The sequence below is a fragment of the Ctenopharyngodon idella genome, chromosome 12 (assembly GCF_019924925.1).
Source record: "Ctenopharyngodon idella isolate HZGC_01 chromosome 12, HZGC01, whole genome shotgun sequence".
Taxonomy (NCBI): domain Eukaryota; kingdom Metazoa; phylum Chordata; class Actinopteri; order Cypriniformes; family Xenocyprididae; genus Ctenopharyngodon; species Ctenopharyngodon idella.
This window is the reverse complement of record NC_067231.1, coordinates 29498459-29620354: the sequence shown is the minus strand read 5'-3', so window position 1 is coordinate 29620354 and position 121896 is coordinate 29498459. Positions and strand designations below refer to the sequence as shown.

The window sequence follows — 121896 nt, the reverse complement described above, 5'->3', positions numbered from 1 at the left end:
CTATTTTGGGTTCATTTTAAGCCAGCCATATAGTCATTTTTAAACAAGAGTTGGGTTAAATAAAACTACCCAGCAGGTTGTGCAAACATTTAACCCAACCGCTGGGTTAAAACAACCCAATAGCTGGGTTTGTCCATTTTCAACCCAACTTGGGTTGTTTTTAACCCAGCATTTTTTAGAGTGTGGGAAAGGTTCTATATGGTGCCAATAAAGAACCTTTATTTTTAAGAGCGTGTGTCCTTGATCCACATATAATATGAATACCTATCAATTTCATGCAGCCTGTATATTTTTGTTTTATCAGTGCTCTTAGGTTTCCTCCACTCCCAGAAGCATTCGATAGGAAGTGTTTGCCTTTTCAGTGTTTAAATATTTATTCCTTATATGGTCATTTGTGTATTTTGGCGCTACACATTTGTTTGCGGCCAACAGTATCATGGTCTTGTGGGATACAGAGGCCAGGATCGGAATGTTCCTGTAGCCTAATTGTTATGTCATTAAAAACAAGTTAATTTTCTGTATCTCCTGCCATTTCTTTTGGCTTGCTTGAACATTCTTGAATTCCTATAAGCCATTCCTATAAGCTTATATGCATAAGCCGTTGCAATGATAATGTAAATTTGCTGGTGTGAATTGTTTTACAAAATATTATGCTGCATAAATGTGCTGATAAACATCAATTTATTATCCTTTTTCCATAATAATCACTAATTTAATACTAATTACTCACATGTATATGAGGCTCACTAAACCAGGGTGGCGTTTCTCAAAAGCGTTGTAAGCCTAGTAGATCATTGAACCATTGCAACCAATGGTCTCGACGATCAACTTAGCTAACAATGCTTTTGAGAAACGCAGCCCAGATCCATAATCCAGCCCTGAATGTATTAATGTTCATTTTCATGAACAAGTGTGTGTGGTCAATCAGTGGAAGTCTATAAGAACTGTATCAGTGGGAAGACTGAGCAGATCCTGTATCTCTCATCATTTATATAAATAGAAGCCGTAATGACAATAGAGCCTGGCAAAGAAGGACATTATTGAAACATCTTGGTTGCAGGACACTTGGCACACTTTTTATTGCCTTTTTTCCATATCACGTATTTCATTAGGTATCATTCGAAAGCTTAAACATGCAAAATTCATCCTGTGAAAACCGTTGCATACATAGAAACGGTACTTCAGCATTCAGTGGACTCAATTTTTGTGATATCAATTTCAAATTTGGAACATAACTTTGTAGACATATGGCTTTGATTTTCTAGCCATTTTAGAGTTCAAATTATTTAGTAAAATATATATTTTGTATAAAATTAAAAATGTTTAGTTACATTTGCTTTACAGTAAAGCTAAACTGCTATACCTTTTACACTTTCATTTTTTTGAAGCTGCTTCTACTTCTGCAATAATCTACTGAGTGTCATGCAGTCATGAATTACAACCATTTAAGTTCAGATCAATTTTCAAAAAGGAGGGTGACAGGTGAGGATCATGGGAAAAAATAAGCTGACAATGATTTGCAAGTAGCACCATTTAGGTTTTAATTTGCTTTGGACATAATGCAATCTTTCATATCTTTTAATGCTACAAAGAAAGACTGGAATACAAATGCTTGTTACTTTAAACGACTATCCTGAGAATAAACAACCACAGACTCTCTCAAAAGCTATAAGATAAAATTAGCTTTATATATTTTGTTAAGAAACACACAGAAACCCCAGAGTATCACAAGAAGGTGATACACAAAATACAAAATCTAATAACCTTAAATTACCATATATATATATATATATATATATATATATATACATACATATATATATATATATATACTGTAATTGAGAAAGCTACAGATTCATCTCTGTCTACCAATAGGTAGATAAGACCGAGTACCAAGGCACTTTTGAACACCAAATACAAACATTTTTCGCGTGTACAGAGATCCAGAGCATAGAACTCTGACCTAATTTAGACACAATAGATATGTTTGTATAAGAAAATAATATTTGAATTTACAGTTCAGTTTTCAAAGAAAGAAGATGAGAGATATTTTAAAGAATGGTTAGTGTTTGGTGGGCCTTAGAAGATGGCTAAGACACACCACTATACTGGGGCGTTTTGGTCTTCCATTAGCATCTTTTAAAATAAAGTGCTTTACATGACAGAAACTATACATTTAATACAGCATTTTTGTCATTATGATTGTGTTGAGGGGAATGTAGGGGAAAGCTGAGGCATAAGATTCCACTACTAATGGATTCTAAACGGGAAAACAGACACATTTCCAAGCGACACAGTTTTACGCCACATTTGTTGCTGGTACAAATTCGAAGCTTATATTTAAGGCAATAGTTTTTGCAAAACATTTAACTCTCTTTGATTTATACAAACACAGTATTTGTATACCAAGCTCCATGAATAAGTTACAAATTAAACTACCATTTAAACTCTATATGATATTATATTTTTTATATGCTCTAGTTAGTTGATATTCATATACATATTAAATTCTGCAACAGTGAATCTGGTAAATCTGACCATAAATGTTAAGAACACTTAGCATCTGAAGGCACAAGACAATATTAGAGTCTAAGATAGTAGCACAGAACGTGGTACGTCCCAACACATTCTAAACAAGTAACAATCTGATTTTTCAAATATATATTAAAATATCACACAGATGTTAAAGGAAAATGTACAAATAGGTCTAAATAAAGGCTGATAATACATGCGTACAAGACAAAAGCATATATAGACAAAGTTGGGATGAAAACACATTGGGTGAATGGATCACTGAAGAAGCTCTGAGTCTACTTGGACTGGTCCAAGGCTCTCAGAAGGTCTCTGCCCTGAAGCAGATGCAAGTTTCCCTGTAGAGGCACGTTTACCTCGCAGTCATATCTTGTCAGCTCTGGCAGACAGTACAAGTCAAAGGATGGGCCCAACAGTTGACTTATCATGCCTGTCGAAAATAAAAGAGACCTGTGACTCAAATGTCACATAGATAAACACCCAGTTGGTCCAATTTGGGTCTGTTCTTCACACAAATCCATTGTATGACTTCAGAAATTTGGAATATATACACTACTGTTTAAAAGTTTAGGGTCAGTATTTTTTTTTTCAAATCAGCATATTAGAATGATTTCTGAAAGACATTGAAGACCGGAGTAATTGCCACCACAGGAATAAATTACATTTTAAAATATAATAAAATGGAAAATTAAGTTGTAATAATATTTCACAATATTGCTGTTTTTACTGTATTTTTCAACAAATAATTGCAGCCTTGGTGAGCAGAAAAGACTTTCTTTTCAAAAACATCAAAAAAATTTACCAACCCCAAACTATTGAACTACTCTCTTTTTGTGTTCCACAGAATAAAAAAAACATACAGGTTTGGAATGATATGAGGGGAGAGTAAATCTCTTTGATGCTGCCAAGATATGAATCATGAGATATATTGGAAATATTTGTGAATATTGAAGTGTTGGTAATATTTTGGTTTGTTGTAAGGGCTGGTGACTGACCTGAGTGTTTGTGTGAAGGCATCATGTGGTATTGTCTGTTACTGGGAGAGCAGAATGACTCTGTGAAATGCTGTTTAAGGTCATCTGAGGTCCCTTTGAGAGATTGACTCCAGCTGTGACGAGAAACCAATCCATTTTGCATGCATGGAAATTTATCTGTGAAAAAGGAACAATGGAGTGTGTAAATTTGGCTATAGAAAAAGTAGAAACAACTAAAGATAGTCAGAGAGAGAGAGAGAGAGCTGATGTACCTGTGAGCACACTCGTGCTGAGAGACTTTCTGACAGAGAAGGCGCAGCTGTCGACGTTCATCGTCTTCATCCTTTTTCGCATTCCATCTGCAGACTTGTGAGGGGGTACCACCTGCTGAACACACATGTCAATTTGAAATTCTGTCTTTGGTATCACTATATAAACTTAACTCATTTCCATTAGTCTACAGTGAGCTCTGAGAGCTTACCTTTGGAATATCTGAGAAAGAGCACGATGAACCAAACTCTGACGGCCACTTCCGTTTGAAGTTGTTGAGGAGAGCGATCTGCCCCACACTCATGCCCTTCTGTACAGGGGCAAAGCTCTCAAAAAACCTAAAAAAAGCAAGAACAATTAAATCCATCAGTGAACATAATGACCCTTGTTATAGTACACTACTGTGCAATAGTTTGGTGTCAATATGTTATTTATTTCTTTTTTTTAAAAAAATAATAGTTTTACTTATCAAGGATGCATTAAATCAAAGACTTTAGATATACAAAGACAGCACACCCATTTTACTATGAATGGGAGAAAGCTTTGTCTACACCGTAATAAATTACATTTTAAAATATATTCAAATAGAAAACAGTTGCAATTATATTTCACAATAACTGTTTTTACTGTATTTTTAATCAAATAAATGGTGAGCAAAAGAGACTTTCAAAAATATTTGAATGTTAGTGTATGTATCAAAAACAATATAATCAAAACAATATTCTTGGTAAAGCTTTGGAACAATATTTTTTTATTGTGGAAGTTGCTATACAACTAAGTAATTTTAATGAAAATTAACTTACTGAATTTACTGAAAAGTTCACCTTTTCCCGTAAATCTTTGATATATTTATGGTAGGAAATTTACAAAATATCTTCATGGAACATGATCTTTACTTAAAATCCTAATTATTTTTGGCATAAAAGAAAAATCAATAATTTTGACCCATACAATGTATTGTTGGCCATTGCTACAAATATACCCTGTGCGACTTATGACTGGTTTTGTGGTCCAGGGTCACAAATGGGTCTTTTTACATAAAAATATATAATTGCCTGTATATTTGGTTGCCCTTACATCAAAAAGGCTTAAAACCCTGTTCAGCTGTCTGCTTGACTTACACTGATAGACTGTTCAGCATTAAAAATTTGTTTGCAACAACATATTTGCACATTGGTGTTCTTTTCTTTCATGGATTTGCATGCTAATTTGTGATTTTTCTAGACTTGATTCTCAAACTCAGAAACAGAATGGACTGAAACTCACAGGGAACAGAATGGTCGCAATGACAAAGCAACTCTGATGCAGCATTTTACTTGCATAGAAGATTACTTGAAACTTTAACACAATTCTTTTGCTTCCTTGCAAAGGCATTTCCTTCTGGAAGTCCTAATCTAGTTAATCATTAATGTCTAGTTCATGTATTGCAAAATAAAATGCATGTGTAAGGGAATGATGAACTCTGTTCACCTTTGCTGTGGCAGTGCAGCAGTGAAACTGCATGTTTGTCTTGGATCTGCTGTGTTTCTGTCATCCATGCATCCAATATCTGTGCGTTCGTACTGTGAGGGTGGGTCAGGAGGCCACTGAAGACTCTGTCTACCCTCTTCAGAAGAGAGAGGGACGTTTGGTGCGGTTTGGTAAGGCTGCACATGAGCCGTGTCTGGACACGTGTTAGGACTGCTTTTGTTGACAGGAGGGAATGGACTCAGGGGCTGGAAGAGGTCAGCTACACTGCTGAAGCTGTGCTGGAGGGCTGTGCTCAGGCCTGGACTTGTGTCAGGCACCGGCTCCTCCAGACAAATGGGGTGCAGCTGGAAGTCTTCACCGTCCATTGGGATATATGGAGCAAGAGTCTCCAGGTCCAGATCGCTCAGGTCCAACTGCACACAGTTAGATATCATGTCAACCAAATATTCATTTAAAACAGTTGATGAGAAAACAAAAACAAAAAACACTTGCAATGTTTTTAGAAGAAGAAAAATGCTGAATGAATTGGTTCAAATAATAGTATGTCAGGAATTTGGGTGAAAGAGCTGATATCATACAATACTGCTGAAATGTTTGTCGGTAACACATTAAAAAAATACAGTAAATGGTAATATAGTCAAATATTATTACAATTTAAAATATCTGTTTTCTATTTAATGTACTTTAAAATACAATTTATTCCTGTAATGGCAAAGCTATTTTTAGCAGCCATTTCTCCAGTCTTCAGTGTCACATGATCCTTCAGAAATCATTCTAATATGCTCAAGAAATATTTCTTATTATTAATGTTGAAAACAGATGTTCTGCTTAATATTTCTCTGGAATACATTTGTTATACATTTTTTCAGGATTCTTTGATGAATAGAAAGGTCAAAAGAACAACACGTGGTTACACTTTATTTTAAAGTGACGTAGTTACATTGTACTTACTCACATAAGTACTGAGTAATATTAATTAACTACATGTACTTATTATAGAGTTACGGTTTAGGTTTGGTTTAGGGTTAGTTACTTGTAAATATGCATAATTTACTGTAATTACTATAGTAAGTACATGAGGTAACATGCAGCTATGTCACCTTAAAATAAAGCGTTACCCAACATGTATTTGAAATAATTTTTTTTGTAACATTGTAAAATTCTTTACTGTCACTTTTGACCAATTTAATGCATCCTTGCCGAATAAAAGTATTAATTACTTTTAAATAAATATGTAGTAGTGTATATGTGATTAATCAGCCATATCCATAATGTAAATTTAATATTACTGTACATCTTGCATCTGCACAGACACTGAAGTGAACGAACAAGTGAACTTGAAGTTACAAGCTAGTCAAAATGTGCAAGTCACACTGTTAAAGAGTTGTCTGACAAGTCTTTTGTTCATTATCATTAATTCAAAATCAATTTTTGTTTACTAAAATTGTATTCCATTTTATTCACATTTTTATCAAAGACAAAGACTATGACTGAAACTGTGTTAAAAAAAAAGAACACTGGGATAGAATTTTGATGTAATGTGAACTATTACAGATGAAATGCTTGCAAGTATTGTACTTCACTCACCTGGGACTCAGTGGGATTTGTTGCTACAGATTCAGGAGTAAATAGCTTCTCTGTCAGCTCCACCTTCAGATCACACTCTCCACTGCCACAGTAATCTACTGGACTGCTAGGCTGCAGACAAACACATGAAACCACTTAAACACACCATCATGTTAAATAAATCATAATTACACCACTATTTAAAGAGGTCATATTAGGAGGAAACCAATTTCCCTTGATCTTTTGAGATTACAATGTACTATGAAAACATACTGTTTAAAAAATTTAATTGTTTCAATATAGAAATCTTAAAAATACAGCAAAACAATTCTTTTAAAGGTTCAGAGAGCAGGTCATAAAAGACCATGAGAACTAAATGATGGCTGTTTTTGACATTTAAAACAATATACCACATGTAAAAAAAAAAAAAAAAAAAAAAAAAATTAAAAAATGATGATAAGACTCTAGTGTCAGCCTGTCATAGTGAGAGAGACCAGATGAGAATGGGACGTACTGTAGAACATCTGCTGCAGCCACTCAAGCAGGGTGTGGTACAGGGTGTGCACTTGCCCACAGGAGGCACCTGGGGTACGCTGAAGGTAGAGGGCATGCTGGACAGGTTTCTATCAGGACTGCCCTCAGGGGGTGTGTCCACAACCCACGATGGAAGCTTGGTGGACTTGGAGAAGTACGTCGGTTCATCAAACTCTGGCCTTTCTGCAAATGCATTGCACACAGCAACAAGTCAAACGATGCCTCTGAAGTTACAGTTCAACATGTGGGATAAATATAACTGAAATAAGATGCAATGTCACAGAACTACTGCATAAAGAGCCAAGGAAGATCAACTAACAGTGGATAGATACACCTTAAACAACACAATGTGCAAAAGTTTGGTGCTCACCATGATCTGGCTCATTTTCAGAGTGAGAGTTACATGAGAATAAATGGTTACATAAATAATTAGGGTGTTAAAAACAACCTCAGCCATCACCAAAGGCAATTAGAACTGTTGAAAGTGTCACTAGGTGGTTATTTCCATTCCATGCAGTGGTTTTACTTGTAAAGACATGCATTGTGATGAAAAGTGAAATTAGTATACCCATTATAGCCCTGTGGGTAGGGTAATGAAACACACAAACACTGCCTGTTATCATCGGTAAACCTTCAAAAACACAGGTGATGTTGAAATAAAAGTTAATTTTATTATAAAAAAACGAACAAACAAAAAAATTAATTGTAATAATACAAAATTGTTTTGCTGAAGCCATTGCTAAGCCATAAGATGCTCATGTGCTGTGGAGCAGAAAGATTCAGCTTCCTTTTACGTTGTCACATATTGCGTACCCTGCAGCAAAGCCAAGCTACAGTGCCACTGAGCTACAGTACAACAACGTCTGCCGCAACTTATGACCTGGGCAGTGTATGTGTGTGATTGTGAGGTAGAGTAAGGAGAACCAAGGGAAGGAGTAAGAGTTCATGCATGCAGGATGGGAGGAGATTTGTATTCGGGGTTTGAGGATGTGAAGAGGGTGAAGGTATTGTAGGGGGAATGGTTGAAGTAGTGCCGGGTGGCGCTCTGACCAAAGTCCAGGGCAATGATGGCGTCTCCTGGCATGGGCGCTAACTGAGCTAACTCCTCAGGCTCCTCCTTGAGCTTAGTATAAAGAATGTCCTGAGCTTCTGAAACGGAGGAAGCTCCACCCTGGCTGAACAGTTCTCCCATGCTACGCATGTGGTAGGGCTTGAAAAGAGCCTCCGTCTGATCCAGCGAAAAGACGAGGGACTGCTCCTCAACAGAACTGAAATACAATAACGGCGTGAGAACAGTATCATAAGTATCAGTATCATCATTTAGTGTCATCGTTTAATATAGTACCTCAGGACGTAATTGATGCAGATGATGCACTGTGGTTGGGAGTTGCGATTGTTGTAGATGACGGTTGCCTGGGTCTCAACCCAAACGTAGCCCCCGTGCTTGGCTAGCATTCTGTACTGGCCACTCACCACTTGCCCCTTATTACAAACTGAAAAAGAAAACAGAAAAAGAGGAAATGACCTAAATTGTTACATGTAACAAATAATAAATGGATACACAATATATTTCTGCCAAATATATTTCTGCATCCAATTGATTATATATGTGTGTGTGTGTGTGTGTGTGTGTTTAAACATCCTAAACATGTAGTTAATGAAATAAAAAATAAAAGTTTAAATAAAACACTCATAATCCTCCATAACATGAAGATATTAAAGGTCATGACATCTCCATTTAGGTTCAATAGCCAGGACATTGACGTACATGTATTCAACTAATATGACTATTAACATTCTTACATTCTTACTCAGAATAAGAAATTGCACTGCAATTAAACAGCATGATTGCATCAATTTCAATGTCCATATTCAGATCTGGAGTATTAGATGGATTATTGAAGTATATTGGTAACACTTTATTTTAGGGTCTTTTAACTAGTTGCTTATTAGCATGCATATTAGTAGAATATTGGCTATTTATTAGTACTTATTAAGCACATATTAATGCCTTATTCTGCACAACCTTATTCTACATTCTTAAACCTACCCAACACCTACCTTACTAACTATTAATAAGCAGTAATATCTTACCAGTATATCTTCTAATCATAATATGACTCTATATCAGTGTTTTCGCTGTGTTTTGTGACATAAATGGCAAATAAATTATTTGATCATGCAAACTTTAACATTCTCTGTTAGACATTATTTGGGATAGGCTCTGTATCATGTAAATGACAATATAAATAGAATAACAACAAGGTTTTACAACAATAATTGGTACAATAAGGTTTTAACTACATTAGTTAACATGAACTAACAATGAACAAATCTTCTGCAGTATTTATTAATCTTAGTTCATGTTAATCTCAGCATTTACTAATACATTTTTAAGATCAAAAGTTGTATCTGTTAACATTAGTTAAATGCACTGTGAACTAACATGAACATCTTTATTAACTAACGTTAATAAATGCTGTAAGAATACATTGCTCATTGTTAGTTCATGTTAGTTCATGTTAACAAAGTAGACTTTATTGTAAAGTGTTACTGAATAGTTTTAAAATGTAACACCGTGAAAATGGCTTAAAGCTTAATACTGTCTTTGAATAAGGTCCATTACTGCAGATCATGTAAGTGTAGTCATTTTTCAAATCAAAAGATATTACTGTTAGGTAATATTCCAGGTACTTATCACTGGAAGAAGCCAGTAAAGAACACCAGAGCACTGATCTGGATTAAAGACATCAGAGGAACCAGATCAGAGGTGCTGCACACTTCAAAGGCTTGTTAGCCACTAATGCACTAGCTAATCAGGTGGGCCATCCTGAAGAAGCAAATCTGAGAGCTTTTGGGTTGTTATAGATGAAGTCAAAGGACATATAATGGGATTCAGGCCATCTACTCAGCCTCAATGCCTCATGTGGCAACAACAATCAAATCAGTTTCAAATCACATTCAAAACAAGATTTGACAGGAGCCTTTGTATACAGTGGGTTATCTTGTGGTTTAGGATGAAACTGGAAGCTGTCCATTACTGTATGCGAGGGAACTAATCTTATTGCAGCTGTACAATAAAAAAGTTTATACACTGCTTATTCCTGAGATAATACATTGGAAACATAATTAATGTAAATAAATCAATAAGTAATCAATAAAACAGATATGGATTCGCACAACTATGGAAGCCCATTTCCATCACATAAGAAAAAAAAATACTTTAGTTAATCATAATTATGGGATTAAAAAGTCTTAATTATAAGATAAAAAGTCAGAATTTATATAAAAAAAATAAAATTATGCCATAAAGCCATAATTGTGACATACTAAGTTATGACTTTTGACTACTTTTTATCTAATACTTAGGACATAATTGTGATCTTTTATTTTCTTAAGTTCTTTTTATGGCATAATTATGATTTACCAAAGCATGTGTTTTCTTCTTATGTGGCAGAAATGGGCTTCCATATTTAACATTGAATGTACTACAAAATGTAAATTGTTTCAAATGGTCTTTAAGGTTAGAACTATATGGTAGGTTTAAAAGCAAAGTGGCCGAAAATATTAAACGTAGAGTCTACGGCATCTGCTAAGCAAATAAATAAAGCAATGCAACAACCATTCAGTTTATAAATATCCCTCAACAATTCCTGGAGCCCGGCGGGACATCTGTTTCCCTCAGTCATCAAGCCCATGGGAACACCTCAGGTCTTCAAGGTTTTGAACTCAAGAAGTTTACCCATGGACAGAGATGAGAGGCATGGTTCTGTTCCAGACTGTGAGTCACTTCGGGACAAAGTCAAGATTGATTTAAAGATAGGTAAATTAGCCAAAACGGTATTCACACAATGAGCTACTGCATTGTTTCTGGTGTGCTTGCGCCAGTGTGGGAAGTGAAGGTACAGAGAAAGGAGCAAATGCAGAAAACTGAACATGAATCTACCCTATGGCTTTGTTCAGACTGGTATCTCCAATTCAAGACTGTTTAGCTGTTTCAAGTCTAAACAGAAAAAGTCTGACTTTTAATGTTTTTGTGTTTCCTGGCTTTGTTTTTGTTGGATGTAGACAGGTACTTACGATTTTGGTGGCTCTTTGTCATGCTTTCAGAATCCAAAGCATGGCAGAACTCATACACCGAACGGCCAAGAAGTTCCTCTGGTCTGTATCCGATCAGGCTGCTGACTCTGAAACACAAAGACAGATCAAGAATAAAACTAATGGAACAGTCAAAACAAAGTGTGATTGAATTAAAGCACTGAAGCCATCATTAACCAAGATGCATGACTGTTGATTACATCTAGTGAAAGCAATCGAACTTGTGCTGCTGGGAGCCAATGTAAACTCTCTGCTTAGCTTAGTGAGAACAAATGATTACAAGCAGGACCCTTGTTTATTGGAGCTATAAATCTCTCGTGCAAGAGAGTCGTACTTGTTCTGTCTGATCATTATCTTTAATGTCTGTTTTTCAACTTGCTGGATTAAAAGTCAGAACAGCACACATGTATCAACACACTGCCTCCAAAAGACAAAGGCCACATCCTCTTCTGTGTTTGAAGTGCTGTAGCAAATGCTAGATTGAAAGCAGATGTGGCTTGTCTATTAATCACAAACGCATTTGTTGCAATGCTCAATATCTTCATCATATCATTTTTTTGTGATGTTAAATACTTCATACAAACTCATGCAATTGTTATTTTTCTTCTATTTGAGTTTTTCCCTGGAGTAGCCTCCTCTCATTTCCTGTTTCAGTATGGGCTTTTAATGAACTCTGTGCGGTCAATAATAAGCCCTATTAAATGGAAGCATGCAAATATCTGACCTCAGCTGTTAACCTTCTTCACAACACATCCACTGTAGTGTAGTACAGATGGGTGACCAGGCACTCAGAGCAGCACCAGCCCCATATTGCCAGAGGACAAACTAACTTCCATGGCTTGTTATGCAAGATTTGCAAGAGAAGTCATTTGTTGCACCTTAGGAGCTTTTAAGAAATGTAGCTAATCTAACAAGAAAAGCTCATAATCACTCTTCCTTACCACACACACTGATAGCAATGCAAGTAGAAGCACAACAGAATTATGATAAGAGTTTCCAATACTGACCTTTGAAACACACACATACAGTATTAGCTGTCTAATGCTGTTTACGTGCACTCACATAAGCGCAAAATTGTTTGTTTACCAAAGATACAGTGACCTTCAATAAATTGTAAACTAGAGTTTTGATAGTCCATGTCTGGTGATCCATAAGCTACTGTACTCCTAAATGTTCACAAAATTACACTACTATTCAAAAGTTTGGGGTCAGTAAGATTTTTTTTTTATGTTTTCGAAAGAAGTCTCTTAAAGGGTTAGTTCACCCAAAAATGAAAATTATCCCACAATTTACTCACCCTCAAGCCATCCTAGGTGTATATGACTTTCTTCTTTCAGTTAAACACAGGCGGAGTTATATTAAAAAATATTCTGCCTCTTCCAAGCTTTATAATGGGAGTGAATAGTAACCAATATTTTGAAGCCCAAAAAAAAGGCATCCATCCATCATAATAGTAATCCATACAGCTCCAGGGGGTTAATAAAGGCCTTCTGAAGTGAAGCAATGCATTTTTGTAAGAAAAATATCCATATAACTTCACAAACTAAAATCACTGGCTTCCATTCGAAAGTCGATTCCGGTGGAAGAGTGAACTTTGACCTGACGCATGACGTATTGACGAACGCGAAAGGATAGAGCAAAACAAAACACCAGTCATAAATTAGAAATCTAAATCGAGAATTTTTAAAAAGAGAAATGTCGAAGGAGCTGGAGTTTGTTGCCCAGCCCTATTTGTTTGCTTCAGAAGGCCTTTATTACCCCCCTGGATGTGGGGGATGTGCTTTTTTGGGCTTCAAAATCTTGGTTACCATTCACTCCCATTATAAAGCTTGGAAGAGCCAGAATGTTTTTTTATTTTAACATAACTCCAATTGTGTTTGACTGAAAGAAGATCGTTATAGTCATACTATAACCCTTTAAGCTACCCAAGTCTGCATTTATTTGATTGAAAATGTAGTTTTGATCAATTTAATGCATCCTTGCTGAATAAAAAGTATTAATTAAAAAAACTTTTGAATGGTAGTATAAATTTTAGCAGATACACACTCATAATCTTCCAAACAATAAATACAATATGACTCATCCTGAACTACATCGATAATTGTCATATCAAATGCTATCTAGAATGAGAATGTCATTCCCTCTAAAACCACCTGCAAATCATGATTCATGACTGTAAACAAATGTAAACAAAGTCTGTGGCTAATAAAATAATGTCTATAAAATAATAAAAATAATCACAGACCCTTTGATATATCCTGCACAAACTTCCTGTCTTAATAGGAAACACTTTTGTGTCTTTTTGGGCCAACTGTACATGTGCACACACATACACACAAACACACATACACAGAATGCATTCATACTCCAATTAGTGAACAGTCCCTTGCCTCTCATCGCAGTAGATAAACTTCATGTCCATACTGTGTCTGCTCATGAACGTCTTGCTGTCGAGAGGTGTGTCGACGTTAGAGGGGTGTGGGATCGGTGCACACAGCATGGTGACGCATGTGAGGGGTGGCTCTGAAAACCCACACAGGACTTGAGGGGGCCGGCTGCTGCACACTTGCAGATGCCCCGTGCAATGCAGCACCTGAAAGACAGAGCGGCGACGCAGTGTTTTACTTGATAGCACATGCATGTGTACACTGCATAAAGTTGTATGATATGCTTATGCATTGTTACCTTCCAGCTGGCTGATTTAAGGTTGACAGTGCGCCCTCTGTTGGTGACCGTACACTTCATCCTCATAAAGAAATCTCTGCCCGTGCTCATGTCTTTACCTCTTCTGCCATACACAGGTCCTGCCAATCAAACACCTTTTAAGATATATACTGAAAAAAAATGCATTTATAATTGACCATAGTGCTGGTCATTAAAGGGTTAGTTCACCCAAAAATGAAATTTCTGTCATTAATTACTCACTCTTGTGTCGTTCCAAACCCATAAGACCTTCTTTAATCTTCGGAACACAAATTAAGATATTTTTGATGAAATCCGAGAGAAATCCGTAATTTCCGCCATTCAAGGTCCAGAAAGGTATTAAGGACATTGTTAAAATAGTCCACGTGACTACAGTGGTGCAAACTTAATGTTATGAAGCGACGAGAATACTTTTTGTGCGCAAAAACAAAACTAAAATAACGACTTTATTCAAAAATTTCTTCTCTACCCTGTCAGACTTGTACGCAGTGAACGCAGTTCAGCGCTTCCGTGTTTACGTCCGAACGCCAGCTCAGTATTGGCCGGCTCCTGCGTCAGCATCACACGCATGCGTCGTGGTGCTCACGTGAACAGCCCCGGCCAATACTGAGCCGTCGTTCGGACATAAAACACGAAAGCACTGAACTGCGTCAAAGTCCCTTTAAGACAAGTCATTTCACTCGGCGGCCATCTTTGAAACGCCTCTTGGGCATGCAAGTGCAGCTCTTATCTCTTTGAATGGGGAAACATGAAATTCTCCAAAGCTGTTCGCCAAGCTTTTGATTAAATTTCATATTTGAAATCATCAATGAAATTCGACAACAACTATCTCATAAATTTTGTTTATAAACTCTCGAATCATGACAAAAAACTACATTTTTCAGGCAGGATGAAGTTCATGTGCATGATCAGTCCTAGGCGCGCGTCTTTATAGAGTACCTCAGGGATGACGTGTTTTTGTAGGCAAAACCCGGAAGCGAGTTAGCATTTTAGGACTTCCGGTTCCATCGCCCCGAAGTCAATGGGTTTTTTGAATGGGTTTTTGCTAAATCGCCTGAAATAAGGTCTGTGGTTAACAAAGCCTCTAAATATTTTCACGTTTGATCTATGACATAAAACACACCAGTTATAACCCGCTTGTGATTTTTTTAAACCTTTATTGTGTCTTAAAAATGCAAATTGCTAAAAGGGACTACTTCCTTTGGTGGGGACTTCAGACGTCATCATGACAAACAGGACATTTGGACAGCATTTCTCATGAAAAAGTGGATAAGTATTCATACACAGCGCAGATCATAATCAGCGAGCATGTTTTTAAATAAAGTTGTTTTCTAAATAAAGGAAGCTTGGTGGTGGTGACCTTGATCTGTGACCATGGTGTGCTGTAGTCCGTTTATAGCCTACTGTTAGCTTTTTATATCTGACGACTTTATTTAGGCTTCAAAATGTATAAATGTTGTGTTAACTTGTAAAGATTATCTTGATAGACAAAACGTGTAAGTGTCATAACCCTTTGTTAAACACAGAGCTTATTTTTTTGCGATTTTCCAAAAGTCTATGGGAAAAATGCATTGGGTTTCGATCGAGGGAACCCGTGCGCCGCTAACTTCCGGGTTGGCCTACAAAAACACGTCATCCCTGAGGTACTCTATAGGAAGCGTGCGTCTGACTGTTTCTATAGGAACCGGAGCTTCTAGTTGCAGTGACGCGATGACTTTACCATTAGGCGATTGGCTCTTATTTAGAAGGCGGGGCTTATTCCGCCATATTGCGCGTTGCACTTTCTCCCATTCATAATAATACGAGTGAACCGTCTTTCTATATATAAAGTCTTTGACTGCGTTCACTGCGTCAAATGCGTACAAGACTGACAGGGTAGAGAAGAGATTGTTGAATAAAGTCATTATTTTTGTTTTGTTTTTGCGCACAAAAAGTATTCTCGTCACTTAATAACATTAAGGTTGAACCACTGTAGTCCCGTTGACTATTTTAACAATGTCTTTACTACTTTTCTGGACACTGAAGGACGGTAATTACATTGTTTTCTATGGGGGATAAAAAAGAAAAAATTGTGTTCCAAAGATGAATGAAGGTCTTACGGGTTTGGAACGACATGAGGGTGAGTAATTAATGACATAAATTTCATTTTTTGGGTGAACTAACCCTTTAAACTTTTTTCTAGCACATTCAGAGGACTTTGGTCTGTCAATGGGTTGTGGACGCCAGGTGCAAAGTTCAACCAAAGCTAAATCAGTCTGTCGAAACCTTAACTACAGTATTGCATAGATATTATCTCCAAGTGGCCAATGAAATGGCAAGAAAATTACGTCATTTGCTCAAGAGCTCTAAACAGGTCAGGTGACAGGCTCATGAAAGATAGAGGAAGAGACAGTGAGAGACAGATAAAAACAGATGAGGAGGAAGATTTTCTGTGGGGAAGGCCCACTTACTCTCATTCTGAGTATGTGTCTGTGAGCAAGCAAACACTGCTACATGACAGCAACAGAAACAGTAATTAACAGAAACTACTTGAGCTAGAGTAAAGGCCAAGTTCACACCAAGTTTGGTGTGAATAAATGACATGAAAGCATAACAATTCACAAGCTATGTTTAGCACCGAAACTATTCAAATCAAGCCTGCTGAATTCCTGTCATCGTCTGAAATAAATACGGATACTGTATTAATTCTGAATGAATTCTTGCCCTGGCTATAGTCCCGAATAGTCCAGAAACAAAATGAACGAATGAAAATAATAAAACTGAGTAAAACAATTCCTCTTGTTTATGAGACTGGATTAGTCCAATTTGTATATGTGTTGACAGGGTTTACAGGTGCTGAAATAATATTACTACAATAGTAATATAGTTCTTATTTTGTTCAGGACTACAGGACTATGACTACGCTTTACACTGTGGTCTATAGTGTGAAGCTGGGTAAAAAAGTGGATTTGTCTTCACAGGAACCACCACAAGAACGTACAAAATGTAACATCATGACTGTGATAAGTGCACTCAGATAAGGACATCTCCATGGCAAATTATTCCCAGAGATAAAGAGGACTAGGAGATTCTGCCATTTTGGTATTAAAGGCAACCGTGTATCCAAAATTTAAAAAAAAATCAACATACTTCTGGGAAAATTGTTCTCACCTGATTTGACATTGAGATTCTCTCTGATTTCTTCATGATCGCAGGGGTGTGTGAAGTCAAAGATACTGTGGCCTGTCAGTTCCACCTGATCACATTTTGTAAGGGAAGTCAAATTAAATGCTCAGCCACTATAACTGAAGTAACAGAAGGCTTTTATAGGTTTTTTCTTTGTAATTATTCTGAAAGAATAAAGGAAATGAGGTGAAGCTCACCTGCGTAAGGCCCATAAATTTACTGACATTTTCTGAAAGGAATATCATGTCCCCATCTGATGTTACCACAGCAACAAAGCCTTCCAGAGACTTCAGATATAGACTGTCCATCTGGCTGTCATCCTGGTACCGGGTTTGTTGGACTGTGCGGCCTGCGACAAAACATTAGTATGTACTTAGTATGCGTGTACAATGTAAAATTCTGTCTTTTTTGTAATTTACACTGGCAAATAATCAAAACAAACTCAAATCGAAAGTTATGGAACAATCACACACTCTTACACAAACATTGACTCATATCCTGTAGCATTTAGCTTCACAAAATCTAAACATCTCAGATTCAATTAAACAAACTTATTTATCGAATTAAATTCACATACTAACATGGAATAAAAACAAGCTATTCAGCTGATCAGCAAAGAGGGGAAGTTTGAGGTACACAATGCCATGAAAAGCATCAACAACTTGTGAAAATAATTAAAGCGAGGCTCCATGCTGTGAGTTTCATGTCTGCTTCCCTGCAGACAAGATGTCCTCCCCTGCTCATTCAGATCAGGCACTGAGGTCCCGAGCACTGAGGCTTTGACCCCGCTCAGACATCAGCACTGTGTGTCCGCATTGTGTGTTTGGGTATCAGCAGGTGGTCCATGTCTGCGCTCCCACCTCAAGCCTCACTGCATTCGTTCTGGTGCTATAAATACTTCACTGTGATGTCTTACTTCTCTGGCTCTCAGCCAAACCCAAGAACTCACAATTTTCTGCCTCTGTCCATCTCTATTAGAATCATTTAGGCCTTTTCTGGTTGTAAACAAGGTTCTCTGAGAGTCTTGCTCTTTCATGTCTCAGAAAGTTACAGTATGTTTCATTTAGGTTTGTTTAAGTTCAAATGTTTGATGTCAGTAAGATTTTTTATTAATGAATTCATCAAGGACAGATTAAACTGGTCAAAAGTGAAGGCATTTTATAATGTTAGAAATGTTAAAAAGGCATTTATAATGTTAGAAAGATTTTTATTTCAAATAACTGCTGTTCTTTTGAACTTTCTATTCATCGAAGAATACTGAAAATGTTTTTAATATTGATAATAAGAAATGTCTTGAGCAGCAAATCAGCATATTAGAATGATTTCTGAAGGATCATGTGACACTGGAGTATTGATACTAAAAATTCAGCTTTGCAATCACACAATAAATATCAGTTTAAAATATATTAAAATAGAAAACAGTTATTTTAAATTGCAATAATATTTCACAACAATACCCTTTTACTGTAAAATGCAGCCTTGGTGAAAAAAAAACAAACTTACTAACCCCAAACATTTGAACGATAGTGTAAGTGATACGATTATTTACAGTAAGAGCATGGGGCTATACATTTAATGTGTCTAGCTCAAATCAATTGGTCTCGAAAGAATTTGATGATAAATGTTTGAACTCATATTGAAATTTGAGAACAATCTGTGACATTTTTAGTCTTTAAATAAAAAATTAGAAAATCTGATTAGCTGGAGACTTGCTTTGCTTTACATTTAAGCTCATTGCTGTCTCGGAGAAACAATTGAGATGTTGAATAATATAATTTGTGAATTGAGAGACAATCCTCTTCTAATACTATTCTAATACTGTTGAATTGTCCTTTACAGAACTTCCTGTTGAAAACTGGGCCATTTAAAAATGAGACACAAAAGAGAAGCAAGAGATTTCAGTTCATGTCTCCATTTGCTAACAATTCCATCTTACCGCTGTCTAGGAGAAACAACTAAGTTGTTAAAGAGATATGAGTTGTGATTTTTCATTTTGACAGGAGATGATCCTCTTTGGTTCATCTGTCCTGGGCCATTTGTTAATGAGGGTTCAAAGATTTATATCTTCAGAAGGACTTTGCTGGAATTTCAGGAAATATTATGATCAGTGTTCAACCAATGACACCTTTGAGGTAAGTTCAAAATGGCAGAAAGATCAAGACTGAGATTTGGTTCAGATGAGAATCATAACGGCCCTGTCCCAAATGGAACCCTAAGCCCTCACAATCTTACTCCGAGTCCACACGTAATGGTGCTCTGACTGTCGGGTAGAAGTCTGCCGCGGAGCTTGCGAACTTGGCAAAAGCGTGCATCGAGCTGCAAAGGGGGTGCTCATGAGCACCCTTCTGAAACCTACAATGACAAACGGGACACGCTACGGTCTCAGACACACGCACGCAGCGGCCATTGTAAGTTCACAAGATCGCAATTGCACATGAAGTGTGCCGTTATGGACAGGGCCAACCGCTTTAACACCTATAAGTGATATTGTGACTTTATGACTATACAGTTGTGAGTCCCATACACCTCATTGAACATATAGCTTTATTCAGCTTCTGGTTTTATAATCGAGTGACCTACAGTATCAAAGGTCAAAACAGAACATCCAGGAAGATATACAGCACGTTGAATATCACAAGCCGACCTGCAGGGCGCCAACACAGAAATTACTGTTGCTAAGAAAAGAGTGTGAGAAGAATTCACAGAAAACAATACCACTAGCAGCCCCTAATTACCCCACACCTCGCTATCTTTCTCTTTCCCTGTTTCTCCACATACATTGATCTTCCCCCACCCACTTCCACATCACACACGCACATATTCATCACCAGATTCCATCTCTTCCCTTTTCATTGTTTAATCCTCTCTCTCTCTCAGAGACATGCACACATACTGTACACATGTATGTGCGTCAGGACTGGAGTCTGGAAACAATGTGCAGTGTTCTTTGTCTGTCTTCCTGCATTTCTTATTGTATATATTAAGGAGTACAGGACATCTCATGGACCTACCCAACCCAACTTCACTGACACATAAACATGTTTACTTGAATGAGGACACACCACAGACCTCTTTTGTGTGGGCTAATTATAATAACTACAAACCAACCTTTTTGCATTTTTAGTATAAAACAACAGCATTTTATTCATAAATCATCTTTCCAAATGAAGACATCCCCAAATGCAGGTTTGGACAGACATGAAGAACAGCTCAAAAGTTTGGGGTTACTTTTATTCAGCAAGCATTAAACTGATTAAAAGTGACAGACATTTATTATATTAAAGCTGCAGTCCGTAAGTTTTGCCTTTTTGTCGCCATCTCTGTTCGAAACCTGCAATTGCAGTTATTTGCGGAATTATCATCTTTACGTGGGTTGTGCATCGGTACGGCTCCTCGGCGTTTTTGATCAAATAAATGCAGCCTTAGTGAGCAGAAGAGACTTCAAAAACATTTAAAAAATCTGAACAGTAGATTCAGTAAATTTGGAAATAATATACAAAACCATTTTCACAGCAATATGTAAAGCAGCTACCAAGGTGACAACATACAGCACTTCCTGTTAGACATCCTCATCAGCAAGTTTAAAGTTTTTCAGGATTACAATCTCGACCATCAAAAATATAAGCCAAAATTGCGATAGAATCACAATAATAAGAAAACCAACAGATACAATGACAATGTGCACATAAATTTTTGTGTAGCTGTGTACCTGAGTTGAAGAGTTTGCGTGTGCGCAGGAAGCTGATAGCTAGTCTCATGATGGAGGCTTTGTCCAGGTGCGAGCTGATGCTGTGGGGTAACGGCAGCTGATGGGCCAGCTCATAGAACACCTCTGTCTCCTTACTGCGCCTGCAGCGTGCTGCATCACGAGACTTTTCCTTGCGCCTTTCTGAAGGGTGCCTGGAAAACAGAAGAGGCTGATGAAAACAACACATAGCCTATAGGCTGATCTTCAGCTTAGACACTGTATGCAGTCAATGTTTTTAAATTGGTGAATAGAGAGAGATATACTCACATACAGTAAATGTACATTACATTATTTATTGTTCATTTTTATGTGGGAAGGACAATAAAACAATGAACTTTAATCTTCATTGAAGATAACTATCGTCTTTTTGTTGGTCACAAGGGAAATATCGTGGGCAAAGAAAGTCTATTGTTTATTAACAAAAAATGAAGCATTGCTCACACAAGGGTCACTTCTAAACGAAGCAGCTTTTTATTGGTCAACATGGCAAATTTGTGTGCCAAAGTTCACCAAATGTGAATCTGATGTGAAATCTGTGGGGTCCTCATGCAAAATTCTGGATTCACACTGAAAAGATTATTGGATTTCGCCTGTGAAGTTACACTTGCAAAGGTAAATGTGATTATAATATACTTTAAGACCAAACAAAAATTGGCGAAAGTCAGGAGACACCCAGTTGAAGGCCCCATTTTAGGAGCTATAAGCCTGCTTCCCAATCTCAGACTGACAAACTGCCAGGTTTTTGGTCAAGTTTGGGTCCATTTTTAATAAAAGTAAATAATTTTATCAATCATTTTGAGCATACTTTTTGTGGACAAGCACAAAAGTGCAATGTTGCTCCTCCTTGAGTCAAAGCAAAAGCATTGCAAAACCACACCTGTGAGAATCTGTGCAACAGGCTTTTAATCTAAGTTTACTCACTCGCAGAGGAAAAAAAATTGAGTCATTGCAGGTTCAAGAAGAGTTCGTTCTTAAAATTTGACACCGATAAATTAAATATCAGTCAAATCGGGCCGGGTCAGGTCAGGTCACAGGGCTGGGCCCATGCAGATGTCTATCTTGAGCTTGTTAGTACATGTTATACAGTATAATCTGACAGTAAAGTGACAGTTATGTACACTACCATTCAAAAGTTTGGGGATTTTTTAAATAGTTTTGAAAGAAGTCTCTTCTGCTCACCAAGGCTGCATTTATTTCATCAAAAATACAGTAAAAACAGTAATATTGTGAAATATTCTTACAATTTAAAGTAACAGTTTTCTAATTTAATATACTTTAAAATGTAATTTATTCCTGTGATGCAAAGCTGAATTTTCAGCAGCCATTACTCCAGTCTTCAATGTCACATGACCCTTCAGAAATCACTCAAATATGCTGATTTGGTGCTAAATAAACATTTTTTTTATTATTATCAATTTTAAAAACAGTGGTGCTGCTTAATATTTTTGCTAAAACCATGATTAAGAAAGCATGATGAATAGAAAGTTCAAAAGAACAGCATTTACTTGAAATAGAATTATTTTGTAAGATTATAAACGTCTTTACAGTCACTTTTGATCAATTTAATGCATATTTCTTTGCTGAATAAAAGTACTTTCTTTAAAAAAACAAAACAAAAAAACAATCTTACTGACCCCAAACTTTTAAATGGTAGTGTATGAGAGTTGACAAAATGCAATGCAGCATATGCTTCTGTAAATTAGTCCATATAGCATTCTATCTATAACCATACAGCTTAAAAGGACAGTTCACCCAAAAATGTAAATGTAAAAGTGAAAGGAAAAAAATAAGAATGTTTTGAACGTTTATCTTGGCAGGTGAAAGATTTCTGCGGTTTGTGGCTTGCCAGTGTGTGAAATAGAGTGTGGCAGAGAGAAGTGAACTCTCAATGGCCTCTGAGTGTGGTGTGCCACCCTCACAACAAAAACCAAGCCACAGCACTGTTTGTTGGCGAAACACCACAAGTGCTCTCTAATGCGTCACATATGATAACACACTAAAACATATACCAACACACGACACGTGGCCTGTGTGCAGCACTAAGTTTCAGTGTCTGTGGGAGGCTGATGCTGAGACCAGGATCTAGTTGTGTAATTCCAGTAGCAGCCTCCCAGTGTGGGTCCCCTATTCCCCGGCTCAGGTCAGCCCGGGTCTGGGAGTGTTTGTAAAATGTGCACAGCGTGGTGCGGGGGTGCGGGAATGTGATAATCGGCCCTCTATTATACAGCTGCATATTTGGTGACCATAACATGCCCCCTTTCTGCCCTCCTATTTTCAGAAGAAAAAAAAAAAAGTAATTGTAATAGTAACTATATATTCTTCTCACAGAAAATGGCTGATCGTTTTTACTCAGATGTCAAACCATTGGGACTTAACATTAATTTTCTGTCTGCTTTTTCTCAGGGCTAAATGAGGAATGGCAACTTCCATTTCAACCCAACTGCTTACTGCTTTCTGTCTCTAACCATAAATGAAACCCCATCAGGTCTTAATGAGGAGAAATCAAGTGCAGCTCTAAAAATACAGACACAATGGTTAAAAAAAAGGGGAAAGATAATGCAGACTCATAGAATTCACATGTTCAATACATTCAATTGTGGGGAAAAAGGAGAAATTGTTTTCCTTGACATCAGCACAATGTCCTCCCAGAGTCTGAGCGCTTATACAATCAATTATATAAGCAATTTACAGTTATAGAGAACTTAAAGTTCTACGCAATAAAACACTAATGAAATGATGATTATGCAATCTACCAGACAATCTCTAACACTATCTGCCCTTTTACAAAATGCTCTAATTTCTTATCATTTCCTGGAAACTGTCCAACTCTTAAATTCACGCAAATGTCAAACATATGTCAAGAAGGACATTTTAATAGAAGGGCATTTAAGTACAAAAGATAGCAGACAAACTGCATTGTATATGTACAATTTATATCTGCACTAATGCATTAAAAATAACAACAAATTGTTGCTCACTGTAAAATTTGCACAATGCAACATTGCGCTTGACTTCAACACTGCACACTGTTCCCTCATTCTGAAAGTCTGACATGCATGGCAAACCATTAACCTACCAGACAACATTATAAACTAAAATAGAAACTAAACTTCTGTGCCAGAGAAACCAGATGGATCTCTTGAGCTTAAAAGTAGTTACGCTATCAATGCCAGAAATTTCACTTCATTTACATTTCAGAACTGAACAAATCTATAATAAATCAATATCACACAAGCAAGAGCAAGTTCAATAAACTAGAAGTTGAGTAACTTACATTTTAGAAACAATCTTACCAGTTATGTTCATCCGTCAACAAAAATAGTTCTTTACAAAGCCAAAACAGAATAAACTTCTGCACATCTTCAAGCAAACACACCATAGTAAAGTTTCGCTCTAAATGAATCTGTATTTTAAACTAATCGGTTGACTCAATGACTCACTTATAAAGACAGTAGTTATAAGCTACTTGTTTTATTCCCGAATAAATCAGTGTTCCAAATGAATTGGTTGAGTGAATGACTCAATGAAAAAGACTGTCACTTGTCACCACCTACTGGCATATTGATGTAATCTACCTGTTGATGGTTAAAACGCTTAAAAAACCCATCAGTATTATGTATATTGCCCATAACTGTTTAGACTTGATTTACAATAACAACAATATATAATACACATCATTCCAGTGGTTTTGTTATAAAAACCACTATATAGAAAGCACTTCTCTCAAAGCCAGCTGGAATCAGTAACCATCACCCAATGTGTGAACTCCTATCTTATTTTTTTAGTAACACAATCCAGATCTACACTGCCCAAACACCCCTTGGATGTGAGCTGAGCATAAAGGTTTATCTCTCTGCTGAGATGTAGTTTTTACAAACCCTCTGGCCTCATTCTAACTGGATTCAATCTCTCAAATGAAGGGGAGTTGTGTCCTCTGCCCTCTACTAGGCTACTGAGTTCTGTTCCCACACAGTCCAGCTGCTGACCTCAACCCCCAGCTACGCTGCAAACGCTTTCGACATTAGCTGGCTAAACAACTTCTGAATTAGAGATGTGCTACAGGTCAAGGTAGCCTGAAGACAGAGGCCTGCTGGCCGTTTTCACTTCTCAGTCCTCTCTTTTGTGATCTTTTCACCTTTTGTGGCATTACTAGAACAAAATAACAAGACCGACAGATATGTAGCCACTCCCGTCTGTTCTCAACATGCAGTGTTCTTTACATTAAAAGTGTCAATCAGGCTTTCAACAGGTAGCTGACACGAGAATAGTCTGTATTTCAGCGAGAGATCTTAAGGGAGATTTTAAGAGCTGTCACAATTCCTAAAGTGCACATAACGACCTAGCAAACACAATGGCAAGACCGCTGAAACTATCACCTATTGCCTCGGGCGTCATCACGCACAACCAAGGCAAAACCTGTCAAAGCGAGCAGATCATGTGATTAGCAGGCCGATGTGAACCCATTCCTCCCTCTATCTCTCTCTGCATCTCCCCTCTCAACCAGATTAGGACAGAGTTCACAGAAAGCCAAAAGCCAGACTGTACAGAGCGGCCATTCACTACAGATAATCCTATTTTCCCTAACCTCAAAGAGATGGCCAACCTTTAGTTTTCCAACTAATAACAAGTGAAAGATTCAGTGTTAAACAGAATATGATAAGTGAACCCAGGGTGTCATATTACATATGTATTATATTGCATATTCCTTCTTTGCAGCAAGCTTTGATGGATGCCATTAAAACAGCACACTTAAATGATTACATTACCCCACCGGCACCAATTACAAAAGACATCACAGTAAATCACAGTGTTAATGAAACACTTGTAGAGCAGGTTAAACAAACCAGATAAGAGATAAGAATCGGATAAAGTCATGGAAGTAACCAGAGCAGGGACACATCATGGCCTGTTCACGCTGTCCATGAATTAAAAAGAGAGGTGAGCCCTGATCTGATAACCTCAGTTTCAATTGGAACATTACGTTCCTGTTAACAAGCCACCAAGAACCACACTGAGGAACATAAACCCCATCTTCAATATGCCTTAGGCACCAGAGAGCCAGTGCCGGTTTATTTTACCACAAAATCAATATGCTGATTCTGGCAACATCTGAATTTAGAATGTCATCCATGCAGATCACCAAGTCACAATTTACACCATGCAACAAATGCATTTTTTTAATGATCGATAGATATTCTTATATGGGTTTGTATCTTGGAGTATAAAGACATTTGAGTGACCGGGGGAGGAACAGTGAAAGATAGGGCTCAGTATCTGGGTAGAGCATTGAAATGGGATTTAATTAGGTCATGTCATAATTAGGTATGCTGTTATTTACCTGATAGATACAAACTGTACAAATACTGTTTGCAAAATAACAATAAATGTAATATTTATCGTTAATTATGTATTATATTAAATTATGTATTAGTGTAATAGTTGAGATCAAACTGACAATTATCAGAAGTAGTTGGTGAACTACAGACTAAAAAGACAAAACACTTTTTCATAATGTTTGCACTACTTCATGTTTACCTTTTCTTCTAAATTTCGCAGGATCATCACAATCTTTGAAAAAAATAATTAGTTTACTCAGGTTGGAGAAAATATCACAATAGCTATAACTCTGAAATAAATATTAATATTTTAAACAAATGTCAAAAAAAATATTAAACTTTAGTTTAATTGCTGCCTTCATTTTTAAGTTCAATGCACTCTTTTGACCACTTAATTACTAAAAAAAAAAAAAAAAAAAAAGAGCTTTAGAAACTTATTGTCAGACCTCATTGCGCATTTTTATTCTCAGTCTCTGAGGATTTTTTTTTTTTTTTTTTTTAAATAAACTAGTTTGTTTTGTTTTGTTTTATATTATGAATGCATATTGCACACGTCCAATCGTGATTACAACATAATTATTTTTATCCAATATTTTTAACTCGCATGTATAGGCTATTGAGATACAGTAAGTGTGTCATTCGTTGTCGTTTCTTAGTAGCAATACAACTCTGGTGATGACATGTTAATAACTTTTCAAGTCATTTATATGAGTCCATTAACAAGAGCGAGCCAAAAATAGGATCCGCGCGCACCTCTCCAATATCAAGTCCTGAGAAACTAAAATTGCGGGGGAGATTATGTAAAAAGGTTATTTATAAAAGGGGGAAATATCAGTTCAAATACAACACCAGTACTATTATGAATCCTTTAATCCGATACGGCTCAGATTTGTTAAAACAGACGTTTATTCCGCTCTGATGCCAGTGTCATTGCAAATCTCACCTGAGATTCTCAAATCAAGCTAAAACAACTTGAGTCATACATAACTGATAGTTCACGGTATAAAAATGATTTCTGGCGCCTTACCTTTTTTTCTCTCTGTCGGCTGTCATGATGCGCCTATGCTGAAGACAACCTTGTCCTGCGTATAATGAATTCACTTAACTTTTCCAAAAAAGAAAAACTTTAAACGCGTATTTTCTCACAGATGCTTTTATTTTGTTATTTCTCCTCCGTAATCTCATGACATTTCCAGTAATGACCGGAGCAGTTAGTGCAGTCTCAGAACACTGCCGAGGATCGCACTACCTCTCCAGAGTGACACTGACTGACCGGATGCTGGTAAAGAGCTCGTGAGCGCCACTCCTGTGCTGCGCGTGCTATCAGCACTCTGTGCACTGTGCGAACTGATTGGCGCTCTTTACATCTCTGGGCTGCCTCCCAGCGCGCGATCCCGAGACTCTCGCTTTGACGCTTTCTAGTCACGCGTGCGCGCTCCGCGAGTTTTGTGAGTATTTGGCCCGTGAAAATGTTGTTTCAGAGTCGCGTATAAAACAAACAACGGGAATCCCACGTGAAGTGTCCAAGAAGGAGCCAAAATGAGCAAAAGTTCATCAGGGCTGAATATTAATCTTTAAACGTGGATAAACAAGCAAACATGTCCGTCGACCATGGAAAAATAACAGTTGAGCGTCTTTTCTTGAAGTAGGACTTAATTGGAACAAATTTAACTTTAGTTCAACTTTGTCCTAGACCCATTCCCATTTAATAAGCCAGATTAGAAGGCTTCTACCAGTATATCATGTAAACAAACATGTAATCGATCCCCTCTAACAGCGTTATGACTTAAACCACGTATTTGATGGGAAACTGCAATTGTGTCTGTCATACACTCAAAACCTTTATTTTAAAGAGAGTATCGAAATGGTTTATTTTTTAAGAGCATCAGAATGGTTAGAGAAAGCCACATATTTTGAAAAGTTTGCATCTGCACACCCCAAATATGTCCAGGCCTTTCTTTAAATGACTGTTGAACCGCTTACATCCTTTTGCAATAATGCACACATATGCATGTTGGTTTCACCATATTAGCAAGAACATCTCATTGACGCAAATGTTTTTGGTGAGATTTTTTGTACCTAAACCCTCTGAGAAACCTGTTGGTTTCAGCAGATTTAAAGCAGCACATGACTTGGCTGATTTGTGAGTTGTTATAATAAATAATAATAAGAATGATAATCTTCATCATCATCATAATCATCATAAAACACTTTAAATGTCCTTACAAGTCAGTTCCACTATATTTGTGAGGACATTATTAAAAGTTTAGACTTACAAGTAACCTCTACTCAAATATTATACTCACTTTTGCAATTTGATGTTCTGTTTCCTCTGTATGGGTGTGTGCACATAATTCTCTTTCAACATATCACCAAAACAGCATTTTTCATACATCTTAGGGTTTAATAGGTTAAACAAAAACATTCACATCCTTTAGATGACAGTACATTTGGCACATAGTAAAATGCTTACAATGAGTTAACGCTAGTGTATCCAGAAAAGAAATACCTCTGTGCACGTGAAGCTTCACCATACAGAAACTAAAGTCCAATACCAGATGTATGTAATACAGCACTATCATACACATGAAACATTTATGTATTTTAATACTGTATGCGCAAATATTCAATATTCAGCCAGAGAAATCTTTGCACTTATTTTAAGAGGTAATTTTTAGTTTATTTATTCTGTTTTGACTTTGAAGACAGACCATGGATGCATCCTATATATCAAGTTCATTCCTTTACACTTAAAAAGGAAACAACGGGAGAAAATAAAGCTGAACGAGACATTTGGCATGATACAGTGAGGGCGACAGACAGGAAGGTGCCTGCGAGAGAAAAAGGCTTCAAAGACAATCGGCAACATTGACCTAGCTACCATAATCAACCCACAGACATGGTTAAAAAAAGCAATGGAACAATTCGAGAGGAAAAAAAAAAAAACTTCAGACAGAAATAAATGTTTAAAGTCAGCAACCACTTTTAAAAGAACAATAAAACACATCTTCAAATCACCATTGAATTGCTAAAGCAAAAGTCATCACATTCCAGAAGGTTTTAATTAGTACGCCTGAAATGTACCCTTTTTGTTTAGTTCACCTCTACTTTAGAGCTTTTCACATTGCACAAGTAAACGATTCAACTATAGGGGGTTCACAAAATTTTAAAACAAAACTGAATAGTTTAAAAACTCTACGGAGGTGTGTAACAAGGCTTAATTGTCTGAAATAAAGTAACACAAAGAAACGATTGAATTGTTGACACAAAAAGGAAGCATAGCTACATGTAAATCGAATAAATTAAGAGCTCACACATTTTTCCACTACATTCCACAGCTTATTCAGCAAACTATGTACACGAGAATGGCAGAGAGAAGCATGAGAGCGAGAGCGAGAAAGCCTTTGGTGAAGCTCTAACCTATGAAACACACGAGAAAACAACAGAAAAATTCAAAAATAAAGAAAAGAATTGGGGGAAATGTGTTCAGGGTATTGCACATAGATATCAAAAACATGTTTATCTTTCCATAAACTGATGCTACTCAATAACGACACAATTTGCAAGACCATGCAAACAATTGCCTATTCTAAGAAGCTTTCACAGGCTTTTGGAGTGAATACTATGTACATGTTACGTTCTGTACAAAACGACCGGACAGCTATGGGTGATGGTCTGTCTGCCCACGACTATACCATCTTATGCATAGCGGTGGGACACGGCGCGCACGCGCACACACACACACACACACACACACACACACACACACACACACACACACACACACACCACAGTCTTTACAAATGAAAAGCCATTGCAAAACAACATGAAAACAGCTGTAGAGCTTCAGGAGGGCAAGGGCCTCTCGCTCTCATTCATGCAAACACATGCACACGGACACATACATGTCATGCACACACCTACTCAGGCCGACACTTCGTAACACAACCCATATACAGCAGGTTATCATTCCTAATGAACCTTGAAAACACTGTGATGGAATGTGTATATATATATATATATATATATATATATATATATATATATATATATATATATATATATATATATATACACACACTACAAATGTCTTTGTATATTTTATAAAATTGCTCCCAAAATGTCACCTGATTACACAAAAAGGCATTTGACTGCACAGCACAGAATGTCTCATTGTCACGTATGCAGGGTAAATTCTTCCTCAAGGGCACAACCTTTCCATCAGGGGATTTCGAAAACCCAACAAGTGTCCGAAATGGTAGTACAATCATTGGTATCGTCAATTTTGGTTTAAGGTAGTGCGTTCCAACCCTTCCTTCTTGGGCTCTGGAGAACATTCGTTTTATGATTGGTTGTCAGACTCGTTGAGGCCTGGGACGAGATCCATACGCAGTACTTTTTTTTTCTTTTTTGGAGACATAGAGAAGAATAAAAGAGCAAAAACAGCAGTAAAGGGGAAGTGAACCACAGGGACTGGCCGTTCTGCTCTCGTCTGGTTTGAGCCCCATCTTCAGCGCATCTGTGGAGTGTGTGTTCATGTATTGCGATGCGATGTGGATTTTTGAGTGTTTGTGGGTGTGTTTAGCATATATTTGAGCTGACAGATGAAGGGTTGGGCTTTAAGACAAAGCTTCCTCTCCGAAGTATGAGAAGCCCTTGAATTCATCCTGGTTGATTTGCTTGATGATTGCCTCGTCTACTGGCGTGAGCACGGGGTCCTCGCGAGTGAAGTCCTGGTCGAAGTTATTCACATCGCGCTTGGTTTTCTACAACAAAAGAGAGATAGAAACATGGTTGTATGAAGGTTTTCTGATAAAAAGGGATAGTTCACTCAAAAATTTACATTCCGTCATCATTTACTCACCCTCATGTCATTCAAAACCCATAAGACTTTCGTTTATCTTCAAAACAAATGAGGATACTTGTTTTGAAACCTGAGAGATTTCTGTCCCCCTATTGAAAGTCCATTCCACTAAAACTTTGATGCTTCAAAAAGTTCATATAAAGATCATAAAAAATAATCCATATGAATTGAGCAGTTTAATCCAAATCTGAAGAAACTCGATCACTTTATATAAGGAACACATTTAATTTAGGCTTTTATTCAGGATCTATGCATATACACTAATCAAGCATAACATTATGACCACTGACAGGTAGGAAGTGTAAGGATTTGAGTGAGTTTGAGATGGGCCCAATTGTGATGGCTAGACAACTGGGTCAGAGCATCTCCAAAACTGCAGCTCTTGTGGGGTGTTCCTGGTCTGCAGTGGTCAGTATCTATCAAAAGTTGTCCAAAGAAGGAACAGTGGTGAACCGGCGACAGGGTCATGGGCGGCCAAGGCTCATTGATGCACGTGGGGAGCAAAGGCTGGCCCGTGTGGTCCGATCCAACAGACGAGCTACTGTAGCTCAAATTACTCATGAAGTTAATGCTGGTTCTGATAGAAAGGTGTCAGAATACACAGTGCATCACAGTTTGTTGCGTATGAGGCTACATAGAGTGCCCATGCTGATCCCTGTCCACCGCCGACAGTGGGCACGTGAGCATCAGAACTGGTTCAAGGATGGTTTGAGGAGCACAACAACGAGTTTGAGGTGTTGACTTGGCCTCCAATTTCCCCAGATCTCAATCCAATCGAGCATCTTTGGGATGTGTTGAACAAACAAGTCCGATCTATGGAGGCCCCACCTCGCAACTTACAGGACTTAAAGGATCTGCTGCTAACATCTTGGTGCCAGATACCACAGCACACCTTCAGGGGTCTAGTGGAGTCCATGCCTTGACGGGTCAGGGCTGTTTTGGCAGCAAAAGGGGGACCAACACAATACTAGGAAGGTGGTCATAATGTTATGCCTGATCGGTGTACATTGAGCACATCAAATATTGTAAGCAAAAGTTCAACCGTACTTGGATTAAACCACTTCATACATATGGATTACTTTTACAATGTCTTTATACAGCATCAAAAGGAATTTCAATGGGAAAGAAATCTCTCAGGTTTCCTTAAAAAAAAAAAAAAAAAAATCTTCATTTGTGTTTCAAAGTTGAACGACAGTCTTATGGGTTTTGAATGACATAAGGGTAAGTAAATGATGACAGAATTTTCATTTTTGGGTGAAATAACCCTTTAAAAATTATGATAATAAGCAACAAGTGTCTGTATTGACTGTATTGCTTAAGTATCATATTTTGCCCCTGATGCTGTTCTAAGAAACAGTGTAGTTTTTCAGTTAAAAGCCACAGGTGCAGATGTAAATGTAAAAAGTTGCTGGTAAGCCGCTGTGGTGACGGAACGCCAAAGTTACTCAGAGGGCAAGAGAGCACGTGTTGGTCGCGTTTTCTCTGAACCTTTCTGTGACCTTTCCATCTAAAGCACCCACTTGTGTACATATACACACGCGCGCATACACACAACACCATCACCCCTTCCCCCCACCATGGGAAAGCAGAAGTCGAGAAGTGCCGTTGTGGCATCCGACTTTCAGTCTAGACCACAGACGCTAAAGACAGAGGAACACGAGAGATAAAGTCAACGTGCGCATGCTGTATCAGAGCATTTAGCAAAAAAAAAGTCTTAATTGTGAAATGAATTATATTTGCATTTTACATTTATTCAGTTGCCAGAAGCTTTTATCCAAGTTGACTTACATTACATTCAAGGTATATAAAGTACTTTTCTATCAGTCCTTGCTTTCCTTGGGAATCTAACCCATTAAGGCCCAGGTATACAGTCAAACCAAAAATTATTCAGACATTTTTTATATATTTTTACTAGTGGGTGCAGGACACTATAGTTCATTTATGTAAGTGAGGATAGCAAAATAAAGTAAACTGTGACATATTATACCCAAAAATTCTTCATACAGTGGACTACCAGTAAAATTGATACATTTTTCAGACACTTTGACCTGACCATGATTTGCTTAAGTGTTATCTGACATAATTAAGATTAATTTTTTCTGACACAGTTTAACTCTGAGATCTTGTCATATTTTATTACCATTTTTTTTTAACTATAGTGAATAAACTGTATTAATGAATGAAATGTTCAAGGTGTCTGAATAAACTTTGGTTTGACATCATTTTCCACGTTCTGCTCCATCTGTCACACAGTTGAGTGCGTGAGCCTTTTAAAGAATACTCCTTTGGCCGTGAGCACGGAAAGATGCATTCGGTGCATGCGCACTATCTAGTGGACTTTGTTTTCAAGTGCTCAAGTCACATGCACTGTTGTACGCACACCATCCGCGTGGACACAAAAATTGGGCTGCACGTGGGTGGCCAAAGTATTCTTTGGGCTTAGTCTTGCCATTGCTAGTGTCATGCTCTACAGTATAGAAATTTCTTTATATAAGCTTACAGGATTGATTTCATTGTATGAGAAAGCATGTATGCTTACAATGCGAGGTTTAAAGGGGGGCTTGACCCTCCTCTGCTCCAGCAGGACCCAGTCGATCTCTCTGAAGAAAGGATGGACTTTGATGGCTTCCTCCAGCCCCTGGGTCACCACACAGCCCAGACGCTTACTGGGGTTCTTTGTCATGAACTGAGGAAAAGGGAATACATTTCATATTACATAATTTATATAGAAGGATATATATTAATATATGAACAGTGTGTAAGGAGCTGTAAGCAATTTTTGTGGAATACCACAAATACAATACAAGGCAGATATCACCGAAAAAGATGTCCTGAAGAAATCACACTTGTCTTTCTTAGAACGCTTTATAATAAGGTTCATTAGCTAATAACATTTCAACATTTCATATATTTTACCAATTGCTGAGAATGGTCTAAGTCAGTTTGGTTGAAATTAGCAAAGTGGCTAAAACAGCTTACAACACCTTTCAGGTTATGTTGCTCAAGCCTTTTCTGGCAATTCATAATTTTTGGTGCACAAACATTTAAAACAAGGAAATAAATCACATAATATCCTGTCAAAGTTTATCAAATATGCCACAAAATTAGTGTATTTGTAAGTCAGAGGTAAATGTACCAGAACAGAGGGATGAATGAGGAACAAAAGGGAGGAAAAATGAACAGAGGAAGGTTGGAGAGGTCAGAGGGAAAGTGCAGCCAGCTGTATGACCATACAGAGGAGCTCAATGCACTGCAGGAAGAGAAAAGATTCTGAACAGAAGTGGAATAAGAAATGATAAATGGGCCAACCACAAAACACACACAAACAAATGATGAGATTTCAAGAAACGGGCCGCTTACAGATTTCAGAATGCTGACGGCTTCTTTACTGAGCCACACGGGGTAAAGCACGTCATCGTGGAGGATGGACTCAAAAAGGTCGTCCTCATTGTCAGCTTCAAACGGAGGCTGACCGGCCATCATTTCGTACATGAGCACACCCAGAGCCCACCAATCCACCGATGGGCCGTACTCCAACTCCTGCAGGATCTGAATGAGAAGAATGCAAGAATGAGGTTCAAAATGGTGTCAAACACCTCAGCTGCTGGTTTTGTCTATTATGATTTACTAGTTGTACCTCAGGTGCGATGTAGTCAGGTGTCCCGCAGAAGGTAGTGGTCGTGACCCCGTTCAGAATGCCCTCTTTGCACATGCCAAAGTCAGCCAGTTTACAGTGGCCTTCAGCGTCCAAAAGAATGTTATCCAGCTTCAGATCTCTGGAGTGACGTGGGAAAAAAACAATTAGACCATATTTCAATTTCAATTTTTTTTTTTTTTTTTTTATGTTTGGCTTTAACTCTTTTAATAAATCGCCAGGCTGTTTAAAATGGTGGTGTGAAGGTCGAAATGCCTGTTAGACAGTAAGCTGACAACTGATCTATGAGACCTTGAGGGTCTGACTGTTCTCTAGACCTTTACAACAATAACATATGGCACTAAGCCTCATTTATAACTCAAGCTGCTCTCTGCTCCATTCCTGAGATGGCTGTATGCGGGTCTAGGTGTTGGGAGTGTTCAGGGCAGAACATTTGTGGAGGTAAAAATGACAGCAGCCTCAGGTGAGCTGTTAAAAAGCCTTCCCTTCACAACATACACATCAACATTCTGACCCCTCATTTATTTATATATACATTACTTTCTGTGACATTTTTGCCCTGAGCCCTACCTTAGTTTTGATCGTGACACAGGCTTCTTCAAAGGTATGAAACAAATTTCCACATGAGCATTATTTCAGAGTTTAGGGTGACTTATGTCAGCATTGTGTTAAGATGACGGATTTATACGTATAGCAGAGAGTAAACAACATCAATGATGGACTGTATGTTGGATATTTCTTTTACTGTGCCAATACCAAGTCCTTTTACCCAACAGACCACCCAGAGCGCTAGATTTCATCTGAGTCTCCTTTTAGGACTCCTCTCTCCAACATTCATTATAATATTTTTAATATTTTGTTTAAAAAAGTTCTGTTTCCATTTGTGTTATAATTTCTGTTAGTTTTCTTTAAATATGCCTATAGTTTTTATTAATTTTTATTTCAGTTTTAGTTTTAGGTACTTTAGTACACCAAGTCAAACTAAATGAAAATGGCTATAGCTGAAATAACAATTACAATACGCAACACAGCACATAATATATTTATTTTATTTCAATTAATATTTATTTTTTTTCTTTTCATTTGTCATATTTTACCATAAAATAAGAGCAAATAAATAATAAATTATTTTTTGCTAAAGAATAATGAAGATTTTTAATAAAGTTTTTTTTTTTTGAATTTGCATTGTGACATTTAACCACATTTCTACTCAGTTCCTATTACAGAATCCAAAATTATGTCATTTCTGTGATGAAAAAAAGGGTAATATATTGCAAAACAGAAAAAAATGCTGTTACAGTAATGAGAATCTAACAATCATCACCAATGAAAATAATAGGATTTATTATTATTATTATTATTAATTAAAATTTGAATGGAAATTAATCCGCATACTTTCATTTACTTTAGCCATTCATGAACATGGACAATACCTTTCAAAATTTTTGGGCTGGTAAAATTGTTTAATGATTTTGACTGTTATGCTGCTCACCAAGCCTGCATTTATTTGACCAAAAATGCAGTAAAAACAGTAATATTGTGAAATATTTTCTGTTAATATATTTCATAATGTAATTTATTCCTGTAATGGCAAAGCTAAAAAAGAGCAGTCATTACTCCAGTCTTCAGCGGCACATAAAATCCTTCTAATATGCTGATTTCTGTAAACTCCGAAGAGTGTAACAGTAAACTCTAGTGATGTGGCCAAAGCAAGCATGCCACACGAGTCCTGAAAAGTGAAGCCAAAGCGTCTCAATCGCCCCCAGGTGGATGGAAGCAGTATAGGTCATAAACCCCACCCTCTCCATGTAATGTAATGGGACGCGAGACAAACTAAACAATCAAATTACACTATAAACATTTTTTTCCAAAGGCAGTTTCTGTCATTTTAGACAGTTTTTATCACGCTGGTGTTAGTTCAAGTGTTCGTTCTTTAAATAAGTTTGGTTTTAGTTAGTTACTTGATGATATAAAAACAGGGGTGAGACGTCATGATTGACAGCTGAGATTAATAGCTTCTCTGAGTGAAGTAGTCACTGAGGCACCAACAGACTTTTTTCTGGATCTTTAACTTTAATTTCTATTCTACATTTCCATAACTGTTTATTTCACACCGACATAATGAATTGTTCTGAGTTTTGGCGGGACCTTGATATCGCGGCTCCACTTCGCGCTCACTAATGCGCAGACTCGTGCTCCATGTTTACTATGCGCAGACTCGAGACTCAAAATGTCAGCGCCATATTGGCACACTGGCGGCTTCACTTCCTACAATGGAAGAGAGTGACGGTGCGTCGTCCATCTTTTTTTTACAGTCTATGGGCCAAAGCCAAACACCTCAAGAGGAGCACACAATGATAATATCTGAATCGCAGTGATTGCAGAGACTTGCCCCAGTGCAGATAGGTTGTTTTGCACAGGGGGATGTTTGTGCTCAGTGCCACAGACTAGAAAAAGAAAAGTACACATATAGAGGGTGGAGATTTTGTAATGCCATTTTAAAGGTTAAAGGATGAGACCCTGGTACATGTCAGCCAGGACAGTGTCAGTGGAATCTGGCTGAGGGCATTCAGTGTCAAAGGATTTTTCAAACGTGTAGAAACATTAAATACACTTAATGGGGGTCACATGACAGTTTGACATGCTCATATGAGACATGCCGCCCATGTCAGTCAAGTAAATAAGTGCAGTGTCTGCATGGCTTCAGATGGTCAGACAGTTCATTCCACCATTTTTGCTGATGATCTAAATATGTGAAGTGATTTGCATATTTCAAAACAAACATGTATGTACAGGACACCAGAGTATTCCTCTGCATGTACGCACCGTGTGTGTATATGTGTTACAGTACATGCACCTGGACAAACTAGCTGGAACCTGAAAGCATGCAGGAATGTTCAGAGGAGCTAATCTGATTGTCATGCCTGATAAATCCTGTTTTCTCAGTGTGTCAGAGCAAAATAAAGACAAGAACTGACAATACAGAAAAAGACCCTGTCGAGCCTGGTGACTGCATGCTTAAGTCAATCCCATGCATGAAACTTTTTGTGGTCCACAAAGACAACGATGCGCCGGCAGGAACGTAAAGAACCTAATTTGACTTTTTATTAATGTATTATTAATTACACTTTACAATAAGGTCCCATTAGTTAACATTATTTAATGCATTAACTAACAATGGACAATAGATCTGTTACAGTATTTAATCATCTTTTGGTTAATAAAAATACAACTGTTCATTGTTAGTTCATGTTAGCTCAGGTGCATTAAATAATATTAACAGATGCAACTTTGATTTTAATAATGTATTGGTAAATGTTGAAATTAATGAACTAAGATTAAGAAATGCTTTAGTAGTATTTTTATTGTTAGTTCATGTTAACGGTAACACTTTACAATAATGTCTCATTTGTTAACATTAGTTAATGCATTAACTAACATGAACTATCATGACACGGCTGACGTTCAGTCTACATCCAGCTGTACCTACACATTTAAAGTGTTTGACTTCAAATGCTATACTGAATTTAAAGTTTAACAATGTCAATGTCACGCTTCAGTTTATCATCTGGTGTGTCCTAGAGCCTAAAAAATAGACTAACTTGTGGAAGCATTTTTTACATTTACAATTTATGCATTTTACTATGGAAGTTAGTTTCCGCCACGAAAAAAGATGTGACTTTTTTTCTTGCAATTGCAATTTTATATCTCACAATTCTGAGAAAAAAGTCAGAATTGTGAGTTATAAGCTTGGAATCACGAGAGGCTAGATTGCACTGATAAAGGATGCTGCAATACATCTGAAGACATCTCTTCAGACGTATCAGAGCATGGCTCGTCTCTCTGTGATCTCTGCCTTTCACAGTTTGCAGTTAATGAGCCATAGAGGAGTCTTATATCACTGTACTATTCACCTGAGAATAGAGTCCACTCTAGCTCGTGTAAGAATGTGTAGAGCCATTGTTATCAAAGCCTTGACAATCTATCTGCCCCTTCTTAAGAGGTAGCATGGCTTCAGCATGGCTTCAATAGGTGAGTGACTGAGACTGAGGGGATGTGTACTGCCAATAAGCTCCTGCCATGCTCTATTTAACAGATATCTTGTAGCAGGAAGGGTTTGCGGAGAGAAATGTGGGTGCCAGAGTATGCATGACCTCTCGATGACCCTGTGTGTTTATATGTGTATGTGGTTATATTGAGATAAACAGAAGCCAGGGTATGGTTCAACACATGTCAGGTGTGCATCCATTTGCACACTTCTAAGATAAGGATTCACACTACTCTCGTAAAACCTGCCTATCATACTGAAATATGAGCTATTCAAGTAAAGTGAATAAAGACTACATGCATTTGTAAGGAAGCTCGAGTTCATTAAAAAGTTAACTCAGTCATTCCTCATTAAAAAAGTTTAACCCTTAAAGAAATGAAGAAATGTGCAAAATGATGTACACCTATATGAGATGAAGACTCCAGTCATTTTAGTTGCCTAATATAAGCAGTTTTTTTTTTTTTTTTTTTAGAAATTAAGGTAACACTTTAGCATATGGAACACATATAAACTATTAACTATGCCTTTTCCCTCAATAAACTCCTAATTTACTGCTTATGAATAGTTAGTAAGTTAGTTGTTAAGTTTAAGTATTGGGAAGGATTAAGAATGTAGAATATGGCCATGTAGAATAAGGTATTAATATGTGCTTAATAAGCACTAATAAATAGCCAATATTATAGTAATATGCATGCTAATAAGCAACTAGTTAAAAGACCCTAAAATAAAGTGTTACCAAAATTAATACTTTAATTTAGCAACACTCTAAAAAATAACTAAAAATAAACAGAATAAACTTACACAGTAAAATACCATTTTCCATTGAAACAGTAATATACCATAAAAACAATGCATTCTGGGTAATATTTGTCATTTTAAGAAAAGAACCTATAGGCTACTTTCTCGAAAACGACAAATAATATTTCCCAGAATGCATTGTAATATACAGAATGCAATGTAATATACAGAAGTAATATACTGTAAAAACAATGCATTCTGGGTAATATTTTTGAGAAAGTAGCCTATAGGCCTCTTTTCTTGAAATGAAAAATAATATTACCCAGAATGTATTGTTTTATGGTAAGTTACTGTGAACATTTTTTTTGTTTGTTTTTTTACAGTTATTTTTTAGAGTCAAGGATGCATTATTTTGATCAAAAATGACAGTAAATACATTTAAAAGGTTACAAAAGATTTTTATTTTAAATAAATGCTGTTCTTTTTAACTTTCTATTAAACAAAAATGTAACACAGTTTTCATGAAAATATTAAGCAGCACAGCTGTTTTTAAAATTAACAATAATAAGAAATGTTTCTTGAGCACCAAATCAGCATATTATGATTTCCGCAGGATCATGTGACACTGAAACCTGGAGTAATGATGCTGAAAATTCAGATTTGCCATCACAGGAATAAATTACATTTTAAAATATATTACAATAAAAAAAGAGTACTTTTAAATTCTAAAATATTACTGTTTTACTGTATTTTATACTGTCAAATAAAGGCAGCCTTGGTGAGCATAAGATACTTCTTTTAAAAACATTAAAAAAATCTTACTGATCTCACTAACCCACTTGCTTTTGTGAAAAAAAAAAAAAAAAAAAATTGTTCATGAGTGTGTTTTGTGTGTCAACAGTTCAATAAAGCTTTACAGGACAAAGATAGCACAAGAGAGCCAAACAGGCCCGGTCTTTGATGGTTGATTGGCAAAAAATGTCAACATTTCTTTACTGGCATCATTCAAGCACAAATCTTTTTGTGAGGCACTGTTCCGACATGAGGGCGGACAGCCCAGGTTTATGTAACTGTTCTATTTTTGACAGCAACCATTGAAGTTGGAATGATTTTAGAGATAGGCACTTAACATGACAATAGCCAATAATAATTAGCGGATTGGACCCCAGCTTCTTTAAAGCCAGAAGCTGCCACACGTCCACTACACAGAGTTAAAGTCACCTTTAAATGGAAGTTTCGATAGTCTTTTCTTCCTTATTGTAACATATATCTGAGTAAAAAGGCTTCTTAAACAAGAAAAAATGTAGGGTGGGTCTTGTTTTTGTCTACTGGGAATTGATTGGATCATTGGATCGATGTGGTTTGCTGTTGCTGTGATCTCATGTTGAGTGACAGGTTGTCCCGCCCTTGCACCAACAAACACGTCATCAGAGAAGAGATTTCGTTACAAGTAGGAGGGAAAGTTACTTTGAAAAAAAAAAAAATACAAGGGCACATGTATTAAAAAAAAAATAATGATGTGCATAGATAAATCATTTATAATAAATACTGATATATATGAAAAAAAGGATTGGGCATTTTAATTTCATATAAAGAGGACTCTGTGGGATGTATTTAACAATGGCAACTACTGCTCAAGGTCCAACAAATGCTTCAGTGTTCAGGACTCTTCAACGGACACAACACAGACAATCAATTTCTCTCTTACACATACATAAATCAGTGGGGTCCAAAAGTCTGAGACCAAATTGAAATAAATAAATAAATAATATAAAATACAGATAAAATACCTAAAACACATAAATTAAAAATGCAAATATTATAATAAAATATACAATAAATAGATTAATTATTTATTTTATAAAATTAAGAAATATATACACTACCAGTCAAAAGTTTGGAAACATTACTATTTTTAATGTTTTTGAACGAAGTCTCTTATGCTCATTAAGGCTGCATTTATTTAATAATAAATACAGAAAAAATAATAATATTGTGAAATATTATTACAATTTAAAATTATGGTTTTCTATTTTAATATACTTTAAAATATAATTTATTTCTGTGATCAAAGCTGAATTTTCAGCATCATTACTCCAGTCTTCAGTGTCACATGATGGAGTAATGATGCATTACTGTTTGTATGTATGTATATGTATATATACATACATACACACATCTCTATATTATATATTTGTAATCATGTCATAAAAATACAAATATTATAAGTAATATAGTTTTTATTATATTATATAAAATATTATTATACAAATTCTATTTTTACTTTGACTTTGATTTCACACTTCCTCTGAGCTCCAGTGGACAATTGCTCACACACGTACACATGCCATAATGCATGGACTCCCACACATACACAGATCTGCATGTACACACATAATTAGGCCCTATTGAAATGCCTTCCTGTGTTCCCTTTGAGTGTGGAGTGATTTTTCCATAGAGTCCCTCGTCACTTTAACATGAGGCTCTGCAACTGATCAACCTTCAGTCAAAAAAAAAAAAAAAAATCTCTGCTAAACATTCAATAACAGACAGAAAATAAAGAGAGTTGAAGCTGAATGGTTTACGGGCCTAATCAAGTCTTTACAGAGGACAAGCATTGACCTGCACAACAGATATTGTCAACCTCTTCTTTCTTTCTTTCTTTCACACTGTTTATGTCCCGTTTCTAATAGGAGAGAATTAGGTTAAATAAAATCTCATTTGTTCAAACAGCCAGCAAAAGATGCATTTTGTAGTTCTGAATCAATCAATCAATCAATCAATCAATCAATCTATCTATCTATCTATCTCTCTATTTATCTGTCTGTCCATCTGTCTGTCTGTTTTAAAATGTTTTTGAAAGAAGTCTCTTATACTCACCAAAGTTACAATTATTTGATCAAAAAATCAGTAAAAACAGTAATATTGTCAATTAAAGTTTCATATTTTAATAAATTTTAAAATTTAAAGCCAAAGTTTCAGCAGCCATTACTGCAGTCTTCAGTATCACATGATCCTTCAGAAATCATTCTAACATGATGATTTCTTTTTCAGTAAACATTTCTTATTATTATCAATGTTGAAAACAGTTGTGCTGCCTAATATTTTTTATGGTAACAGTGATATATTTTTATATTGAATAGAAAGTTCAAAAGAACAGGATTTATTTCAAATAGAAACCTTTTGTCAATCTTATGTCAAAAAAATGAGAAAAAAAAAAAATCTTATTGACACCTAACTTTTGAACAGTAGCCAATATACTGTATAAGCATAAGCTCTGCCTCTCTAAGAAATGGTATAGAAAATAAATCACATAATAGGATTTTCTTGACACATTTCAAGTGATCTCGAACACTAACCTGATATTCTAGAAGTGTATACCTAGTGCTTGTACAAATTAGAAGTATACTGTATATTTTTAAGGTTTTACTCCTCAAAAAAAAAAGAAAAAAAAAAAAGGAGCTGGAGAGAAAAGGTGGAAAGGATTTGGTGTTGCTGGGGGCTAAAGAGGCCTCGAATTCATCAGAGAGATGCTCTAATCCACTAATTCACCCCACCTCCACTTACATTCCTCAGCGCTTCCCTGAGGCCAGATCTATCATGTAAAACCATCTACACATTTACAGGGACACTTACAAAACCCAATAAATTACAAACCACAAACATTTGATCATCATATGTTTAAATCAGGTACTGAACTATTAATATAATACTTTGAGAAACTTAATACTGCTATTCCTATAGTCTGATCTATGTTTGGATAACTACTATTAACAAAAACCGAGAAGGAGATGGACACCGACAGCTCACTTGCATTAATTAACTTAAAACACTTTACTGGACAAGAACAATCAATATAAGAATCAGGACATTGATATGGCAAGCACTTTTGACATGATAATAGGGAGAGATAGGTGCTTTAGTACTGCAATAACGACGGCTGTCTCAAATGGGGGTCGTGTGTAGTTTGACCTCTTGTATCTTGCAGAAACCAGCAGGAATGTGTAGGATTGTCATAGTACTACAATATCTACCCGAACTGTGGATAAGGAATATTGCTTTTTGTGCTTTTCTCCTGGCATGTGACCCATTGCAGCTTCTGTATTCAGCTTACAGTGTATCTTTTTGCTTGTAAGTCTGACTGTGTGATAAACAGACAGAAGGACAGCAAGGACATGTATACAAATTTGTACCTGGGAAAGAATTAATGAGTTTGGCTATGTTCACACAGTCAGTGTTTGGGATTGACAACAGTATTTATCAACAAGTGTGACTCTCAAACTGTCTCAAACTACGAGAGTAGACAGAAGAGTATTCAATAATGTCTTCGGTTCACTTTGTGAACTGTATTTTGCCACATTTGTCACTCTAAACAAGATTAACAACTGTATTTTGTCAAATTTATCACTTATAACAAGACTTACAACTGTATTTTGCTGCTTTATGAACAAAGTGCGTGTGTGTGTGTCTCAATACCTGTCCGAACGTGTGTGTCTGTGTGTGTGTGTGTGTGTGTGTGTGTATATACATAAAGAAATGCTAAACAAATGAGGGGGCTTCTCTTGTAGTTTTGTGCAGACCATGAAAAAAGGTTGTGGATTAGTCCTTTGAGACTTTTCACAGTTGTTTCATCTTATCGGCCTCTGTTAAAAAAAATCTGAACTGTATCAAGAGCTCAGTGCTGAGGTCAGCCCACAGTATACATTGTATCTTTGGTTGTCCCTGGAGAGCATGAAACCTTTTCTGGCCTGAATAGCAACTTTACTTCATCAAGAGAGGTAAGCTGATACTAAATGCTACGCTAACAATGGCTTGATCTTTTGCTAACTCTCCTGGGTCAAATGGGATTAGCATCTACCTCAGAGCTGGAACAAAAACAAGCATTTAACGTCTTTGAGTGCCAGTTAGCATGAAGCCTGGGTAGGATTGGCATCATTTGTGGGAGCAGAAGTCACGCTGCAGTCTCATGGCATAACTAGTGTGTGTCTTTAAAGTGTGCCATTTCTACACTGCTAGTGTCACCAAAAAATGCAACATGGAATAAAATTGACGCTTTCTCTATTTTGTCAATATTATGTACAGTAAGACGAGGAATATAAATGTCAAAACTACCTGGCTCCATTCTGGTCCACTTTTCACAATCCAGTCATATTCTGATTGATAAAAGTAAGTCCTGCCCTACATTTTTTCCCATTGAAAATCCATCTCATAAAAACCATTTATAAAAATGACACATTATCTAAGTAAAACAGGCTCCGAATAGCATTTCCTGTTGACTTTTACTTTGTGTGAGTATACCTGTAGATGACGCCGTGTTGGTGCAGGAACATAAGTGCTGATGTGACCTCAGCTGCGTAGAAACGGGAACGGGCTTCATCAAACTTTCGTGAGCGCTGGATCTGAAACATCAGGTCTCCTCCGTTCACATACTCCATAACAAAGAACAACCGATCCTACAGAGACAGAGAGAGAATGAAAAAGAAGACAGTTCATTTTCATAGAACGGGACTCCACACCCAGTAATAGCGTGATCTAAAATCTTCTATAGTTTCACTGTCAGTCCTGTTGTAGTTTCCTATTGTAGTTATAAGCTGTGTTTCCACCAAAGGAACTTTCCCCAGGAACTAGGGACTCTGGGGTGGTACTCGGTGTGTTTTGACCGCAGGAACCAGGGTCTAAATGAAGTTCTGGGTAATTTCCCCCTCAGAAAGTACCTGCTCATGGGGTAGTACTTTTTCAAAGTTCAGGAACTTTCGGGGGTGGGACTTGGGCACTGAACTGATTGGTTGAGTTCACGCAGCATTTTGACTGGTTGTCTCCACTCAGCATTTTATTTTGACCAGCATTTTTAAAAGTCTGTTGCAGTGCGTGCAGTAAGAGCTGTTTGCTATTCGAATCAACAATGGAGTTTAAAAATACGACCGATGGACCAGCAACGAGGTTCAGGCTTTATTAAGCTTATATGCGGAGGACGAAATCTAGCTGGAACTGGAAAATTGCACGCAGTCCCAGATTTAAAGGGACAGTTCACCCAAAAATGAAAATTATTCCATGATTTACTCACCCTCAAGCCATCATAGGTGTATATGACGGTCTTCTTTCATACGAACACAATCGTAGTACATCATGTCATTGTGTACTACGTTGCGGAAGTTAACGTTTTTTGGACGTACGGCAAATGTGTATGGCTGTTGCACCGGAAGCTTGTTATTTTACTTTATAAAGTTTTAAATAAGGATACTTGTCTTACACAAATGCATTGATTCACTTCAAAAGGCCTTTATTAACCCCCTGGAGTTGTATGGATTAATTTTTTATGGATGGATGGATTTTTTTGTCTTCAGAATTTGAGCAGCCATTCACAACTATTATAAACCTTGGAGGACTAAGGATATTTTTCAATATATCTCTGATTGTGTTTGTCTGAAAGAAGATATACAGTACATATACACCTAGGATGGCTTGAGGGTGAGTAAATCCTTTTTTTTTTTTTTCTTCACTTTTGGGTGAACTGTTCCTTTAATCTTCACGGTACTTTAGACCGCGATGGAAACGCAGATAGCAACAGGTCTGGGGGAAAAAAAGTTCCTAGGACAAATTGTTCTGGGTAATTTCGGTGGAAAAGCAGCTATAGTTTTACACCTGTCCAAATAACAGTTAAGCATTGCACATGCCAAAGACAACAAAGCAAATTTGCTTATTTGATTACCTGACAACACAATAAACAAAATAATTACAGCACAGGCTCTTGGATGATAAAATGGAGCACACATTCTGACTCACAGTAGGAAACATTACAAGAAATCTTTCCTACTGTGGATCAGAATGTGTGCTTCATTTTATTCATTTTATTCTCATTTATTTAGTCTAATAAGGAAAGAAGAAAAGAAAGTTTGTGATTTTTGTGTTCCCTTTCTATAAATTAGGAAATAGGCACGTCAATATAAAAACTGTATACACTTCTTATCATAATCTTTTGATCTCAATATCCACATAGTTTATGATCAGGAAGCTCAGATACATCTTTTATATTGCCCTTACAATAAAACAACACAATTCCCCAATTCAGAGAAATGCATTTCCAGTAAAGCTACATGAAATCCTGCAGAGTTTAAAGTTTACCCGGCTATCAACTGTACATGGGGACATTTCATAGACTTTTATTGTTTAAAATATATTATATATTAAATATGATATTTAATTACCAAATTTGAAATTATTCAACACCCCTGACCAGAAACACATTCTGCTGTTGTAAACTACATTTTTTGAAAACACTTTAACTAAGGTATCAGTAAACTATCATAGAAAGTTTATTAATACACATTTGAGTAATTCTGAGAATGTTGAGTTACGCTGTTTAAAAAATGGCTCTAAACATCCGTGTACAAAATTATTCACCCCCCAAAAGTCAAATTTAATAGAGAATCCTTTACTTTTTATAACCTAAATGTAGCCTCTAAATGCTCTAAAGTTTCTGTCACCTCTCTATTGGAATCTTAGCCTATACCTCATGCACAAAAGCTTTCAGATCACTGATAATCTTTGGTTTTCATGTTGCCACTGCTCTCTTTTAATCCCATCAAATATTTTCAATGAGATTTAAATCTGGAGACTAAGCATGCCACTCAAGAACATTGTAGGACCAAGCCCTAAACCAGGTTTGGGTAGATTTGGATGTATGCTTAATCATCAAGTCCACTGATCATCAAGCTTCAGTCTATGAACAGAAGGCACCATATTCTCTGCCAAATTGGCTTGATACTTCAAAGAATCCATTATGTCCTTCATACAGTCAAGTTTTCCACTTCCTACAGCAGAAAAACACCCCATAACAAGACTGGTCCAGCTCAGTGTTTGACTGCGGTGATGGTGTTCTTGTAGGCAAAAGCCCTGCTTTTTTGCACCAATCATATCGCTGATTCATGGGTCCAAAGTGTTTCACACACACACACACACACACACACACACACACACACACACACACACACACACACAAGTATGAGGAAGCTTGTGTGTGGCTAAGCAAAGGTCAATGGATTATAAGGAAACAAAACAATACACACACAACACAATTACTGTAAGTCTTTGTTTAAGGTGAAATACTTTATATCAAATCACATATCATCTCATTCTTTGCTAAATTACCTCTTAGGGCCAGGTTTACTAAACAGGGCAAATTAGCGTGAGACCACAATCCAATAAAAGCGCCAATGGGAGTAAATTAAAGAACACAGATGCAGCAGCTCATTTTCATTTTGACCAACGCAAATTAGAGTACGGTCAGAAACTAACAAAGCCATTGATAATCAGGTGAGGGTAATCTAATAACACAGGCGCAGCAAATTAAAAATAATGTGGCTTGGCAAGTGATATGTTTGTCTTCCTCTGGCATTCCAAAAAAAGATGAGTGAGAGAATTCTCTCCGTTCTATCACGCACTCTCTCTGTTCTCTGCAGTTCCTCCTCTAGTAAATATCGCAGTCATGCCATACGCAAAATAGTATAAGACATGCTTTTTTGGGCGGTAAATAATAGCGCAAATACCAGTAAATCTATCTCATAAACTATCGCAAACCTTAGAAAATCACGTTGCATGATTTATTTAAATTCTCTCCTCCCATAAATTGTGCATCTGAAAAGGAAACTCCCACAAATGCATATGCAATAAGGTCAAAAAATAATTGTGTCCATCGCTATTTTTTCCACTGCGTGTCTTTAGTAAATCCTGACAGTAGCTTTTTAACACCAAAAGAGTGTTTGCGCTGAAGGAAGCTGTTAGTAAATCTAGCCCTTAATGTCTTATCTGACTATGGAGTCACTATATATTATTTGAGTCACTACATTTCACTATATTTTATTTATGTATGATGCTTGCCAGTGCAAAAGTCAACGGCGTGATGTTAGGCTGTTGAGAGTGGCATTCGTATGAGATCACTAACGTGTTTAGAGTGGCTTCTGAGGTTGTAGAGGGTTTCTATGTAGTTCTTATTGGCTCAAGTTAAATCTCCCACCTTCAAGTGTCTATAAGTTCCCTCATTTTTTGTTGGTTAATGGGATTTTTTGTCCCTTTTATTGTTTTTAATAAATGTAAAAGCATATATCACATAGCATGCCACATGATTTGAGGTATCCGTAGCACAAACAGTGTGGGAAAACATTTAAGTTTATTAGAATTTGAAGAAATCCCAACGTTTTAAAGTACTTGTCATGAAAGGACCTTGTTATTTTGTGCCAATATTAAGGTACTTCTTAAAGGATTAGTTCACTTTAGAATTAAACTTTTCTGATAATTTACTCACCCCCACGTCATCCAAGATGTTTACGTCTTTCTTTCTTCAGTCGAAAAGAAATTGAGGAAAACATTGCAGTATTTTTCTCCATATAGAGGACTTAACTGGGGTACAATGGGTTGAAGGTCCAAATTGCACTTTCAATGCAGCTTCAGAGGGCTCAACAAGATCCCAGCCGAGGAATATGGGTCTTATCTAGCATAACGATTGGTCATTGTCTAAAAAAAATAAAAATTATATACTCACAAATGCTCGTCTTGCACTAGCTCTGCGATGCACCATGCATTACGTAATCATGTTGGAAAGGTCACGCGTGACATAGGCGAAATCATTTCGCTAAATAAGACCATTATTCCTCGGCTTGGATCATGTAGAGCCCTTTGAAGCTGCATTTAAACTGCAATTTGGACCTTCACAACCTGTTAGTAGCTGTTGAGGTCCACTATATGGAGAAAAATCCTGGAATGTTTTCCTCAAAAACCTTAATTTCTTTTCGACTGAAGAAAGAAAGACATAAACATCTTGGACGACATGGGGTTGAGTAAATGATCAGGAAATTTTAATTCTGAAGTGAACTAATCCTTTAAGCATTATGCATGGAGGTTAATGACAAGAATAGTATACTAAATCAATCAGGATATAGGTATATTAAATTAATCTTAATGGTGAAGTGGTGGTTGGTATTTAATGCAGAATACATAATGAAGTGCCGCCAGAAATATCACACTGACATACTCCACATTCCCTGACTGACACAAATAGTTTTAAGCCATGACTTTTGATGAACAAAGTTCTCTTATGTAAATGTACAAAAGCCCACTTCTGTGTATTATGTGCTTCATTCAGAGAGGAGGAATTTAAACAGGATGCTTAAATAGTTTGTGTAAATGTGCCAAGAAATCTGAAGGAGTCCCACCCAATCCAATATGAACAAACATTTCCTGCCCCTAATTAGAAATGAACAAATAGTGTCTTCCGTTTGGGTTGGACCACAAGACAGCAGCTCTGATTGGAAGATAGCAGACACAGCACAGCCCCGTTTGGGTTAGTCAAAACTGGCTCTGTTTTGTTAGCTTAAAAGGGAACGAGACAAGACGACTCTTCAATATTGAGTCATGAATGCAGAAAAGAACAGTGTATCGTTACATCTGAAATTATAGTGCGTGTGTGTTATGCAGGGCAGTTCTCTGTCATGCTGCTACAGACGGGTGGTGTAAGGAAACGTCTGTTTAGTCTCATCCATGCTTATATAACGTGTTATGAAAGACATTTTCAATGGCTTATTTTCTAAAGACTGCAGGTGCAGGACGCTTCTGACAAACCAGTGCTGAAAACACAAAACAGAAATACAGTACACAAACATGATAAGACCTGTAATCTGCATCATCGAAAGCCTATAGAAGCCTATAGACACATACACAACTCAACAACTTCACCAAATCCGTGTCGGATTACAACTGTACTGTACGCAGTACTGCTGACTTTGGCAATAGTTTGTAGTTAAATACGCAGTGATTCTATAATGATAATCATTATTACACTACAATTTAATTCAGCAAAGGATAATTATGTGACACTGAAGACTGGAGTAATGATGCTGAAAATTCACATTTGTCATCACAGGAATAAATTACTTTTAAAAAAATATATTCAAATAAAAAAGTTATTTTAAATTGTAATAATATTTCACAATATTACTGTTTTTACTGTATTTTTGATTTAATAAATTAAGCTTTAACATACTTCTTTGAAAAATCTGTCACAATTTATATTAGGTGTCCTTACGTACTTACATCAAAAATAATTAAAAAATGTACTTATTGTGTTCATGTTGTATTACAAAATACTTGTGCTGCTACTGAGGTGGGTTAGAAACAGGTTTGGTGGTATGGGTAGGTTTAAGGGTGGGTTAAGGGGTAGGGGAAGGGTCAACAGTATAATTATAGAAATTAATTACAGCTGTAATTACATGCAGGTATTTTAAAAATATGAGTACAATGTAAAATCATCTATGTACACAGTAAGTACATTGTATCAAATTATTCATTTAAATGTTAGTACATAGTAGTTAAAGAGACCTAATATAAAGTGGGACTCAAAAAAACATTAAAAATCTTGGGAAACAGCCCCAAAATTTGAATTGTGTGCATAGAAATTGTTTGAATTGTACAAAAAAAGCACATTTCATGACACCTAGTAAGCCATTAGTGTGTGACAGTAATTTATGACTGTTATGGAAACCCATTCCCACCCAGAAAAAAGTAATTATGCCACAATGTGACTTTATATCTAACAAAATTAACTTTATTCCCTGTAATTGCAACTTCAAATCTTACAACTGACTTTATTTCTTGTAATTCTAACTTTGTTGCACTTGCAACTTAATATCTCATAATGTGACTTTGTATCTCATTTTTAATTTTTAGCCACTATTGTTTTATATAGAATTGTTCTGTAGTCTAGACAGTATTTAATGCAATTACATCAGAAATAACTAATTAAATTACAGAAAAACTATGAGCAATACCTTACTTTACTTTTTTAAAAGATTAGTTCACTTCAGAATTAAAATTTCCTGATAATTTACTCACCCCCATGTCTTCCAAGATGTCTTTCTTTCTTCAGTCAGAAAGAAATTAAGGTTTTTGAGGAAAACATTCCAGGATTTTTCTCCATATAGTGGACTTCACCAGGGTACAACGGGTTGAAGGTCCAAATTGCAGTTTAAATGCAGCTTCAAAGGGATCTACGCGATCCCAGACGAGGAATAAGGGTCTTGTCTAGCGAAACAATCGGTCATTTTCTAAAAAATAAAAATAAAAAATTTATATACTTTTTAACCACAAATGCTTGTCTTGCATTAGCTCTGCGAATGCGGCATGCATTACGCAATCACATTGGAAAGGTCACGCATGACGTAGGTGGAAGTACCAATCCAGTGTCTACAAAGTGAAGACTAAGTCAAACGTCCTTTACAAAAAAAGGTAAAACAATGATGTTGGACAATTTTGAAGTTGAAGGAGAAAATTAGTTTTTCGCCCTACCGCGTCACTTTCACCTACGTCACGCGTGACCTTTCCAACATGATTACGTAATGCGTGGCGCATCGCAGAGCTAACGCAAGACGAGCATTTGTGGTTAAAAAGTATATAACTTTTTATTTTTTTAGAAAATGGCCGATCGTTTCGCTAGAAAAGACCCTTATTCCTCAGCTGGGATCATGTAAAGCCCTTTGAAGCTGCACTGAAACTGCCATTTAAACCTGTTGTACTCCGGTGAAGTCCACTACATGGAGTTTAATCCTGGAATATTTTTACTCAAAAACCTTAATTCCTTTTCGATTGAAGAAAGAAAGACATAAACATCTTGGATAACATGGGAGTGAGTAAATTTTAATTCTGAAGTTAACTAATACTTTAAAGGAAAAGTAATTAAATGACATTAATAAATTACTTAGCAATGCATTACACAAACACGGCTCACAATTACCTTATTAAAATTTGCAAGACTATTACACAATAAATATTGCACTCTAAAGTTGTAACAAGCTTTAATAAAAAAATATCTATAAAAAAAAGAATAATATTCTCTCTATCCATCTAGACCTTTAAAACATGGGTTGGTCCTGCTGCTTTCTATATCTAAATCAAGAAGTTTTATAAGGATTTTGAATTAGATGCACTGACAGTTTACAGAAATGTTCAGAGCCAGCAGTCTAACAGATAGGTGTAAAAATAGGTAAAAACGGAGAGCAATGCAGACAAAGAGACGGACTAAGAAAAAGCAAAAGATGGAAGGAAAGATGTTGTCGTGCTCAGGAGAAATTTGAGCTCAGGTTTGGCTGCACTACAACATTGTTCAGAGTTTTGAAAGCGAATTCAACTCATCAATCTACTCTGGAAAAAGAGGGAGAGAGAAAGAGAAAGAGAGAAGCAAGACATGGAGAGAGAGGGATGAAAGAAAGAAAATGATGCTCAAATCACCCGTGTAATTGTGAGAACACACTCAGAGAACACACAAGACCACAACCAAAAACAATGACACAAATCTTGAAATTTGGCCAAAAGAGAGTAATCTGAAATTGCATGTCTCTAAAAATATAGTTCTCATTTTGCTCTAATAAAGACAACTTCGATATTAAAGAAAGAGAGAATTAAAAGCATTAAAAGTAACGCAATCTTGGGTCTTCATCTCAGTAATTGCTTGCATCTGTATTTAAAAGTGTCTGCAGTTTCACAACTCATAGGCTTAGAAGACGTGTTAGACACACAAAGCAAGACTACATGTTCTGAAACTTCTAAATCATCAGACACAGTTTCACTGAACTCACTTGAGTCTAGATTGCTTCACAGTAGCGGAGGAAAGCACATGAGGGCTTCTGGGTTGCGCCAGTGCTAGAGATAGTGAGCAGTGAGCTGTGATAATGACCTCATCTGTATCTGTCCTCAGATGGCAATGAAGAACACACTCATGTCACACACTGTCCATAACCATGACAAGTCAAGTCAAGACAGAGCCAGTTTCACCATCCAGTCTAATTCTTCTTACTCACTTGTCATTAAAAGTTATAGCTGTAAACTATCTCTAGGTGTTGGGAAGTTTGCAAAATGATTAATCAAAATGAATCTAAGAATACTCAGTCACATCATCACTGACATAGCGTTAAGTTTTAGCTATGTCATGTCATATCCTCACCTTAGGCAATATAATTTATTATATGTAAATTTATAGGTGAGTAAACTGGGATAGAACTATTAATTTACAGTAAGTTTATAATAATATAATATAATATAATAGTCATTATTCATATTTATTAATAATTGGCAGGATAGAATCCTTTTAAAACTTGTTAAATTTTTAATAATATAATATAATATAATATAATAAAAGTCACAGAGAACTCTCCATCATGAGCTAACTCTCTGCCCCTCCTTTCAGTCTCTCTGTTTTTCCCAGGCAATCATTCAGACTTTACATGTTCCATAATCCTCCTCACGCTCTTTCTACAGGGCCCCTTCTTTTGGCTATTTTCTATCTGCAGGAGCATGTCTGCCCATGGTCCCAACAGGCCTCATCAGAAACAGTTGTGTAATGTTATTTACATTTCTGCAGCGTAATTACAGTCGATAAGAATATGGCTGTGATCCCAAAGCTGATTAAAACCAGAGGCAGCAGTTCAAAAAGAGTACACGACTCCTCTCTCCCCCCAAATCATCTCTTCCTTCTTCTTTCGGCCCCTTTCCCGCACCACTACCGCCTCCAACCCTTCTTTCTTTGCGTCTCTTGCTTTGTTGCCCTCCGTCAGTGTGTGTCCTGTGTTCTCATGTGGGCGAATGAGAGGGGAGATACTGTGGGCGGTAGTCAAAGAGTGAAAAAGAGAAATGAGGACACTAGATATCACTGTGAGTGTAACTGGGGCATGGGAGGGGAAGCTGAACAAGAGACGGAAAGAAGTGAAAGTGCAAAATAGAGAAGGACAGGGTAAAGAGACAGATGATGAGAGTGATAAAAGCACTTGTGAAAAGGATGTTAGAGTCTTTAATGAGCACAGTTCATTGATAGAACTAGTACCACTTCATCTAATCTTCCCTATCTGCAAATACAATCGTGTGCAGAAGTTTGGGCACCCCTGGTTATTAAACAAAATAAAAAGTAGTTAACAGCATTTGAAGTGAACTTACTGGACGGCTATTTTTCAGCTATTTTAAACTCACACTGACTGCTGTTTTTTTAACTTAGAAAATAAAACTTGTATTTTATGCTAAACCACTTTTAATTGCTAAACTTGTTAAAAGTTTCAAAACCCCATCTGACCTCTCTCTCTCTCTTTTTATATAGCTTCAAACAACTCAACAGACTGTCACCTCAAACCACATTGTGATACAGGAGTATCAGAAAGAGGTCACACTGCCACCTCCTGGACGACTTCTGTTATTCTAAGTTCTGATCAATCCTGTCTGGCTCTGCCATCTGCTGGACTCTAAGTATAGATTGAGATTTTTCACATGATATTTCCATATAACTTTACAATATGGTTCAATTCGTGATCATTAGTTTAATGCATTAGGTGTTATGAACTTGAAATGTTAAAACTTTATTAGTATACACTACTGTTTAAAAATTTTATTTAGCAAGGATGCATTATATTGATAAAAAGAGATAGCAAAGGCATTTACATTGTTACAAAAGATTTCTATTTGAAATAAATGCTGTTCTTTTGAACTTTCTATTCATTGAAAAATCTTTCCACAAAGATATCAGCATATTAGAATGATTTCTGATGGGTCATGTAACACCGAAAAATTTGAGTAATGGCTGCTGAAAATTGAGTTTTTGCTATCAAAGAAATTAAAATAGAAATATTAAAATAAAAAAGTTGATGCAAACTGTAATAATATTTCACAATATTACTGTTTTACTGTATTTTTGATCAAATAAATGCAGCCTTGGTGAGCAGAAGAGACTTCTTTCAAAAACATTCACTGACCTCAAACGTTTCAACCATAGTGTATTTACAAATTAACATTAACCTAAACTAATAAAAGCAATTATTTATTGTTAGTTCAATCTTTTTGTAGTCTTCTTGATATTTTTAAAAAGGAATAGCTGACCATTTGTTTCTCACATACAGCTATTGTATGGCATGGAATGTAGCATACAAGTCATATGAAGCTCCAATGAATCATTGTATAAAGCTCTATTTTGGAGATTGACAATATAAATCCATCCACTTTCATTCTATGGACAACAGAAGGGTGGACATAAAGTCTAAAATCTCACTGTTTGTTTCACAGTAGAAAGAAATGAATATTGGGTTTGGAACAGCATGAAGGTGACATGAGGAAGACTGAAGTACTAAAGTGTTTAATCTGATCAGAAGAAAGAAATGACTTGAAATGTCTGGATTAGAGAGAATCAGGTTTTGATATATTGACTGTTTTACCTTCGTCTGGAAGCAGCAGAAAAGCTGAGTCAGATAGGGATGTTTTCTAGCCAGGGCCAGAATGCGTTTCTCTGTCAAAGTGCAGTCCACATCATCATCTTGAAGGATGACGTCTTTTTTCAGAACTTTCACAGCGTAAACTTCATCTGTGCCTTTCAGCTCAGCCAGCATCACCTACAGCACGGAGAGGGCAATTTGAAGATGTTGATTTGTTTTCATACACTAAAACTGAAAAGTACAGATTCGTGACCCTCACTTTGCCGAAGCTGCCTTTGCCCAGCACTTTGATGAACAAGAAGTCCGTGAGACTCATCCTCTTCGTCTGTACGGTCTTGAGATCTCCATTCTCCCGGCCCTCGGTCGCTGTGCTCTGAACGGCGCTGCACGAGGAAGAGGAGGAAGACTTGTGCTCCTGGCCAAATGACAGGGCCTTGCGGATACTCTCCAGTTCTGCAAGCTCTGCTACAGATAGACAAATACAACATTAGACTTTCAAAAATGACAATTCTGTCATCATTTACTCACACTCTAAACCTGCATGAATTTCTTTGTTCCATAAAACACAAAAGGAAACATTTCCAAGTGCCACTATTGTTCTCCTAATTTTGTTTTGAGGTCTCCTACAATAGGTTTACATGCATTCAAGGTCAAAAAACCTTTAATTTTCTCATAATATATATTGCATCATCACCTCTTTTCTCACAGTGTCTGAAACAGTTCAATCAAGGACTTGTTCTCTCTAAACCCCACTTTTCTGAGATCTTCCTCTGCTCTGATTGGTCAGATGGCCCAGTCTGTTGTGATTGGCCTACTGCTTATAGCATGTGTCAGAAACAAAACCCCCATTACCATATCTGAATTTCAGCCAAAGACTTTAGATTTCAGTTCCAGAGGCTTTCTTAGCATGTGTATACATACACAGTGATACAAACAGTAATGATGGCGTCGGTTCTAACTTATTAATTTACTTATTAACTGGAGTCCTCATGCTTTGGAAATGCAAGCAAAGTGGATTTGCTTTTGCAGTGCAGAAAACAGCATCTTCTCAACAACACTAACCAAAACTCTTCCAGGCTCAGCTACATCTACAGTGTTTGAGGGCGGGGCAAAGTAGACGTTGTTCGCAGGCAGCCAATAAAGACCATATGCTGCCAGTATGCAAATTTGTTACAAACCTTCATAGGTTTGTGCAGGAAGTAAAGCTGGAATTACTTACGACTCATTTCAGGCAGCTCAGAATTGGTTTTCTTTTGGGAGACTATAACTTTGTGCACTTTGATCTTTAAAAACTTTACAGACCTTTTACATTTACAAACAGCTACTGTATTTTACACACTACATGAAGGGTAATATCAGAAAAAAAACATAATAGGGGCACTTTAAATGAATGTAACTTCTGGTACTGGATAAAATTATAAAGATTGTCCATTTGGTTTGTTTCTCACACAGAGTCAAATGGACCATTTTAAAGACTTTTACTGTGCTTTTAAGTCATTTTTGAAGCTTGAAAGCTCCAGTCTCCATTCATTGTAATCCGAAAATAATTGAAATAATTGAAAAGGGAATCCCGCACATTCCTAAAATATTCATATTTGGGTGAACTATCCCTTTAATTATGCAAATAAATGATAAATGTGTAATAGTGAAAGACTAAGGGCTGTTACACGACACCGTTTTCAACTAAAAACAGAAACCTTTTATGAGTTTTGGGCGTTCAATTACACAACAATGGTGTTTGGGGGCTTGAAAATGCAAACTTTAAAAAAAAAAAAGGGTTTCAAAGAGCAAGTTTTTGAATATGATACCATTATCGTCTCTGTGTAAACTACAAAAATGCATATTTGTGAAAACTGTAACGTCATGCATTCAAATGTGTTCAGTCTTTAGGTGTGTAGGGTTTCTTTACAAAGTGACCTCGCCAACTACTGGCCTGGCATGCAGAATACAGCGTTTTTAGTCGTTTCGGCGGATCCGTGAGAACAGGGATCGTTTTGACAATGTTGTCATCTGTATGTGAAAAACGCTAAGGAAAAACCTTTTCATTTTTAGTACAACGTTGTTGTGTAAACCTACCCTAAGTTTGCAGAGTGTGTGCAAGAAAGTGAGAGTTTGTGTAATTCTGTACCCTGGTCGCAGGGTGAAGCTGGAGCTGATTTGCATCGGTCAGACTCCTCTGATGAGGGGGCTTCTGTTGTGGTTTGCTGAGGGTCCTGCCCTGGAGTCAACTGAAGAGAAAACATTTTTAATGTCAATACTAATGGTTTTTAATATTTTAATGCCTTTCTTGCCTAATCCTTTACATCACAATCATCACTGGAACCATTTTACTGTATCATTATTTAAAGTGGTCATACTTTTATTTATTTTTTTCCCCTGCTTATAATGCGTCATCATTTTGTTTTTGCATCGACCCATGGTACATCTGGCCACCCCTCATTCTGCAGTTATTTAATACCACTCACCTTTTTCCTGCGTTGGGTACTGTTGGAGATTTTGTCTGGTGTCACCCCGAGATCAGAAAGCACTTTAGCAATTTTTCTGGCATCGACACCACAGCTAGGAGCTACATTACTTTCACAACGCCGATGGACATTCATTTTACAGGCTGAAAACAGACAGGAAGACAAATGAATATATGGCAGCAAAAACAGATGTTATTATTCATCACTGGTATCTACAACGCTTGCCTTTGCACTGCAGGCCTTGCCGCATCAGTCCCCAAAGTAAGGAGCCGCAGTGGTCGCAGAAGGTGGGGACTTTGTAATTGTGAATGCTGAACATGTGTGGAATGTTTACACTGAAGCGCTGGGAGCCAACCTGTAAAAACAAAACATCATTCATGCCACGATACCCACAATTCAACTGATCTCTCTGCTAAGGAAATCCTGTGCAGGTTACAGTAGTTTTAGGTACATGGGCTCAGTGTTGTTATTGTTAACTAAAACTACAACTAAATATAAAACTATTAATGGTAACATTTTACAATAAGGTCTCATTTGTTAATATTAGTTAATGTATTAACTTACATAACAGTGAGCAACACATTTTGACAGCATTTTTTTAAAATTTTGTTAATGTTAGTTAAAACACAATATGTAATTTTCGCCACTAAAGGTTGTTTATTCAAAACAAAGGAGTAGCTTGATGACGCCGTGAATGAGTGTGGAATCATGGGAGTTGTTGTCTTCACCTCTACAGCCAATGGAAAGCAATCCAACAGACTTGGGCAGAAATCATGTTTATGGGTGAGCTAATGTATTCAAGTTTTATCAGCGTTACTGTGGCATGAAGCAGGGCGGGCCGAGAGCCGCGGGAGCTTTTATTGACTTGTGTTGCTAAATGACATGCAATTAATTTTAAAATATATTGTATGATGGAGAAAGCTCTCTCCAATTATGCTATGTAAGCCACTTGACAAAATAGTGTTGTCTCTGAGGCATGGTAAAAACATAGTACTCGTGGTAAATCAAGAAAACAAGCGATTCAAACAATTAGACTAACCGTGTTGAGCTATAAAACAATGATTTGTTTTCTGTTGATAAATGTATCCAAACAGTTGCACACCTGTCTAATAAAACACATAATATATTTAAGCACCGTTGGAGTTTCCATGGTTTTAGTAAAACTTGAAATCGAGGATATGACGAGGATATGACGTCATTGACAGGCGATGAAATGACATGGTCCTGGTTAAAGTTCCTGATTTCTTGGGATTTCAACATTGTTGGAAACGTTTGGGATCATGCAAGTAATTACATAATCTTACATATTGTGCCTTTAATAAAAATGTTCATATATATTCATGTTAGTGTTAATTAATGTTAACAGATACAATGTTTGATTTTAATAATGTATTAATAATTGTTTTGAGATTAGCATTAAGATTAATTAAGATTAATAAATGCTGCAGAAGTATCGTCCAATGTTTGTTTATGTTAACAAATGAAACCTTATTGTAAAGTGTTACCCTATTAATAATAAACCCTAAAAATTATTTTTGTTAATATATATAAAGCTGAAATAAAATATAAATAATAGATACCTTAGCAACTAACTTAAATAAAATAAGTTTAAGCTAAAGCCCTACAATTTAAAACTGCAAAAAAAAATCAATTAAAAACATAAAATTACTAGAACTTAAACTAAAATTAATATGAAAACTCAAAATATAAAAATAAAATGAAAATATAAATAATTTATATAATAGTAAATACTATAATAGTATAAAAATAATACTAAAATAGCACTGCATGGGATGTGTTTGGAATACTAGCGCACTGTACAGTATGCTGCCTACAATTTTTATGAAATAGTATGTGTATCATTACACATTATGCATCATTCTTTAACATTTAAAACAGTCATCATGACCTTGCTACAATATATTTATCTTATTATGTTATGTGTGGTGCTATTACCTAAGAAATAAATAAGTTGCACTGAAACAAAATAATTTGTAAAAATTACAAGAAATGCAGAAGAATTGTGGCTGATTTTATGTCACACTGTAAAAGGAAGGTCAAGTTAGCCGTATTGTATTCTAGGAAACCGTATTCCTTGGCTTGCTGTATTTTCTTTTGTGATAATTGTCAACATTTTGGTAAATGTACTGCAGTAGGTCATAAAATTATCTGCAGTATACATACTGCAAAAACTAATACTCTGACTCAAACATAGCTCGGTCCTTTGAGAGAAAGTAAGGATGTAGAACTGACCTCTTCAGGAGTGTCTTCCTGTTTCTTCAAGCCAGCACATTTTGTTATAATGAGCTCATGGCATCTCTTATGGACCACGCAGGTACACACTGAGAGATTTGAGGAATAGGCGAAAAGTTTACTTCGGCAACACTTTACAATAAGGTATTTTTATTACCTAACATTAACAAAGATTAATAAATACTGTAACAAATGTTTTCTTGCTGTTATTTAATGTTAATTAATGTTGTTAAGTAATGGGACCTTATTGTAAAGTGTTACCAATTTTTTCAGATATTTAAAGATAAAGATTAATCAAACCAGGAAATATTATAATTGATATTATTATTACCGTACATAAGAGAAGAGCGTCTTACTCACCCTGACACTGATACCCCTGTTTCCCCAACACACCCCTGCAGATCCAGAGAAATAAATGTGTTAAAACAATTCCATCACGCAGCAGGATTGAGCAGTTCTGTTTCTGACCAGCAGAGGGTGCATTATGCTACAACACATATCTCTAAAGCTGATTCTGTCAGCGGCAACAAGCAGCATTGTGTAGAGCCACACAGATGCACTATTCACCAGGTATGCAAATAGTTAGACTGAACAGTTATTACTGAAGGGAGGTACTGTTTACAGAGAAAAAAATAAACATCTGTCTAATCTATAAATGCATCCCTGTAGTCTAGGCCCTCCGCACTAGTACAAAGGACAGTGGCTCTAATTTGCTATCAATATTAATATTCATTACAAAAACTCTTTTGTTGTAATCAGGAGGAAGAGAGCCTGTGATTAGCATCAGGTTTCGCCTTTGAAAAGTACATAAACCTTTTATATGTCTGAAAGGGATCTTATAATAAAGGTAGTCCTTTATAATAGTAGCTATTGTGATTGATATAAAGGTCTGCCTATACAGTGAGGATTGATAAGCATCTTACCAGATGAAATCTCGGCAGTGGGAGCAGTAGGTGGGCTGTCTCAGGTAGGTGGCCATGAACTTGTGTCCATTAACCTGATGGACACGCCTCCGAACCGCCCCCTGCCGTTTCCGTGGACGCATCCGCTCACGGAACACTCTCTCCTCATTTTCATTGGATGATGCAGCTGCAAGATAAAATGACATTGAAAAAATAAGTTAGCTGAATGTTGGATTTTTGATATTTGATATTTAGTTTTTATCACTCATCACACATTCATCAGAATATTGCACAATTTAGGTCCCCTTTTATATTACATTTGAATGGATTATAAAAATAACTGAAACAAACAAACGAACAATAAAAATGGAGAGTCTTTAAAATTTTTAAACACAAAAACTGCTAAAAGTGACAATAAAGACATTTATATTGTTACTAATGATTTCTATTTCAAATAAATGCTGTGCTTTTGAGCAGGGATGCATGATATATCGGCCACCATATCGGTATCGGCCGATATATGTTAATTTTTAATGTTATTGTTATCGGCCCAATAAGATTTAGGTTTATCGGCCAATATATCGGCTATTGGCTTTCAAATATAAAGAATTATCGGTTATCGATAACCGGTTTCCCGTATTGATAAAATAAGAAATGTTGCTTGATAACCAAATAAGCATATTAGAATGATTTCTGAAGGATCATGTGACACAAACACAAAGTAATGGCTGCTTTCTATCAGAGAAAAAAAATTACATATTGACAATAAGTTAAATATATATATAAAAAAACATACAACCATTATTTTAAATCATAATCATTTCACAATATTACTGCTTTTATTGTATTTTTGGTCAAATAAATGCAGGTTTGGTGAGCAGAGACTTTTATTGAATTACATTTTTAATCGAAATTAAATTATTTTCCACTGTCTATGCTATTTTTTCATACGTCGCAGCATGACATAGTAAAACTGGCTACCAGACAGGGGAAGTGTTTGAGGAAAGCTGTGTGAAAACAAGCATTATCCATTTCAGATCACTTTACGCTCTCCATTAAAGATAAATCACATACATATCCACACACTAGAACGCTGCTCACCACCAAACAGAAGCCTCATGATCTAAAGTTAACCCAGCCAGCGGAGAAAGTGAACAAACACATCATTGATTCTCAAGCAACTCTTCCCCTCACTTTGCCCCTTTGAGGGCTGCAGTAATTGTGTATATGTGTGTTGATCATGAGAGAAACTGGCGGCCAAGGACCACCTGACCAACCATGTGACCCACCGCCACGGCTCCATGCATTCCAGCAGTCAGGTGATGCCTTTGAGGGGGACAGCATTCCTTCATCAGACAAACAACTGTGAAATTACATTCACATCATTACGTGTGTTGTGGCGGTGCCAATGATGTGCCCTGTGTCCGTCAATGAGAAAGAGAGAGTGTGGTTTCCTTGGAGGAGAGTAATTTCTCCCTCTTGTTTGGTTCCAATAAACTTGCCATCCAACTCCTCCCACACTTTTTGTCTTTCAGTACAGCAGCGTATGTGTGGGCTGCATTATTTTAATGCTGTCTGTAAGAGGAGCTGCTGCAGAGGTGTGATTACAGCTAAGAATCCCCATAGGGTGGCACACAGCCCCCATAGTGTGACTAGGCTCAGTACAATTACCACTGCAAGGTTCCAGGGGGACGTTCGGTAAGCGTGTGTGTATCTGCGTTCTGTCTCATGTCAGGGTGCTCCTGGGGCAAGTTGAGTGCGTGTGTTGTCTGATATCAGAGAGCGTCCTGTCTTCTGGAGCGGGCAGCTGCTCAGGAGAACAGCGTGGCAGCTAAAAGGGCCATTAGTGGGATAGATGTGCTTACATAATACATTATCCATCTGCTCAAAAAGCAGGGCTTAACCAGAACACACCTATACCTCCCAGCACAACACAGTTCACCTTAGTGTACCACACACAGACACACTGAAAGGGGAAGACATGATACCAGTGGAGTTCATGCTCTCTGTATTCGCTTTATAGATCCAGTCGGAGCAGTCACCATATTTAATTTGACATGAACATGAGGCAGGGAGGAAATCGATAGCTCTGTTTTAAAACCTAGTGTGCTGACTAATTAGAAAGCATTTTAAGGCATCATAGGCCCAACATGAAGGCAGTTATGGTGCAAAATTATGCTTTCTTAGAGAGATTTTGACCAAAATAGGGTAAGGCGGCATCACACATACTGTATTTTTCACAGAAGACAAACCTAGAATAGTCAGTGGCAAGCTCAGTGAAAAAGTTCACCCAAAATGGTGGACAAAATGACAGATAGCTATTTTAATAGAAATGTTATTTTATAGTTAAAAAAAACAAAACAATTTTATTCATAATTGTTAGAACATCATGCTGGCAGTCGTCACAAAACTGTATCCTTTTAAAGGCAGGGTAGGTGATTTGCTTCAAAAACATTTTTTGTTATGCTGGTTGAAAGACTCTTTACATCCCGTTAGCAATCACTAATTTAAATGGCCTAAATGTACTTATATGTATTTATATCATCTTTAGAAGTTGTACGACCATAAACCTTGGTCTGAGGGATAAGATAGGACGTCCTACCTGTCTGTCAACGCATGTTTTTACATACCCTCGCGCATCCTGTTTGTGTAGACATCATACGTCATCAGCGCGTTTCATGCTATGCAGAGTTAGACAGACATCAGTCACAAACACCGCAACCAAAACAGCAGCCACGCTTTACAGTTCCTTATGAGTTTATGCTGCATTCACGCCATAACTACCGTAATTTGGAAGAGATAGAAACCTGTGACATTATACTCTAAACGATTTGTGACTCGATTTTATGCGTTTCAATGGGAACACTATCAACACTGAAATTAATCTGCAGCAGTCAGGTGATACAGATCAGTGCTCTTTAAGTTGTATATGTTCATTATTGTTAATGTTATGTGCTTTGAGATAGGGCTGCACGATTTATCGCACGATACGAAAAATAAAATTGAACTTAAACACGATTATCGATTAAACACGATTCTTAGTGCGAATATGAAATCGCAAAGGCTGCGATTATTTTTTTTTATGCGCAGCTTGTCAATGAAGTATGGCTCCAAATGCTAATCCATCTGAAAGCACTGCGAGTTTGAGTCGCTTAACATTTGAAAAAGCAGCACGCGTCAAACATCTTTCCAGACATGAGAAGCATTTATTAACATCTTGTCCAACAAAAGACAACATTTAATAATGTGTTTTTACTCCAAACTCACTTCATAATGACAGTTGAGCGTCCTGTGAGATGATGTGGCTTCTTACACAGAATAAGGCAGTCGTGTGTTTATTAGTCATGTTTAATCAATTAAAACGTTTAAATTTTCTGTTTATTCAGCTACAGCGATATGATGCGTGTTATCTTCTACTGCAGCAGAGCATATTTTGAGTTTCTGCACAAGAGCGCCCTCTGGCTTTCAGACGGAGAAGCATTTACTACTGATCACAGAGCCATACAGAAACAGTCAAGTAAGACAACGAATGTGTACAGTATCAGTATATTGGATCAGTGCATTAGTCTTAAGTGACAGCAATTTGAATATTCCTGCTGCTGTCTGTGTTTTTAATGTAAATCAAACAACAAAAGACAAAGAAATCACTCACTGCTCTTGACTGAATAACTTTTTTAACTTTAATAAGGATAAATCATTATTTAATTCATACTGAATTATTATTTCTGTACCCAAAAACTACTGTTAGACCCTGAAAAACTACCTGAAAAACTTGAAAAAACTGTTTATTTATTTGTATTTTTGCTCTATTGTATTTATTTGTGCTATTGCTTGTAGTTTGTTCTTATTTTCTTTATTTTTATTTGGGGACTTTCCACAGACAATAATTTTTATGCTGTATATTCTATCCACTAAATTTACCCATCACAGAAATTTAAACTTTCTGCATTTTTACATTTTCAAAAAACATAATTTAGTATGATTTACAAGCTGTTTTCCTCATGGGGACCAAAAAATGTCCCCACAAGGACAAGGAGTTCAGATATTGCCATCTTTGTGGGGACATTTTGTCCCCATATTGTATGGAATGCCTGAACCACACACACACACACACACACACACACACACACACACACACACACACACACACACACACACACAAACACACACCTACACACACACTATTTAGTTAATGCTAACAAATAAAGAGATAAACTTCAGATCAGAAACATGCAAAAGAGAAACAAAGTGTGATGAAGGTGAACAGTATACATACACCTTTACAATCATTATCTCTCTCATTCAAGTCTGATGACATGCAGCAGGTGAGAATGCATGAGCACGTTCCCTAGTGACTGTGTCCATGGTGATCAGGGACGACGTGCACGTGCGCTCCACTAAACCACGGTCTCTCCTTTCCATCCGCACTATACTCATCCATCTACACTTCTCTGTTCCACTCTTTTAATTCGTGTATATTTCGGCCACTATTCTGCTGATTGGTTTGTGGAAGGCTGAGCTGATGAGAGTTTGAGCCAAACGGCTGTATTCGCCCACGGTCAGACAGCCAAGAGAAGCTCGGGGCAGCCTCCACCCACGCCAATGCCACTTCAGCCCCAGACACGCCACCCACAAGCACTCTCCAATCCAGCCAGAGCACAGCATGGGACCAATTAAAATGGCATCAATCAGAAAAAGAGAGGGATAGAGAGAGAGAGAGATTGCAAATCTGCTTATAACTCAATGACAGTCGGTTCCATAACTTCAGATTAATCAATGAGTGGCAGATGAGTGGCAACCTTAAACTTCATCATCCCAGATAAAGTTTAAAGAGTTTAGAGCTGGAGAAATAGTTCAGACTGATAGCACCCTGCGGAAAAGAGCATGCTGGTAAAAACTGGTTAGTGATGGTTTGGTGCTAGTCTAGCTGGTGGGCCACCATAACCTGTTGAGCTAAGTCTTTCTGTAGAAATTGGATGACCAAGGGAAGTTTGCTGCAATGTAAACCCTAATAAGTTGGCAAAACTAAAAAAACTGAGGTAGTCAACATCAATTTTGATTTTGTACTACACAAACATGTTAATTACAATTTTGTCCAAGCTTATTCATACAATTTGAATGTATAAACATCATATTAACTCAAATCTTTCGCAGTTAACTGCTTGCTAACAATAACACACTTGTATGTGCTAATGTAACTATGAAAGATACTATCACTATACACTTGCATGTACACAACATAAAACATAAAGAGTCTTGAAGTTTTGCAGCAAATCCTTGACCTAATAACAGGCTCTACTCTTTACCACAATGGTAATCAAATTGCAAAATAACAAAACCCCCTATAAATCAGAATATTAGACACTAACCCATCTCTCCCTATATTAATATCATGCAAAAACACAAAATAACACTTAAATCAACATTTACTTTTCTTATTCAGTCTGATGAAAACATGCTGGAAACTAGAAATCTGTTGCAACTCATTCAGTTTAAGTTCAGCTTAATCAAATTAGTTGAGTTTGTGTATTTTTTTCTATTAAGTATAATGAATTTTCAGTAATATCTGAGTAAAGAAATATATAGTACCTATAAATATATAGTACGAAACGTTGCATATTATAAAGCTATTAAGTGATTCAGCAAGTTCAAGTGATGTGCGTTTTTGTTTTTTGTTTTTTTCTTTCTTTCTATTTTTTGGTTTAAGTAATATTTGAGTGAATGAACTCATTTCATTTAGTTAATTTTACTGTTCGGTTTTACAGCATGGTTAAACTAGTTCAGAAGTCTATACAACAGCATACCAGCAGCCCATGTTGCAGACCAGCATTCAAAACACAACATACTGTATGTTGGTAATGCTGGTCTTTTCAACAGGAGTGTTAAGAGACTCAAGCTTTTTAGGCTATTAGGTAACATGCATTTCATGTATGATTTATAGCAGTTATTAAAAGAAATACATGAGATCATGGTCATTTAGTGTTATTACAAATTGATCATTGCAAAATCTAATTTACATGAGATGGTGAACCAAATATATAGTAATTAATCAACACAGAATGGAACTCAAACCCCAAATTGCAAAAGCTATAATCTGTTATAAAATCATCTGGACTCAGTCAGATTAACTGAAGAGAAACCACTCTTTGTGCTTGTCGATGTGCATTTAACCTGTATTGAGTGTGAGTAGTTTACTCCAGTACTTTATGTTGCTTCATAAAAGCATATATAGTAAAAGACTGTGTTCATGAATAGGTTAACAGTGTATTTTCAATTATTTCCACTGAGTTCAGCGCACAACGGACGGCAAAAATAGACTCAGCGCTGCAACTGTACTCGCAGCTACTCTCCTGCTGTGTGAATACAGCAGCCTTTTAATATGGGCGGCAAAATAAATATGCTTAGAAATGCTTAGACCTTAAGTCATGTGTAATTTTCATAACCAGTGGTTGCAGCGTTCACAAAGAGCACATCCAATTAAATAAGGAGTACAGAATGCACTACCATTCAAAAGTTTGAAGTCAGTATGTTTTTGTTTGTTTACTTTTTGAAAAAGATTAATACTTTTATTGACTAAGGATGCCTTAAATTGATCAAAAATGACAGTAAAGACTTGGTCACACTTTATATTAGGTGGCCTTGACTACTAAGTACTTACATTTAAATTAATAATTTGATACAGTGCATTTATTGTGTACATACATGTTTTACATTGTACTTATATTTTAAAAATACCTGCATGTAATTACATCTGTAAGTAATTTAGGTAATTACATATATAATTACACTGTTGACCCATCCCTTTCACCTTAACCCACCCTTAAACCTAGCCATACCACCAAACCTGTCCCTAACCTTACCCGTATCCCACCTCAGTAGCAGCAGAAGTGTTTTGCAATATAATATGAACACAATAAGTACATTGTACTTATTTTTTTATGCAAGTACATAGTAGTTATTAGTAGTAGTAGTTTTTATAATGTTATAAAAGATTTCCATTTTAAATAAATGCTATTCTTTTGAACTTTCTATCCATCTAGGAATCCTGAAAAAGACGTATCACAAGTTTTCACAAAAATATGAAGCAGGACAACTGTTATGTTATATATTATCAACATTGAAACTGACTGCAAACTTTTGAAAGGTGTACTTTCACTAGGATGGATGGACTGATGGATGGATGGATGGAATGGGATGGATGGAATAGGATGCATTGGATGGGATGGGATGGGATGGATTGGATGGATATGAAAGATTCCTTCAGTCATGTAGTTGTCACAAGAGTGTTGTCAAGCTGTCATGTCTGTCTCTAGTAAGCTTGCCAGATGATATCACAGTCCTACAGTATTACTGAGCCACAGTGGCGTAGTGATCTGAGATGTTATCTAACTAGCCATCTGTCACATGACTCTCTATCTCACTTGCTTTCTAAATCTAAATGAGTGCAGATTATTCCGTTGAGGGTCCTTGATCACATGAAGGGAAATACATTAAGATCACCAGTGAGTCTTTCAGAGCTCCAACACTTAGAACAGATATTATGGAACACTTCACAAAATGCATATGCTTAAGACTCTGTGAGTTTTCACAATGCCACACACCCCGAGCCGCATTTGAATGACAAACATCTGTGTGCAGGTTACGCTAACTAATGCGAAAACTCTTCGCAACAGCAATGTCATTGTTCAGATTTTGACCTTGTCCACTCTTTCACCCTTCTCTCCATCTCGCTTTCTTTCTCCCCTGCTCTCAGACCTCTCACCCACTCCATCCATCTATAAGTGTGAGCGCACAGGCTCGTTTCCATGGCAACCCCTGCAATCTAAACCATCTCAGAGCCTGGGCCGCCCCGCTGAACAAACACACACAGCGACCGCAGAAGATCCCCTCTGCTCAACATACAGATAGACAGATTTGAAAGTTGTAGAAAGAAGGAGACAACCTGGAAGAAAACTAATAGATAGAGAACATTTAGTGCACTAAAGCCTCAGATACAGAAACTCATTAAGGAAAAGAGAGAGAAAAATATAAAAATAGCCGATTTTAGCTCTCCTAGCAGCCCTGCATACATTTACATGGTAAGCAGCCAAAGGCTGACACTCACTGAGCGGTGAACACATGAACCCTGGGAGAAAGTTCAAGTGTAGGACGAACAGGAAGTGGATGGAGACAGCCAATCAGGAAGGAGATGGACAGAAATGGGGTTAAAGGGTTTGTTAGAGGACAGCTGTAGCAATATTTGGTCTTTTTCTTATTGCTATGAACGCGCACCACTGTAGTGTGTGTGTTTTTATGTGTTTATTAAGTGTATTCCTGACTAGTGTTTTCAGAGTGTCTAGCCTTGGAGTTGGAAAAAGACTAGGGATACACAATATATAAGTAGCATATCGGTTATCTGAGGTTTTTTTAATTTATCAGTACCACTCGATAATGGATACATATTGGTCTATATTGGATATTTATTTGGGTCATTTCACCTTTTTTTTTTTTTTTTTTTTTTACATTTAGGTTACTACTGTCATTATACAACACGACAGATCTGGGTACAATTTTTTCATGTGTATGAAAGAAGTCTCTTATGTTCACCAAGGCTGAATTTATTTGATCATAAAATACAGCAAAAACAGTGATATTGTGAAATAGAATTTTAAATTGTAATTTTTTTTTTTTTTTTTTTGTATTTTAAAAGGTAATGTATTTTCAACATCATTACTCCAGTCTTCAGTGTCACATGATCCTTCAGAAACCACTCTAATATGCTAATTCAGTGCTTAATAAACATTGTCAATGTTGAAAACAGTAGTGCTGTTTAATATTTTTGTGGAAATTCTTTCAGGACTGAACAAAGTTCAAAAGAACAGCATTTTTTGAAATAGAAATCTTTTGCAACATTATAAATGCCTTACTGTCAGTTTTGTTCAATTTAAGGCATCTTTGCTGAATAAAAGTATGAATTTCTTTAAAAAAAAAAATCTGGTAGCACTTTATTTTACAGTCCTGTTCCCCATGTACATGCTATGTACTTCTAATAGTAATAACTGAGTAATAACAAGGTACTAACCCTGAAACTAGCCCTTAACCTAACCTTAACCCATGTTTTACCTTATATTACCCAGTACTTTCTTAGGTAAGAATAGTGTAAGTACACTTACTGTAAAATAAAGCGCAACCAAAAATCTTACTGACCCCAAACTTTCAAACAGTAGTGTATAAATATTTTTTAGGTAGCACTTTATTTTACAGTCCTGTTCCCCATGTATATACTATGTACTTTTTATAGTAATGACATTAACTGGGAAATAACTGGGTACTAACCCTGAACCAACCCCTAAACCTAACCCTAACATATGTAGCTACCTTATATTACCCAGTACTTTCTTAGGTAAGTACACTGTAAGTACACGTACAGTAAGTGCACATACTGTAAAATAAAGCGCAACTATTTTTTATATTTAATCTACAACTAAACTTTTTCACATGCTTCCATTGTTTTGTCTCACCTATAAGGTGTGTATCTGTGTCTGTTAATCCATGGCTCAGTCCCACCTGCTATTTTCAGACAGTAAATCCTGAACAACTGACATGCTGCACCCGACAAAAACGTTTCCACTCCACAGGCATATACACACACACACACACACACACACACACACACACACACACACACACACACACACACACACACAAACAAACAAAAACACACACACAGGTTTGTTTTACTATCAAAGTGAGGACATTTTATAGGTGTAATGGTTTTTATACTGTACAAACTGTACATTCTATCCCCCTACACTGCTACACCCCTACCCCTAAACCTACCCATCACAGAAAACATTCTGCATTTTTAAATTTTTAATAAAACATTTTATTAGTATGTTTTTAAAGCTATTTTAAATATTCATGAAATGTCCTCATATTTCATGTTTACGTCGTAATACCAGTGTAATACCCATGTCATTATACAAATTTGTGTCCTCATAAATCACAAAAACGCGCGCTCACACACACACACACACACACACACACACACACACACTACTTATTCCTTTTTTCGACCTGTGTTGGTTATCCTTTAATATGGTTAAATGTATTGAATGATGGGATGAGTCAGAATCCTGAGAAAGGAGGAATACATTTGGCTGATGAGAGGATCACTATAAATAGAGGAGGGTAAAGATAGAAGCACAGCGTCTGTCACCTCTCATCAGAAGGGTGAGCTGATAACGGCAAAAGGGACAAACTTACACAAAGCAGGTTGGAGTCACGATACTTTATTGCTCCCATTTTCTTTTCAATATCTCAAGATTTATGTGTATATAAATGCGCTCAGGCAGTGGAACAGACAGAAATATATTTCATTTATCCGAGTGAAACATCTGTGACCAGTGCAGCTTGGGAAGCCTCTGATATCATCAGTCTGTAAACAGCAATGAAAATTCATGCTCTGAATTGGTCTTAACACACAAAAGAGCCTAGTGGGACGTGGGTCAGGCAGGTAGGAACGTGGGTAATTTTATAGAATACAAGGACGCTGCAGTGCCTGAGTTATTCTGGTCTGCGTAGCTTGAGGTGCCACTGAAAATAGCTCAACTGCCCTTCATATCTAAAGAGAGTCTCTTTCCTGTGTGTGTAAGACTCATTGATTGGATCTGTTTATGGAAACAAGACACTCTCTCCCACCTCTAGGTACCAAAAACTGCTCTCAACTGCTATTGGTGGTATAGTCTCCATGGCAGAAAAGATCAAAGGTCATGAGGAAGGATTTGTAAAAAAATGTTAAATAAAATTTGCATTCCGACTCCTTCTAATGATTCTGGTTCTTTAACATTCAATTACATTCATTCTTCTTTTGAATTTAAGAAAGAAAAAAGAAATACAATTGTGTTGCCAAATGCTGGGATCATTTCATGTTTGTTCTTTGTTCAAATCAACAAAGAACACAAATGTGGTAACATACTTCATTCACTCCTTTATCCTTCTAAAACACCACTGATAAAACTCATAAACTGTATCTTAGTTTACACATCATAAAAGACACAGATTTAGGTCTAAAGAACAACATAAAACAGTTAAGGGTTGGTCACACCAAGGACGATAACCATAACTACAAAGTAACAAAAATAACTACAATAATGACATTTAGGAACAATGGAACATTGGAATCACTTTCAGAACAATTTTTTCAAGCTGATGAATGATAAAAACATTGGCAGCTTATCAGAACTTAAAGGGTTAGTTCACCCAAAAATGAAAATTCTGTCATTACTCACCCTCGTGCCGTTTTACACCCTTCGGAAAACAAATTAAGATATTTTTGTTTAAATCCGATGGCTCCGTGAGGCCTACATAGGAAGCAAAGACATTTCCTCTCTCAAGATCCATAAAGGTACTAAAAACATATTTAAATCAGTTCATGTGAGTACAGTGGTTCAATATTAATATTATAAAGCGACGAGAATATTTTTGATGCGCCAAAAAAAAACAAAATAACGACTTATTTAGTGATGGCCGATTTCAAAACACTGCTTCAGGAAGATTCGGAGCGTAATGAATCAGTTGAGAGAGGAAATGTCATTGCTCCCTATGTAGGCCTCACGGAGCCATCAGATTTAAACAAAAATATCTCAATTTGCGTTTCGAAGATTAACGAAGCTCTTACGGTTCTGGAACGGCATGAGCGTGAGTAATAAATGACAGAATTTTCATTTTTGGGTGAACTAAACCTTTAAAGAGATTGAGCATTTAAAGATTGCTTGACTGAGAAACCGCTCCAACTGATTCATAAGTATTTGTGCTTCACTAAAAAGAACCGTTCAGAAGAGTCATTCGCTTAAGAATTGAACCTCACTGGTCAAGCTTTTTGTTTTTGATTCACTAAAAGAACCAGTTCATAAGAGTCAAAGGCTTGAGAGTTTGTTTTTTATATACTTAAAGAATCGGCTCATAGACATTAGTTTGGTGATCGGATTTCACTGGTCATGGTGTATGTTACTGATTCGCTAAAAAGAACCAGTTCACAAGAGCCATACACTCAGCAATAAAACTTAATTGATCACGCTGTATGTTTTATGCTGAATAGAAATGCAGGGTATTTTAGTATGCAGTGCGAGAACCATTACCGGAAGTGAATGTCATGAAAATAATTTGCTTCTTTAATAGACCCTGTTCTTAAAGGGGTTAGTTCACCCAAAAAGGAAAATTTTGTCATTAATTACTCACCCTCATGTCGTTCCAAACACGTAAGGCCTTTGTTTATCTTCGAAACACAAATTAAGATATTTTTGATTAAATCTGTGCGCTTTTTAGCCTCTGATAGACTGCAACGTTTTTACCACTTTCAAGTCCCAGAAAGGTAGTAAAGACATCGTTAAAATAGTCCATGTGACTACAGTGGTTCAACCTTAATGTTATGAAGTGACGAGAATACTTTTTGTGCGCAAAAAACAAATAAGAATACAAGAAAAAAGACAAGAAATTGCTGAATAAAGTCGTTATTTTTGTTTGTTTTTTGCGCAAAAAAAGTATTCTCGACGCTTCATAACATTAAGGTTGAACCACTGTAGTCACATGGACTATTTTAACAATAGCTGCGTCCGAAATCGAATACTTCTCTACTATATAGTACGCGGAAAAAAGTATGCGAACAGAGTAGTATGTAGTAACAGTAGGCGAAAAGTACCCGGATGACTTACTACTTCCAGCGAAATTCTGACGTGCGCATACGATGGACACTTTACTATCCCATGAGGCCATGGGAGAGGATTTGTGAATGGAGTTGAAGCGACGTAACTGATGCTGGTAGGTCATGTGACAGTAACAATATGGCAGATGTTCATACTACACGCATTCATACTATATAGAACGTACTTTTTAACTTTTGAAAAAGTATGTTCTATATAGTACGAATGCGTGTTCAACTCCATTCACAAATCCTCTCCCGTATCCTCTTAAAATAGTCTGTGAAGTCAATTTAAATTCAAATGTAGTACCTACTCAACAGTACGTGATTTCGGATGCAGCCTATGTCTTTACTACCTTTCTGGGCCTTGAAAGTGGTAATAATGTTGCAGTCAGGTCAGAGGTCACAAAGCTCTCGGATTTCATCAAAAATATCTTAATTTGTGTTCCGAAGATGAACAAAGGTCTTACAGGTTTGGAACGACATGAGGGTGAGTAATTAATGGCAGAATTTTCATTTTAGAGTGAACTAACCCTTTAATTACAACTGGCTCTTGGTTCCCAACCCTAGTCATGATCTAAAAGGGACCTTTTTGATACATTCTTGAGAGTGACATCTATTGATATTTTATCAGTCTCTACTAATATACTGCACTGGCCTGATCTTTTTTTGTTGTTGGGATTCTCATGCCCATGTCAAATCACCCCAACCAGGCAGGTCAGAACAAGCAGAGTGCATTGAATCAATATGAAAGATCAACCAGAGATCAATAGATGTGTGTACATACAATACAGAACAAGGCTTTGCTCAGACCACTGGATATAACCTGGAGGGATGCTGAGCTCTCATTTATGCCCAGAGCAAAGTCGCACATTAGCACTAACTGACTGTTTGCACGGAGACGCTAGAATTAAGTGATCCCCAGCCAAGCTCATCCTCAGTTTACGACACCTCTGAAAAGAGGACTGTGATTAACGCAACATCCAGACAACACAACTATTATTTAGACACAGAGCTTGTATGTGTGCGTTTTATTGTCTGTTGCGACTGTATGTGGATGTGCCTTTGTGTGGGCGCTGTGTAGTTGTTTGTTGCCCCTTACATTTGAGCGTTAACGTACACATTTGCAGGCCTATTATCACAGCTCATTGATGAATTAGCCTAGTGTCCTAGTGTATCGAAACACCAATAATCTGTAAAATGAAAAAAAACAATTCATGCTTTAATAGAGCTAGTTCAATCTAAAACAAATATTTGGTCATCAAAGTGTCGTTAAAGAGAGAGTTCACCCAAAAATGAAAAATATCCCATAATTTACTCACCCTCAAGCCATCCTATGTGTATATGGCTTTCTTATTTCAGCCAAACACAATCAGAGTTATATTAAAAAATATTCTGGCTCTTCTCAGCTTTATAATGGGAGTCAATGTTTTTTTTTGAAGCCCAAAAAAAGCACATCCATCCATCATAAAAGTAATCCATACGCTCCAGGGGGTTAATAAAGGCCTTCTGAAGTGAAGCTATGCGGTTTTGTAAGAAAAAAAATCCATATTTATAACTTTATAAACTATAATAACTGGCTTCCGGTAACAACCATATGCGAGTTTAGTTCCGATCGAACAGTGACCTCAAACCCGACACAAGACATACTGACGAACGCAAAAGCGCAGAGGATAGAGCAAAACAAAACACCGGTGACGAATTAGAATTCTAAAATGAGAATTTTTAAAGAGAAATATCAGAGGAGCTTGAGTTTGTTGCCCAGCCCTATTTGTTTGAACCACGAGAGATGTCTACTCTTCACCTAAGCTTACGCTACGCCTAGGTTCGAAGCCATACGCCGGAACTTGACTCTCTCTCTCTCAAGCCGTTAACAGAAGCTAGTGATTACAGTTTATAAAGTTGTAATTATGGATATTTTTCTTACAAAAATGCATCGCTTCGCTTCAGAAGGCCTTTATTAACCCCCTGGAGCCGTACGGATTAATATTATGATGGATGGATGCGCTTTTTTGGGCTTCAAAAAATGGCACCATTCACTCCCATTATAAAGCTTGAAAGAGGCAGGATTTTTTTTTAATATAACTCCGATTGTGTTTTGCTGAAAGAAGAAAGTCATATAGGATGGCTTGAGGGTGAGTAAATTATGGGATAATTAAATTTTTGGGTGAAATATCCCTTTAAGCTCCAAAAAATGACAAGAAAAAACATCACAACAGTAGCCCATATGACTCTTTCGCTTTGTTCAAAGTTTTTGGAAACCATACAATACAGCAGATTTGTGAGCTGAAAAAAAAACCCACAGACTGTATAAGGAAGAGATGGTCCACTCTTACATATATGAATGGGAAAAAATAGTCTTGACCATAAGTTGAACAAAAGAGCTCAAACTTTTTGGATACAGGCATTGCAATGTTCATTTTGGTGGCTGTAGCTAAAGCAGCACAAATTATGATACCATTATTTGACGTCAAACCTTGTGCAACACGGACTGAAGAGCCAAGTTGCAATATACACATGTCAGAATGAGATTTGATAGCTGCAGTTGCTCAATAGGTAAAATCCAGTCATATGGTTTTGGAACGACATAAGTAAATGATGAAAGAATTTTCCATTTTGAGTGAACTATCCCTTTAAAACACAGAGACGGACACTACATTATCTGAATTTTGATTGAATTGTTATTCAATGAAGATTATCTGTCATGATCATCTCCATTAATGCATCCAGTCAGTTATAACCTGAGTGGGGAATTAAACAAAGCTATTCCTGAATCACAGTCCAGCATTTCTGCTTTGAGTCTGCATCATTAGTTTACCTCAGCTGAAGAAAGGTATCTCCCAGCACCAGCCTCAGGTCTGTGAGTGGGCTCTCAGAACATATGCTCGACACACACCCAGGAAAGAACAGCTTCAGCCCTCGCACACACACACACAGAAGAGTTAAAGAGTGGGATTTCCCTAATGGACACTGCTGCTTTCCACACACACACACTTCCTCTCATTTATAAGTATCTTGGCACAGGCCTTTCTCTTGATACACTAATGATGCATCACAAAACCAAGAGGATTTCATGAATCTATCAAACGCCCACCATCAGGACAGACAAACCAGTTCTCAGATCATTACTATTCAGTTATCAGTGACTGCACAAAACAAATGTTCATTTTTTTTATTACAGTTTTTGTCTTTGGATGCAAATTTCCCTTTAAACTGAGAAAATACTTTGTGTCATATTAAAGCTGCAGTCCGTAACTTTTTTTGGTTTTTGGTTGAGCAAGTACATAACCAGCCAGTGTTCAAAACTATCTCCTTACCTTAGTCCGATTCACAATGGTAAGTTTGTAATAATGTTTTCTAATTAGACTGGTACTGGTAGGTTTCCACGGGAAATTCGAGCATGCCGCCGTTCGTCTTTGCGTCATTACGTGTGTTTATATAAAGGAGTCCCAGCTAGTAGGCTATATCATGTGAGGATGCTGCAGATGGCGGATCATTTATAGCCTTTTCTCACCGCAGCTGAAATAATTAAACTTATCATTTTAATGGTGGATTGTAATCCGGAAAGGTCCAAATGACAATCATCAGTGACAACTGGAGATTCACCCTATAGACAAAAGCAAAAGACTTCGGACTGCAGAGTGGCTACAGAAACTGAAATCTACAGGTAACACTAATACACACTAAATACACATAGTCACGCAATGCTAATGTTGTTAACGTTAACAATTTGAGAACAAAGTATAACAATAATAATTTGCACAGTTTGATGAGATATGAGCTGAGCAATCGTTAGATTTAATCATCTTTGGTAGCACAATTTATTGTAATGCTTTTTTTCTCGGTTGGTCAGAACAAAAGTGGCAGATTTGTTACTTACTTGTTCAGATGACATTTTCCAGTGAAAATTCTTATTTTGGTCATACTTCTAAGATGTAGAATCTGTGATTCCAAAGTACAGTATCCACATCGGTGTGGTGACTGACAGTAAACATTAGATTCATCCGCGCTGAGGAGCCGTGTTGATACACAAACCATGTAAAGATGATAATTCCGCAAATAACTGCAATTGCAGGTTTCAAACAGAGATGGCGACAAAGAGGCAAAATTTATGGACTGCAGCTTTAATTAAGTTTAATTCGATTTACTTTGATTAAAATGGCAACTGTAAGATTACATTTAGTTTAATATAAAATTAAACTAAATATTCAAACATTCTATATATTATATAATTTTATATATTAAAGGTGCAGTGTGTAAATTTTAGCGGCATCTAGCAGTGAGGTTGCGAACTGCAATATAGAGAAGCTACGGTGGCCAACACAGGACAAAGATATCGTTGTCTGAGACAGAAGAGAGTAGCCAGTCAAGCAAACACACTCTGTAGAGCAGTTTGTCTGTTTAGGGCTACTGTAGAAAAATGTCGGTGCAAAATGGCGACTTAACATGTAAGGGGATCCGCGGTTTATGTAGATAGAAATGGCTCATTCTAAGGTAATAAAAACATAACGGTTCATTATATAAGGTCTTTATACACCACTGAGAACATAGTTATGTACATTATATAGTCAATAGATCCTCCTAAAATTTACACATTGCAGCTTTAACTTAAACATATATTGCACTACCATTCAGATCTTTTATGCTCACCAAGGCTGCATTTATTTATTTAGTAATATTGTGAAATATTAATGCAATTTAAAATTGACTCCAGTCTTCAGTCACATGATCCTTCAGAAATCATTCTATCTTATTATTATCAATTTAAAACATTTATTATTATCAATTTAAAAATAGTGCTGCTTAATATTTTTGTTGAAACTGAAAAACTTTTTTTTTTCAAGGTTTTTTGATGAACAGAAAATTTTATTTGACATAGAAAACATTTCTTTACTGTCACTTTTGATCAATTTAATGTGTCCTTCTTGAAAAAAGGATTAATTTCCTTCAAACGACCCCAAACTTTTGAACGTTATTGTATTATTATTTAGCAAAAAAAAAAAAAAATTGTCAGCAATTTCCTTGAGTGCCTGACGTCACACCTATAGTACGGTCTGTCTTTGTAACAGTTTGCTTCTTGTGCTAATTTGCCGTGGACTCAAGAGTCTCACCTTCACTGGAGGATCCAGACAGATCGATGATGACGTACACTTTGCCCTCAGGCTCCAAGTCGATCTGTAGAGAGGAAACACAGAAAAGAAACCAATCAGAGGAGAGCATCTCAGCACAAAAGAGAGACAAAGTCATCCAGAAACACATTATTCACTGATTTTGTGAACACGCTCCATAAAACATCTCATTCAACATCACCTTTAGTTTTATCAACTGATGCCAAAGTTCACGATCCCAGTAATAGATTCCCTCTGTGAATCTCCCTCTACAGGGATGGGCCCCTCACACACGCGCTCACTAACTTCCTGCTCTCTGCCTCTTTTTGTTGTCTCTAAGGATGGAGGGTGGCAGAGAGTTGGCAGGGAAACTGCTTCGGTTTTATAATTCCTTTTCAAACAATTTCCTGCCAGTGCAGCACATCCCCGAGCGACCCACGCAGACCCCACATGGGCCCGACGCCTAGCCGAGATTCGACGCCCACTCGCCATCAACTCCGCGTGGGGGAAGAGGAGCTGGGAGAGGCACCAGATCCACAATGTCAGGAAACCACTGCTTAATCTTATTATGCAGAGAGAGAGCGAGAATTCAGGCCCCGCGGTGCATGTGTGGAGGTGGATGGAGGTGTCGGAGAGAGAGAGAGATATTGAGCTGCATTCATAGAGCGTCTCAAAATAGGAGGCCTGTTTTATTTTTCTCTTCACAGTGATCTAGATCATCAGGGACACGGCGGACCTGGTGCCAGATCAGCACTCCCGGTCTTAGCCTCTTCCTGAATACAGGAATTAGGACATGAAGAACGGCACAAGCTCATCTGATGGGCTCTGCAGCAGAAGAGATTTGGTTTGCCCAGATTTCAGTCACAGTTTGTGCTGCGGAGGTTGCGGTTCTGTCGTTTTGCCCCGATTTTAACCTCCTCTTTCAGCTAAGGGGAAAAACCTGATTTATTCCTTTAATTCCTGATGAAATCATCAAGTTTTGCTGCACTTTCGAAAACTGAACCTGTCGCACTCTCAAAACCTCCCTCGTGAACATATCAGACCATCTACCCTCTGATGAAATTACAATCAAAAATCGCTTTTAAGGGATAGTTCAACCAAAAATAAAAATCCTGTCATCATTTACTCACCCTCAAGACTTTGGTTAATCTTCAAAACACTTTTTAAGTGATAAATTCACTTTATATGATGAACAGATTTAATTTAGGCTTTTATTTACATCTAAACAATGACTGACACATGCATAGAGCACATCAAATATGGTAAACACGGAAGCTTGTGTGTGCGTCTGTTAATAAAAGCGTAAATTAAATCTGTTCATCATATAAAGTGATTGTATCTCTTCACAAGACTTAATTAAATTGTTCAATTCATACTGATTAAATCATTCAGTTCATAGTGATTCATTTTATGCCTTTATATCCTTTTTGGATCTTTTAGGTTTTTGTTACCTAGACTTTCAATGGAGGGACAGAAACCTCTCAGGCTTCATTAAAAATATTGGAGATTAACCAAAGTCTTATGGGTTTAACTTCAGAATGACACAAGGGTAAGCAAATGACAACAGAATTTTCATTTTTGGGTGAACTAACCCTTTAAATCACTGTAAGACGAAAGTTACGACTGTAGAACCACTGATGATGTCATCTGAAATGCTAACAGGGTGATGACATGTCTGTTATTCGGTCACGTGGCCCCTCCCCCACCCCCTCTCTTCCTGTGATGTCATGAGATTCCATTCAACAGCAGCCTCCTTGAGTGTGTTTGTCTCAGAGGTGCAACGGCCACTAAATTTAGCAGAGGAAGGAAAGGCCACTGCGTGTGCGTGTGTGTGTGTATGAACGTGCAAGGATAGAGCGGTGTGTTCTAGTCTCCCTGATGACACTCTCCAGGAAACCAGTATCATGTTTTGCTAAACAATGTTGGCAAAGCAGCTTAGCTGGTCGTGTATGTGAGTTTGTGAGCCTGTCCAGCCGTCAGTGACTTGAAAGCTCTTTCCAAAGCTGCTGTCATCATACGGGCTCCAGGACAGCCTGCAGACGGCAGTCTAGTTAAAGTCATCAGAAGGCTCACATTTGCTTTAAAAGGATTTTTGTCTAGTTTTCCAGCAAAAATGTCTAAACATCCTTAAAATAAATCTTTTTTACCTTTTATCCTAAACTTTATTTTTCTTGCTCCATTTGCAAATAATAGTTTTTCTTGTTTTAAGTATAAACCTTGCTAATTATGTTAGATTTATGCTTAAAACATTTTTTTTTTCAATATTAAATCAATATTTTTGTCTTTTTCTCCAGAAAAAAAAAGAAAAATTAAACAAGATTTTAAGTTTTTACCTGAGTTTTTTATTTTTACCACACTGTCATTAAAAAAAAAAAAAAATCTAATAGAATTTAATGAGGTTTATGCTTAAAAAAAAAAAAAAAAATTGCCATTAAAATAAGGAACAAAAAGTGGAAAAAATCAAAGATAAATTCTCTTAATGAAATACATTTTGTTTTATAGATGTTTAAATGTTTTTTTGTTTTTTTTTTAAACTGTGGAACAAGACAAAACATTGATTAAGAAAAATATTTTTGGCTTTATCTGCAGAGCTAAGGGGAGGTAATGAGCATCAACTCAATCCTAAAATGATAAATGCAACAGAATTTTGTTGACTTACATGTGCAAACGAAGGCAAGCAAAGTCTATGTCACGTACATCATTTGGGACAAGGCCAAATATGACAAGAGAAGAACTCATGTGAAAGAAACAGCCTGTGGCATGATACCAGTCTCTCTTATATGGCTCAAAAGATGCTGCTATTGAATATGTTTCTCAGTAAAACTGGGGCAAATTAAGTCTTATAAAGGTGCATTAACTGCATTTAAATTACATCTGAATTGTAAAAAACAATGGGGCCCAAATGTTTGAGATCACTAGCGAAAATGCAGTTATAAAATATATAATACATTTATATCACTGAAAATGGCATTATCGGCTTTACAACAAATACGAGTTACATGTATTATTTAATAAGTGACCCAGAAATAGAGCAGAATCTTACATTTTTCTTAATCATTTCAAGTTATAACATTTTTTGGTTTTCCATTTTGTTTAACATTCTTCATTTCTAGGTTTAAATTAGATGAATCCCACATTTTCAATGTGGTCTCAGACTTTCGCACCCCACAATGCATTACTTTAAAACCTCTTGCTAAGTGGCAGTGAACAAACTGATGTAGTTAATCTGTCTGTTTGCATGTGATGTCAAAAGGTTGTCAAATGCATACATGCCAACCATGTATATTACACTGATAACATGAGAAATTCTGTAAAGCTTTTAAGTTTTATAATTATATAAGCTTTTATAAAATGAACAAGTGGGAGATTAAAAAAAAACACGGCTGAGGAAAACCAGAGAGCACTATGAGCATACAATACAGACAGATGTACAACAGTCTGTCAATCAATACTGATTTGTCCCTTTTGAATAATGTACAGCAGCACTGCTGCAGAGTGTTAGATTACATTACTTGCAAAGAGAGACTGTTTCTTCCTGCCTTTATCTTTTTCTGTGCTGTTTCTTTCTTCCTCCTTTTGTGGCATCTCTAAGGCTTGCTCTCTCTTTCGCTCCTTTTTCATCCACAGATCTCATATGTACCACTATAACTGACTGTTCACACTGTTCATATGGGTTTGGTTGATCTAAACCCATATGAAAATAACTTTTGATAAATGTTGCTGTCCATACAATCAAAGTCAACGGAAATTCACAAAAAAATTATTAATTTTCACTGTATTCACACACTGTATATTGTTTTCACACACACAGAGTAATCTTCATTAATCATTACAAAAACAGTGCTTTAATAATTATAAATTACATACTTAAGCTCACTAGGTCAATAGTTTGTACTGTTGTTTCTAATTGGAGTATCATTTGCAATGCTACATGGGATGTGTAGTTGAGTGCCTCTTAATTTAGTACACAGTCTCAAACTTTTGCTCAGGTCACTGTAGCACTCCATGCACAAAATCAATTAAAACAGTGGATGTTACAGGGGGTCAAACTAAAGTCATCATACGGATATCATGAGGATGTAACGGGAAAGGAACAGAGAGAAAAATCAGAGAGAGAGAAAGGGGAGAAAGGGAGGATAAAACCCAGAGATAAGCCGTGGGACATAATCAGCTCCTCTTATGCAACACCCTGCAGCTCAACCTCGTCCACACCCACAGCTCAAGAGGCTCACTGTCTCACTGTCCCTCCCCTTAGAAAAGAGATATCACATATGAGATCGCTTTAATATCTCAACTGTTTCTCCTAGACATAAATGACATGACATAGAGAACAAATAGATACTGTGAAGAGTCTCCTGCCTCACAGATTTTCTAAAAGAGCCAGATTTGCCAAGATACCAAAGTCTACAAATGTTCATATGAAATCAAAAATTTCTCAAATTCATTCAAGACCAAATTATTTGAGAAATACTATCCACAACAATTACATAGATCAGTTGTCTTACTGAATGTAAACAATTGTCTCATTTGTGTCTAGTTTGTTTTCTCCTATATGGAATGAGAAGGAGAAGTGCAAAATTACAAAATAAGTTACAACAAGAAGTATTTGGACAGTTTCTAGAATGTATCTGGGATGTTAGTGGAATTTCTTTAATAGGTAATGTGATGACCTACACCTGTGGTTAGTCTGGTAAGACACCTGTGAGAACTTGAGGAGAACTGACTTCATACATCCGCTAAAAATCACCTCAGGACCAGTTCTTTCACACATGCGGATATGCCAGTGTGGTGTGTATGTGGAAAGGCTATCAAGTACAACACAAACAAAAAACAAACTCTTGCTCTGGTTACTGTCCTCCAGAGCCAGAACGTGCACCCCTCATTGGCCTTAACTCGCCCTCTCTCTGTTCTAATCACCGCTGTGCAAACAGATACCCACAAGCCACAGAGAACACATGCCGCTCACGCTCTCCCGAATGCGCGTCTCTATGGAAAAATGCTTAGCACTGCTCAGCGGTCTAAAAACAAGCTGAGGTTTTTGAAACAACAGGTTTCAGAAAAAAATAAAAATTAATTTAAGGCCAATTCACACCAAGAATGATCTTTAAAGATAATTATAACGACAACTATATTAGCATCAACGCAAGATAATGTCCTGTTTATTATAAGCATGCACTGCCGTTAAAGTTGCTATAGGTGATTCTCTACATAAACATTTTTTGTTATACTGGTTAAAAGTCTCATATCCTGATAGCATGTTATTAAAGATATGTTAAATGGTCTAAATGTGTTTTTATAAATATATATCGTCTGTGGAAGACGTAGGACCATAATATGTTCATCCAATTATTATATTTGGTCCGAATGAAATAATACAATATCCTATCTGCCTGTCAACATGTTTTTACATATCCTCGAGCAACCTGTTCGCGCAGATATCATCAGCGCGTTTCATGCTATACAGAGTATATACAGACAGACCTCACTGCAAACAAACAGCAGCTACCTTTTACAGTTCCTACCGAATCAAAACAACAAACTTTTGCTGCGTTCCCACCAACCTGTAACTTTCTGACCGGGGCTGTTCAGTCAGACTCGTATCCATGTCAACAGTATCAACACCGAAATGAATCTGCAGCAGTCAGGTGGTCCAGTTCAGAGCTCTCTAAGTTGTTTACATTCATTATTTTTGTAATGTTACGTGCTTGGAGACATGAGGTAGTTTAACGCCATCTCTTGCGACGCATTGCAGACAGTTGTGTGTGTACGCGCATTTATGTGTTTTGGAGGTGGTTGGACGCGTTTTGCAGGGAGGGTGCGATCATATGCTTTCAATGCTAGCAGGCTAATGTTAGCATTTCCCAGATTACCTACTGCACCTTTAAGTCATCTGCCGCTTTAGTTGCTCAAGGTCTTTTAAACAAGATGGATTCTGATTAGCTGTCAATGTTTTTATCATTCATCAGCTGGGAAAAATTGGTTCTGAAATAACTGCAATGATATTGTTCCTCTGTGTTGTTATTATTATAGTTGTGGACTATTCTCATAAAATTAGAATGATTAATAAAACCTTATTGTAATTATCATCATTGGTGTCAACGGGCCTTTACTCACCCTCAGGTTGTTTTAAATCCGTATGACTTGAAAAAAATCAGTAGAAAATAATTAAATTTCACTGCATCGGCAGAAAAAAACACTGAGAATTTTAAAAAAATATCTTCTATTATGTTTCACAGAAGTCAGGTTTTGAACGACATGAGGGTGAGTAAATGATGTCGGAATTTTTATTTCTGGCCAAAATAACCCTTTAAAGGGATAGTCCACCCAAATATGAAAATTTGATGTTTATCTGCTTACCCCCAGGTCATCCAAGATGTAGGTGACTTTGTTTCTTCAGTAGAACACAAATGATGATTTTTAACTCCAACCGTTGCGGTCTGTCAGTCGTATAATGCTTGTCAATGGTAACTCCATCTATAAGAGTCAAACAAACAAGCACAGACAAATCCAAATTAAACCCTGCGGCTCGTGTTGACACATTGATGTCCTAAGACACGAAACGATCGGTTTGTGCGAGAAACCAAACAGTATTTATATAATTTTTCACCTCTAAAACACCACTATGTCCAACTGCCCTGCACATCCGGTTAGTGAGGTCTGAACGCGCTCTGACAACAGAAGTGATGTCTTGCACTCATTGAAGTATACACGCGAGACATCACTTCCGTCATCAGAACGTGCGTTCAGACCTCACCAACCGGATGTGCAAGGCAGTTGGACTTAGTGGTGTTTTAGAGGTGAAAAATGATATAAATACTGTTCGGTTTCTCGCACAAACCGATCATTTCGTGTCTTAGGACATCAATGTGTCGTCACGAGCCGCAGGGTTTAATTTGGATTTGTCTGTGCTTGTTTTTTTGACTCTTATAGATGGAGTTACCATTGACAAGCATTATACGACTGACAGACCGCAACGGTTGGAGTTAAAAATCATCATTTGTGTTCTACTGAAGAACAAAGTCACCTACATCTTGGATGCCCTGGGGGTAAGCAGATAACCATCAAATTTTCATTTTTGGGTGAACTATCCCTTTAATATAAACATGAAGTTTGAATTAGTTTGTATGATGCACTGGGAAGACAGCTTATGCTAAACTTCTACCTTGTACATTCAGTATATGTGGAGGTGGTTGCGATTTATGGATCTGTGTCTCAGGACTAAATATAAAAAGTGATGCATCAATCCTGGTTATACAAAAAAGCGGCCTGTTTCTTTAAAAATGAAATATGAACAGATGAGACTGTGGTCAAGAAGTTCATCACATTAAGCTGTTAGTCCTATTAGGACTGTTCATTTGACTAGGAGAGCCCACTGTAGAGATGCGGGAGAGAGAGACATGAATACTGTGTGCGACTGAAGACGGCCTCCTAACTGCGCACATGGGAAATCAAAAGTAGGTCCAAGAAGTTTTAAACACACGTGCCACTGATTTCTAAATGAGTCTCTGCTATGATTAAACATAGAGGAATACTTTCTTTCCACTCCTCCTCAATTTCGCCCTCTCCTCCTTTATACTCTCCTCATCCATTTCTTACCCTCTCTCTAAGACAGTTTGAGCTCAGCAACAGTCCTCCTACGTCCATCTGTCAACAGCAGAGCCTCAGCATGACGGCTGGGCGGCACGCACGGCTCCCATTCACACTCAAAATCACACACAAATGTGGCCATACGAGCACATTCGGCTCCGTGAACGTACCGGCTCTGAGTGAAACCTTCAGAGATCCATGAATTACTAATAAGACACCACACCAGGGCTAATTGTGCATAATTCATGATACAGACTAATAATGAGAGCCTTTGAAGGTCTGATTGGAATTCAGTTTGAATAAACACTAGGTCCTGAGAGGGCTTCGCGGCTTTAATTTAGTAAATAGCGCAAAAAGAGACCAGACAAAATGAAAACAGCCATCTGGAGATGAAACACTCATGTAAATGAGAGCACAGGAACAGACTACAAGCCTTTGTGTCTCAAACATCATGGGGTGTGAATTACTTTGATTTAAATCTTATAAAACGAGCACGCACACACATGTACACTGATGGTTGTGGTGCACTGGTATGTGTGTGTGTGTGGACATGCAGAGTGTGAACAGGGTGCTGAGAGGATTCGAGTCTGTTGCCGACTCCTGCAGTGAAGATGACTGCAGATGATGGTGGTGATGATGGGAGATTCTGGCCTCTCTGTGGGCCATATGAACACTTCTTTGGGAAAAGAAGTCATTTTTTCAGTAAAAATGTATAATAATATATTTTATTTGTAACATTAACAAGCATATTTTGCATCTACAGTGCCTAAAAGATAATTAGAAATACATTTTGAAATATATACACTACAGTTCAAAATAACTGTTTTCTATGTTAATATATATTAAATATAATTTATTCCTGTGATGCCAAAGCTGAATTTTCAGCAGCCATTACTCCAGTCTTCAGTGTCACATGATCCTGCAGAAATCATTATAATATGCTGATTTGCTGCACAAGAAACATTTATTATTATTATTAATGTTGAAGTCAGTTGTGCTGCTTAATATTTTTGTGGAAACTGTTACATTTTTTTCAGAATTCTTTGATGAATAAGAAGTTCAAAAGAACAGCATTTATTTCGAAACTGACATCTTTAGTAACATTATTGTTTTAGTAACATAATGTATTTAACAAGTGAGCCGCACAAATCCTGAAAAGCCAAAGCGTCTCGATCGCCCCCAGGTGGCTAGTCCCAGTATAGGTCATAAACCCCGCCCCTCTCCATGTAATCTTATAGATGTGAGACAAACTAAATTAAATTACACTTCAAATATTTTTTTCCAAAGATGGCTACGGTCATTTTATGTAGTTTTTATCACGTTGATGTAAGTTCAAGTTTTCGTTTTTTAACTAAATTTGGTTTTAGTTAGTTATTTTAATTTATTTAATTATTTATTTAAAGGTGCTCTATGTAAGTTTTTGACTGTACTAAAGCATAAAAATACTCGTTTCTCTGAAAACCATTGCTACAGCCAGTTATTTTACTTTGAAATTTGCGTTCCATGTCAGAATTTCTGTTTTTGTTTTGGTCTGTGCAAGACCGCACGTTGCCAATTTACCCAATAGTATTTCGCCACCCGGGGAAAACCGCCAGTCGGCGGAAAACACATGCAGCGAATTGCAGCCATGGAAGCCAGCGAACAAACTGGGTCAGAGATCGCAGATTCTACCCGACCTAAAAAGCCTCAGCATCCATCTAAAAATCTCTATGAACGGGAGCATATTAAAAAGCGATATCAACTCATCATGAATCAATAAATCAACTAATTATCTTACAGTGTCTAAGTCTCCTCGCCTTCCAATGTCAATTGAGCTCGCTCCTGTTGCGTGTCTTCAAACTGGTAACCCGCAAGAGCATCCAGTCTGAGGAGGAGGGGGCGGGGCAAACAATATTTTGAATTTGGACTGCAGTACCAATTTCAACCACTAGCTGTCATTCTTACATAGAGCACCTTTAATGCTATAAAAACGGGGTGTGACATCATTATTAACCGCTGTGATTGACAGCTTCTCTGAGTGAAGTAGTCACTGAGGAACCAACTGACATTTTTTGGGATTTTCAGGAGGAGATTGGAGCTTTAACTTTAACTTCTACATTTCCATAACTGTTTATTTCACACCAACATTAATGAGTTGTTCTGCAGTAAACTGTAGTAAACCATTCTGCAGGAGTGTGGGCAGGGCCTTGATAGCGGCTCTACTTCTCTCACTACTACGCAGACTAAGGTCCCGAATCAACACAAGATATCAGCGCCATATTGGTACATTGGCAGCTTCATTTTTCTACAATGGAAGAGAGTGGAGGTGCGTCATCTATACTTTTTTTTTTACAGTCTATGGAATTTACTGTCACGTTTGATCAATTTAATGTGTCCTTGCTGAATAAAAGTATTAATTTCTTTAAAAAAAAAAGAAAAAAGATGCCCAAAAAACACAAAACTCTGCCAACACTAGAACCGAGAAAAATGGCTTCAAAATTCTAAGATTAATATGAAATCTATCACATTGTAATAGATGCCATTTTCCATTCACTAATTAATATAAATTTAACCCTCAATCCACACCAAAGATCAACAAGTCAGAAGTTTAAAACCCATTAGCACTAGCTACAAAGAGACAATATTCCCATATGTGCTGTATTTTGCTCTGGAGCTGAGAGTATAAGTGTGTGTGAGTGTGTGAGTAACTGGGTCATGTAGATAGCGGTGCAGATCAGGCATATTTGCCAGAGTATCTCATATGTCACCTGTATTGTTCCCTTTCACTGTAAGCATGCTCAATGTGCCCCAGGCGAGAGCTCAACGCAGCATGTGAAAGCTAGACAACCGGCGGTGACACACAAAACTGCACAGCACTCACACAAACCAAACTAAACAAGAGGACACAACAAACATATAAAGACATTTCACCGGTCTCTCATCGAGTCATTTCATGAAATTAATTAGTGCTGCTGGATGGACTGATCCTGCTTACCCACAATTCACCCTTCCCCCTTCAAATCCAGAGATTTGAGAACTGATGAAAAACACTGTGAACTGGCGTGACGTGGGAAGGTTTCTGTCTGTGCAAGTCAACATGTTGCCACCTTAGTCTAGAAGCACAGATATGAGATTCCTAAGAAATCTCTGATGGGTGAAGGAACTTAATCAACACCGGTACGCTTTGGCTTGGCAAAAGGGTGATGCGGGTTCCTGTGGCAACGGTATGCCAAGGAGAGGGAGGAGTTTGTGTTTTAGCCTCAGCCTGGCCTATTTGCGCAAATGGCCAGGGAGAAGTGAGGGCAGATGATGTCAATGTCCAGTAACCAGGAAGAACTGTATGGCTAACACCAACATTTAAGAAGACACAATGGAAAGAGAGCTGCTGGGCATAAACCTGTAAAATACTGAGTGCAATCGATAACTGTAATGTAAGCTGTAATGCAGTGGAAAGACATTAAGGAAACTGCAGGCCTTTAAAGCTCATTATCTGTGGCTAAAGCAACACTCCTAGTGAAATGTGTTTTAAGCATTTGGAGCTGGTTTGTAATGGCCTGGACTAGCATGAATATCTATGAAATTAACAAGGATAGTTTGGACAACAAAATGGAAAGGAAGGAAACTCAGTAGAGAGAAAATGAAGGAAACAGAGGGACAGCAGAAGGAGGACAATATGAGGAAGGAGAATAAATGAACCCGAAAAAGACAAGAGCAAATGAATGGCTACAAGATCAACAGAAGTTCTCCCTGCCACAAGCGGTCCCCTTTCTCAGATGACTCCTCAGTAAAAGGCTGGTAACTGAAGGCAAGGATTTCCCTATAGATAAGGGCCACTTTCGCTGGTGATAATGGGATTGTTGCTAACTTGAGCTAAGGGTGTTGTGGATGATCTCTGCAGGGTCAGACATTCCATAAAGAGGCTGATGGAAGGGTTGTAAATTATTCAGTCCGTTCCTGCCTCACACAACAAAGACGGGAGGCTGTCTTAGTAGTGTCTGAGAACCATCCACAAAGACCAGGCTCCAATTACCTCTTCCGCTAAACGCTACACAGACAAGCTAACACGTCTACTCAAACTAAAATAACCATAAGCTTAGAAGAAGATGTGTTTGTCCAAAAGTGGTGCAATTTCTGAAAACTTTATTGCATCGTACCAGGCCACCGCAACATGTACTGGGGAACGATTACAGGCCAGAAACCCAACAGAGAAGTGGTAAAGCAACAAACATGACACAACAGCGTCTTCTTTAGGGTCTGAGGTCCTTGTTGGTTACTTTTTCCACTAAACAGTTTTGTAACACTGCTGCTACTGTTTCTTAGTGGTTTTGTTTGTGTTTGTTAAAGTAGAGGTGGTTATCCAAATTAGCAAGCATGCTCTCCTTGTTCCAAGCAGAATAAAGCTCCACCTGTGTGGGTAACAGTGGGAGTAAATGTACAGATGAAGCTCATTGGATGTGAGTCCACTGAGTGAACAGTATGGGTTTCTCGGGAGACGTCTGGCTCCAGTCTCTGCTACTCAAATGATGAGCCAAGAAACAACTGTCTTCCTAAAAATTAGCCTCATTTGGTTTCTTTTTCAGTCTTAGACATAGTGCCCCTCTATTCATTCGAGACAACGCTAAAAACTTCAAGAAGTTTACATCCTAAGGCTCATACGCCATGTATTCTAACAGGAAAAAACCCCCAACAAATTCAACATCACATCACCAACATGTTTGTGTAAAATTCAGAATTAAAGAACTGACTTTCTTTCAATTATTGAGCTGGAATTTGAATTGAATTGTCCATATTCTACAGTAAGGCCCCGTTTACACTAGTGCATTTTCGTTTTAAAAAGCATACGTTTTGCTACGGTTACGCCTATCGTTTACACTACGCTGATGTTTTCGAACCTCGAAAACGGAGACTTTCGAAAACGCTGCAGAGCCCATTTTAGTGTGAAAACGCTGGGGTTGCGTTTCAGTGTAAATGTACCAAAACGGAGACTTTTGAAAACGATGGCGTGGCTGCCCACATTCGCTCTGCGTATCCTTGACAACCGTGTAATGGCTGCCCACATTCGCTCTGCGTATCCTTGACGACCATGTAAACAATAACATGGAGACTGAACTGCAATCTTTGCTGGCTTTGCTGTAATTTTTAGCAGCCACTGTGCAGTTAAACTCTGCATTTTTTAAATACTGCAGCTACATACATGCGCAAGACGCAGCGGTTTACACTTGTACGCGCATACCCAGTGTGCATGAACGGTCATGTGACATGCGTTTTCGACCGTGTAGTGTAGACGGAGATCGTTTCTGAAACGCTGTGGAAACACCAGTGTAGACGAGGATTGTTTTCATTTTAAAACGCCGCTTTAAAACAAAAACGCACTAGTGTAAACGGGGCCTGAGTTTAATTAAAATTTGAATTGGAATGACAGGAAGAGAAATTTACTGAATTATAGTTCAAAGAAAAGTCCACAAAAGTTAATTAAATATGATGAAGTATTAATATGAACTATATTATCTGTCTATGTGTTATTCTCTGTGTCTGCAAAGCCTAAAAATGTACATTTCCAGGCTTTTGAAGCTTTTTAAATCTCAAACGCTTTCAAACAAGGCTTTATCAAACCGCTAGTTTGTAAGTTGCTTTTCGATATAAAAAAAAATAATAATAAATACCGTTACATGTTCTTTACATTGTAATTCTTAATATTCAAATTAAAATTCTTTGTCCTATTTGTTACCTCAATTCAAATTCTGTTTAAATTCAGGCATTGATTTTTAAACATTCTCAATTCAAATTTGAATGGCGCACAACTCTGATTACCAGACACCTTCACCCTTTGTCTCCGGTCACTGTCTCTTAAAAGCAAACTCTTGCTTTATTAATTTGCATAAACGAGACATGGCAGATGAAGATTGTACTTCTCTGCCTCTCTGGGAAATTAGACATACCAGAGCTTCTGTCTGAATCGTTGTTATCAAGCGTGTCTGTGGCTATGGAGTCTGACAAAACATTCAGCTCCAATTATGTTCGATGCATTTGCCATAATTAACATATGCCACAAACTGCCCTTTTTGTAGAGCCATTTTTTATGATTGGCATTGGCATAGTGAATGCAATTTTACCCTTTCAACAGCCAAAACTAGACTATCGGTCTAAGAGAAAAAAAAAACAAGTATTTGTACATTTTGTGATGATACATTTGTAAGGTTAACATTTGGAAACTAGCAATATTTGCAAAAAAAAACGTACAATTAGTTTAGCATATACAACTGGGATGGGTTAACAATTTCTTACTTGACTAATGTTACTACACAGGTGAAATAAAGAGCTGGCAGTGAGACAGAGGGCTCAGGATGTGTTATGATGATTAGGCTGGTCGTCAAAGCCGTGATGGGGGAATGCAGAGATTAAATTGATTTCCTTCTCACTCTTTCGTCTGACACATTTACAGCGCGAGTTGCCAGCGACAGGAGGGGAAGATTGACCAATGCAGCGACATAATCGATATATGCTGACCTTTCCCTGGGTGTCTAACGACCAAACATACAAAGCACTCCACACTGCAGCCCCTCAGCTGGGCGAAGATTATATAACAGACCAACTCATAATTCCAGGCATGATTAGAATGCTAAATTAATCTCTGACTATTTTTCCATGACACTGAAACACATTATAACACAGCAGCATCAAAACATTCCACTTTTAGACTATTGTAAAAAAAAAATAATAATAATTACTAGTTTGCATGTGCGTTATACACCCTATAAAAACACACAATAGCATGTAATTGCAAACAATATTACAATCTATATTGCATATAGCCTTTCTTTTCTCAAAAGAGAAGACACAAAAGTGCCAACCCTATTTAAACTCTAATGAAAGCCAATGAATTGAGCTCTAAATGAGCCTATTTCTACCAAGTGGACAAAATCCAAAATAAGGTGACTAGCAAGGTGAAAAACTCAGGTCTATGTGGTAGCACTATACTAGAGGTATCATAATTTGTCAGAAAAGATGGCAAGACAAATGACAGGTTGTAACTTATACATCTAGCAAACTATGTGTCAAACTCGTTTTACAGCTTGCATAATAAGCATTGATTATTTCCTTCTCTAGCATGAGAGCATTACATCTCATGAAGCCAATTTGCAAAACAGCTTCACTTGACGGAAATGGTAAATGTAGGTCTGGATTCAACAGCAGCAAGAACATGTTTTGTCGAGAAATGGGAAAACCCCCAGAGCGTGAGAACCCATGAGGAAGGCTGGGAATTAAGGGGCTTTGCTGGGGAGAAGGAGAAACCGACCAGCCCCTGTGAAAATTATGGCCTAGACAACAGATCAGTGTTTTTTTAAATTCTGCAGAATTGCACATTTTGGATGTCTCCACACCAACTTTAGGTCTTTGTGCAGGTATATGAGCTGATTATATAAATCAGGGGTGATAAATAAAGGCAGACATCCATAATGTCCAGTGCTGGGCTACTTCAGGACCGGGATCGAGAACCACTGCACTAGATTACACCAGCGTTTCTCAATCCTGTCTCATTAGAAGTGCTCCATAACCTTGGGTGTGAGAGAATAGTAAGACAGCCAAAATGTGTAGTGTTGAGGGGCCCCCAGGGGTCCCCAGGGGCCAGACTGAAGTGATTACACCATGCCAATAAATTGTGAGATAAACATACCCAATCTTCAAAGTGCCTACTGCCATTCTGCAGCAGGTCCTCAAACTGTATAGTGCAGTTGGCCACAAAGTCATCATAGCCAATTGGTGCGTCGTGAAAGACGGACAGTTCAATTTTCTTCCCATCATAAACCTCTGTTACAAACTCATCATTCCAAGCTGGACTATTTGTCTTTTGCTTGGTAGAAGTTTGGCCCACACGTGAATCGTCCACGTTGAGGGCAATGTACGTGTCCAGCAGGAAGGTCTGGGTCTTCGGTCCAACAGCATGCCGGAGCGACCATGGAGTGGGCTTCAGGTCCAGCGCCTCGCAAACTTTGATCTTCAACACTCCATTAAAAACCACCATGATGACGCTCAAGTGAGATGCAGCTGGCTTCTTTGCAAGAACAGACGTTTTCAGGTTTTGATTCAGGGGGTCGCTATACTCATAGATGTCATCACGTCATCAGTATGCACATATAGATGGATGCTGTGCTGATTTAATCCCTCAAACCACTACACGGATCAACCTGATTCTCTCATTTGAGCAGAACAATCAAATAGGATGCAAAAACGCGATATGCAAACCCAGAGGCTCCTGTTTTTGTTTACGACCCGTCTTTCCTCGTAATGGGAAAGCATACGTAAACAATCGAATTCCCTACGTCTGGAATAGCGCTGAGTACAGAAACGAGTCCAGGAGGCGAAATAGCGGCAGTAATATAGAGGAAAATATCCCAAATGTGATGGTCTTCACATGGGGTTGTCTTGTACTATTCGTTTTCCAATATGCGTTGAGTGGGAGAGGCGTTTGGGATTCCTCCTTCTCCCAGTCTGCTGACGAACCGCTCGGAGACTACTGCCATCCACTCGCCGAGATATTCAGCTGCTTCTTTTCTTTGTTGATTTGAGAAGGCGAAAGCATTTGAGCTACACGCTCATGTAGTCTTTTGCGCTGCAGCCTTCCTCCCTGTTCGCCCTCTCTCTCTCTCTCTCTTTCTCCCCCTCTCTCTCTCTCACTCACTCACTCTCTCCCTCCCTACGCTCAAGCGCCAGTTCAGGAAATGCGCAAAACACGTCAGATGATTTAAGCCGCGCCGCGTCCACTCTGCACCGGATGGGGGAGCGTGTGTGTACAGACAGAGGAGCAGCAGCGTGGGGAAACAGAGGAAGGCACCCGAGGGTTGGATTAGAAGAGCCTGTTGGGTTCATCAATGGACCAAATAATGTCTAGGCTATAAGGTGTCTGTTAAATGAAGGGTTAATGGTAGGATTTAAATTGAAGTCTATTTTAGACTCGTTGTTAGGGGTTTAAAGAACTTATTTCAGTTTATAACGAGTTTCTATGTAGTTTATAACGTTTTTCTTAAAAGACTGTTCACCTTCGGGCTTCAGAATGCAATGCAGCCTGTCTGTGTGTGTGTGTGTGTGTGCGCGCGTTCATGTGAAGAAGTTATGAAATAGGCCTGAGATTATAAATTATAAAAGTTAATGAGGTTAACCAGGAAAAGTCTTTGTCAGTTGTGTAAAACGTGTTGAACTTTGAGTCGTGTTATTTCAACGATATTCAATTAAAAATAAGCTTTTAATAAATAAAGAGTTTTCATTGTAGGTCCAATTTGACCTGAGGATCACACATAGATATGTTGGTGCACTTTTTAATGACGATACGATCATTAAGAACCATAGAAGTCAGTGGAGGACCTACAAGACAAATAACTACATCTGGAACTTATTCCAAATCACAACATTTCGGTTGCATTTCTGTCCCTTATGACAAAATTATAATCAGGAATTGTATCACACTGAGTTATTTGAAACTACAGCTCAGTGTCATGTGGCCACAATGTCTTTCATTTAAGCTACTCCAAGAGATAGTTACAACTTGTTTGAAACAAAGTATTCTAATGATGTAATTTAGTGAACTCTAGTGGTGGAAATTAGTGCTACACAGGTAGCATTACAAGAATTATTCATGCACGCAAACAGAAATCAGAACAGGATGTTCAAGTTGACGGATGACATGGAAGTAAACAAACCAAAGAATTTAAAGGGAAATCTACATATGCATACTGAGATATAGCAAAGAGATCAGACGGTATATGATTAATACATGATTAACACAATGAGAATATTATTCCAGTAGGTGGCACTATAGATTCAGGTTACAGTTTACCAAGTGGAACAACAGGACCTCTAAAGCAGGGATCTCTGGCCCTAGAGGTCAATTTTCCTGCAGAGATTACCTCCAATCCTGATCAAATTCACATGCCAGTTGTTTTCTAGTAATCCTAAAGATCTTGATTAGCTTGTTTAGGTATGTTTAATTAGGTTTGGAGCTGAATTCTGCAGGAAAGTGGATCTCGAGGGCCAGAGTTTCCCACCCCTGCTCTAAATAGGCTACTTCAGTTTTTACGTGCCATTTTCGCAGCCAGAATTTTTTAAGGGTCGGGGTCATATTGCCAAGTCAGCATTTACCCATTCCTGCCAAAGTATCTCTCTTTTTCGGAATTCGGAACCACATACGCATTACTCTTACTATTTTTACCATATCTTTCTATGGAAGAAATAGTAAGAGTAAGAGTACTTTTGAATGGCCATCAATGGAGAAAAACATTTTACTTCTTTACTCCACTATAATGGAGAGAAAATCTGCTCGCAAAGTGCTTACTGTGCATATTTTCCACTGTTCCTGTACAACCGTTTAAAGAGATTGCCTCGCCTATTATTGTGGTATGGTGATGGCACATATAAACAAACTGATTGTTTGCTTTACATGTAGGTCAGAGAGTTTCCTCCTGAATAAGTGGGCAGTCAAAAGACTGGCTATGTTAGAATAGCCAAACCCCCTTGGGTGGCTGCCCTCACCATATGGCTGCAGTACCATGCCAACCATGCAGGGGGTAGTGTTGTGTTTATTTCGGCTCAAACTCCAGACGGAGATTAGAAATGAGTATTGAGCTCTTATTCATGGGAACACAAATGCACAGATAAATGGATGATCCTCTGTCATGTAAGATTGGCATTAAAATTGGAACATGCAATCATTTCCTCAGTAATTTTCAAAAGATTTAAGAGTTTGTGATTTGTGCATCAGCTATAATTTTACGAAAACAGAACATAAAATCAGTCTACATTAAATTATTAAACCATTAAATGGTTTTTGAAAAATAGAGATATCTGTTCCAGTACAAAAGCAGGGTGAAGCTAAAAAGAATGTTTCCATTTCTTCTTACAAACATTCAGCAGTTTTCTGTTATAATAGCTACTCAAATGTTCCAGAAGAGAGAGAATCTTGTTTTAATTACATATTCTGCCATAATCATACCCATATCACAATGATTAGCACAAGACAGTGCACAATATGGAACTTCACTGCTGCTTTCCTCCATTGTTCTGTTTTTGTTTTGTAACATATACTCATTACTTTGCATACAGTATAATGAAACTAATTTTATCTTGTGTTGTTGTGGGATCAAGATATATTGAGTCTCAGACTGTAAAAGAGAACACGAGAATATGTTTGATTAAAGGGAATTATTGTCTATGAAATCTGACATGTTATATTACACAACTCATGTTTAGGTGCATTAGTTCTGAAAGTTGATTGACAAACAGGTTTTTATAATTCCAGACACAGATTTATTAAAATGTGCAAGATCTTGCTCTTTACAGCTCTCAAATAAAGTCTGAGACCTCGACTGGCATTAGTTCCTCTCTGCTTAAGGTGCACAAAGGTGTATTGATTTGGATAATTCCAGCCATTGTGAGGGAAAGCTGGCCTCGCTGCACAGGAGTGTGTGGTCCTTTCACAGCACACTCCTTGCTCCTCTTCTCAGGTGAACAAACCTGCTATCTGCCAACACAGGTGTCCACTGTGGAAAGGTCAGGGGAATCCAAGGCCAAGAGAAAGGTCACGCACTTGGGTTACTACACGTGTCCAGTCAATTAAATGCAATTTTAGCGTGTACTTTTCTTGTGGGCTGTAAAACATGTAAAACAGGTGCTGTTTAGTTGGATGGTTATCAGCAGATACTGTAACAGGGGATTGTTGCTGTCTTTACACCACAAATGCAGCATATAAGCTGCTTCTGAAGCTGTATAAACAAAAAGGCGCAGACTATATTTACTTACTGTAAATATATATAAAAATGGAAATAAATAATACAAAGTGATATAAAAATTACTGTGTTTACGTACACAGAAAGGCTGAGGCATAAATTCAATAAAAGAAATAATGTTAGGAATTTAGGACATGAAACATGAAATCATTAATGAAAAATAGGACAAAATATTAAATTACTACACACACAAATACATTGCAGAAATAATGTTATGAAATACATTTGTAAAACATGAAAATGTAAACAGTTAATGTGTTGTTTTGCTTACTGTTTGTTACCACAGTCTTTCTCAGTGTGCACAAGAGAGAGAGATATTGTATTTTAGCGAGTTTTGCCCATTGATGGATGATGTTTTAGCCAAATCAAGTTGGTTTAAGAGGGGTGTGGGGCTGTGTGGAGCCTGTAAGTTGATGTGCATGCCCTTAAGGGAAGTGTCATTTTCTGGATCTGAACAATGGTGGTATAACATTGCATTGTAACATTAGTGAGAGGATGTGCCTGCGGCATACACTGTAAACCTATACACCCCAAACTCTTCCAGTGAATTACAGAGGGCTCATTTTAGTCCAACCGACTGGGCCAAAAATACCTTCTTTATGTGTTTATGGATGTATGAGTACATTGCTATGGGCGTGTATACCACTATACGAAATCCTGTGATTTAAATTAATGTTTCAGTTGTGGCATAATGAGTGATATTAATAACAAATCACTTCACTGGTTTTACATATACAGCTCTCTTTGATTTATACCATATATATATATATATATATACATAGTTCAGTCATTAAACTCTAGATGGTGCAGGCTGATGGGTCCTTAATGCAAGTTGATGATAATTACAGCATTAACTATGTGGCACAAGCTGATTGGTTCATGTCACTTCTGCAGCCAATGAGCACATTTAAATGGCTGGTTACATTCACTATAGCAGTTTGCAGTGCGCTTCAGAGTTCCTCTAAAACAGTCCACCTTCACCAGCTCCACCTGTATAGATCTGCTATGGGTTGTTGATATATGCTATTTGTGCAGCAGCACTATGTCTTTACTCGCACCAGCGTATCGGCGTATGTATTGGCAGTAGCAAGTTCCTGTATTTGGTCTGCAGCAGCAGCAGCAATAATCTACAACAACAGCAATAATCTACAGCAGCAGCAATTCAGCAGCAACGTAGCAGATCTATTCCGCCAAGACCAAATACATTAACATTGTCATATCCATTACCATGCTAAAAATCTACAATAGACTCACTATATATATAGTTCTGGTGGCCTAATAATACGCAAGATTTGGTGAGACAAGACACAGAGAAATGTGCGTGAGAAAGGGTGTATTAAAAGCAGCAGACCCTTTGTTTGTGTTAAACACACAAACTAACACAACTACGAGCCATGAGTCGAGCCATGCAAATGTATTTGCATTAAAAATCCCCTGTTAGGTAAAAAAAAAAGAGGAAAATTAGAAGAAAAAGGATCCGTAGAGTGCATTTAAAATTCATAAAACACATAGGCCTAAAGAAAGTCTCACTTTTGCTTTAAAGTACTTTAGATGGACAGATGTCACTGCTCTCATGTGACTCTCAGATTGCCCTGTTCACACAACAGCTTATATACAGTATTCAAGTCAGTATTGTATGAATGAGTAGCCAATGTCAATCCTCATTCTTCCCAGTTGAAAAATCCAGCATAAACCAGCATGAATTCCATGTTGGTCCAGATTTATGCTGGTTAGAGCTGGTGTAGTGCTGGTCTAGCTGGTGGACCAGCATAGTCATGCTGTTTTCAAGCAAAACTGAGCTGGTCCACCAGCACTCCTGCTTCCCATGCTGGGGACCAGCATGCAAAACATACCTTATGCTGGTGACCAGCAATGCTGGATTTTTCAGCAGGATTGTGCTAGCAGAGAAGTTCTGGAAGCATTTTTTCAAAACATAGAAGCTTTGATTTGAAGCAAAAACTATTTGAAAATCAGACAAAAAGACAAAGGTACAAGACTGTGTACTTAACAGCTTTAATGAGGGAAAGAGGTTGAATTGATTTAAAGAGGTTGATTGTGTATAAAAACAACATATTTTACATTTATTGGAAAATATGCATATATAGAGCTACAAATATTTAAGTACTTTGAGAGCACATAGGGAGACTGACTATTACATCATTTGCAGGGCTTCATCTGATTGGTGGAGATTTCTTTGCAGAATCTTGGGTAATGTTTTTTTTTTTTTAACAAATAATTCCACCATTAATTGTGATTATTTAAAAAATGTTAAAATAATATGGACTGATGTTTTCAACAAAAACATATATCATCGGTTCGCAACCTCATAGCTCACAATAGATCTGTCTTTAAAGATTTAGGTTAGGCTATATAGTGAAAATCAATTCCCATATGCAGAAAATGAATGGGATTTTCACATCTGGAACCCAACTGTTCATATATCAAATTTTAATTATCATAGCATTTGAATCACACGCAGACCATAAAGCTGACGGGAACAGCTCTGGCGTAAGATGCTGAATGGATCTAAAAGCTTCAGATACAAGCAGATCATATCTCTGTCTCTGTAAGTTACCAAAACTGCACTTGAAAACACAAAACAAAATGCAGAAAATGAGGTTGTGAGTCCTTTACAGGAGTGAGTTCAGTTATAGAATGCAGTTGAAACTCTTGTAAATAACCAAACTGTGTGTGAACGTAAACGTATTAAGTACTCAAATACAGGACTGTATTTAACTGCAACATTTTGAACAATGAACACATAATTAAAGGAAATTATGACAAATACCAATCATAGCAAATCAAATACTGAGAATATTAATAGAATTAAAAATAATAATAATTTGCAGTCTTTTTTGCTTTTTTATTTCTTGTTTCTGTTAAAGTATGAAGGTGGTGATCCATTTCTATTTTAAAATGACTAAAAGTAGTTTTTTTTGATGCCCATTTACATTACTCAAATAAAGAACTGACAACCCTTGAGGAAACTCCGCACCGTTGACAATGAGAACACACACACTTACAAACCAGCAAACCTATACAGACTCACATACATACACGCACCGCCCCAAACACAGTGTCAAATCCTACCGTTGGTCCACTGGGAATAGCGCAGATTTAAAGTGTCAATATCAACCCAACCCTCCATTAACACTTCATCATTAGCACACATTTAGACCTATCAGCACAGGCCTAACAACCTTGTTTAGACTTAGAAACTTCAAACACACACGCACACAGACATGCATCGCTTGAGGACCTAGTCTTACACACAAAGCTCTTTGCACTCAGTCTACACTGTCAGACTCCAAAAACAGGCCCCTGCTGTTAATTTATATGCCTTCATGACCAAGTTTGATGAAGCCGATTTGTGCAGCTTTGCAAATGCTGCTGGTATTTGAATTAGCAGTTAGAGTGTCACAGCGGAAAGGTCAGATGGCAAGAAAAGCGTCATGTACAGGCTTCCCCAAAAGCCTCTCTCTGCTTATTCCTCGAATTGCTCCCATAACTTCATGGTTAAATGTGTTGACCCCCGTTTAGCATGGGGAAAGGGGCTTGCGAGCAGGACAGCTGCCTTAGAACAGGTCAGATGACCCAGTCAACTGGACTGATTCCTATCCCTGAGTTCCAAGATCTGCTTTCAGTCTCTGGCAAGCAGAAGACGAGTATGTAGTCAGAATGTTTTCCACATTGTAGCAAGTGTATGGTTTCACTGGCATGGTAGACGGTTACAAAATATTTACAGAACACTCTTCATAACACCCGAACAAGCAGAAGCTCTTTGAGAGTACAGTCACAAATAACAACAAATATCACACAGGGAGGCTATGGTCACTTTAAACAAGTTATCTTTGAGCTTGGACTGGTCCTTAATGGTCCAATGGTGATCAAGAACATAACAGAGAGTGACATCAATCACTCTTATTATAGTCGGGTTAGTGTGTATGTTTTCTTGACAGCTTTATTGAAAGACAGAGCGTATGGTAACAATTTGTTGATTTTGGGCTCTGACTGCTCTTTTGAAATCTTAAACTTTTCATAAAACAAACTTCGTATTTGTGGTTATGAAATATGTTTCCCGTAATCACTGTATGCAAAAGAGCTATTGCTTGAATAATTTGATGAAATTATAGTGGAATGATGACAGCCACACTGTACATAGTCTTGTACAACTGTACACATATTTATAGTATTTAAAATTCATTATTCAGGCAAATAAACAAATAGCATTAGCAGTTGTGTCCCTGATAAAGAAAAGGAAAATATTTTAAAACACATGTGCCAAGTTCTTAGAAATGTATACTGTTTGTATTCATGTTGTTTTATGTGGTTTAAAACCAAAACTTTCATACCATTTTTTTTTTGTTTGTTTAAATGTAATGACTCAAAAATATAATAAGTAAAAAATAATTATATTACTGTAAATATATTTTTAATAATATTTATCTAATCAGAAACCATGACAACAAATAAATGAGAACTCAGGCAAACAACAGTAGAAGTGAAAACTAAACAGAACATGACAATGAACCCAAACAGAACATGATTGTGAAAGCGGGGAAGGGAGGGGGTTCCCGAAGAGGACAAGGAGTAGACGAAGAACGATGAGACTCAGGATCTGGCAGAGGGAAACACAATGATGGAGATGGAGGAAGGAGCCATGGAGTATGAGTATACAACAGTTAAGAGGAACCAGTGAGGAGATGATGGTCGGAGGAGCCAAGGAGTGACTATGAGCAGGGTCATCAGGACGAAGGCTGAGGTGTAGCTGTGCAGGGTGGAGGACCCAGGTGGATCCAAGGAGACGACAACCCAGGGTGACATGGAAGGCATGGAGGGCCATGGTGGATCCACAGGTACGGGGAACAGAGGTGGAGGTGTGGGCCTGGCAGACCGGGGTGGAGTCAGTGCACCTAACAATAATGGAACTGTAGGGAAGGAGGGGCCCAGCAAAGCCAGAGGGGTGGAAGGATGAGGCACAGCTGAAGACTTGGAAGTCCGAGCTGGACCTGATGGGTCAGAGAGCTAAGTCTGAGGGCTCTGAGGCTTGAGATGGAGCTGAGGGATCCACGGGTCAAGGTAGAGCTGATGACTGGGAAGCCCCAGGCAGAACTGAGCAGTGCGGCGGAACCACTGGAAGTGCCGAGGGGCTGAAAGGAGACAGCAGAGGTGAGGCAGAGGAACTGGATGCCTTTGACAGAGGAAGAGGGAGAGGGAGGCTGGGTGGGTGGGTGGGACCATCCGTGATGAAGGAGACTTGGAGTTGGGCAGAGCCAGTGGTGACAAAGGAAACTTGGAGCTTGAAACTTGGAGCTGGGTGATGTAGACTTGAGGTTGGGCTGAACCAGCAGCGCCGAAAATGACTTGGGACTGGGCTGAACCAGCAGAGTCAAAGACGACTTGGGACTGGTCTGAACCAGCAGAGATGTAGACAGCTTGGAACTGGGCTGAACCAGCAGAGACAAAGACGACTTGGGACTGGCTGAACCAGCAGAGACAAAGACGACTTGGGACTGGTCTGAACCAGCAGAGATGTAGACAACTTGGAATTGGACTGAACCAGCAGAGACAAAGACGACTTGGGACTGGTCTGGACCAGCAGAGATGTAGACAGCTTGGAACTGGACTGAACCAGCAGAGACAAAGACGACTTAGGACTGGTCTGAACCAGCAGAGACAGTGACGACTTGGGACTGGGCTGAACCAGCAGAGATGAAGACGCTGTTGCGGCTCACACACCTGTTCAGACTTTGTGATGGGCTTGGGCTCCAGGACGAACATGACCTTTGGCAATCACTCTGGCTTGATCTTCATGGTGGGCTCGGGCTCTGATTCAGCGGTTGGCTCTGGCTTGTCATCCGTGGCAGGCATGGCTAAATGAGGCTGGGCTCTGGGTCCGGAGTGGGGCTGGCATCGTCCTCTTCCATGATGTACACAGTGAGCAGGGAACCATACTTTACCAGCACCCACTTCACATATTCTGCAAAGCTCCCTCGAGGACCTTCCACAGGCAGACATGCCTTTGTTATGCAAAGCAAGCGGTCAGGATAGGGAGTGAGGCACACCAGATCTAGGAAATCCCTTGCGTGATGATTTTTTTTTTTTACTACAAGTGCTACAACTATGAGACCTAAAAGGATTTGTTATGGTGGACAACATTATTATTATTATTGCCTTCACCTCTCATTCCTATTGATATAAATGGCTGATTTTGTAAAAATTGCTGTTAGCAATGATACACTAACAAGATATAGGCCAATTAGTTATTATGGGCCACACCCACAACAATGAATCAAATTTCTTTTGACAACTTTTTGTCAGGAGTGTCTCATGAAGGTAAATACCCAATTTTGTGGAAAAAAAATGGTGGAAAAGTTGTCATGCAGAAGTGGATACGCATATGATCATCTGATTCAGGGGCACTGCATAATTTAGCAGAAAATTTCATCTTAACAATGACGATTTTTTTCAACTTGATTAATTGTTCAGCTGCAGCTTTATGGGCCTTTTTTTGTAGCGCCCCCTATGGGTAAAATTTGAAGTGACTTTGTGTGTATCCTCAAAATGTCCTGTTGTCTATACGTATCAAGTTTCATTAAACTTCAACTTTGCATTCACAATATACAGGTCAATTTGTCAAAATGCGTAATGCCAGCCAATGTAATTCATTAACATCTTTGCAATGCTTCTACGTATCAAAATTATTTTAACTTTTTGTAAATGTAGTCTATAGCTCAAAGCAGCTATAAAAGCAAAAAGTTGTCAAAATAAAAAGTTAGATGAAGATTGGGTAAACAGCCTAGAAAGAGTTAAAAAAATAGTTAAAAAAAAAATCACAAGTAGCGGAAACGTTTCATGCCCACACACATACACATTGAACGATTTTGGGCTGTACCAGGCAAAAGATGACCAATCGTGGTGATCCTACGTCACACAGTGAGAGAGGTTCAAAGATGGCCGTTGTCAACGGTCTTGCGACCAAAGATAGCCTGCGATCATTTTCTGACATTGTCAGAAATTTAGCATGATCTTCTCAGCGTTTGCTGCTACGACCTACGTCTACTGACTAGCCAACAAAAATGCATCATGAAATGGCATTGATCAACATGACATGGCGCTAAAACTTATTGTAAAACTTCCTACCTCAAGCTCCATTTGCAAAATTGGTATGCCAAGTTGGCCTCTTTTCCCTAGCCATGACCGCGTCCATATTCTCCTCATTTGCTTTCTCCTCTTTTCTTCAGCGAATATAAAAACCACAATTGCCAAAGTGCGATCCATCTTGCTATATTTGTTTACCACTAACGAATGCTGATGACGTTTTATTCTATACTAACCTGCGTCGTAGCCTACGATTCAATAGGTGTCATCATCGTACAGTCTACATACAGTCTGTAGCAGGCATTATAGACACAAATGAAACAGGAGATATACATTTTGTAGGACTTGTCCTATGAACTAAAATGCAGTTGACATTATTAGAGCGCCACCTAGTTTGGGGGATTATACTGTGTATGAATTAAATTTTTTAAGTATTTTTGAATACATTAAAGGATATTATGGAGTGCCATGTCATCAACCCATTTACAGAAAATTTTACAGTGACACTTGTACAGGACATAGTTTGCTGTTAGTTTGCTGTTCTGGAAAATTTACAATGCTCACTCTATACCACACATGGACGCATTCCTTAAATGTATATGAAACATTAGGGGAGTAGTTTCTGCAGGCTACTCATCTGCTATAAGCCAACATTCCCAATAAAAACACTTGGGAATGCGGAGGATCAGCTGTTAATAAGATCTGTGACAAAGTCAGATTTATATGTCACAGGTGTTTCAACACATTACACACCATACCGACATTACTGTAATTGGTATGGATTAGCAAATATACTTAAACCAGAGATTATATCTTTTGACAGAGACCATTTTTTTATTGGATAAAATTGCTAATAATCTTTCATAGTTCAGAAAAGTATCCAAAACGAGCATATTAAACAGTAAGAAAATATAAGAGTGAGTAAATGAGATAGAGAGAGGTAGAATGAAAGATAGTGCTTTGATTACAGTCTGAGAAGCATGTTCCTGCCCAGACACTGGTGGTGTCACTTCCCTATGCATGAACATTTAATCCCTCTGCCTGCCAGGAGGACAGAGGGCTGAAACTTGATCACCCAGGGGGCCAACACACAAGAGGACAGGAGAAGGAGAGTGTGTGAGAGAGAGAAAGAGAACAAGTACTGACATGATTTAGCATCTTAGATAATGGCACAATACTCTGATTATGTGTTAAAGCTTGAAATGATGCATGTGGTGGTGGAACATTAATATGAACTATCATGTGAACGCAGTTAAATACTGCTTCTAGCCAGTCATCATCTTCTACAAAATTGTCACTGGTACACTACTGTGAATTCTCTCTGCGTCAAACACCAGACAAAACTGATGAAACTTATGGCCCTACACGTCTTCTCCTAGTGCTCTCGCTCATGAAAACACACAGACACACACACACACGCACACGCGGCTGAGCGCAGCCTCTCCCGGCGCTATCAGGTTTCGCGTCCCTCCTGAGAGGGAAGGTGAGCCAGCTTCATTAATCATTTAGAGTGTGCGCTGTGAGTGGAGGACAGTGTGATTGCCGGGTGTTGGGTGTCTCTGCCCATGGCCCCCTACACAACTGCCTTGATTTGAATAAAGAAAAAGGCTTAGGCCACTGCATGGTCAGAAACGGGCCTCCAGGAAAAACGAACGCTGCCCAGCCGTGTGGGCAGATTAGCAGACATCTTTCTCGCTCATGGCCCATGAAACATTAGACAGGTGCAGGTGTGTGCAGAGAGCTGCTTGGATTGCCTGTTCTTCCTCTTTCGGTCCAGGTGGTGATGTGCATTTCCTTGGATGCCAAATCACAGTGTAAAATGCTTTTAGTGTAACTCAAGAGTTTTTTCAAAGAAGAAAATTGTGAAAGTTTAATATACAGTCAGTTTTTTTTTTTTTTTTTAGATAAAAGTAAAGAAAGATGATCAATAAGGTGGATATACCAGAGAATGTCAACTGTAACAGACAAACATATGGAAGAGTGAAATTAAAGGGATAGTTCACCCAAAAATGAAAATTCTGTCATGATTAATTCGTTTTCTTTCCAAATCTGCATAACTTTCTTTCTTCTGTGGAACATAAAAGAAGATGTTTTGAGAAATGTCTCAGTTGTTTTTTTGTTCATACAATGCAAGTCAATGGTAATCAAAATGGTTTGGTTGCCAAACATCCTTCAAAATATTTTCTTTTGTGTTCTTCAGAAGAAAGAAAATTATATAGGTTTGGAATGACATGAGGGTAAATGATGACAGAATTTTCATTTGGGGGTTTACCAAAAAAAAAAAAAGTTCTTCTGCAGAACACAAAAGAAGATTTTGAAAAATGTAATTTTGTCCGTACAGGGAAAGTCAGTGGCGACCATTGTAATTCTCTTCTATTTGAGTTACCTCACAAACTCCTTCATAAACTTCAGTTGGTCCAGAACTCAGCTGCCCGTATAATTACTAGAACCTCTTCCATTGAGCATATCTCTCCTGTCCTCTATCATCTACATTGGCTTCCTGTTAAATATCGGGTAGAGTACAAGATTCTGCTTCTCACTTTCAAAGCTCTTCACAATCTTGCACCCTCATATCTCTCCGAACTGCTTCATATCTACACCCCGAAGCTTACACTTCGATCTTCTTCTGTTTCTCTTGTTGTACCCTCTGTTCGTTTAGTCACTATGGGGTCCAGGGCGTTCAGCTGTGCTGCTCCTCGTCTCTGGAATTCTCTTCCACAATCTTTACAAGAAAGTAATTGTCTGGCTACTTTTAAATCACGTCTTAAAACGTACCTATTTAAATTAGCTTTCTCTGATAAATTTTAAATAATGTATGTTAAATAGCTGTTGTTTTGTTGTATCATGTCTTGATTAGTTTTATGACTATCATTCAACTGTACGGTGTCCTTGAGTGTTTTGAAAGGTGCCTTTAAATAAAATGTATTATTATTTTATTATTATTGTTGTTTTGGACCCCATTTACTTTCATCGTATGGACAAAAACAGTTAAAACATTCTTCAAAATGTCTTCCTTTGTGTTCTGCAGAAGAAATAAAGTCATACAGGTTTGGCATGACATGAAGGTGAGGCAGATGACAGAAGTTTCATTTTTGGCAAACTATCTTTAGGAGAAACCGGCAATCTTTGCACAATAATTACTTAATTAAAGGCACAATATGTAATTTACGCCGCTAGAGGTCACTTATTCAAAACAAAGGCATAGCTTGATGACTCCTTGATTTCGCGGAATCATGGGAGGTGTTGTCTTCTGGAAAAGAATCCAACAGGACTTGGGCAGAAATCATATTCATGGATGAGCTAATGTATTAAAGATTTATTAACATTACTGTAGTATGAAGCAGAGTGGGGCTGAAAGCAGTTGGAGTGGAACGAGGCCGCTGGAGCGACTGCTATGAGACAAGCGCGACACGACACGGCTCAAGAGCAGTGGAGCTTTTATTATGCCGCAGACGACCGCTTCCGCTTCTTCCGGTCATGAGTATGCGGGGTATATGTAACCTCTCACACAGGTCCTACTCACCCCGCTCCGTTCGGGCCTCGAACCTGGGTCTCCGGCATGGGAGTCGGGCGCTCTAACAAGGAGGCTAAAGGCTGCAACCTCTAGTGTCAGTCGCTAGTGTCAGTCGCTAATTGTCTAAACTTGTTAAATCATCAAAATCAACAACATGTATGTTAGACCCTATACCGACTAAGCTATTGAAAGAAATGCTTCCAGAGGTCATAGACCCTCTTCTCAATATCGTCAATTCATCTTTATCATTAGGATACGTACCAAAAACTTTTAAGCTGGCTATTATTAAACCTCTTATTAAAAAACCACAACTTGATCCTAGAGAATTAGTCAATTACAGGCCGATCTCAAATCTCACTTTTCTGTCAAAAATACTAGAAAAGGCAGTATCATCACAGCTATGTTCCTTTTTAGAAAGAAATGGTATCTGTGAGGATTTCCAGTCAGGATTTAGACCGTACCATAGTACTGAGACTGCTCTCATTAGAGTTACTAATGATTTGCTCTTATCATCAGATCGTGGTTGTATCTCTCTATTAGTGTTACTGGATCTTAGTGCAGCATTTGACACTATTGATCACAATATTCTTTTAAATAGACTCGAAAATTATGTTGGCATTAGTGGAATTGCATTGTCATGGTTCAAATCATACTTATCTGACCGTTATCAGTTTGTAGTAGTAAACGAAGACATGTCATATCGATCACAAGTTCAATATGGAGTACCACAAGGCTCAGTACTAGGACCGTTACTGTTCACTCTGTACATGCTACCCTTGGGAGATATCATTAGGAAGCATGGCGTTAGTTTTCACTGTTACGCTGATGATACTCAGCTCTATATTTCTTCGCGCCCTGACGAAACTTACCAATTCACAAAATTAACGGAGTGCATAGCTGATATAAAAAATTGGATGACCAGTAATTTCCTACTACTAAATTCAGAAAAAACAGAGATTCTAATTTTTGGACCAAAAACTTCTTCACGTAATAACCTAGAATATTGTCTAACACTTGATGGCTGCTCTGTTAAGTCTTCGTCGTCAGTTAGGAACCTAGGTGTGCTCTTTGATACCAATCTTTCATTTGAAGGCCATGTTACTAGCATCTGTAAAACCGCATTCTTCCATCTTAAAAATATATCTAAACTACGACATATGCTCTCAATGAAAAATGCAGAACAGTTAGTTCATGCGTTCATGACCTCAAGGCTAGATTACTGTAACGCTCTACTGGGTGGTTGTTCTGCTCGCCTGATAAATAAACTACAGCTCGTACAAAATGCAGCAGCTAGAGTTCTTACTAGAACCAGGAAGTATGACCATATTAGCCCAGTTCTGTCAACACTGCATTGGCTTCCTGTTAAACATCGTATAGATTTTAAAATCTTGCTAATTACTTACAAAGCACTAAATGGTTTAGCTCCCCAGTACCTGAGCGAGCTCCTAATTCATTATAGTCCTTCACGTCTATTGCGATCTCAGAATTCAGGCCAGCTGATAATACCTAGAATATCAAAATCAACTGCAGGTGGTAGATCCTTCTCCTATTTGGCACCTAAACTCTGGAACAATCTTCCTAGCATTGTTCGGGAAGCAGACACACTCTGTCAGTTTAAATCTAGACTAAAAACGCATCTCTTTAACCTGGCATACACATAACACATTACCAATTTATATTTCCAAATCCGTTAAAGGATTATTAGGCTGCATAAATTAGGTCAGCCGGAACCGGGAACACTTCCTATAACACCTGATGTACTCGTTACATCAGAAGAAGAATGGCATCTACGCTAATATTAGTCTTTCTGTTTATCCCGAGGTTCACCGTAGTCAACCGGATCCGGGCCGTATCCAGGTGAGACCAAGGACCTGCACCTTGACACGACCACAACGCAGCCCTGAAGTATCAGCAGAGATTGAGTCAACTAGATCATCCCCTGTGAAGGCCTCATCGACACGACAGCCACGACACAGTTCCTCAACAACCGTCCATACCGGCGTGATGAATACGATCCTCAATTGGATGGAACTGAAATAAATACTTTTAATGTTGCGATCCTATTGGACTTATGATAGCAACCTGAATTGTAACAAAGCACTGTTGGCCAGAGGAGAACTGGCACCCCGACTAAGCCTGGTTTCTCCCAAGGTTTTTTTCTCCATTTTAACACCAATTTGCCACTTGTCTGCCACCTGATGTCACCTGATGGAGTTTGGGTTCCTTGCCGCTGTCGCCTCTGGCTTGCTTAGTTGGGGACACTTGACTTGACATTTTGATATTCAACAGTGCTTTTGATCTGCCTGCATTGACACTATTCTTTAAGAGCTGCTGTGCAGTCAAACAATGTACCAGATATCAATGTAAAGCTGCTTTGACACAATCTACATTGTAAAAAGCGCTATATAAATAAAGGTGACTTGACTTGACTTGACTTGGCTAGAGTATCTCTTGAGATCAGAGGAGTGAGGTTTACTTGCACAGCTCTTACTAGCTGGCCTCTGTTACACTCACCCCCCTAAACCTCACTCCCATCCGGGTCACGGCACCAATGTAACCCCTCACAGCTCTTACTAGCTGGCCTCCGTTACATATACACAGTGCTGTTTTATCATATTAGATACGTTTATGTGTTGAAAGTTGTTATAATGCTACTCTGTGAGTTCGCTCGGCAGCTGCTATGAAACACTTGTTGCACACTGCAGTAAGCTAGATTGATATTAGGCATGGTAAAACATGGTACTTGCGGTAAATCAAGAAAACGAGATTTAAACAATAAGACTTACTGTGTTGATCTATATAACATGATTAGTTTTCTATCAATGAATGTATCCAAACAGCTGCTCAACTGTCTAATAAAACACATAATATATTAAAGCATCCTTGGTGTTTTCATGGTTTCTACAAAATAAAACTGGAAATCAAGGGTAACGTGGATATGACATCATTGACAGGCGACGAAATGACACAGTCCATGTCCTGGTTATAATTGCTTATTTCTCTGGATTCTTGGAAACATTTGGGATAATGTCAGCAAAATATATAGTGGTTTTTGGATATTTTATTCCAAAAATCTTACATATTGTGCCTTTAAAGAGTAAACTAGCCCTTTAAGAGGCAAACATTGTCTCCATCATCTCCTCAGTTCTCCATCATCAAGGTCAGAGGCTGGAGCACCAGACAGCAGCCAAGCTCGGCTCACTGTCTCTGACGCAGGGTTTAGAATGACACAGCAAAGCTAGCGTGAAGCAGCTCCGCTGAATAAAGAATGGCTTTCAAAATGGACTTGAACTGACTCCTTCTGTCATGCTGTGAGCTGAAGACGCTTACTGAACGTCCACCATTGCCCATTTCTGCTGCTGTGGCTGCCCTCAGGAGGTCTCAGACTGGCTAGCGGCTGCTCAGACATCTCCGCCCCTTCACTGGAAAATGATCCCAGCCATGTATAATCAATCAGGTCCTTTTACTGAAAACTCAACCCTTTACGTCTGCGTGTACACGTGTGTGAGAATGAGCATGTGTGTCGGCGGGCTATTGAGATGGGTGTGGACTTTTTTACAAAAAGACAAGTAAAATACGTAATACAGTATGCCACAATGCAAACGTGAAACATGTCATGCAAATTTAAAGGTACTTGGGGGAAATACGTGACCACTGTTTCTGAATGCATAAAGATATATGTGAGATATATGGTTACTGTTTACTTTTTCTGCTTCTTTAAAAAAAAAAAAAAAAAAAAAAAAATCTTAGAATTAAGGTTCCAATTAATCAAAAAGGAACTTTTATTCTAACACTGATCTATAATGTAACACCAAAAAACTGTTTTTAATCTCCAAAGAACCAACTCATAAAAGTTATACAGCTTAAAATTGTGTTTGAAAAGAGGAAACAATTTTGCTGAACCATTATTTTTTAAGATGTGAATTCCATTTAATATTACAGTAATAGTTTTATGACTACTATATTAAATATATTAATACCACTGAGCAGCATATTCGATCTAAAAAAGTATGTTTTGCTTTCATATGCAAACTAACAACAAATTATTTTCATGACTCGGTGAGAGCTGGCATATACTGAATATATTAGCTCCCCATAAAATGAATTTGCCAAATATCCGTGTCCCTCTGGAACCAAATGCTAGAATTACAATGTCCATATGAAAAAGTACGCTGGAGTCGCGTTACATTCCAAAATAACTCGTCAGATACACGACACCAGAGACTTCTCGTCACAAACATCAATCCAGCAAACCTCTGGTGCCCGCCATCCATTACTAATAAAATAATTAATTCGAAGAAATATTTAAATGGCTTTTTCAGGTTTACTTTATGTTTCCCATATTTGCTTTATGTTAAAAGCTATTTGCAAATTTGCAAAAATATTTTATTTTATGATTCCGTATTAGTTTAGAAAATGACATAAATACAGTATTCACGTGTCGCCTATATGCATTTTCATGCAAACAAGTGATGGTGAAATGAAAGTCTATCAAAAGGGCAGTGGTTTCCCTGCAAAACTTTTTGTTAATAATAACAAAAACATGTCACTGTAGCTATAGCTAGATTTCCCCTTATTATTATAATAGAGCACAGCAGTGTCTGTTTTTGGAGTGTGTTGCGCGCACTCCTTCCCCCGAGGTGCATGACATCCAAGTGCCACTCTATATCCAAGAGGCAGGGTCAGTTTCTGCTACACAACTTCTCTCCACACTTGCCCGTATGATTCCCCAGGAGGATGCGCTAGCCGTCCTTACACACTAGCGAGTCTGTAAGAGATATGATAACCAGAGGGCGGGCTGATAGCTAAAGACAGTCGAGGAAAGAATCTATTGCGCACGAGGAGAGCGCGTAAGAATGAAATGATTAGCGCGTCATGATATTGCAACTAATGTGATTGAGCGATGCAAGACGCTGACTCAAACTGTTAGCTTTTCTTTTGTTTTGTTTTTTCTACTTTGGACTTTTTTTCATGGAAAATGTACATCAAGAACTGAAATTCTTCAGTTGTGGGAGCTTCATTGCTTGAGTTTCCAAAGTGGATATCGCCTTAAGAGTGGGTGAGATACGCACAGGACATCAAGTATCCCATTGCCCTCAACTATGTCTATGCCACCAACTTTTGGATTTACCCAAGAGCAGGTTGCCTGCGTTTGCGAGGTCCTTCAGCAAGGTGGGAGTATCGAACGTCTCGGACGCTTTCTGTGGTCCTTACCTGCTTGTGAGCACCTCCACAAAAACGAGAGCGTATTGAAAGCGAAAGCCGTGGTTGCTTTCCACCGGGGCAACTTCAGGGAGCTCTACAAAGTATTAGAGAGCCACCAGTTTTCTCCGCACAACCACCCTAAACTGCAACAGCTTTGGCTGAAAGCGCACTATATCGAAGCGGAGAAATTGCGCGGTCGTCCTCTGGGCGCAGTGGGAAAGTACCGCGTGCGCAGAAAGTTCCCGCTGCCTCGAACCATTTGGGATGGAGAGGAGACCAGCTACTGTTTTAAGGAGAAGAGCCGGTGTGTGCTTAAAGAGTGGTACACTCACAACCCGTATCCTTCCCCGAGAGAGAAAAGAGAACTGGCCGAGGCCACGGGCCTCACCACGACGCAGGTCAGCAACTGGTTCAAGAACAGAAGGCAGAGGGATCGTGCCGCAGAAGCAAAGGAAAGGTACGAAGAACACCATTACTTTCAAGACTTTAAACAAGCTGCTATCTATGCTAACAATGTACTAAATGTCCATATATTAACATGTAAAAAAAAAATTAAATTACATTAATTAGTGTACTTGATGGTAAGAAAAAATAAAGACAGAAAGATAAATTAACAAACTTAATGTCAAAGATTTTAAAACAACTGGCTTTTAGAAAATACATAACCCCAAATGTTTGATAAATTTGATGGCATCAGTGCATGACAATTGATGCTGTCTTTTTAATTAATGAGTGACGCTTAAAGTCATTGTTTGACTATAAAAAATAACTATAGGCCTATATATATATATATATATATATATATATATATATATATATATATATATATATCTAAACACAAAAATAGCCTATTTATAATATCCATATTATAGACTATTATTAAAACATAGATACGGATATTTAATATTATTAATCTTTTAAAATCTTGTGTAGCCTATTTAAATGTGTAATTTAAAAAAAAAAAAATCATCTTAACGGAGCCAAAGAAGATGCTTAATTAAGACGGAGCTGTCGTCATAATCATATATAATCACTATACTAAACTATAATTGTTAAATATAGGCCTAGTTCAAAAAGAGAATTAATTTATATAAATAGTTAGAGCTTTTGCTTGAAACTTGAAATATGCCTTTAATGTCCTCCTAATGCTGAAAAATAAAAGTATCATATATTTTATTATGCACAGTCCAGGTGTTTGTATGTGCAAGCGGTGATTTTTGTTTTTGCTGTCCTGCTAATGAATTTGAACGATCTGCTTCAACAGGGAAAACGATGGAGCAAATCCAAGCGGCCACAACCCACTGACCTCTCACGTGAACGAAAACAAATCTCTATGTGAAAGTTCGGAGGATGACAAATCTCCCGCGGCGACTCCGGATCACACCTCCATGAGCCCAGCCATCCTCATGCCCTCCAGTTCAGGTCTGCCACCCCTGCACAGCTTTGCGCCTCCGCCCGGCCCCAGCGCCTCCATCATCCCCGTCAGCGGCTCAGACTCTCAGGGCCACCACCACTTCTCCATGCACGACGGCCTCCTCAACCCCATGACGGCCAGCCTGGTGGAACTTGGATCATAAGGAATAAAGCACATCTTCTTTGACTTTCCCAGCAATAATAGCTTCGTTATCATATACCAAACATTTTATTAGTCAAGAGTAGAGGACATTAGCCAAAAAATGCCGGGCCTACGTGAAGAACGATGTTTCCATCAGAAATTACTGTAACAATTTAATGTAATCAAGGGATAGTTTTTGATATGTCTAGCTATAAAATGAACTAATAAAATATATATTTAATAAAGTCAAAATGTGTTGTCTCCTTGCAGTTGAACAATATGTTCGTATGGTCTAATTTATACTTTATTTGTCAATATTAATAGCCTAATAGCGGATCGAGGAGAATCTCTCATGCTGAATCAGTAATGCAATAAAATAAATGCGACCATCATAACATTAATAGACTACAGCATATCTGAAATATTATGGGAGCAAACCAACAAATAAAACGATTTAGTTTGGATTTTCTTTTTAAACGCATGACGCTTTGTCATGTTTGGATAAATAAACCTATTCTTTTCTTTCTTGTTTGCAGTTTGCATACTTAATATTCTTGATAAAAGGTATGACAGTCCATATTCAATTTAGCATAAACTTATTATCTGGCAAAGAGCAGTGCTTTGCCAAAACATATGTTCACACATCTTAATTTAGGCCTATAACAATTTTATTTCTGTTCTTCGTAAATTTTTCATCAGTTATTAAATTCAGCGTGGTCGAAAAATTAGCAATTAACTTGTCGCTGCAGACTGTAACTTTATCACAACTTTTATTTAAAAAAAAAAAAAAAAAAAAGCAGCAATGAATCCGTTTCTAATACAAATTCTGTATATAGCATAAAAATAGACTTTTACTTTTTATGGAGAACATGCCATTTTTGCAACTTTATGTTTTTCACTTTTTTCTCTATTTTGTTAGGCCTACTTTTTTGTTGAAGCCGAAATTATGGAGATATACTGCCCTCTATTGGTGACGGTGTGACATTATAAGCAGTAGCCTAAACCTGCTGCTGGGTTTCCCCTATTAAGTTGCAAATCACTACTGAGATCATTTGAAAGGATTAGTTCACTTTAAAACGAAAATTAACCCAAGCTTTACTCACCCTCAAGCCATCCTAGTATATGACTTTTTCTTTCTTTCTGATGAACACAATTGGAGTTATATTAATAAATATCCTTACACATCCAAGCTTTATAATGGCAGTAAATGGGACCAACGAGTATAAAGCTCAAGAGCGTGCATCCATCCATCATAAACGTACTCCACACAGCTCCAGGGGTTAATAAAGGCCTTCTGAAGCAAAGTGATGCATTTGTGTAAGAAAAATATCCATATTTAACAAGTTATAAAGTAAAATATCTAGCTTCCGGCAGACCGCCTTCCGTATTCAACCTACCAAGAACGTGTAAAAATCTCGCAGTTCAAAACGCTTTTATGCTACGTCCTACGACTTCCGTAGGCCTATTCAAAATGCGAAAAATTTCGTAAGTTGAATACAGAAGGCGGTCTGGCGGAAGCTACACCTAGGTAGTTATGGCTTGAGGGTGAGTAAAGCTTGGGGTAATTTTCATTTTAAAGTCAACTTATCGTCGTAATTCATTATACAAAGGAGTAATGATTCCCCAAACCAGCGTGTATAAATCGCAGAAACTTTCGCCCATTGTGTCTAAAAGTTTGTTTCTAACTTTAGCTAAGTAATAAACTAATTCTGAATGTAATAAAATAAATGATTATAACTTTGGTAAAGCAGGGCTTCAGAAAGGGGAGAAAAGGGAGGAGGAAATTCATCTTTATGAATTTGTTTGTAAAATAATAATAATGATATTAAAACTATCACAAGGTCATATGTTTTCTTGTGAACTATTAAGAATAGGCTATCTCATCTTTCTACTGTATTATTATCATCATCATCAAAGTAGGCATAAATTATGGATGTAGAGGTGAAAAGCAGACAAATCCATGAGGGAAAAAAAAATTATATAGGCCTATTTTATTTTAATAACTTTAAATAAAACTATTTCTTAAAACAACCATCTTAAATGAGAATAAATAACGATAAATATTTTTCTTAAAAAGGCCCATTTCTGGCATTAGTACAAACATAGGCTACAAGGCTGTATCGACTTCAGTTTCACTAATTTCAACCAAAACCTAAAAATTGTATGTTTTAAGTAAAATAACCGTGGTGCCAAAGAAGTTACAACCTGGTTCGTTATAACGATGTAAATATTAGGCTTCTAGTCACCTTTATTCCTATATATATATATATATATATATATATATATATATATATAGCTTTACATAGCCTAGAGAGGTTTTTTTTGAAAGCAGCACAAAATAGATTATTATTCAGTTTCTGTGTTTATTTACACGATTAATAAAGACTGTATATATATATATATATATATATATATATATATATTTAATAAATGCTATACAGTAGTATACAGGTAGGCCTAGGCTTAACATTTCTACAGCTTCTTTTAGATTGTTTTACCTAATATTCACCACATGATGGCGACTTAAGCACATAAATAAGATGTAAAGGCTTTCTACTGTAAGAAAAGTTCACGACACGTCTATCGATTTATACACTTAATAAAGCTTTACATCTCATTAAAACAGTTTCTTTCTATGTCGCTAACAAATTCACAGTTGAATAAATTTGCTTCATTTGACAGTTTTAATTGTTCAAATGTCGGCAGCCGTGTAACGTCATCGCTGTGTGTGCAGCTGATAATGTTTGGGGTGAAGACAAGAGCTGAGCAAACATTTACCTAATGATTAAGAATAGGCCTATCACTACATAAAACACAAGTGCTTGCTTGAGGTAAATGGAAAGATGTCACATAAAGAAGTAGCTTAATACTTGTTTTATCAGCATCAAAATGCTCTTTCGCCGCATTGTGTGGATTGGAAAGGCCGTGATCCTTGCGGTTGCAAATTTCAAACGGCTTGTTACAGGCGTTCACTCTCATGCTAGTGTGCGAAATATAAAATGCGTTTTCATATTTTGTTTTTCATCCTTAATTTGAGGTTTCTCAATTTGCATGCTGTTGGCGCCCCAACACAGCCAACTGTCACCTATTTTAAAGAGATTGTAAACAAAACACCTCAGTTTTAGTTAGGCTATTACATGTGTTGTGGTAGGTCTTTGTAAATCTACAATAAGTAGATTTAATGACAAGGACTACTTAAGTTTTGTGGACTTACCGTCTGATACTGATCTAAACGGAAGTCGCTCGATCGGTGTACTGTTGCTATGGTTGCTTCCTCAAGCTAAAGCAACTTATGTTGGCGAGCCTGTGGCTTGGGTGGTTGCTGAAAGGTTGTTTAAAAACGCGTATATTTACAAAGATGTGTTATCGAATTTCCCTTATCGACATAGGTTGGCTTATTAATTGATTAATTTAACAGGCTATTAAATTAAATTAACCAAAAATTGTGAAGCAGATTTAGGCCACAGGTAACACTGCAACAATGTAGTCTTTTTTTATACTACATTTACCTCACTATTAACATGTTAATACTTATTAAATGTAACCTTGAAATTGCACTTCTGGTGTGCTAAAGAGGTACGTCGTCGCGTTTATTTTATAGCGAAGCTCCACGCAGCACAATGAATCCAGGTCAAGGGGAACTGCCGCGTGAATAAACATGAATAAAAAGTTGTGCTCAGTTAAGCGATCAAATCAAAGGGGAGAAGAGGGAACAGAAATCCTCTCACAGTAAACGACACACTCTTTTTCTTATATAGAATGCTATTAGGAAACTACAAACAAACCATCCTCTTGTTATTTACCCTTATGGTCGTAGTAAGAGAGAAGAGTGAAATTGAATGATGACATTATTAGGCAGATAAACGACGTTTGAACATTGAGGTGAACACATTGGGTTTCTTGGAATAATGTGTAGCCTAAGTAAGCGTGGTTGAAGCGTTGTTTTGTTTTGTTGCAAAAAAAAAGAAAAAAAAGAATAGTCTTAGCTTTTTAATTTTTCTTGAATGTCAGGCTGTAGGCTACTAAAACAAACCTAGCCTACATCACGGGTGTAAATTAGCCTACATAAATTTGTTATGGTTTACTATTGTTCTGCGATTAATATTTATTGCTCTCTACCTAAAGCACAAAACATTTACAATAATTATCACAAAAAATAAAATAAAATAAACGCACAATCACTGGCAACACAAAAGCTGTATTACTCTCCCATTTGATTTATACCGGAAATAAAACTCGTGTTATTTCAGAACCGTATGTGCGCCAATGTTCAACTCTTTAACAATAATAATAATAATAACCTAATAATAGTATATTTAAAAAAAAAAAAAGGCAAAACAAATAAAAGAACACATATTCGTCACCTTTCTTTTTTAAGTGCGATTTGAACGTAATTAAGTTCTCTTTCAGTATAAGACAAATGATTAACACTCCTGAAATGAAAATAAAAACGAAGAAATTAATGTACAGAATAGAAATATCGATTTTTTCCCCCTGTATTTTCTGACATAATACTTAAATAAACAAATAATACTCTGATAGTCGTTATATTAAATTATATTTATTTGCATAAAAGTGACCCATAACACTGTGTTTTCAGCGCCATTAACCCATTTACAGTATAAAAACGAGCAGAATGAATAGACACTTAAAATCTCCAAGCACTTAACAGACAGTTACTCACGCTTTATGGACACAACATAAAGAAATTTGCAGGAAAGAGAGTGGCGTAATTGCGATATCATACAAGCATATCTAGACAAGCCTAGACCTAAGGAAAACTTTGAATCAGACATGGACAATTCAATATAAATCTCGAGATAAAATTAGTATGAACATCTGCTGCCGAGTAAAAGACGATGGGGAATAAAGGTGCTTTTGACTTCAACGATTGTCTGATAAACACAAAACAACAAAACTGCCTCTCGGGTTCACTCGTTTCTTTGAGCATCGAGTTCTACTTTCTGAGACTCCACTTCATAAATGCCTTTTAAAAATGCAAAATATTCACAAATGAACATGCAAAATGGTCGTGTAGGCCTTGGAAATGAAAGGAAAGGGCGTCAGTCCGTTGAAGCGCTGGAAAAACAGCATGCTTTTGTCAAACACAAGGTGGCAAAATGGCCGGTCCTCATGTTGCCCACATTTTCTCACAAGTTCATTTTTCTCTGGGCAAAAATGTTCCATATTTGTCTGACGGTGCATCATACATCGAAATCAGAGTCACTGTCTGTAACTGAGAGGATGGTCCCGCCGTCGCCTCGTTCATTCATACTGGAGACGCTGGTAGTGGGACTGGCGGCCGCGCACGGGGATTCGGCCGAGCTGTGCGGTGTGCACCCGGACTCTGACATGGAGCGCAGGCCGCTTTGACCCAGTCCGTGATGTTGAAGCCTAAAAAACACAAGTATTTAGAAACTAAGATTATTTATGCTACACCATTTTCAGTACATACATCACAGACTAGAGTATTCGACATGTTACAGTCTCTAATAATAACAAACCCGAATTTTGACCATTGAAATGTGAGAGGATCACACCAATAAGAGTAAAAAGAGATTTAATTGCACAAGTCAATGAATACATAAGGTGGTTTATATTTATATACAAACGTGTTTATGAAGTAATCATTTCTATTTTTTTTAATATATAGGCTATATTTTTAATTATGTTATTTGAGAACAGAACTGCTTAATATGAGCTCTAGACATCCTTTATGATATATTAAGTTGATATATGAAGCCTATTTGATTATATCAGTTTATGCTACAAGAAAATTCCTCTTTGTATTTGGTAAATTTATTTTGCAATTACATACAGGCTAACTATATGGCAATA

At 37.5% G+C, this 121896-nt stretch overlaps 4 protein-coding genes across 6 annotated transcripts in view; 1 reads left to right on the top strand and 3 right to left on the bottom strand.

Annotated features, from left to right (window-relative positions):
* Positions 1 to 1516: 1516 nt before the first annotated feature.
* On the bottom strand, positions 1517 to 27732 carry LOC127523774 (endothelial PAS domain-containing protein 1-like). 2 transcript variants are annotated; one of them, XM_051914851.1, is made up of 16 exons: positions 27424 to 27732; positions 21022 to 21212; positions 17510 to 17661; positions 17298 to 17382; positions 14130 to 14248; positions 13835 to 14037; positions 11427 to 11533; positions 8692 to 8839; positions 8397 to 8614; positions 7327 to 7529; positions 6834 to 6944; positions 5247 to 5659; positions 3988 to 4114; positions 3779 to 3893; positions 3528 to 3683; positions 1517 to 2962 (listed from the first exon to the last, which is right to left on the bottom strand). In XM_051914851.1, exons 1-16 carry the CDS (start codon positions 27447 to 27449, stop codon positions 2811 to 2813), a joined length of 2526 nt encoding a protein of 841 aa, XP_051770811.1. In that variant the 5' UTR covers positions 27450 to 27732; the 3' UTR covers positions 1517 to 2810. The 2 variants fall into 2 exon arrangements, with proteins under 2 accessions (XP_051770811.1, XP_051770812.1); XM_051914852.1 differs by having other exon boundaries at positions 3779 to 3890.
* A 1047-nt stretch (positions 27733 to 28779) lies between these two features.
* Positions 28780 to 95611, bottom strand: LOC127523910 (protein kinase C epsilon type-like). Of its 2 annotated transcripts, none has more exons than XM_051915080.1 (15): positions 94582 to 95611; positions 79344 to 79407; positions 61575 to 61740; positions 61012 to 61046; positions 60652 to 60740; positions 58624 to 58753; positions 58399 to 58541; positions 58062 to 58161; positions 56193 to 56395; positions 55937 to 56110; positions 45000 to 45154; positions 34898 to 35036; positions 34621 to 34809; positions 33800 to 33946; positions 28780 to 31162 (listed from the first exon to the last, which is right to left on the bottom strand). In XM_051915080.1, the coding sequence occupies exons 1-15, from the start codon at positions 94927 to 94929 to the stop codon at positions 31016 to 31018; spliced, it is 2229 nt and encodes a 742-aa protein (XP_051771040.1). In that variant the 5' UTR covers positions 94930 to 95611; the 3' UTR covers positions 28780 to 31015. The 2 variants fall into 2 exon arrangements, with proteins under 2 accessions (XP_051771040.1, XP_051771039.1); XM_051915079.1 differs by having other exon boundaries at positions 56193 to 56398; positions 94582 to 95609.
* An 18343-nt stretch (positions 95612 to 113954) lies between these two features.
* On the top strand, positions 113955 to 116310 carry LOC127523742 (homeobox protein SIX2-like). Its single transcript, XM_051914802.1, has 2 exons — positions 113955 to 114960; positions 115768 to 116310. The coding sequence occupies exons 1-2, from the start codon at positions 114401 to 114403 to the stop codon at positions 116078 to 116080; spliced, it is 873 nt and encodes a 290-aa protein (XP_051770762.1). The 5' UTR covers positions 113955 to 114400; the 3' UTR covers positions 116081 to 116310.
* A 4289-nt stretch (positions 116311 to 120599) lies between these two features.
* The window catches only part of LOC127524172 (homeobox protein SIX3-like), a 2747-nt gene continuing 1450 nt past the window's right edge, over positions 120600 to 121896 (bottom strand). Inside the window, exon 2 of the mRNA XM_051915576.1 lies at positions 120600 to 121452. Coding sequence (XP_051771536.1) covers positions 121263 to 121452 — 190 coding nt within the window. The 3' untranslated portion in view covers positions 120600 to 121262. The remainder of the gene's footprint in view (positions 121453 to 121896) is intronic.

Coding starts and splice junctions, on each gene's coding strand:
- LOC127523774 (XM_051914851.1), bottom strand. CDS start 27,449: ATGACAGCCGACAGAGAGAAAAAAAG. Junction 17,383..17,509: donor AATTTATGGGCCTTACGCAG/GTGAGCTTCACC, acceptor AAATGTGATCAG/GTGGAACTGACAGGCCACAG. Junction 3,684..3,778: donor CAGCACGAGTGTGCTCACAG/GTACATCAGCTC, acceptor CCTTTTTCACAG/ATAAATTTCCATGCATGCAA.
- LOC127523910 (XM_051915079.1), bottom strand. CDS start 94,929: ATGGTGGTTTTTAATGGAGTGTTGAAGATCAAAGTTTGCGAGGCGCTG. Junction 58,162..58,398: donor GTACCCAACGCAGGAAAAAG/GTGAGTGGTATT, acceptor TTTTCTCTTCAG/TTGACTCCAGGGCAGGACCC. Junction 45,155..55,936: donor TCTGCTGCTTCCAGACGAAG/GTAAAACAGTCA, acceptor CTGTCTCTGTAG/GATCGGTTGTTCTTTGTTAT.
- LOC127523742 (XM_051914802.1), top strand. CDS start 114,401: ATGTCTATGCCACCAACTTTTGGATTTACCCAAGAGCAGGTTGCCTGC. Junction 114,961..115,767: donor GCCGCAGAAGCAAAGGAAAG/GTACGAAGAACA, acceptor CTGCTTCAACAG/GGAAAACGATGGAGCAAATC.